At 45.2% G+C, this 144,179-nt stretch overlaps 2 protein-coding genes and 1 long non-coding RNA gene across 3 annotated transcripts in view; 2 read left to right on the forward strand and 1 right to left on the reverse strand.

Annotated features, from left to right (window-relative positions):
* The window catches only part of LOC146193280 (uncharacterized), a 2,808-nt gene extending 508 nt beyond the window's left edge, over positions 1–2,300 (forward strand). The window contains exon 2 of the mRNA XM_084602638.1: positions 778–2,300. Coding sequence (XP_084458764.1) covers positions 778–2,211 — 1,434 coding nt within the window. The 3' untranslated portion in view covers positions 2,212–2,300. The remainder of the gene's footprint in view (positions 1–777) is intronic.
* Positions 2,301–6,320: 4,020 nt separating this feature from the next.
* Positions 6,321–11,348, reverse strand: LOC146193281 (uncharacterized). The gene is made up of 4 exons (XM_084602639.1): positions 10,803–11,348; positions 10,636–10,743; positions 10,480–10,551; positions 6,321–9,788 (listed from the first exon to the last, which is right to left on the reverse strand). Exons 1-4 carry the CDS (start codon positions 11,104–11,106, stop codon positions 8,674–8,676), a joined length of 1,599 nt encoding a protein of 532 aa, XP_084458765.1. The 5' UTR covers positions 11,107–11,348; the 3' UTR covers positions 6,321–8,673.
* Positions 11,349–61,363: 50,015 nt separating this feature from the next.
* LOC146193282 (uncharacterized) lies at positions 61,364–119,642 on the forward strand. Its single transcript, XR_014706428.1, has 3 exons — positions 61,364–61,448; positions 74,502–74,591; positions 119,542–119,642. It is a non-coding gene; the product is annotated as an uncharacterized LOC146193282 (long non-coding RNA).
* Positions 119,643–144,179: the final 24,537 nt, after the last annotated feature.

A 144,179-nucleotide genomic window follows, 5' to 3' on the forward strand; every position in this document is an offset into this window, starting at 1 on the left:
ATGTACGCGCTATATTTTAGCAAAATACGTCGTTATCGCGCACTGCCCATTCAATCTTTTGGTTATAGCGTGCTATTTAGTCTACGGACGAGTCTGAAACAAGTATATCGTCGAAAGAAACGGACAGCGCATTCGTTCAATGAGTACATCTTGGAAGAAAGTAGTAGTTGAGTTGGTGCTTAGCTTGTGCGAGCGCATTTTCTTGCCTATAGTGTTGTTCGAATAGCACGCAGCAAGTGCGAAGCAGAACCAACAAGCACTGTTACATTATGTGTAGCTGAGCATATTTTTGCGATACAAATAGTAGTTGCTGTCTGTGCCATATTCAACGAGTTTGACGGCTCGTACTATCTCGGTCGCGGTGTCCATTTGTTACTACCGTGGAGTGCAGATAGGCGCAGCCAAAATATGAACGTGCCTCGGTGGCTACAAGTAACGCGAACGCGGTCGAAAAAAACTGCGGCGGATATTTTGCTAACGTGAAAAACATGGACGCGCCAGTACCTTGTACTTGGGCGGCCTCGGAGTTTTAGTTAGCTGGTGGTTTACCGAGGCCGTCCTTGTGCAACATTCTTCACGACCGCGCGTAGTAAATGAAATGGGTTCAGCGTTGCTTTTCAAGCATGCTTGCCACAAGTAACCAAGACACAATGAATGAATACTTTATTTCAAGATCGCATTGGTGATGCCATGATCAGCTGTGTATGCTTCCATGCTCTGTTTATATGTGGAGTGCCAAAGAAAACATTTTGACACTTGCTTATACCCATGTTGCAGGTACCACTGCAAGCCATTCATAATGCACTTCCTCTCCAAGCAAGGCTACCGAAAGGGCCATGGACAAAACAGTTAAAAGACGTTCCAGATGGGTTCTCAGAGCAAGGAATCTTGGCACATCAGAATTCACGTGGTGCTCAGAAGCATACTGTAAGCGGATACAGGATGTTCAAAGCAGAGAAGGTGCACAATGTTCTTATTTGCAAGGCTGACAGATCCACTTTTCTTAAAGCAACAGTGGAGGCATCATTCTCTTTGGCAAAATTATATAACACTGCTGCTGTGCTCTCGTCAAATGGAACTGTGGACGAAGGAACCTGCAACTGCCGGGCTGGAGCTGCAGGTGTTTGTAAACATGTAGTAGCAATTCTATGGTTTGTATTAGACCTGAAGCGCTCTGGGGCAGCCTACGTGCAAGACACACAGTCGTGTACAGACAAACCCAGAGCATGGGGTACTGGGGCAAAGAAGGCCAACGTGCACACACGCGAGTTCTCAAAACTGCGTTTTGTGAAACATATGCCAATGAAAGCTGGCAGGTATGCAACTCAAGAAACCACAGTTTCTCTGACAGTAACAGAAGACCATATTAAGAGAATGTATCAGACACAGAAAAATATTCCAAACGCCATGCTATGCAAGACGCTGGAGGACAACCACTTTCAGCCCGTACAAGTGAAAAGAACACGTCAGGAGGAGGCTCTCAGCCAGATGCCAATCAGGTTGCCGGTGCAAGCCCTGTGGGTTGAGCATGTGCCAGCTGGGTACACGTTCGGCTCCTGTGAGCTTACTTTAGAAGACTCATGGGCCCTTGAGCAAGCGACTAGGATGCAGAGCGGCTCTACAACATGGAGCTTCGAGAGATCCAAGCGCCTGACTGCTTCACACTTTGGAGATGTGGTGTCACGGAAGAAGCCAGCTGATGAGAAGTTTTTTAAGAGGTTGTTCGGGTCTAGCCAGATGCAGACCAAATACATGGCTGATGGTTTAAGGAATGAAGATGCAGCCGTGCAGCGTTACATAGACAAGAAAAAGGTCCCAGTTAGGATTTACTGTTGTGGGTTGTGCGTCAACCCTGGTGTCCCTGTTCTTGGTGCAACGCCTGACCGTGTTGTAGAGCAGGGAGGAGATTTTGGTCTCCTTGAAGTTAAGACCCTCTCAGCTGCCAAGGAACGGGGTGAGGAATTAGAAAATGCTGTGAATACGGCACCCTACCTGAAGAATGGAGTTCTTAAACCAACGCACAAGTACTTTTACCAGGTCCAGGAGCAAATGGCTTTGACTGGACTCTCCTGGTGTGATTTTGTGGTTGATAATGGCACAGACTGCACTCTTCAGAGGATCACTTTTGACAGCTCGCTTTGGATTTCCAAAATGCTGCCACGTCTCCTGGAATGTCACAAGAACTACCAAGAGCACTGTGCTTGTGTGTGAATTTCAATGACTTATTTTATGTTACATTGGTCTGCAGGACAAAGATGCTCGGACTCGTAACATGCTTTGGCATGTGTTCATACTTATGTATATTTGTTTCTTAAATATCTTGTACTGCATTTTTTTCCATGAAGAAAGTGTTTTTCTGCGTAATATCGTTATGGCGATGTGCACGTTGTGCTACAACCCATTTAAATGTGTGTGCCACTAATCTGTGTGTAAAAAGTAAATGTCAAGCACCACACGTCTTGCTGCCTTGTCCTCCAAGTTCCTGTCTCTACATTTGTCGGCTACCTTCCTTGTGATTTTTCCCTTGTCCTTTGCCTGAATTTTTTTTTTTGAACCAACTTTTTTTCTCGTGTTGCTTGTCGATAAGAAAGTCGTGCTCTCTTGGCAGACAGAGGAAAGGTATTTTTTGGATTCCTTGTCCACTGTCGTTTCCTGCCACTTGATTTTCCCACCTCCATTTGCTAACCTAACCTTACTATGAAGGAGCATTTTCACATTTCAAATGTGTTTTGAATACCAGAGCATCACTCCTCATCGATAATTTTGTAATAAAAAGAAAGCGCTTAGGTTTAGCCAATAGGAGCAGTGCGACCTTTAAAGTTGAAAGTCAGGTTTGATGAAGGAGAAACACTGTGCAGCCTGATGAGGTTAAGGTTTGTGTTCATCTGTTTTGTCTTGGTATCAATGCTCATTAAGTCTGTTGGTCTGTCGGGTAAACTCCTAAGAAAAGAATGTAGCCACTGCGTAGCAACATCACGCACCTTCCTTACAGTCGTTGTAGCTTCTCCATCTGTTTTGCCAAGGTTTCATGCGACATCTGGAATTTAATTCATTTTCACTGCACGCAATTTTCTCTTGTAGCTTGACAGTTTGGTAATTGTTTTATCAACCTCACTTGTAAGGGTAAGGAGAAGCTGAACTCAGCATTGTCTGAAATGCCTTCAAGTAGTAGTGAGTTAAATTCTAAATGCTCTATTTTTTACTTCATCCAGTCATCACATTGTGAAAGCTGATTTGGTTCGACACACATCATTGCTATGTTTTGAGTCGAGCCTACGTTTTTCTGGTTTAACATTCTGTAGGCAACGAGGGACATGGGGATGGAGGGCTCCCAAACAGCTTTGACCATCGTGGATTTTTAATGTGCACATTATATTTTGCCTCCACCAAAATGGGACTTTCATGTCTGTGATTTCATCCCATGACATTGGGTCAAGCAGCCAAATTCCATAGTCGCAGAGCCATCGTGGTGGATGCTTAACTCTTTGCGGACGGAGATGACATTCCTTGGTGGTCTCGTGTCATGCCTAATAAAGACAAAACGGCAACTTCTAATGAACAGATCGGCCACTTTGATTCGGAAGAAGTGGGGTCCTTCTGCTGAAGACAGATCAATTGATTTGGTACACAGGCGCTTTGATACATCTTGATCAAGGCAAGGTGCAGAAATGCTTGTATGTAAAAAGTTTTGTGCGTGATAATAGGCTTCACATGGTTTCATCTGGTCTGGAGCCCTTGACAACTGTGTGCCCATAGCGGAAGTATGGAATGTAAAAATCGTTTCTCACTTTGTGTGCTGCTGTGTCTAAAGAAAGGAGGACTGAGATTTGGACTGCTGAACCATGTTTACACTGACCCTGTGCTTCCTTTACCTTTTTTTTTTGTTACTTTCTATTGGCGGCATCCTTCTCCCCTTGTACTGAAAACCTAAATAGAAAGAAGGGAAAGCTGTCGAGGCTTTGGATTTAACGTCTAGAAATGCGAGTGTCAAAACCACTGCCAAACAATGTGCCCCTCTACTGTGGAGGTAGACGCATCTTGTCTGTCTGCGTTTTGGTGCGAGTCGTCCCATGCTTCATTTGTTTTGGTGTCCCCGACGCTTTTTTTCTTGTCATTTGTACGAGCTAGAATTCATGAGTGTGACTCTGTATAGGTTCTGCTACCTGATCCTATGAAGTTCATGTGCCTCCATGTTAAATCCTTCCTGCTACACTTTCTGGATGTCAGGACACACGCACTGATTGATGTGTTGCTGTCTAGCAGGTTCGCGTGTGGTTAATTTGGGCAAACTACCGACTTGATGATAGTCATTTATATTTGAAATATGATGTTTAATTCTGTTCACACCATGTTTTCTCATGGTTACTTTCATCTTCTATATAAAATCAAAGAAGAATTTGCAAATGCGGCGGTTAGTTGCTAGTTGGCATACACAGGTTCAGTATGTCTACTTGCTGTGTAGCTGTGATTGAGAGTTGTGTGCAAGTTCTTGCTTGTGTACTGCAATCATTGCTGTGCAAGCGAAATCTGTGAACATTTTGATTTTGTGTCTGGCGTAGTATTTGTACTTTTTAGGATGACTTGTTGCCGTAAGAAAGGTAATTCTTGTGCAAGGTTTTACTATGTACTTGCAAGCTGATGTATATGCTTCGATGCAAAATGAGTGTATTGAGATCATTAATTTAACAGTTTGTTTTTGCTTCATCATTATTGCTCATTTGGAACCAGCACTTCATTCGATGCAAAATGAGTGTATTGAGATCATTAATTTAACAGTTTGTTTTTGCTTCATCATTATTGCTCATTTGGAACCAGCACTTCAGAAACATATGAAAGTCCTTCTTTCTTCCTTGCAGAAATACGTTCTTTGGGAGGTGCACAGTTTATATGCTCATATTGGTTGCTTGGCTTTCTTCATTTCTGCACTTAAGGCGTCAAGACAGTTTTGCGTACTTCTTTTTTGTTATTGTATTTTGTAAGACTGCCACATTACATACTATATATTCTTGATTCAAAGCAACATTTTGTTTTTTAAACGTAATAGGTAGGAAAAAAACTCCCATGTGCGCATAAAAGTAGCCAAATTACAAGCGAGTGCTCGGTAGGTGCTGCATCTAAAATTTTACATTCAAAATGGAAGCAGTATCCTGGAAGATGCATGCACTCTTGTTCTCCAAACTGTCATTTAGCTGTGCATCCTCTTCTGTGATTAATGGACTCCACTACACTTTTGAACCAATTTCATTGACCCACCATCTAATTGTAGGGAATTCAAAGCACCAAAAAGAATGATCATGGCATAACCCAATAACCTCTCAAACCAAACCAGAGCTCAGCACCGTAGTGAGGCTAGTAGGAAAGCCTAACTACTAATTGTTAAGAACACAAATACCTCTTGCATAATGTCACGCATTGCAATGTTTTGTTCATTTTTTCACACCAACGGAGTTGCTTGAGATTTTGATAATTGAAGTTATTTATTTCGTTACACTTATGTTTGAACAAGACTGTATTAAAAAAATTTTTCTGCAACGTGCTTATACATAGAGATGCATTGCTTAGCATGCTTTTGTGTTATGCTCTTAAAATATATTGGCACAAGATGTTTAAGTGAGCTGTGCAATACAAGAGCCTTTCTTTGTAAGAAAGCCTTTTATTTATTTATTTATTTATTCATATACCCTCAGGGCCCGAAGGCATTAAAGAGGGGAGTGGGAAAGATACATTGGTACAGGGTACAGTGCAGCATAAAGCATCATAGGAGAAACAATAACACGGCGAAAAGTGATCAAAAAAAAAAAAAGTATTGGCGGAAAAAAAAAGAGAAAAGCAGGTGAGACAAAAAAAAATCATTTCCGACAGTCAACAATGTCACCGAAAACGAACAAAAACATTTGACTACCATTTATAAATATAGATTACATACGGCAGTCTTAAAAGAATTTGGGTCCGTAATATCAGCAATGTGCCTAGGAAGGTGGTTCCAACTGACAGAAGTGTTTGGAACGAAAGAACAAGAGGTGTGTTTAGTACGACATGACGGAACACCTACTTTGTGAAGATGATCAATGCGACCTGAAACATATGTGGGGGTAGTTAGTAGCCGGCTCTTAAGGGCAGGATTGTGGTAATAGATTTTGTGAAATAGACATAAGCGGGAAATATTTCTGCGTAGTGAAAGCGGTGGCAATGATAATGTTGTTTTCATAACGGTAACACTGGAGTTACGGTTATAGTTGGAAAGTATAAAACGTGACGCGCGGTTTTGAACAGATTCGATTTCAGATTCTAGAGATGCAAGGCCAGGGGACGAACAAGGGTTTTATAAAGAAGCAGTTTTATTGAACTAAAAGAAAGGTTAAAGTTTCGGCGCAGGTACCCCAACATGCGGTTAGCATTGTTAGTAATAGATTCCACATGCAGATTCCAAGAAAGATTAGAAGTTATGTGCACACCAAGGTATCTATACGAAGACACAGTTTCAAGAGGAGTATTATTGAGGTTGTAATTAGCTACTTCATTGTTACGACGAGAAATACGCATATGTTTGCACTTGTTAATGTTAAGCTTCATGTGCCATAATTTACACCACTCTGAAACTTGGTTAATATCAGACTGAAGAACAGAAATGTCAGAGTCACTGTTAATTTCACGGTAAATTACACAATCGTCAGCAAAGAGACACACAGAAGAAGCAATGGTGTTAGGCAAATCATTAATATAAATTAGAAAAAGTAGGGGCCCTGGTACGGAGCCCTGGGGAATGCCTGCGCCCACTGGAGAGGAACGAGAGTTCCATTTATTTGCTGTCACGTATTGAGAACGGTTAGTGAGGAAAGACTCAAGCCACGAAACGATGCTAGGGTCGAGTTTGAGGTTACTTAATTTGAAAAGTAGTAATTGGTGAGAAACTTTATCGAAAGCTTTGGAGAAATCGAGGAATATACAGCCTGCTATGGAACCCCGGTCAAGAATGAAATGAAGGTCTTGTGACAAGCATAGAAGCTGAGTCTCGCATGAGAATGTTTTACGAAACCCGTGGTGGGAATGACTGAAGAACGAATTTGATTCAAGAAAATTGGCGAGATGAGAGCAGATGACATGTTCCATGATCTTACATGGGATGCTAGTAAGTGAAATGGGTCGGTAGTTATTAGGAGAATGTTTGTCCCCAGACTTGTGCAGGGGAACCACCTTGCCCACCTTCCAGTCACTAGGAACACAGCTACAGTCACAAGCACATGGGCAGCTACATACTTCACATTGGTCTCTGTAAGGAAACCGCAATGAAAGTTGCAAGCAAAATCTTTGCAAAGTGACAAGTGTGTTGTCCGTATTGTAGATACTCTTGCACTCGGTACGACTTGTAACATATGTGAAGTGAACCAATGAAGGCTTATGCTTTACAGTAAATCAATGTGCCGTCATAGACAGTGCCCAAGGTGCAGATTCAGCATACTTAATCTCTGCTTTGAGGGGTTAATGCACAAGTTTCGAGTAGCACTGAGCTCGCACTTCTTTGACGACAAGCTCAAATCTGTCGCATCTCGGGTATTGTAGCTGATATAAGTTCTTTCTGAAGGATTCCATGCAAGACATTACATGAGAGTTGGTAATAAAGCTTTCAAATTTCAGTGCCATGAAATACTCGCATACATGTACAAATTTTTTACATATACAGTACACATATATACAATACATATCACTTTTTTTTAAAATGAGTACATCACTAACACATGTAAAAATGACAAAGTGAAATTCACTTTACAGATTTCATTCCAAAAAGTTAGGAAAGACAATCTGTCGTAGAAAAGACAATGGCTGCAAACACCAACTTTCCATCTTGTCTGTGTAGATCAGCAATGAGACTGGTGATTTCGTTTCCAGTCATGACTTGGATATAGTACTGCCACAATCTATGCTCAAATCATTTGCACAACACCGACAGAGAAATAAGGCGTTGCAGCTCTATATAGCCTGTACATTGACTTCAGATTTACTTCAGCAGAGAAAGAAAGGCTCCTCTAGTCTGCTGTACATGAAATAGTGTAATTCAGTGCAAGTTCGATGCCTTGCACTGCAGCAGGGATTCTCAAACTGCATTTTGGGGAACTCTAGGGGTTCTTGGAACAGTTCCTAGAATCCCCAAGCACCTATGTTCATGCATGTCTTCATCCACTTTAGCCAGTTATTTTGGGACTAATGCTGTAGCTGCTTACAGCTATCTCACTATACAGTCAGTCATAACAGAATTTAAGTACTTGTTCATGTGCTGCGCAGCTTGCATACCCCTTTTACATATGTCGGCCAGCACCTTTTCAAGCCTCAGCCGCAGCGGTCGAATTTCGATGGAGGCAAAATTTTAGAGGCCAGTGTACAGTGCGATGTCAGTGCACGTTAAAGAACCTCAGGTGATCGAAATTTCCTGAGCCCTTCACTACGGCGTCTCTCATAGCCTGAGTCGCTTTCGGACGTTAATCCCCCATAAAACAAATATTTTCAAGACAGGCTCCGTGACCAAAGCTGGCCAGAACACAAATGAAACATGTTAGAAGCCGACTGCATTTTAGCGAAATGATTTGGTCTTCAAATGAGAAGGCTAAAGAGTTTGAGCACCCCTGCATTACAGTAGATCATGCATAACATACAAAACATTAAGAACACTACCATCGCTCATCGGTTTAGAATGGGCTCATGCATGAAATTATTGAGATAACAACAAATTTTCCATATCTTGTTCAGCTTCTCTGCCATAACATTAGGAAAGACAGCACGGAGTATTCTGAAGTTTTTAACTTCCCTGATGACACGCTCAACATGAATTCGCAAACTCGCTATCTGCCGTGTTGCTATCTCATCTGCCAGTGACAACTGCGAGCGGCCATTCAACATAGGTGGCATGTTTAATTCGACTCCAAGCTGACGGAGGTCATCTTCAATGAGGAATCCTCTATCCGCCATTACGCTGTCCCCTTCCTCGAGCAACTCATAGAGGCCACTGTGTCTCGTGATTTCTCGATCGGAAAGTCTCCCAGGTGCAAGATTTGACACGAAAGAAACGAAGCCGTTTGGAGTGATGCCAATGAGTCCTTTTGCAGTGTTGTGTCCTTTGTACGAGCTGAAAGTGTCGCTTTGCGTACTGTAATCAGACGGGTTCTCGATAAAAATTTCTGTGCAGTCCAGTACAATGCGTGTCGATGGGTACAATTCTTTAAAATTGTCTGGCATGAACATGTCCACTGTGTTACGGGATGGCCACATTGGTATCTGGATTAACATTTCAAACAAAAAATTTACCCAAAATGTGAACATTGCACTCACGGTTGACACAGACACTTTCAGGCGATATGCCAAATCCTGCTCCAGTAACCCAACCCGGAGCCTGCAAAGCACTGCAATGACCTGTTCTTTCATTTTCAGTGCTGGTGGCCTGCCAGCACCTGTTTTCAGTGTCTGGTACATGCCTTCAACATGTTCCAGAAACGCATCAAATTTTTCAAAGGAGTTAAACCCTGTATAAAACACTAGTCGCTTTTGATCTGAAACAAAACCGTGAACTTTTGAGACAAGGTTTTTTGTTTTTAGCTTCTCTTTAAGCGCCTCAACTTTCACATGGTGCAACTGAGCCTCCAGATCCTCAACCGTTTTCTGGAGCACAGATTTCTCTTTTCGAAGCAAGTTATTTTCATGCTCCAGTTTTCCACATACTTCGAGAAGGTGGTTGACTTTCCTTAGTGCGGCAGCAGATGCTGTGTCTGGAGGCCCCATGGAGTATGAATGCTCGGCACCTAGAAAATAAAAACTGTTTATTGATTTGCGAACAGTTAGGCCGTGCTTTAATACAGATTTCAGGGCTTGAAATAGTCACTTCAGCCCACAATGTGTGTTCTGAACCCTTGCTCTCAGCTTACACTGATATACAGACAACAAAGAACTAGGATGACAAAGCCATAGAGCCCAACTCTCTTTCACTCCACTGATCCACCTGTGCAAGCAGCTTACCAACCAGCATGGAACCATAGGTTTCATGCACCCAGCACATCAGCCAAATCTACACTGTATATGCATTTGGATAGCCTGACTTTTGTGTCATTTTTACAAGCTGTGGTGAAGGGAATAATGTCGCGGTGAAAGAAATGAAATGGGTAAGTTTCACAATGCGTGCACTGGTGGAAGAGGTACCGCGTTTATCAGAAAACTCGCTGAAGTAATAACACATGCACGGTACAAATCACTGATGACATGTCACAGAATACATGAGGTTATGCAACTCATAACATGTAGACTTCCCATGGCTAGCTGCAAAAGCTTGCGAAAAACTGGCTTCGCGGGAAAAAAGTTTGGTCCATTTATTAATATACCGGTCGCCACAGCACCCGTGGACCTCACAATGAGTGGGCGCGATAGGGGTCCGTTAAATGCGAAAAATAAGTTTTCATAGTGGAATGGAGAAAGTGAGAATTTTGAACCATCACTAACCTGTTTCCGTGCGAGACGAAGCCGGTGCACCGAAGGTCAGCTGGGTGGGCTCCTGGGAAACTACGTCGCTCTCTGCGTACAAACGCTTTGATGAAAATGCGAACACACAAAATCGAAGCCTCAGAAAAAAGATGGCACAGTTAAAGCGTCTCTTACGTTGATCGCATTGGGGCACGTCAACTACGTAGCCGATCTCCAACTCGTTCAGGACGAGCACAGGGCTGGCAGAGGCAGTTTGGGAGCTCGTCTTCTTGCGTTTCGCGACTGGAAGAGATTTGGCAGTAATGATAATATGCGATAACCGCCTGAATATATATATTTACCGGTATTAAAGGAAGGAGATAGTTGACTGATGACTTTATGAGGGAAAATTGTCGGCAACCGGTCCATATAGCCACGGCGTCCACTTGCGTTGAAGTGAGCTCCGCAGATCCGGTGGTGCTTAGAAGGTTGCCACAAAGAGAAGCGACCAGCACTTCCCTGGCGGTTGATTCTTCTCACCCACTCCTTTTTTTCTTTTTCATTTGCAGGGAACGCGTGAAATGAAACGTTCTTGTCTTTCAGCGTGTTGTTGTCGCAGCCAGGCACACAACAAGTCTGACCACCGCCTCGGCACTTCGACGACATCGCGCGCAGTAGTGGCAGCGGCCACTAAGTAACCCACAGGCACGTAACACTTTATATAACGCACCTGCAACCGCCCACCACCAAAAAATACACGAAATCTTAAAGCAATCGAAGCACGTACACACACACACCGCAGCTATGCGAACGCAGGAGGCAGGAAAGACGGGCGGTCGGTCGGCGTTCGCTCACTTTTCCCATAATGCGTCGCGCGCCCGCTAGGTTTTTTCGCGGCGCTGCGATTTCCGAAATGGTGCATTGGTACACGTTCCAAGACGTCCATAGCTGTCAAATATTGACATTATCAGCAATGACGTCATGACCAAATGTGGCGTCATCTTGACGTCACATCCGACCATGTTTAATAAGCGGAAACGATAATGCCGTCCCATCTGGTCATGATGTCATGACTGGTGATAAAATCACCAGGAGATTCACGCCTATACGAAGCTGACACCGCAGGGCATTCGATCCAGGCGCCCGTGCAGTGCGTTCATTTGGTGCTTCCTCGAACGCGCACCACAGAGTATATATAGAAATAGAGAGTATAGCAGGCATCAATGCCGTTTAAAATTGGTTGACAGCAAAGAAAAGTCGCAGTATCTGTCACAATTCTAGTCAACCACAATCGGTCTCGCATTCAAAGCCTAAGCAGCGCGGCAGATAAGGTTCCCGCCTTGAAGCACTTTAGTGAGTCAAAATGCCCCTGAATACTTTAGTGGAAGCAGGTTTTTTGCGCTCTAAATAGTCTCCTCCTTAACGTATCTCAACAAAACGTTACACTGGCATTTCCGAAGTAACGTCGCCAAACGGTTATGGCTGCTCTTTAAAAACTGCAGCCACCACTAAATCACGGAACTCGGTATACGTTGTGGGTTTACCTGACGTGTCGACCAAACGATCGAAAAGAGCAGGTGCTTTGATACATGACTTGCCTGTTTATCGTGCAGTTCACTGTCCGGGAACAGGTCACGATAAATATGTAACGTTTATTGAATTTCTGCAGTAGGGATCATGGTCAGCAGCAGCCTGACTGTAGCCGCTGTAGGGCGAAGGCCTCTCCCATATTCCTCCAATAAACCCGGTCCTGTGCGAGATACATCCACTTCATCCCTGCGACTTTGTTAACCTCATCCGCCCATATAATTTGCTGTCACCCTCTGCTACGCTTTCTTTCACTTGGGATCCAGTTTGTTACCCTAAGCGACCGTCGGTTATTCTTTCTTGGCGCTACATGTCCTGCCCATGCCCATTTCTTCTCGATTTTCATCAGAATGGCTGTGACTTGAGTGATTTTCTGACCCACACTGCACGTTCCCTATCTCTTAACGTTATTCCTATCATTTTTATTTCCATTCCCCTCTGCATTGTCTTTAATGTAAGTAGAACCCTCTTTGTTAGATTCCATGTTTCAGCCCCATAGGTAAGTACAAGATTCAACTGTTGTATACTTTTCTCTTGAGCAATACCGGTAAGCTGCTAGTCATTATCTGGCAGTGCTTGCCAAATGCGCTCCATCCCACTCTGAATCTCCTTGTCATTTTCCTTTCATGGTCCAGATCTGCGGTTACTACCTGTCCTAAATAGATATATTTGCCGACTACTCCCAGCACTTCGCGTAAACTACTGTTCCTTCCCTATTATATTAAACAGTACCTTAGTCTTCTGCGTAATTAGTTTCACGTCTACGTTTTTAGTTTCTCGGTGTAGGTCATCAATCATTCTTTGGAATTCTGCCCCTGAGTTACTTAGCACGGCAATGTCATCAGCAACTTTTTGATTACCTAGGTATTCTCCATCTACACTTATCCCTAACTGCTCCATATCCAAGTCGCTGAATAATTCTTCTAAGCAAGCTGTGAATAGCACTGGGGAGATTGCGTCTCCTGCCTAACACCATTATTTATAAGAATTTTGTTTCAGTATGCAGAACTATCGTTGATGTGGACCCTCATATATATATATATCTTCCAGCACTTGCACGTACGGCTCGTCTACACCCTGATTAAGAATTGCCTGTATGATCGCCGTGGTTTCTGCTGAGTGAAATGATTTTTCGTAGTCAACGAGTGCTATGTATAAGGCTGGTTATATTCCGAGCATTTTTCTATCACCTGGTTGATGGTATGGATATGATCAATAGTAAAATATCCTGTTTGGCGAGCTAAACTCTTCTTCTCCTTCATGGATCACTGCCTTATCGTGGCGGAGGGGCTTGCGAAACTCGATGAAGTCGTGAGCTCTGCTGTGTAGGGCCACTCAAGATAGACAGGTCACGGCAGAGAGTTCTGACAAAATGTGATTCACTGGAGAAGGTAATGGCAACCCACTCCAGTATTTCCTGCCAAGAAAACCCTATGGCCAGTCACAATACCATTAAAGATATGGCACAGGAAGATGAGCCCCTAGGTTGGAAGGCGTCCCACATGTTACTGGGGATGAACAAAGGGCGATTCCTAGTACCTCCAGCACGAATTAAGCGGCTGGGCTAAAGCCAAAAGGACGCTCAGTTGTGGATGTGTCGGGAAGCGACCGGAAAGTCCTATGTTGCAAGGAGATATATCACATAGCAACATGGAATGTAAGGTCTATGACGCAAGGTAAACTGGATGTCGTCAAGCGAAAAATGGACAGATTGGACATTGATATCTTGGGTATCAGCGAGCTCAAGTGGACCGGAATGGGAGAATTTAAATCCGGCGACCATTATGTCTTTTATTGTGGGCACGAATCCAAGAGAAGGAATGGGGTCGCTCTCGCAGTAAACAGAAGAATGGGCAAAGCAGTGCTAGGGTACAACCCCCAAAACGACCGAATGATTTCACTTCGGAACCAAGGTCATCCTTTCAACATAACAGTTATCCAAGTCTATGCACCGACCACTACTGCTGAAGAAGCTGACGTTGAGAGATTTTATGCGGACCTACAATGCCTTTTAGACCGCACCCATTCATGAGACGTTATTTTTCTTATAGGAAACTGGAATACTAAGGTTGGGAGTGAAGAAATAACCGGAATTATAGGCAAGTTCGGTCTTGGCGAGCCAAATGAAGCTGGGCACAGGCTAGTAGAGTTTTGTCAAGAAAACAACCTGACCATAGCGAATACTCATTTTCAACAGCACAAGAGGCGCCTGTACACATGGACTTCACCGTACGGTCTGTACAGGAATCAGATCGATTATATTCTTTGCCGGCAGACATGGAGAAGCGCAATACAAGCAGTAAAAACAAGGCCTGGGGTCGATTGTGGCACCGATAATCAGCTTCTTGTTGCCAAAATTAAGCTTCGATTGAGGAAAACGCATAAAACTAGAAGGCCATTCAGCTATGATCTGGACCAAATTCCATTAGAATATGCTGTGGAAGTGAGGAATCGATTTCAAGAATTAGATCTAGAAGACAGAGAGCCCGAAGAGATGTGCACTGATGTTCGTAATATAATACAAGAAGTTGCTACTAAGGTAGTTCCAAAGCAAAAGAAATGCAAGAAAGCAAACTGGTTATCTGAAGAGGCTTCGCAAATAGCTGAGGAAAGGAGGATGGCAAACGTTATGGGGAAAAGAGAAAAATACAAGGTTCTCAATGCGGATTTTCAGAAAATAGCAAGGAGAGATAAGAATGCCTTCCTGAACATACACTGCGAAGCATTTGAGGACAACAGCCAATTAAGGAACACAAGAGCTCTGTATAAGACGATCAAAGATATCAAAGGAAGCTTCTGTGCTAAGCTGGGCGTGATAGAGGACAAACGAGGCAAGGACCTCAATGAAGCCTCATTGATAAATAAGAGGTGGCAGGAATACACAGAAGAACTGTACAAGAAGAACCCGAATGTGCAAACCCAACATAAGACGGTTGTGATTACTGATCTCGAGCCGGGCATCCTGAAGAGTGAAGTTCAATGGGCCTTAGCCAACCTTGCTAAGAACAAAGCTAGCGGAATTGATGGCATTCCAGCTGAGTTGCTTCAAAACCTCAACCATGACGCTGTTAACATTCTGCATATATTATGTCAGAATATTTGGACAACCCTGCAGTGGCCACAGGATTGGAGGAGGTCAGTTTGCATTCCCATTCCAAAAAAAGGCAGTGCCAAAGATTGTTCCAACTACCGCACGATCGCGCTTATTTCGCATGCTAGAAAAGTGATGTTGGAAATCCTCCAAGGTAGGCTGAAGCAGTATGTGGATCGGGATCTTCCGGACGTGCAAGCTGGGTTTCGCAAGGGCAGAGGAACTAGAGACCAAATTGCCAACTTTCGCTGGATCAGGGAAAAAGCAAGAGAGTTCCAGAAACCCGTCTACTTCTGCTTTATTCATTATGCGAAAGCGTTTGACTGCGCAGATCACAGCAGATTGTGGCAAGCTCTCCAAGAGATGGGAGTCTTCAGCTGGAGTGAAGATTGCTAGAAAACGTATCAACAACCTTAGATATGCGGATGATACCACTTTAATGGCAGAAAGCGAATTGGATCTCAAGAGACTTCTGATGCGCGTACAAGAAGAGAGTGAGAAATTTGGGCTTAAACTGAACTTTAAAAAGACAAAGATGATGGCGTCTTGCCCTATCAATTCCTGGAGCATCAATGGGCAAGAAGTGGAAGCTGTGACAGATTTTCTGTTCTTGGGCTCCAAGATTACCTCCGAAGGATACTGCAGCCATGAAATTAGGAGACGCCTGCTTCTGGGAAAGATATCAATGGTTAGCCTTGACCGCCTAGTAAAGAGCAGATACATTAGTCTGCCAACCAAGATCCGTATAACTCGTGCTATGGTCTTTCCAGTTGTGATGTATGGATGCGAGAGTCGGACTGTGAAAAACGCTAACCGCCAAGGAATTGACGCGTTTGAATTGTGGTGCTGGCGAAGACTCTTGCGAGTTCCTTGGACTGCCAGAAGATCAAATCAGTCGATATTGTCGACCATAAACCCTGACTGCTGGTTGGAGGGTCAAATTCTAAAGTTAAAGCTCAGCTACTTTGGTCATCTGATGAAAAGGAAGGAGTCGCTGGAGAAAGATTTGATGTTAGGAAAGGTTGAGGGTCGCCGGAGAAGGGGTAGGCAGCGAACGCGATGGTTAGATGGCATCCTCGAGGCACTGCAGATGAAGTTATGTGATGTTAGGAAGATAGTGAGAGACCGGAAAGCGTGGCGTGACATGGTCCATAGGGTCACGAAGAGTCGGACACGACTGAACGACTGAACTGAACTGAACTGAAAATATCCTTTCCGGAAAATTGCTTGATCTTTTGCTTGGTTGCCGTCGAAAGTTGCCCTAATTCTATTACCGATTACTTTGGTAAATACCTTATATATAAGAGACAGTAAGCTAATTGGTGTGTAGTTTTTAAGTCCTTAGCTTCCTTTTCCTTTTGAATTAAGATGTTTGCGCTCTTCCATGGTTTCAGTATCGTCGATGACACCAGACATTGCTTGTACAGTGTGGCCAGTTTTTCTAGCGACATATTCACCTCTTCCTTTAATAAATCTATAGTTACCTGATCCCCTCCAGCTGCTTTTCCCTTTCATATTTTCTAATGCTTTCTTAACTTCGTCCCTCGTCACCGACGGAACGTCTGACTGCATTTCCTTACGGCCAATCTCATTTGTGTCATGATTTCATTGGCTGCTGTAAAGATCAGTATACAACTCCTCGCCTACTTTGACTATCTTGTCCATATTCGTGATGACATTGCCCGCCTTGTCCCTCAGCGCATACATGTGATTTTTGCCTATGCCCAATTTCTTTTTCATCGCTTTAAGGCTTCCTATCCTTACGTCATGCTCAATTTTCTCCATGTTATACCTCCTTATATCGGCCACTTTGCCCTTATTGATTAACTTTATTACCTCTGCCATTTCTATCTGGTCTGTTGGATTGGAAACTTTCATACTTTAGCGTTTCTTAATGAAATCCTTCGTCTTTGGTATCAAGTTTGAAGGCAAGGTGAGGCATGGTAATATTGCTGTGTTGCGGCTTGGTTTGATTTTGTTTAGACTGTTCGGGTTTTTAAATCAACCGAACCTATTAGGCACGACGTCGAAGACAGCTATGAAACATTTTACCACCTGTGGTTTATTACTTACACTGCCGTCACAAAGCCCCCGGGCGTCTTGCTTTCTACGCCTCCATCAAAATCCGGTCGGTGGGTCTGGGATCTTATCCGGTTTCCTTATGTTCAGCAGACGAATGCCTGAACTTGTTGGCCACCGCCGTGGGGCTTTCTTTTATTCGAAGTATTTTGATTGAAATGCACTGCTTCTTTCGATAATATGTTAGGATGCAGTGAGTGGTCGGTGCTGCAGGTAATATTGGCTGCTACAACTTTACACTGCGTCAGCTTACACAACAGCACCTTTTCAACACGTTTCGATAAGATATAAAGGCTGCAGTAGATAAGAACTGAACTGTTACCATGGTTATAAGATAGATCATGGGTTGACCGAAGGTGCGTTCGCATGCAGCAAGCGAATATCCAATTTATCCAAGCGGTATGTTCACATGGTAGTTGGAACAGCTTTTTTCTTGTCAGAATTACAAATAATAATCTTAAGATATTCCTACTATTGCATGTTAAGAGTTCAGAGAGTGCATTGTCTTTGAAAAAAGCCATTGTACTCCAATGCGTTTACAATTCCTTTTCTCACTCCGACTACAAAAGCATACGAAAGATGCGCGCCCATACCGGTGCTATAAACGTCAGTCAAAAAAGAATATGAAAAAGTGATCGCGTGCAGGCTTCTGCGTAAATCTGATAATTCCGACGAAGCTACATCCTTGCTCTTAGAGAGCCTGGCTCAAATAGTGTTAACTGTTTCGTTTTGCGAGAGCGCTGCGGCATCGGTTCACTGGGAATGAAATCTGTATTGGCCGAAAGAGTCGGGGCATGCGAAGCTTTTCAGATAAAAAACTAGGTCTTTAGAAACTGGCGATTATGAAAAGACAGCGTAATTCATAAATCATTACACATAAAGCATATGGAGCCAATCCGTGGGGACCAAATAAAAATAACGGTAGATATTTATAGTTCGCCCGTTGACTGTCGGCTTGGTTGGCTGTTGCTTCGCGCAGTCTCGCTTCGCGCCATCTTGCTTTGCGCCAAGCTCAGCTTTATATGTACGTCGCGTCATCGTTTGCTGAATATAGTAGTACAGGAATATATGCCAATGACTATGTTTTTGTTGAAGTGGCTCTAGCTAAGGGGTTAGCAATGTAAAAGTCGGAAAGGGGTGGCTGCGCCCGAAAGAGTGCCTGAGCGTATGCCTCATTAGATGAGCTCTAAAACACATCTATAGCGACTAATGTGAGAGGATGGATACTTATCGTTTGACATCAAAATAATGGTGTTTGAGTTGCCAACTGCTCCTGGAATGCTCATCTCAAAAATATCGTTCCAACTGCCCACAGAGCGCGAAAATGACTACAAATAAATCTCAGACCCTCACCTATTCATTTTAAACACCGTGCTTTTGTTTCATTGGTTCAACCCATCCAGAAGTATGCTTTTTCTGCATGAGAATTTGATCAAGACACCTCGGGTGACCAAATCAAAAAGGCCCCCGCCATGGCGGCACACTGGTAGGTCGCTCTGTCAAAGCACGTTAAAGAACCCAACGTCGTAAAAATTTCTGAACAACTCCGCTGCGGCGTCTGTGATAGCGCAAGGAACGTTTGGAAGTTAAATACTACGAGCAAGCAAAAAATCTGAAAATATACAAAACTGGGAGGCAAGCTTCGTTCTAAGGCGATAAAATCGAGGGTAGCGCTGTACGAAAACGGTAAATGAGTTGGAACGGGAAGCGCTCTCCTCACGCCGAAAAAAAAAACTGATTGAAATTCCTGTTTTAGATATATACCTAGAAGGCCGAAATTTTAAAAAAATTGCATTATTTAAATACCCCAATATCCCAGTCTAAAAAGCTACAGAGCTGTGTCAAAAACACGAATAAACAACCTATAGTTTTGTCGTAACCTTCAGATTTTTCTGCAGTTCTGTAGTTTCTCTGTTGTTTATTTCTGTTGTCAGTAGTTCTGGAGCACTTTTCTGTTGTAACTACAGAAATATTTGACGTTACTACAGCGTTCTGTTGTCACAAGAGGTTTCCCGTCAAAAACCGCACAGAAATTCTGTCGTCACATCAAAAAATTTTCTGTAGTTCTTTCTGACTGGGTTGTATATAAAAGAAGAAGTTTGGATCTTGAAATGCATGAATAAAGGCATAGTGAGAGCCTTTATGCTAATTTCCTTTTTGTGAGAAGTGCAACCGAAAACGATCGTTTGTCTTTTAACTAAGTGTGCTGTAAAAGCGAAGATAGGTTTCTTTTAATCTTGTGGCCCTTCCATGATCATCATCATCATCATCAGCCTGATTATACCCACTGCAGGGCGAAGGCCTCTCCCATATTTCCCCACTTAACCTGGTTCTGTGCTAGCTGCATCCACTTGACCCCTGCGAACTTCTTAATCTCATCCGCCCACCTAACTTTCTGCCGCCCCCTGCTACGCTCTCCTTCCCTTGGAATCCAGTTTGTTACCCTCAGCGACCATCGGTTATCCTCTCTTCGCACTACATGTCCTGCCCATGTCCAATTCTTTTTCTTAATTTCTACTAGAATGTCGGTAACTTGAGTAATTTCTCTGACCCACTCTGCACGCTTTCTATCTCTTAATGTTACCCCTACCATTTTTCGTTCCATAGCCCTCTGGGTTGTCCTCAACTTAAGTAGAACTCTCTTGGTTAGCCTCCACGTTTCAGCCCCATAGGTGAGTATAGGCAAGATGCAACTGTTGTATACTTTCCTCTTGAGCGATACCGGTAAGCTGCTAGTCATAATCTGCGAGTGAATGCGCTCCATTACAATCGTATTCTTCTTGTTATTTCCTTTTCGTGGTCCGGGTCTGCGGTTACTTCCTGTCCTAAGTAGACCTATTCGCCTACTACTTCCAGTATGTCTCTACCTAATGTAAACTGCTGTTCCTTCCCGAGGCTGTTGAACATTACCTTAGTCTTCTGCATATTGATTTTCAAGCCTACCTTTCTACTTTTCCTGTCGAGGTCATCAATCATTATTTGCAGTTCATCCCCCGAGTTGCTTAGCAAGGCAATGTCATCAGCAAATCGCAGATTACTGAGGTATTCTCCATCTACCCTTATCCCTAACTGCTCCCATTCCAAGTCTCTGAATACTTCCTCTAAACAAGCTGTGAATAGTACTGGGGAGATTGTGTCTCCTTGCCTAACACCTCTCTTTATGGGAATTTTGTTACTTTCTTTATGCAGAACTATGGTTGCTGTGCAGCCGCTATATATATCTTCCAGCACTTTCACGTATGGCTCGTCTACCGCCTGATTTCGCAATGCCTGCATCACCGCCGAGGTTTCAACTGAGTCAAATGCTTTTTCGTAATCATTGAATGCTATGTATAAGGGCTGGTTATATTCCGAGCATTTTTCTATCACCTGTTTGATGGTATGGATATGATCGATAGTAGAGTACCGTTTCCGAAACCCTGCTTGATCCTTTGCTTGATTGCAGTCTAAGGTTGTCCTGATTCTATTAGCGATTACCTTAGTAAATACCTTATACGTAACTGACAGTAAGCTGATTGGTCTGTAATTTTTAAGGTCCTTAGAGTCCCCTTTCTTGTGAATGAGGATAATGTTTGCATTCTTTCATGGTTCCGGTACCGTCGATGACACCAGGCACTGCGTATACAGGGTGGCCAGGTTTTCTAGCACGATATCCCCCCCGTCCTTCAGCAAATCTGTTGTTATCTGATCCTCTCCAGCTGATTTCCCCCTTTTCATAGTTTCTAGTGCTTTCTTGACCTCGTCCTTCGTCACTGGTGGAACGTCTGACTGTTTTTCCCTACCGCCAATCTCATTACGGTCCTGACTACTTTGGCTACTGTAGAGATCTGTATAGAACTCCTCGGCTACTTTGACTATCTTTTCCATATTAGTGATGACGTTGCCCGCCTTGTCCCTTATCGCATACATCTGGTTTTTGCCTATGCCCAATTTCTTCTTTACCGCTTTAAGGCTTCCCCCGTTCTTTACAGCATGCTCAATTTTCTCCATGTTATACTTCCTAATATCGGCCACCTTGCGCTTATTGATTAGCTTTGATATCTCGGCCAATTCGATCTGGTCTGTTGGATTGGAAGCTTTCATACTCTGGCGTTTCTTAATCAAATCTTTCGTCTCCTTAGACAGCTTACCGGTATCCTCTCTAACTATCCCACCGCCTACTTCTACCGCGCACTCAGTAATGATATCTCTGAAATTATTGTTCCTTGCCTCTAAGGTAATGTCGCCATCCTCAGTTAGAGCTGAAAACCTATTCTGTAGCGAGATCCTGAACTCTTCTGCCCTCCCCCTCACCGCTAATTTGTTTATGGGTTTCTTTCTTACTAATCTGTTGCGTTCCTTCTTCAGATTTAGGCTAATTCGGGACCTCACCATCTAGTGGTCACTGCATCGCACTTTCCCGATTACCTCTACATCTTGCATAATGGCGGGGGTTGAACACATTATGAAATCGATTTCATTTTTAGTCTCTCCGTTAGGACTTTTCCATGTCCATTTCCGGTTCTTCCGTTTGCTGAAGAAGGTATTCATGATTCGTAAGTTATTGCGCTCTGCAAACTCAACTAGTAACTCCCCACTGCTATTCCTAGAACCAATGCCATAGTCACCTACTACCTTGTCTCCTGCCTGTTTTTTCCCTACCTTGGCATTGAAATCGCCCATTAGTACAGTATACTGCGTCTTTACTTTTCGCATTGCCGATTCTACATCTTCGTAGAAGCTTTCAACTGCCTGGTCATCATAACTACATGTAGGTGCATAGGCCTGTACAACCTTCAGTTTATACCGCTTATTAAGCCGAATTACGATGCCTGCAACCCTCTCATTAATACTATAAAATTCATCTATATTACCCGCTATATACTAATGACAAGGAAACCTACTCCTAGTTGTCGCCTCTCTGGTAAGCCTCGATAACACAGTACATGCCCATCTTTCAGTACAGTATATGCCTCATTCAGCCTCCTAACCTCACTAAGCCCTATGACATCCCATTTTATGCCCTCTAGTTCCTCTAACAGCACTGCTAAGCTAGCTTCACTAGCTAGGGTTCTAGCATTAAACGTTGCCAGGGTCAGTTTTCAATGGCGGCCTGTCCAGCGGAGCCAGACTTTCTTAGCACCCCCTGCTGCGTCACAGGTCTGACCGCCGCCGTGGTCAGTTGTTCCGCAGCCGCTGGTGACTGAGGGCCGGGGTTTTATAGAGCTTATCATAGGAGGTTGCGGCTAATTACTGCACCAGGGTGACCAACTCCTGTTCTGGTGAGAGAGTGCGTTGCCGGAGGTGTTCACCGGCATCAGGTCGCACCCCAAACCTGTTTATGCAATTCCATCAACACGCGGATTTTTTTTTTCTTTCATCCGGTGGAGAATTGCGCGGCACCGGGATTTGAACCCCGGTCCTCTTGCATGCGAGGCGGATGTTCTACCGCTACGCCACCGCTGGACTCCTTCCATGATCACCCTGATCACCCTGAGGGTGATCAGGGGGGGGGGGGGGCTTCCATGATCACCCTTGGGCAAATAAATAAATAAATATAAATGAATAAAAGAGAAATTGACAGCACTCAGTAACTACACTGTTATAACCTTAAAACGAGACACCAGCCCTACTAATATTTTTATTGCATTCTTCATCATTTTGTGACGCAGGTCTTTAAAGTGTTTTAGAGGTGTGCTATCATTTTGTGCCTTTTTGTCGACGGTATATATTATCGGAAGAGCGGGGAATCTGCATGTGTAAGGAATTATTTTGAGATGAGGTCAGCAATGAGAAATGATACCGTTACCTCCGAGTCTCTCGGAGCCCGCATCATCTCAAAATCGCTGTGGTGCATCTTGCTTTGTTAACGTAGGAATAACGCGCCCCAATACAGATCAGGGTATTGCATGCGCATATCACAGCATATTCAGTTTCTTTCAATGGCGCTTATAGCGCCTTTTTAGAGGCACGCTTACATTCCCCTTTACACTCCTTTGAAGAATGTTCCAGAAAGCTGAAAGACTCACACAGTTACGGAAGTTTACCTTGAGCACTGCGACTACATTTAACACTGTGGTGACGCAACAGAAACAAAATTTAATCCCATGCTTTATATAGAGCTTACATTCAGATCTGTTTACAACAAAAAATGCGGCTAACCCTATGAGACTCTCTTTATTCTCTCTAGGCATGCAAAAGTTTGAATTTTCGTGACCTGTGAGTCTACAACAAAAAGCTTTTACTTGCAAATTGAGTGCGTTTTGTAGGCCGGCTGGGCAGATGGCGGCTTTTTGCAGTTTTAAGTGTATTTTATAGATGAAGGGGGAAGAATACGTGTGTATGTGTCACGGATCTACGGAGAACACTCAGGCCAAAAGCATGGACTAGAGTCCAGCCGTACGCAGACAGACAGAAATTAATTACACACACACACACACACACACACACACACACACACACACACACACACACACACACACACACACACACACACACACACACACACACACACACACACACACACACACACACAAACGCTAACACGCAAACAAAATTAACAAGAACTAACACAACCTACAAAGACTAATGATAGACACGATGCTTCAATCTACACTTTCAAGCTTACAGTTAGAAACGGGCGACGCGTTTTGTGGGTCCAGGCAATGGCGTCGGCGTCGAGGTGGCGTTCGGCTTGCAATGAGCTGGTCTTGTTGGCCGAAACGGACTTCCTCCCGTTTAAGCGTGGCTGAAGCAACGTTGGCATTCGTGACGGCATTGAGGTGTACCGCTTGGTTTGAGGCAGGTGGACGGTGGTACGAGCTTGGAGATGGCCCCTGGACGTAGCAGGTGGCTGAGTAGTCGCTCAATCCCCGGAGCAGGTTCGATAACTGCAGGGAGTCTACGGCGCAGTGTCCTAGAACCTGAGGCCACCGGTGCAGCAGCCGGCGTTTCTCACTCCTGGCCAAGGCGTCCCTCACCTCCCAGAGCCTCCGCTTCGCTGGCTTCCTTACCCCCTTGCCTCTCCACATCGCGCCTTTTTATAACCTCCATGTTGATACACGTCAGCCTTATCATCGTCTTCATCGACCTCTGTTCACCAATCAGCGCTTGCCATGTCACCGACTACTGCTTTATCTTTTCAATCCTTCGTTGGTCCACGTAATCTTTTTTGCTGCCGTCGCCTTCTTTGCTTTCGCAAAAAAGCCTCTGTATTTAGCCTCTTATATGTTACAAGGGCTTCCCTCCCTCAAGTGTGTTTCCTTGAAAACAGCTTACAGCTTCGCTGCCATTGCGACTTCCAGCAAGCCGAATATCTTCTCCGGCCAGTCTGAACCCAGACATTAGAACACCCCAGTTGTCTCGAACGCGACTGAAATACACCACTGACGCAACACACCAAAATTGTCTCCACAGGACACTATCACAACACTGTCGTTGTCCATGCAGTGCCCTTAATAAACATGCTAACGCGCACAACACATTTCATTGTGTAAACACATAAGAACAAACCGAGAAACATGCCCACAAAAAAAGATAAATCTAACTAAGCCTGTTCGGCTGTACTCATTAATTATGCTCTATTGTTGTGTCGGCCCCTACTTTCTCAGAGAAGGCTTGCAAGCTCGAGTCTTCTCTTTGATTAATTGCCATTTCGCCCGGTGTTACTTTCAGACAAATCGCAACGGGAGTAGAGAGCGGCCTCTGCGTCGCTCTGGCTGTCTCTTGCGCTCATGTCTCTACTGCCGACTAGAAACTGACTGCACCATCACCTTGCTGGCCAGTCATGCGCCTTTCCTCGTTTTGTGGCTTCCCAACATCTATCATCCTCCACTCAGGATCAGGGTCACTCACGGAAGCACTTGAGTCTCCGTAAAACGAGAAACCGTTGACGCACAAATGGTCCTATCCGACGGCAGCACTTTCGCAGGGCCAATGGCAGAGCTTGCTGCACTCTTGCTTCAAATATGCCGCGGGGCGACGAGGGGTCCACGCCAGGGTCAAGGTGCCGAGATGTCTGGATGCTCAGCTCATGTTTAAACACGTCGCTTCTCTCCCCTTGGCATGGCTCGCCTACAGTACATTGGCTTCTTGCAAAGCAGTATCCGGATTTTGTAAAGGAGGCTTTCGCCGGAGAGGCTGGGCGGATTCGGCCGGGCACAACAGCGGCCAAGAAATTGGAGAGCCTTTTTATTAGCGGCAGCCCTAAGACGTTTTAGAGCGTTTGCTCTAATTAGGTCTGGCAACGGTACAGGGCTGGCCTTTCCCTCTCGGTAGGTGAATCGGCATCGCTAGGTCGCTTCATTCAAAGGAGGCTTCAGTGACGAGCTGTTTTTACCGTGCAGCTACAACTTTGGCATCCTGGTCGGATGACGCCACATTTTAGTTTTTGGCGCTTGTGCAGCAATTTCCTACTTTGTGGGACAGCAGCCCCGACGACTTTCTGAATTGGCTGAAGCAATAACTCTTGTAGATGTACATACATTTTCACGCAGATTTCATCTGAGTACACTGCGCACCGGCCATACAGCGTGGCTAAGTAAAACGTCTTTAGTACCTAGTACCTCTTTGTGCACGATTAGGCTTCTTGCTCAGAAAGATGGCGGATGGGGCTGTCGGTGCAGGTATGACAATTTTCCTTGTCTGTTTCTCATATGTGTTGCGTAGCGCGTTGACATTATGTCTTCTTATGCGACAACAGCGCTATAAAGACGTAGGGCAAACTAAGAGCGTGATTTGTGTCCAGTTTTCGCATGAAGCGCGCGGACCGCCTCGCTTATTTTGTGTTTATATGCCAAAGCCACAAAAATTCTATTCACAGAGTGCTACTGTATATTTTTCATTACAGAAGGGTTGAAACAGTCCTTGCAAATAAGCGGCGGACATACCGCGAAGAGAAGAACGGAGTTGATGAGAGGATAAGCGGCCATTTACGAGCAAGCAGCTATAGCGTGAAATGAAAATTTTTTCGCTGTTTGAAGATCCTTTATGACGTGCCACCTCCGGGGCACCGACATGTCACTGATGCATTTTCAGCAGAGGAAGATCTGGCGAGTATATTTTCAAATATTATAGCACCGACACTACATTACTCTGCCGAAAACGCTTGCTGAAATTTGCATATTCTGCACATGCTCAAACAAAATCTAATTCACATCATATTTTATAACTGCATGAAAAGTTCTCAAATGTTTCTTAGCAGTCTGCCAGCTATTTATTTATTCAACGGCTCAGCATTTTAGACTTGTGATTATAGAATGGATGCTTTTTATCCTCACTAGCTTTAGCCTTGACGCTTATTCTCAACCTCTTTTCACTTTTTTTTTGTATTCAAGAATGGCAGCTTCTGCTCATAAAGGCGCGTTTCTGTTTAAAGTGGGCACTGATTCTTTTTTATTCAGCAAGAACCCAGTGTCATTTTGTAAGATGTAAAATTTTCCTGACACAGAGACCATCTACGTTTTGTATTCACGGCTGTTTGGTAAGTAACCTTGCTGCTATCTGCTTGTATTACAGCCTGAAGAGTATCTACTAAGAACATCAAGCCCCTCCAAACGCCAGATGCCAGAAGAGCTCGACGCAGAAAATGACAAGAAGCCTCCGCATTTAGAAGCATGTTCGAGTGGCGCACATGCAGTTATGCCACAGCATAGTGGCCATAGCACCCACACTCCATCAGCAAAGCGACCAATCCAGGGTAGAGGAAGTGCTACATCAAATGCAATGGCTAGTAAAAGGCAGACGGCTCTCGACACCCTGGTCAACCCAATTCAAAAGGAACCTGTCCGTGATGCAACAACAAATTTTGATAATTATTCTGATGCAATAATGAAGCAGATGAGCACTACCAGGCAAGTGAAAGTTCAAAAAGAATTTCTTAAAGGCATTGAGAGGCACCTGAATGCTGTTGAATGAAGGACATTATGCTGAATTTTTTTTATTTGTTTATTTAAATACTATGTGCTGCAGTGGCTAATATCAGTAGCCTTGTTACAATTACACTGTACGCCTTGATATCGCTCGTTAAAATGTCATCCGGCTAATTATTTTCTTCAGTACACTCTACCAGTGAGGTGGCTATTGAGTTGTGCAGGGCCTTGCTGCCACGGCCTGCACCTCTGTCCTTAAAATATGAGCAAAGCTGCTCACGCCTAGCAGTCCCAATTACATTGGGGCGTCCACGTGTCGCTTGTTGCAAGCCAAAATATGTGTGGTAACTAGTCTCTTCCACACACTGTTTCAGTGGAGCTTGCATATCATGGCTGATGATGTTGGGCAGGACACACCCTGCGGAGACGAGCGGTAAGTACTCAACTTCGTCCGGTCTTGCTTCAATAACTGTGTACAGGTTGCGAAAACGATTTGACAGAACTGCAAAGACGTTTTCGGCAACCTTCCGAGCTTTGGACAGCCTGTAAAGCACCAATTTATCATAAAGCAAAATGAAGGTTGAGAACTTAAAAAAAGAATGGTCATGCTCTCGCTGTAGAACAGCCTTGCGGGCATTTTTGTTCACTCTAATAAAAGATGCGACTGCCCGACTAGGCCAGGGTAAGCGGACAAAATGGAAAAACGACACCATGGGAAGAGTAATCACAACCATTGTAATCGAGAGCATGTGCAGACAGTCATAGCGGTCTCGCATAGAGAACATTCGATGGCATTTCAGGAGCTTCATTTTCTTAAAATCTTCTGCTGGTGGTGTGAGATACATATTTGATGCTGACTGCTGGTATTCTATGGACATAGAGGGAAGGAGCATTCCTGTTTTCTCTATGTAGTGCTTAAGTGAGAATCAGAGTACTGCATATTACTCTGGCCAAGACCATACTCTTTTACTCTGTAAACCAAATAAAGGTATTGAAATAGATGACAACATTCTGCTTTTCACTGTATATGGTCAAAGGCAAGAGAGATGTCTATTCGGGCACTATATGCATACTACACCTTCATTATTGACTCAAGAAGCACAAGCATGCACGAATGCAAAAAATATTTTCACTCTTCTATTAAGGGTCTCACAAGGAAACACTTGCTAAACTATTAGGTGGTATGTTTATTGCGATATTGTGTACGCATTGTGTACAGTATCCACTGATTTATTGGGGCGGTTACTTTGTGTCGGAGACGCCTGTTTGCCAGATATTTTAACAATTTACGGCACTGCAGAAAATTCCAAGGTTTCATACGAACTGTGCTGCCACATACTGAAAAGCTGAGTAGTTTTAACAAACGTTTTTGGCACCTATTTTAATTTTCAGCATGGAACACACTCGCACTTAAAGTTTTATACCATGTACCTAAGAGCTTATCTGTAATTGAAGACTCTCTGATCAGCTGACAGGAGGATGTTTTCATACGGCTTCATAAGGTTCTTGCCTATCGGAAAGGCATCATCACGCGCAAAGGCGGGTGGCAGACATGTATCTGATATAGGTGCCACTCTGACCACTTCAGTCAAATTCGCCTTCCCCTACTCAAAAGCTCGTTGCAGAGGTGTTGTCTGCCAAACTCCAGCATTACCTTGTGACCCTGGAGCTTCCACATATACTTAGATAAACCTATACCTTGCATTCACCCCAGCACACAGGGCTACGCTAAACGACATTGATTGTTTAAATACTATATGAATCCTCCTCGTGTGGTGCTACCTGAATCGCACGTTTGCCGTCTATGGCACCTAGGCAGTTCAGGAATTGCCGCTTGTCCCTGAATTCTTTAATCACCTCTTGCCAGGCTTCTTTTGTTTTTGGTTCCTTCAGGTAGGCCCCATTCAACTCTTGCTATCTTGCATGACAGCTTTCTGGGACAATTTTTAACTGTCGAATATCTGAACCGGAACTGTGGGCTCAGTGGATCGTGGCCCTCTTTAGAAAATGAAGAGGCATTTGTTAGAAAATGGGCAACCTCAATCTAAAGCTATATATAACACTCAACTGGAACAAAACTGCTCCTAGTATTCACTGGGTTGTCGTCACGTTTTGTTTGTTTTTTAATTTCCTCTTAGCAATGACTGTGTGTATGTGCTTGAACATGATATTCAATGGTGTCGTTACAAGTCAGATACGTCTAAAAGATCACTCCGAGGACTTTTGCGAAGTCTAGAAGATAAATTGTTTCTGTCTATATTCATATGTTTACCTTATCTGACGAGTGTTTCCCTTTCAGTAAGCAACACAATGTTTTGTTCCGCTTGTGCCCACATCCATGCAACTTGCTTTCACTTAAGCATCCACGACAACTTGTTTTGCATTATTGTCAGCGTACTTTGTTGCTAGCTCAAGGTGTACCGAGTGTACGCACATGAAGATGACAGGTTTGCTTTTAGCGGTACAAATAATATTGGCATGAAACTTTCTGCGTGTTTTTTGCGTGTGCGCCTGAAGATGCCAAGCTCTGAAGACCTAGTGTCACAGCCATGGAATAATATTTAAAAGTAAGCGCTATTAACGAGACGCAAAGTAGCCAAGAACGACTTGCTGTCCTGTCGTCGGCGAAATTCGTCAGCGCATCAGTCTCCTATCGCACTATACTGGGCCCGACGCGCCAGAACACCAGCATAAACTGCTCCGGGGTGACGCGGAGAGGTCGCCGGTACTCGCATGGGAACGAGAACAGCAGCTGTTTATACATCTAGCTCTGAAAACCGATATTATTTTGGTATACTAAGCTTTTCTGCCAGAATCGCCGTTTGCGAGCACGCAAGATTTATTCCTCATCAATAACTATTTCTAAAGCAAACACAGCCAGCTGCGGATTCCAGTCGGCCTTCATTTTAACAAGTACCATCAAAAGCAGTGCTCTGCAATGAGACCTCCGAGACGCGGGGTTTAGCACCCTGATAGCGCTGTCGTCGGGGCTTTGGGCCTACAATGGGGATGTCGTTGCGGATTGGATTATCCTTGGTCTAACCAACGTGACCGGTCCGCGACCCAATCCGTGGTCTATTGTGTCGATGAACCTTAAACAACAACACTGCATCTTGGACAAAGTCCATTAATTATCTCGACTGAAATTTTTTTCGTCCCTAACTTCGCGCATACACGAATATTTGGCCCGGCCTTCTTCCCGTTAAGATTGGTCAATTGTAAACAACCTTCCTTTATTGTTACTGATACTGTGTCTTCGTAAGGCGTGAATAACCCATAATCGCGCCTAAACAATTTGGATATAAATGATGTATAATATAGTTCGCCCCCACTGGACATTTCCCCTGGCCTTCTAGAACGTTCGGAATGATATAGGGAAACGTCGCTGTTATAAAAAACGCTAAATTTCGGTTGCTACGCGCGCATCATAGAGACGTATTTTCTGACACTCTATCGGCTAAGCCTGCTGAACGCACTGATGGTAATAAAGGTTAGGTGTGGTCACAGATATATAGGCAGTGGCAGTAGTGACCGGACAGAATTGTATTTTGCCTCCTCCGAACGTCTCTTGTATTGCAACGAAAACCAACTATGAGACAAAGTGAACGTAGCAAAATCATTCGTTCTCGCTATAATGTCCAGAAAGAATAAGGCAGGAGTGATTATCGCCTACATAGAGTTGCAAAAGGGATTTATTACTGCTTTAGAAAATAAAAGATAGGACAGAAAATAATTTCTCGGCAACAAGACAGAAAAAAGCGGCTGTAATAGATTATCAGAGCGAAACACTGAAGCTATAAAAAGAACCGTACAAATGCTGCCTCATAACAATCACAAACATTTAATATAGCGTTTGACCTTCTCCATCATATCAAGCCGCAGTTCCAGGTGCAGAAAAAAAATTTAAAGACAACACGGCGCATATTTTGTCGTGCATGCACGAAGAGGTTGCAATCAATTCAAGAATGCATTTGTTAGGCTCTTTTGTCACAATAAAAATGGTATGTCGTCGACGTAAGCCACAATTCTATTTCAGACTTCATAACTAAATACTAAATTCATCTATGCTCTTGAAAATACATATGTAAAAATATTCTTTAAAAAAGCTTATTAGAATGCTAAACCAAGCAGCATTGTAAAACAGATGAGCTAGAAAAACTCTTCTTAAAGCTCTCGGTCTATGATGAGGCTTTTAGTTGGCTGGTCCTTGCAAAACGTATATCCAATCTCTGCCCGTCTTCAGCTTGCGTCATGTTGTCCCGTCTTGCCTTTTTTTTCTCTAGCAAACTATGCACGATGTAAATGTGAATCGAATTTGGTGGCCTCGGACGCCATGAACTTGACACGAGCTTATTGATTTCATTTTCATCAATTATATTATGAAGAAAAAGAGGATTTCAAATGGCTTAAAAGATTGGGTAGAACGCGACAGTGGAGGATTCGTTTGAGAGGCCTCAACGGCTTGCTGTCAGGGCCTTTTAGAATAAAGTTCATCCACTTCATGGAAAAACTCTGGGCGAGAATTGAGCACCATTATCACGGATATGTTCAAATAAGACAGAGGTAATCTCGACTACTATGTGTTGTGATGCTCATACTAAAGTTCTACCGATCAAGACATTTCGCATAACCAGAGCAGGAAACTTTGACAACGCACAAAGCCATTGTCATGTCGATTGCGCTACATGGCTCGTTGTCCAGTTTGTCTTCTTCTAGATGGAGTATCAGCAAATGAGACTACGTTTTCTCTGACAAGATGCGTCTGGCCATTAATACAGCAACTTCAGTACAATTGTGTGTTTTTTCTTGCAGGTAAAAGGCGTCAGCAACCCTGCACATTAGCGCACAGACGCCATGTTGCTTTTGCGTGTGCACTGCGTCAAAAAGCGTCGGTAGGTATGGCATCATAATAGCGTAACAGTAAGACTTTATATCCACAAACGACGGTTGAAGATATCAGTGGAAGCTGCAGCCAGGGAGCAATAAAAAGAAAAGAAAACAAGGGCCCTGCGTTCACCCAGCTTTAATCTTCCTCCACGTGACGGCCACTCACGAAGAAGCGCATTCGATGCTTTTCTAGAAATTTATGGTTGGGAAATTTCAAAACATTTTAAAGACTAAATGTGTATTTTTATTCTAGTTAAGCGTTACCATAACCTGAAAGGGCATATAATGCTTAATAACTGTAACATTCATTATAAGCGAGCACTCCTAATGACTTAGGCTTAGTGAAAATACCTTTTCCCTGTGAGGATTTTCATCAGCCTCAGGCACCAATTATTATACGACACCTTTTTACTATAATACAGGATTTGAGTTAGTGTTGAAGTACGAGTGCTATTGAAATAATATATTCTGTGGGCTTTTTAACACCGATGCGTAATACACCATGACCTGGTACGCGGATCCTTAGGATTGGCTTTAATGTGCACCTGTTATCATGAGGCCACGTCGGATGGATTGCGACGTGCAAACTTAATAAAGGAAGGCTATACGCTAAGAAGCATCGTCCTTTGAAAACTTCGGTGACAGCTGCTTCGGAGAGCAAGGTTCACGGAACTTTCATTACTTGGAAACAATCTGCCCTAACAAATGTCGTCGACAACAACTTCTAGAACTGACATCTGAGAGTAATCATTTTGTGGGAAAACCGCTGATTTACATATCTGTAGTAATGAGGCACCTAGGCTGAGGTGAGGGGGCAATATACTTTCACTTTTCGTCGCGAGAATAGAAGTACCACCATTAGGATTAGTACATGTGCTCTCACCCTCTTTACTACTGCTCATTATCGGACCATATTTTCTCCTTTTCTTCAGACTATATTCTTTCCACTTACGTTCCAGCAAAATATGGCGACGGTGACTGCAATTAAAAACTTAAAATAGCCACTCAGGCATCCTTCTTGGGAACGCAAACAAAAATGAAAGTACATCAAGCCACCTCAATTTTTCGTGTCGCAGCTTGTGGCTCGAGCACGAAATTATTGTCACTTTTCTATTATCGCCTGAGCACGTCATTGAATTGGCGGGACGTTTCCCAAGAGAGCTTAATCTGCTTGCGTGGAGTGGAAGTGGAAATAAGAATTTTTCGCAAGTTTAGATGTCATTGTTTGCATTGCCTGCCCCCGCTACTGTCATACTTGACTGGCTAATATCTGCTACGTGCAAAGGAATGTTGTGCAACGCCACCGCTAAAATTGTAGGCGCACGGTTAAGGAAAAAGTTTAAAACGACTGAAGTGAATATTAGCACCACTTTACACTAATATTAATGTCGTGCAAATTTTATTTATTTATTTATTTCGACCTCAAAGGCCCCATTGAAGGGGTATTACATGAGGGAGTGGGTTACAGGGCATATTATTGCTTCGAGTGATGCTTTGAACATTGATGGGTCTGTATGGAGCACGACGTCGGCAGGCAAGTCATTCCAGTCTTTTGCTGTGCGAACGAAAAATGAATATAGATGCGCAGATGTGCGGGCTTGCGGAGGATGGGTTGTCTTTTCGTGGTTCGTGCGGCTGGAGATGCCGGTATGCAGGGATGACAACAGATTCGTGCGAAAGATGATAATAGAATTTATGAAAAAGAGATAGTCTTGCGATGCTACGCCGGTTAGCTAAATTTGATAAATGAGCATTGCATTTTAGTTTCGTTACGCTTTCATGATAAGAATATGCAGAGAAGATGAATCTAGCGGCGCGGTTTTGTATTGCTTCTAGCGTGTTAGAAAGATTAAGTTGATTATTGTCCCAAATAGCGCATGCATATTCTAGTTTGGGCCGTACAAATGTTACATAGGCTAGTGATTTTAACGATGGTGGTGCTAGACGTAGTGTTCGCCGAAAATACCCCAGGACTCGATTTGCTTCTTTAGAAATTTGAGTTACGTGGTATGTCCACTTAAGATCATGTGTTAAGTGAAGGCCAAGGTATTTATATGTGGTTACTGCTGCAATTTCTGAATTAGCTATTAGGTACTTAAAAGGGGGTTCAGAAGGACGCCTGTGAAAAGAAAGTAAAGAAGTTTTTTTCACTTTAAGAGACATGAGCCATTTACTGCACCAAGTTAAAATGCGATCAATGTCAGATTGAAGAAGTTGGCGATCACTGTGAGTGATTATGGGACGGTACACAACACAATCGTCAGCAAATAGGTGTATGTTAGAGCATATGTCAGTTGGCAGGTCGTTTATATAGATAAGAAAAAGCAGGGGCCCCAGGACTGTGCCCTGGGGTACCCCAGATATAACAGAGGAGTGAGAAGAAGAGCATTTATTAGCGAGGACAAACTGTTGCCGGTTAGTTAGAAAGTTACGAAGCCAGTCAAGTACCAAGGAATTGAGATTAAGCCGTGAAAGTTTCAAAAAAAGCCGCCGGTGGGGAACTTTGTCAAACGCCTTTTCGAAATCTAAGAAGAGGGCGTCCACTAGAATGTTGTGATCAAGGTTGGAGCTTAGGTCATTAATAAATAGCGCTAACTGAGTGTCGCAAGAAAAGCCCTTTATAAAACCATGTTGGCTGGCCTGAAAGGAATTAACAGAAAAAAGAATTTTCATAACGTGAGAAAAGATTACATGTTCCATTAGTTTAGACGGTACGCTAGTAATGGATATAGGACGGTAATTATGACGAGACGATGAAGGCCCTTTTTTTGGTACTGGAATGACTTTACCCACTTTCCAGTCGTGCGGTACAATGCCTGATGAAAGCGATTGCTGAAAGATATGAGACAACAGCACACTTGTGATATGTTTTGTATTTTTTAGTACCTTTGCGTTAATATCATCAATACCTGCTGATGATGTTAGTTTCAAAGAATCAATTAATTCAACAATGCCGTGGGGTTCGAATGATATATCGGGCATAGCAGGAAAACCAAAGGATGGAAAATCCGGTAGGTCCCCATCTGGTTCACGAGTAAATACAGAACTAAAGGTCATATTTAATACTTCAGCAACATCATGTTCCGCAATTGTAGCCATATCATCATCATGAAGTGTTATTGGGTTGCTAGGGTTAGGATTGATACATTTCCAGAATTGACGAGGATTTTTGCGTAGCATTTCAGGAAGCGTGGTATTAAAAAATGATTGTTTAGCTTTAAAAACATGGGCGCTAAATTGTTTTTCGGCTACGTAATACTTCTGCCATGTATTAGGGTTGTTATTTCGTCTGGCTGCTCGAAATAATCTTTTCTTCTTGTTATTAAGACTCTTTAATGTATTATTGAACCAAGGGGTATTAACGCGCTCACTTACAGTAATTGTAGGGATGTATTGTTTTACAAGACTGTTCATTTTATTCTTAAAAAGAAGCTAGTTAGTCTCGGTGGACCTTCGTTCAAAGTCGATAAGAAACGAAGTACAGAAATTTTCGAGTTCACTGTTAATGCTTAGATAATCGCCTTTATCATAAAGAGTGAGTGTTTTAGTTACTTTCTTAGGTTTTGGCAGGTGGTTGAGAAACGTGGCGTGAATTTTTGAATGGTCACTAAGTACTCACTATGGTCACTAATGGTTCGCAGAAGGCAGTGACAGTCGTTGCACGTAGCGATGTTAATTTATGGAGTGCTATTACCCCAGTCGCCGCCGCTCTCGATAGACTACAGTTGCTCTAGCGCACTTTTTATTAAAGTGTCTAGGCTCAAACAACAAACACTGGCGGAATTTCATGTAATAGGGATAATAACAATTCCGCCTTTGAATGATTCAGAACCTGAACGAATTTATTGAGCTTTTCTGCGGCATGGCATGGTCGTTCGAGAGATACATGCACACTAACGTAAGAGCGCGCCAAACGCCACGCGCACATTCAGAATACCCCAAATACAAAGGCTGATTTTTGAGCTCCCTCGTCTTCACTGGAATAGCGGCGGCCAACCTGCACAAAAATGTACCCACAGATACAAACATGCTCTACGTCGCTATTTACATTTCACCAATTCAGGCAACAAAAGAGGCTGGCGCATGTAGCATGCCTAAGACGCAAAAGCAAAGTCAAGACTATGGCAAAGAATCAAGTAAAGCATTGAAGTATGGACATACTATCAAGCCAACCGATCTGGACTGATCTACTTGGTCGCGGCTACAGGACACAGATGCCGTGATATTTGGTGCGACATTTCTTCTTCCATACCAATGACAGTTGGCATTTCGGCTAAGAATACATAAAATCCAAGCCTATAGTTCATTTCGGCGCAAATGATTAGCTGCGTGACCTTTTCGGAGTCATGTTTTGTATAGACGCACAGTGCGGAATTCATCTGTGGCAAGGAAAATCTGGCAGGTGTTCTCATCAAACTGTAGACCATTAGGGAAAATATAGCAGAGCTTGAGGTCATCAAATCGCCGAAGGTGCTTATAAAACGCTTTTCTCATTATAGAAGTGCATCTTGCCAATAAAGTCAAGAACTAGTGAAGATATATTTTTTCTCTCATTTTGAAGACATGCTCGTTAAAACGTGCCAGACTATTGGCTGATTTAATGATATTATTTTCATCTACGCATAAATACCATTTACTGTCTTGGTAAGCATTCCTCAGTAGACAGCAGCCCAGGCTCCCTCTCAAAATCAAAAATCTTTTTGCGTGTACTACCCAAAAAAGCTGTTCGTGTACGAATTCAATCACTGAAAACGCTTGCAGGCGCAGTGGTGAGTGCCGTGTTTGCTTCTTTATTTCGTTAAGCCCGCCTATACTTTACATGGGCTTTCCTATAGTTTATTTTCGATTGTGACCAAAAAGTAATACATATATTTATCGTTTCGTATTTAATACTGCCGTCCTTAAACGTTTATTCGTTACATATATCGAAGAGGTTTCAGCGGAGCCTCAGTTCGCAGGATAAGCTAACATTTCACCGAGGGGACTTCGTTTCGCCGGAGCAGCGCACAGACGACTTGCAGATGTTGTATACGTGTTTGCTTCGGACGGAGAAAAACGAGGGATATGGGGAGAGAAGTAGGATAAGGAATGAAAGAATGATTCCATGGTAATGGTCTGTATTAATATGAAACGTGCAGTCTCGCAACCTAAAAAGGAAAATAACAGCTTACAATAGTTGACATTCTAAAGGAACCTTTTAGGGGATTTAGAAAACTAAGGCTGTCCCTCAACCCTTGTTTGTTTACTTTAAAAAAATCAGCAATCCTCTTCCCGTCGTCCTTCCCTCGATCTTCGTTACAAATATTATGTTACAGGGTTTCTTGTAACAGAAAGGACCCGGGAAAGGCTTTCCAGAAGCGACCGTCCTCGGCTTTTGCGCTACAAGTCGATCTCCCAAAGTGCGCTCGTGGTGTCGCTGCTTCCGAAACCCATCTTCCTGTTTGCAATTACTCCCAGCGAAACAACGAGCCATCACGGCGGCTCACGGCGGTAATAACACACACGGGTCATAATATGGCTTGCGGCGACAGACAGGGACAGTTTCGCGGTTACGTCAGCGGAGATCAGTGCGTAGATTCAAGGATTCCACGATGTGGTTGACTGGGCAAGTGAGCTCGTAGATGCGATAGGGTTCATAATATTTGGGCAGTAGTTTTTAGGAGAAACCGGGAGCCGTATATAACACGCGAAGCCAGACGGACGAGCCGGGTTGAAGATGTGAAAAGTGCGGATAGACACGAAGCATGATTTTTGGAGTTCCTGCTCTCCAGATGTCAGACACCGAGCGAGCCGATGGCAATCCTCAGCGTTCTTGAAAGCTGCAGAGACTGTGGTGCATTTAGATGCCTCGGGCCAAAAGGAAGTATCGTGTCCAGAAGAGAGGAAGGTTAGCGGCCTTAGAGCAGAAAGACGGTTAGAAACCAGTAGGGGTCTCCGTGGCGGTGTTACAAGCATACATTACGAATGGTTATGAGGTGGTCCCAGTCGGAATGGTAAGGCGCAATGTACATGAAGAGCATGTTTTTTAAGATGCTATTAAACCTTTGTCAGACCATTGACCTGTGGATGTTATGCATTAGTATTGCGGTGAGTGATGCTACATTTTTACAATAAAGATTCCACTACCACCGAAAGGAATGCACACCAACTGTCACTCAGAAGTTCGCGCGGTGCACCATGGCGCAGAATGAAATGATGCATGATGAAAGACAGAAAATGGGATGCCGTAGCCTCAGGGAGAGCTGCGATTTCAACGTATCGAGTCAGGTGATGCAAGCCAATCCTCGACATCAAGATTCTTAACCCGCTGAAAATGGTCGGGTCCAGCTGTCGGAGCACGCCTGTGCAAACAGCGGGGGTAGGTGAAGAATCAGAGGTCTGGCTCACGTTGGTTGTCATAGTATGTGCGATGGTGCCGCTAGGGTGCTCCAGGATGGTAGGACAAGAGTCGACACAGCACCAAGTTGTAAAGAGGTTTCTTGTAACGAAAAAGACCCGAGAGAGACCTCGCCGAAGCGACCGTCCTAGTCTTTTGAGCCAACAACTCGATCTCGCGCCGAGGCCTCGGGGTTCGACTGCTCCTGAAGCTCATCTTCCTCTTTACAATTATAAAACCCGGCGGCGAAATATACCCTTTAGCCAGATGTTTTCCTTTTGTTTCACGCATTTGGTTACAGGCATATTGTTTACTTCTTCTTCAAAGCTATCTCTATTTCAATATTTGAGTGCATGCAATACGATAGCAAAAGCTTCAATTTAAAAAAAAAATGTGATGTGTTTTATCAAGAGTTAAAAGAAGCAGAACACGTCATAGCACTGACAACTGAGGCTAAATCAGCTCTTGATGCATCTGTTTCATGTACCATTTCGAATATCACCAATTTTGAAATGTCCCGTTTCCAGCGATATCAATACCTAGCTGCTTCATGATATGATCATTTGCTATCTACAGCCGAATACCAGCATCTCATATACTCATGGAAAGTTCGTTCATGTAAATCACGGCAGTGTGAGGTAATGATGACTCTCCTGAGATGCAGGATTCTTCGCCTAAATCTTTATTTATGTAGATGCGGGATCAGCCCTACAAACCTTTGTCAGGCTTGCGGTGAAATTGAAATTATTGATCACTTCCTTCTCGCTTGCCGAAGGTTTTCACATCAGAGGAGGGTGCATTTAGAAACTCCAATTGCACGCTTAGATTTACGTTGTCGGCCCCGCTTCTACTCTCCTTCGGTGCGAGTGCGAAAGAATTTGCGTTGACTCAAATTTGTCAGTACTTACATAGCTACCATCACAGCTACGAACAGGTTCCCTTCCTAATTGTATTCCAAATTTACAGAATTCCAAATTTTTGCTTCATATTTTTTCTTTCAATAACTTTTGTGATCCTAAATCTTATGTTTTCGTTTAGTTGTCAATTCCTTTAATACACTAATTCACTTTGTGTAGGAGAGAGAGAGAGAAAACTTAATAATCAGTAAGAATTCGCAGGAGCTGGGTGGTCGGTGCCCCTAGTCCAGGGCTCCGCTGGCAGCAGCTGACTTGCGGACTAGCTGGATAAACCAGGCTTGCTGGTCCAGGTTGTCGCTGGTCAGGGCCGCCTCCCACTGCTCGTGTGTCGGGCATGGCACTAGTAACGTTGGGTCAGGTTTGTCCTGGCATTCCCAAGAGATGTGATAGAGTGTGGGGCTTGCACCGCACCAAGGACAGTAACTCGTGTATTTTGTTGGGCTTATTTTATTTAAAATGTGAAGATTAGGGAATGTGCTTGTTTGTATTTTTCTCCAGTCTATAGCGTCCGAGGAAGGAAGTTGTTTGTGTGGTGGTGAGAAAATTCTTCTTTCTAACCGTAGGTGCTCTAACCGTAGCCTGTCGCCGCAGGGTCCTAGGAGAGGGGTGGGGTAGGGATGGGGATGGGGATCCGCGCGGTTTGTGAGAGCTCGGGCTAGATCATTCGCTACCTCATTTCCTTCTAGGCCTTCGTGTCCAGGTGTCCATGTAATTGTGTGCGTCTGGGAGATGGAACGTAATATTGCACACGCTCTTCTGTGAGGTTTTCCGGCCAGGAAGTCCCTGCAGGCTGGTTGGGAGTCCGTCACTACTTGTGATGACTTCTTTTGGTGGTCTTGTGTTTTTATGGTGACGGCTACTGCCAGTGATTCCGCTTCCGCAGGATCCTTGGCATAGATCGAAGCCTGAATAACTGGCCTCTTCTGGTGGTCAACTGCAGCTATTGTGAACGTGCCAGGCTCGCCGTAAGCCCTGAACCCTCGCCAATCCCCCTTCGTGGGCATGTGCTAAATATCAAGGAAGGAGAAGAAGAAAAAGAACGTGCGTGCAATATATATTTTCACTTTGTTACTATTGCACCTCAGTGGTGCAGTGAATAGGATGCTATACCGTTTTACTCCAGGTTGCGGGATCGAAGCTGCTGCCTCGGCGGCTTTTCGACTGAAGCGCAATGCATGTCGGCAGTATTTATTGCGATATCAGTACGCATAAAGAACTCATATTGGACGAAAATTACACAGCCTGATACTACGAATTCTAAAAAAGTATTATTCGCTTTAGGGCGTAAACCCTATGAAATAAATCAAACGAGGATGCTCCTAGTAACAAAATTGAAGGCTTCAAAAGGGGAGAGTGATGTCTCATTTATCTTCTAAAAGAGAATTATACCTTCGGCGGGGTCTTTCCTGCAAAATAGTACCACTAAAAATGAGGCACTAAGAACTGCAGTAACCTTGTACACGTGTTAAATGATGCGCGGTTATCGCGCTATTGTAGAGGCACCCTTTCTGTATATTAGAATACAATTGTGTGTGATTCTACTATAAAGAAATGAACCAAGCGATTATTTTAAAGTATATGTTCGTACAGCAAAAGACGCTGTTAAGAAAATAATATTAGAAACTAATATACAGGATTTTAAACAGAGAATTAACACTTTGATGCGGAAGAGGAAACAGCATTTATGAAGAAATTTGGCGTTCAAGAAAAAATTTGGTCCAGCATTCATTTTGCGAACAGTGTGCAAAACAACTGCCTCCACCATAAGAACACCCAGAAAAGTGTTCTCAGAGTGGTTCGCTGGGTTTCACTCCTCTAACATTTAGAACCTACTTGCGCGTTTGGGTCAGAAGTAAAAAACTCGCGGCCTATTCGGTGACAGCACCCAACGCAGTGCCGACTGGCTGGTGCACCATGACAAATTTCTCTTGGCATTGCAGCTCCTATTTCCGGAACCATAAAGGGGGTCATGATTACAAGCAGAGCAAAAAATGCAAACTACATAGAAGCGCACAATTGTGCATCACTGTCATTTTGAACAAGCTAGTGTCATGTGAGGCGTTCTATGTAGGTCCATAAAGTATTCTAAAGGTGGGTTCATGAAGGTCCATAAAAGCCATCCATCTATGACGCCTTCCTCCAAGAATGCAGTGCACACTGTTGGTGATGTTCAGCGGCCAGCAGAAATGCAGCGTCTCTCCAACAATGGTGTTAGGTGTGCCATGGAGCCGAGAAAGAATGCAGCAGAACAGCTCGCGATGTAGAGGCAAATATCATGGCTGGCCCAAACGGCTGAGACTGAAAAGGGCGGCTCGAAAGGAGTTGACATGCTTTTGCGTAGCCGTGATTTCAGGAGACTGTCCATATAACAATCTTGTTGCATGTCAGCGCCTGTGTTTGCATCCGTCTCTCTTCTGGCCGTGTTTCTCTTGCACTGTAGTGCTCAGATGTACCTGTACCAGACCGACCTTATTTTTTCCCGTTCGGACGGTGACAAGATCCTACAAAAGAAGTGTGCGAGGTATTAAACTGAACGTAACCGGTAATAATATGCGAAGTTTGCCATGCTGCAATGCCTACTTCATCGGTTACAGCGTGAACAAATAATCCTAACCTCGAAGAGAACAACTGTCATTTCTAGAGCATGATACTAAGGATGAATTGGCGTGACAGAGACAAAGGCAAAATTTGCAGGCGCGTGCAGCTTAAATTGCAAAGAACTTTTTTGTTGCGAAAGCAACATTACTCCAGGTTTTGCCTCGTTTCGTAGCCGGTGGCCTGTGGGCACAAATGGCTTTGAACAGCCGTTGCCTAGGAACGGTTTCAGCCGAGTTCCACCAGATGGCGCCGCCGTTAGCGCCGCACCGGTGGCGCTCGCTCTCGCCAAATGTTTTCCCTGCGTCTGTTGCAAAAGCAAAACTGACAGCCAAAGCTAGACGTCAGGTGGCCGCAGCTACATCATGTACGTGAAGAGGCGCAGCTACTGTGTCCTTGTAAAAAAGTTGTCGGCACAGGAAATACAACCTCTATCCCACAGATCCTCGGATCTCTAGCCGAGCGGCTTAATCAACGTAGCTACCCCTGGAACTGTGAATGGTGCATCATAGTTCTCTTTTTTTTGGACATGGTGTTTATTACACGCGGTTGTGCTCAAAGCACTCAGCCGTTGCTGAGCTCTATAAGAGAACACACAACTAAAGAGCAGGCAAAGATAAGCATCGTATCACCAGGGGAAACCAGACATGTTAAAAGTTTTTTTCTTCATAAATGTGCCTCAGTTGCAGCATCATTCTGCTAAAATTGATTCTAGGTGGGCCAACAGGTTCAGGGTTGCGATCCAGCATGCGTGTCTTCCACAAGCTATGAAGTCCTAAACAGAAAAATGTCGTAAGTTTCGTAACCAGATTGTGTAACAGCAAGATACCGTACACTGTATGAATTTAGAACAGAGTCTTTTATTACAGTTCTTTGAAGCACGTCCAAAGAGAGAATTGCGTCTTTCCAATTAGTGAAACAGTGCTAAATTGTTTCAGGCACATCACAAAGACGGCAGTTGACAGAAGATACTAAATATTTTTCCTATGGAGCCATGTGTTAACAGGTAGAGCTCCGGTGTGTAACTTAAAGAAAAATGCAAAAAGAAATTGCAATTTCGCACCTTCTTTAGCACATCATGACTCTTATGACTAAGGTATGAAGAATGATTCAGTGGTGGAGGAAAACGTATTGCTATCAATTCCTTGTAGAGACTCTTGCGCGAAAGAGAATAAAAGTGCTCATTCGAGAACCGTACTGTCAAAAGCCGCACCGAAGCATAAACTTCCTGCATAAATCTTAGTAAATATGGGCGGTCAGTGAAATCTGAAGACAACACTAAGTTGGAAAGCAAATTCTTTAAGTTACTTTGCATGAATTCTCTAATTCGCCATGTGTGACGGCGCATCCTCATTCTCCTTATCTAGCGTGAGGATGATAATAGTGATGGTGATCGGCGAGTGAGCAGCGTATTTCTGGCGAGTGTGGATTCAGCAAGAGCTCAAACTCGGGCCTCTCCTTTCATGTGAGAGGGTGATGTTAAAATCAGCTTGCCATGACATTTTAATTCACTTTACCCCTATGCCATGGGTATGAGCTGTCAACTCGGGTCGCTCCTTTCACTCGGGTGTGTGATATGACAATCAGCCTACCAGAATCGTTTGAATTCTCCTTACTCCTGCGGCACTCAGGCACGTCCATACGGCTTGGTTGAAGCGTGACCTTAAATGTGGGCTGGTGGCTTACGCTCTCGCGTCATATCCTTGAAGGATGACCTTAAGTGTCCCCAAAAATGTAGCACCTCACACTAATAGGGCGTGCCAGGGGAATAATGTAGCAGGCAAAAGAGGCTTCCGCCATTGCTTTCGCAATTCAACATGGGTGAAGCAGCGCTAACCAACAGGCAAATTTTTTGCTTGGAAAACGAGGTCTGATAGGAATATGCCGGCACTGCATATCACCAGATACGCGACTTCCTTTGACAAATTACAAGCGCCTAAATCACAAACGCTGTCAAATCAGCTCCAAAGTTTTCCATTGCTATTCGCCTTTTGCGAAATGTTAGAACACATCAATTTAGCCCCGGTATGCACTAAAACTCGGGGGCGGCGTTGAGAGATATACGTTTCGCATATTCTGGGAGTTACGACCACGTCCATGGTCTGATATTTTGCCTTTCGAAAGAAGAGAATTGTAGTATAAAACACGTTCTACGCATCAAACAAACTGTCTGCCACGCTTCCATTAACAACCGGATGATTGTTATTTCCATTGAGTGTTTAGATTGCCCCTGAAGTTCTTTCGTGCCGACAATACTTCCTTCCCCTACCGTGTGCCGGTTACTTAGACTATTAGAATAAATATCGAAATATGGAATGATGGCAAATTTCACTTCTTACAAAATCCTTCCTTCATACCACCCGCGTCCGCGAAAGTCACGGTTTTACAACACATTGCACCTTGCAGCCTAGGACATGGGAACAATGCCCGGCTTGTTCCAAACGTTTCCACTGTCGTACAAGGCTCTCAAATGCAAGGGATAAACGAGGGACAAACAAATACCGCCAGGAGACCGAAGTTACACCGTAGACTTCGACTACAGCACCTCTTTCTCTGTCTCTGATTTCATTCCCATTTTTCTAACTTTATGGTGAGGGTCAAGAACCCAAAGAACAACCGAGAAAGATACTTCGCTTTTTTTACCTGAGAACAAATTAATACAACGAAGCTGCATGCCTCTACCGTCGTAGGAAATTTTCAGTTTGTCAGAATTAAATTGCGATTGCATCTGCAACAATTCTTGGTGGACATCTGAACCGCTCATTAAGGAAGGGAGGGAGGTGTGAGTCAAAGAAAGAAATAGGTGGTAACAGGCGAGCTCCAGACATTACGTCAAAAAAGCGCGGATATTCATACAGCCTTGGGACAGGCAAAAAACGTTGATGTGAGAAAAGCATCAAAAGTCAAAATGGTGTTTTAACCGCCGGGCTTGTGTCGAAGTAGATGAGAAACGTGGAATTAAGACTCAGTAATGCTTAACATTCTGATAAAGATATAATTTGGCCTGCGTACCTCTACCGCCCAATAAAATTTTCGTGTCATTCTCGTAAGTCTTCGAAAAGGGATCGACTTCAGTTGAATCCGTCACGTGAAGTGAAAACGCATAACTCACAATAACGAGGCCTGTAACAATTCTAAGCATTTTCCTTCTCCCCGCACGTGTTTCCCGGTAACGATCACAGCTGAATAAGGTACTTCTATCGGAAAATACCCAACAACATACAAATCGCGCAGTGATCTCTCCACGCTATCATATAAAAGAAGGTGACTGGTCTAGCAACTCATTCAATTCTTCCCAGGCTATCATAGGTAGACCGCCGCAGAAAATAAAAATGCCACAATTTGTAGAGGTACACGTGTGTGATTGTTCAATTCACGTCGCAATGGTTAATGGTATTTTTACAGCTTTGCTGTATAACCACTTTCACAGCTGAGATTGAAGCCATATTTTTAATGCTTTTATTAAGCATCATGCTGAAATGCTTCTCCATTACTATTAAGAAAAGCATTGATTGATCCCAACTAGCATAGAGTGTGGTAAGAAGTGGATGCCTCCTTGGGTCTGATTTGGGAAATGGGGCATAAGTGCCAGTTGGCTTAATTCGAGTTTCTGCCTTGAAGGCTGACACATGCCTATGTGGGATGCCGCCAAAAGCCCATGTGTGTGCTGGTAGCCCTTGTGGGGGGGGCTCACATTCATCCCCATTGCCAAATTTCCGCAACCCGCGAACTTCAACCGATCGCTGTACTTTGAACATATTTGGGCAGCCGCTCTGAATGAAAGCTTACTACTGATTTCGGTTAGCCCCCTTAAAATAACCTGGGACGGATGCTGGGCTTGCCCATGTAATTCTCATAGAAGTCTGATGTATATAATACATTGAAATCCCTAGTAAATTACTCCAACGGAATGCTTATAGCGATAATTATGCTCTTATTTTCACGTGCCTGCCCTTTTCAAGAAGGCCAGGTAAACTTTCATGATAAATTCATGAGAAACATATATATCCTCAGTGACTTCATGCTCTACTTAGTTCAGGCAGCTGTATGATCTGAACGGAAATAATATAGATATAATTATAGGGAGTCCGGGACGACCACTTCAGGAGCAGTAGTTACGCGTGTGTATGAGCCACTCATTAAAGCGCAGTTTAAGCTAGCGCGATTACTAAGGCCATGAAATTAACCAAATTTAGATACTTACAAAGGGTATACAAACCATCTATAGTAGTAGTTTAGGGCGTCTATTACAGATATAGGATGGAAAAAAACGCTTGCACAGTAGTGTGCAGGAGTTCCAATGTGATCAGTCGCGTTACAGCCCATGCAGGACCCGCAGCGCATTGAATCGGAGAGCCCATTGAGGCAGCACTGTTTTCGCGAAAAAACGCCGCATTTAGACGGCATCTCATACCTCATTAATAACTGCCCTGGTGTGCGCAGTTACCATGTAATCGCGCTAGTTTCCATTCCCGCCAAGGCTGATATGCAGTCTGCAGCTGTTTTGTGAAGGCCTTAAAAATTGGGCTCAACGTCATTTTTCGCATCTAGGCCACACCTTGGTGTTGCACGTGTCTTCAAATTCCTTAAAATTAGCAGACTTGGGTAGCATGCAGGCACGCCTGTCCTCCAGCTTGTTAACTGCCGATGTGTTCAGCGGAAGTTCAGCAGTGCGCTGCGTGAGCTCATGACTTCCTCCATTTGGTTACTAGGCCGCGCAATTATGATGTGCTGAAAATGTTAGCTGCATTTCAGCCACCGTACAGACGTGTTCCTTGCTCTGCACCGTCTGTGCATTGCCAGCCGTCTGCTACCAGCTGGCAGGCTTAACCAGCACTCGGCCTATATTAACAGCGAGCAGTACACGTCCGAACTCAGCATTGCGGTCTGCAACATATGCTGATGACTGTCTTTGGCTTTTGCTAGGAGATATATAGAAACATATTTAAAAACATCCAATGCTGTTTACCGCTCAACAGTGCTTACGCTGATCCCTCAAATAAATAATATCTTTAGAATGTTTTGGATTCGCGAAACCTTTGCCGCCAGACCAAGTGAATATTAAATTTAATGAAGGAGGGAATACTATCACAGCGATATATATTCTGGCGTCAAAAAACTGCATTCAAGTGAAGGAGGTCTCTACAGATTGTAAGCTGGGTATCGTGCGGGCTCTTCTGACGATTTAAACACAAAATTTGAAGTGTGCGCTAGGTCACCAGCTTAGGTATACTAAATACTGAATGCTTACGAAATAAAGAAACAAAGAGACATTTACTACTCTCTGTGAAAACGTGGAGACAGTGGAAAGCCCATTGAACATTCAAATCGTTACCACAGAAAACGAAGAGGCGGAAGCAAGCTTTACTGAACGATATATTTGCCAAGTAGCCCATAGTCGGCTCCTCGCCTTTCCGACTTCTCAGAAGTCTGCCTACGATAGGCGGCATCGCCACGTAACCTATGACCACGGGTCTTTGGTTCTTTTATTTTCTCCTGCACGCCGCATTGGTCTCTCGGAGAAAGTTTTGTCCCTCTATAGTGGCCCCATTTGGTGGTGCGCCAAGTAACTGATGTCACGTATGAACTTGCCCCTCTTGTGTCCGCGTCCTCATCCTCTCGCCCCACTACAGACATTGTCCATGTTTCACGCCTGAAGCCCTATGAGCTCATGCCTTCTTTTACCAGTTTAGCGCCGGGACGACACTTACACTGCCGGGGGGTCATGTTACGCGATGACGACGACGAAGTGTTTCCTGTTCTTGCCTCGCTGAAGGAACAACGTAATGCCGAAGAAGTGGGAGTGGTTCCGTGTTGCTGCTCGCTGCTATGCCAGTTGAGGTTGTTGTAAATGTACTGTAAATACATCGAGATTCCACGTAACAATATATTGAAAGATGGAAGTGAGTTAGAACCATGGTAACTAAAAAGCCTTTCGCTGAAATAACGAAAACACCCTGAAAGGCAATAGGTTCTTAAATAAGTAGGGAACCATTCACACACGAAAGCAGGCCTTTGGGTAAAATGAAATAGCGGAAGAACTAGATGATGAATATGGGGGCCCACCCTTTTTCGCAATGTGATTTAGTAAACCCAATCATATCTCGAAATCCAAAAAATAGCGTTCATCGGCAAAAGTTAATTTAGCTTTACCTTGAAGTTAGGAGCGCACATTTCCGCGAAGTGTATTTTATTAAGAAATTGGTGCTTCCTATAAGTCTCCGCGTGAAACAAAATCTGGCGCAAATGCTTTGTGTCACCGAAAACTGCTTCTGCAGCTGACTAACGTTTAGCTAAACTTTTTCATTCCTTAAGGCTTCGCGCTTAGTACGCCACAGTCCTGCTTAATCCCTCTTATCGCACCACCCTACTATGCTTTCTTCGTGTATAATATAGTCTTGATTCACCGCGTGGCGTGACATGGGCGAGAGGCGATTACTTTCATCGATAGCTGTAGAAAATCCGACACACACCAACGGTACTTCTTACCGGTCTAATAGGTGGCATATTGTTTGCGAGCTTGGAAATTGTATTTCCCCAGGAGTGATTTTCAGAGCATTTGTAGTTACTCCAACTCTCAACACACTATAGCCGAGGCATAGGTGTTCTGAGAATGACCTCTCAAATAGAAGCTGATATCCTGATATGAAGTGCCCTTAAAGTTGTCATGACGCCAATCATGGAATATAATTTGTTTATTGAGTCATTTCTGATTAGCAAAGCAACTAAACATCAAAGTTTCAGCTCCATCGGAGCTGAAGATATTTTTTAAATCTAACATTTTCATTTCTAATGAAAGGTTTGCTGATCTGTCCTCCAGCGTAGCCGGTGATGACATAAACAGATGCCGCGTCATTTGCTGCATGTTCTGTGCATGAGCAGTGTCAACCGAAGTTACGCGAAGCGGACGTGACACACCAAACATCACTCATGCCATTAGCCGCTGTTAACGCATACTTCTTTTCGATCTCTATTAGCGCTTTTAACCAAGGCAATATGCGGCGCCTGTGGGCGGGATTCAAGTACGCGCCGGCGCCCGAGTACAAATGCCATATGAGCTGGCGCTGGCCCCCTCGAACAACATACACTGTGTATGTCTCAAAAGCAAGACAGAAAATGAGCATAGTGTGCCATCCGATGGCGCTTTTGTACCTTCTTCGAGCACCACCCGACAGCGCAGCAGCGAAGTGTATAAGGTGCGGCGCGCTTAAAGCCACCCAATATCCTATCCCGTTTCAACGGCATTTTTTAGGCTGCTCGTTGTCAAGCCCAGATATGGCCACAGCTGCATTACGAAAGTGGACGATATGCGAATGAAGCTTACAGCATAGGATGCCGCAAGCTTATAGCAATGGTGCCAATCGCGAGCGCGGCGGATGACGGCACTCTGGACATTTGCTTCTCCCTAATCATCGGCATCGAAGCCACAGTTGAAGACATTTTGTAAGCGATCAGCGAGCCTTTTTAGTAAGGGCCATTCGAACATGAAACTTCCTCTCAACCTCACAGTATTGTATTGAAGGAAATTATTATTTTCGGCGACGCCATAGCAGCAGTGCTAGCTTACAGAAACACGGGCAGCGCACCGGCGGAAGGCTGTAGGCAAAAACTACCATCGTATGGCTCAACATTCCTCAAAAAGGATTTATTTTTTATATTCACTATTCCGGGACCTAAAATTATTGCGAGAAAAAGAAATTTTAGCACATTGTTTTCTTACACAGATTAAATTGATCTGCCGCATCGCTGGCGCGGACGAATTTGGCACGGCCGGCATGGCCGGAGCGGCGGTGTACACGGCGGAGGCGCAGTGCTGTACGGACGGGGGCAGCGGAAGCACTGAAGATGGATGCGTCGTCAAGATTTAAATCGCACTTCGCTACATTATATTTTTTTGAATTCAGAAGCATGCTTATTACACTCACTAGGAGTCAAGCTGTACTTTGAACAAGAGTGAAAACACTAGTGTATGGAGAGCTTATCGGCGCCGGCACAGCAGCTGACGACGCCGAGTCTCTCTGTGACGTCACGAATCGTCTCAACAATCGTCGCTACTTCATTTGAAATAAAGAGTGCGTATAGAACACTCAAATTTTAAGAATTAAATAACAGGGTACCGTATTATCTGCCAGACTAAAAAGCTGCAATATAATGTATGAGCATGACGTGACCACTTTAAAGTTTCTACAATCACGTTAACTGAATCTCCCGCTTTACACAGCAGCTTTACAAACACCGCTTCTAATGTAGTCCAAGAGGTTTCCTTCCGTCCACTATCTGCTTGAGCTTCTCATATGAAAACGTGGTGATTGAGGACTTGTAGGGTGCTCTAGTTTCAACCTACATCATAGTGATTAGCCTTATTTAGCCGATATCGCCACTGATGAGTCATTTGGCCTTGCGATGGAGACCTGGGCTCTGCACTACAGGACAAGACAGGAAAGGTAAACGCATATATATGAGGAAATGGAATTGAGTCCTCGCTCCGGATTGTCAGCTTCAATTGATGTCTAGGTCGGAGGTTTTAAGATAACCAGACAGTTAATTTCATGTTGGGGAAAACACAGCCCACTCTTAACACGTGAAAAATGAAGGAAACAACGAAACAGCGCGTTTCAGACTTGCCTTTATTTTTCACGTCTTACGGGTGCGCTGCTTGTTTCCTAACATGAACAACCAACTAGCCCGTTCCTCCACCCTCGCATGTTGATTTCGACACGATATATGCACACTCCTCGACATGCCTTTATTTCCTCTGCTAGAATGTCTTCCGAACTTAAAATGCAAGGACTATCTTCTTTTCAGCTGAAGAATGCTAATCGAAATTATTTAAAAGGAATTAGACAAACCTGTACGTTGCGACCGCGCCCGCAGCTCTCTCTTTTAAGCTCGCAGGCTGATTACGGGTTTGAATGACTCCGTTCTATTGGGTCTGTCAATCTAAAGTATTCCCGGCGTACACTGCTTAGAGGGCAGTGCCCGGGAACCTGATCATAGTACACCAAATTGAAGCAACTGAGCTCGCTCGGCTGGGATACAATCAAACAATGTGCATAGATAGGGGAAGAAACCTTCCAAAGAAGCCATTCACTCCATTTTAAGACACGAGCCGACTCCTGTCATGGCGGCCGGAGAATTGCCTTTTGAAGCCTTTCAAAAAAAACTTCGTCATCGATGCGTGCGATCCGGAGTGCTACCGAACGCAAAGGCATAATTATTTTCGATGCCGGCGCATGAGACATGCGCAAATTTGTGCTTTAGGTGAAGACTTTAAAAGCAAAACACTCGCACGTAAGAAAGCCGGAAGGCAGATGTCTGCTGTATCAAAAATATGCTCCAATGTTCTTAAGGCCCATGGTATGACACGTTATACACGATTTAAAGCTTTCTCAAGTGCAGAATACATAACTGCACAAAATAAAATAACTATAACACAATAGGCCTTTTTATGTTGCTATGTGGCATCAAAAATGAATATCTTCGGTTTTATCACGGCTGCTACACATTCGAACAGGATGAATCCATCCTGGCATATCAGAAGTTGCATTCTCTAAAACGAGAAAGGAAATGAGCCCGCGGAACAGCAGACATAGTTTAGTAAAGGGTGTAGGTGTACTGCATAAAAGCATGAACAGAGTGCATACTGTAATGGGGAAGTATGAGGCATGCGGTAGCAATAGTGAGGAATTGAAAATAAATATCTGGCTAGTGTGACTAACCCTGCTGGTCTAGTAATTTGCGAAGAGTTAATACTAGGCTCTTAAAATTGTTATTGAACCCCAAACTAACCACAGTCGATTAAGAGTCGTATTCCTCATTGATATTTGCGGGGTTATTGTTAGTATTACACCCTTCTTGACAGGCAACGGAGTGATTTTAGCAGGCTTGCTGTGCAGCAAGTCAGCCAATAGTTCCTACCTTGTTCCTACCTACCATTCATTTGCCTAAATAACTATAAATATTTTATAATCTATTATGCTAAATGTTACACGTGTCAAATTTAAAACGGTCTATATTATTGGCGATTACGGTTATCTCACTTTATAAACTATTAAATAGGCAATGTAGCTCAAGAGGTCTAAAAACTCAAAATTACGATTTCCAATCTTACTGATTTAGCTTATCAGCAGTGTACATTTACAAACTGGCGTCAATCAGCAAAATATTGTTGACGAATTCTTTATGCCCCCTTCTATATTACACTATGCAACTTTGTTAATTTATTCAACACCACAAACGGCCGATGTTTTGCTTTTTAATTTTGCAAAGCGAAAATATAATTTTTACAATATGCTGCCTTGCCGATCGATACTATAAATAAAAAAAGCAAATTTGAAAATGTAAATCTTTAGAAACTTGAAAGTACTGATATCCAAACTATATGAGGGATTAGTAATTGCAAGAAAATATTCGACAAATCACGACACCTTATAACCTACACCTTACTTAAATCTTTACGCACATGCAGTTTCGGTGTCGGCCATCCAGCGCTCCTCTTGATATGAAGCTTATAATTTGCGATGCATTAGTGTTATCTCTCAGGCAGTACTGCAACATTCTGTAGGGCTCAACTGGTTCGGCCAGCTTGCGCAGGGTACATTTCCTGCTACGAGCCGTGCTTTACATTGCTGATGTTCATTATACGTTCTCCACGACGCCTCTTTTATCAATGTATGATATTCGTTTTGTGTTTTGTTTCTACAATTAAAGGTTGAGGATATATTATAAAGCTTTCTTATCAATTTCCTTTTCTTTGCAATTCGTCTTGCAACACTACAGGTTAACACAAGAGATCGGCTAACGAGATACAAAGAAGTTTGGTCCGAGCCCACCCTTAGAGCATCCTGTCATGAACAATCTTTATGTGACGCGCTACTCGCGCTGCTAAACTTACCGAAACGAGAGGACCTTCATCGTACGTCTATCTAAAACGATGTCATCAAACGCTTTTACCAAATTATTTCTTTCTTGCTGGAGTAAAATAAAGTTTTCATTTGTTCCCGTTCCTAATGGCAGGGTTTGTTTATACTGCAAATATTTTACTTGCCTTTTTGTTTGTTTCGTGTTTTGCCACTTTTCGCTAGTGTTGCAAGCACTTTGACACTTTTCTGTTTCTTTTAACGTTTATGACGGGGCGTTATCGTGCCGTTTGCTGAATTGTAATGGGTAGGGACCTCGTAAAGCTCTCCGAGTGTTTATTATAGTACAGCCCCTTTTCAAAGATAACAGTAAGGTAAATGAGTGACTCTGCAGCACTATCGGAAGACTCATGCGTTGAAGGGAGTGCCCCTAAACATCTTTCGCGTAGGGGATTTAGTATGCTCACGATGCATCATGAGACGCACGGCTTAACTCAAAAACAAAACTTATAGGATGCGATGTTTTAGCAAAACACTGACCACTGCATGGGATATATCTCTCATAAAGCGTTTAAATGAACCTTTAGTAATCGTCTGCAACCAACTCCGCTTATAAACAGACGTTAAAAAGAAGAGAAATGAAGACATTCGAAGTTATCAACTGTTGTAGCTCTGTGATATCTTTCGGCATTTCACCACCCGACAAGACAATTTTGCAAGACAGCAAAATTAAACATAATTCGCATGCGTTTTAAAAGTAAATATTATGGAGACGTAATCTGCATTGTAAACTTACCCACCATTGTTTACCAATGAAACGTCGTTGCCGGATATTTTATTATTGATTAAAAAACACATCATTCTCTAGTATTTCCGGGCAAAAAAAGATCCCTTCCCCCTGGGTAACATAAAGAGCAGGTCTTGTGCGATCGACCACGCTTGCAATCGCCACCAAAACCGGAATGTTAACTATTTTAATCAGTGTTGGATAGAGTAACTGAAATTCCGAAATTCGGGAGGCACGCAGAGCCACAACTCTGCACCTGATCTGACCTTTGTGATTCGAAGTAACTAAATCATTTATAGTGGAGATCACAATTGCTAGTTCTGCTTCACCATAACACTTGACATGATTGTTTCAATATATGCCCGAAGAAGCACAGGTGTGCAAAAATGAAAGAAAATGGGAATTCCTTTAAGCTGCCAATATGCAGTATTCGTTCTTATGCCCTTATATAGAGCTGGATTATGTCATATATATGTTCTCAAGACATATATTTTTTGTGGCATCGGAAAATAGTTATATAGCATAAGTTAGCATGTGACGCAAGCGAGTATTCATTACCATTTATGCTTACCTGAAAATATCGACGTCTGTTACAACTTAAAATTCTGTTTGTCATCTCAATCCCTCTATTCCCGATTCTCTTCAGAGAACAACATTAGGCAGTGAAGCTTGTACCTGCCTCTTTGTATAAACAATCGACTGATCTCTACAACGCAAGCGCAACAAATTCAAGATTTATCTAGATGGCGGGCATGAAATTGTCGATTGTGTGCATCACTCTTGTGCTTCGAATAGGTAAGTCTTCCAATTAACACTCAACCGTCCTAATGATGACCACTGTAGTCTTTTATAGTAAGGGCTAAATGACACGTTTTTGCTACAAATCCCAGCAGTATATTTGCAGCCTTCTGAAATACGTACAGCTTCAGTACATAGAACGCGACATCACGTTTTTGAAGTCGCCAACAGCTCGTATTGCATGTCTGAAGGCGGCAAACACTGTCTGGAATGCACCAAATGTTACGTAACTTAGCCCTTTCAAGTGATATACAAATAAAGTACGAGGATATTTGATCATACACGTTTTGTTGCTTTCAGTAGATAAAGTGTCGCATGAATTGAATGCTGGTTTTGTGTCCACGATATAATATCATGTGTGAACTTTTGATTGGGAGTAATGTTAACATTCAGTTGCAAATAAGAGGAATATATAGATGTTTTCAAGGCTGCAGTGAACCAATATTTATTTTTGGTTGCTTGTGTTGTACATAAACGAACCTCTCTGTGACACCAAGCCTGGCTCGAAACATTCTTGCGAGTTATGAAATTAGTAGTTGCCTGTTTTGAAGTTGCAGCAGTGCTGTAGAGGTAGAAAATCCGCCTACGTGCAAGCGGACAGTGGCTTAAATCCCGTTGCTACGCAATTACCCATTAGATTACAGAAAATACGCGTAGCGATGGAATTGCATAAACGGGTTTGGGGTGTGACCTATCCGGTGAACACCTTTGAAAAAACACTCCCTCACCACAGTAAAATTTCGCCACTCTAGTGTAGTAATCGGCCACAACCTCCAATGACTACTATAACAAACTTCCGGCCCTGAGTCCTGAGCGGCTGCGAAGCAACTGGCCACAGCGGCGGTAAGACCTGCAACGCACGAGAGAGTGCTAAGAATCTGGCTACGGACATGCCGCCATTGGAAACTCACCATGGCGACATTTAACGCTGGAACCCTACCTATTGAGGGTAGTTTAGTAGTACTGTTGGAGGAATCACAGAGCACGAGATTCGAAGCTTAATAAGAGGACGAAATGGGATCTGCTAGAGCTTATTCAGGCTACGAAGCCAAATGAGGCATATACTATACTGAAGGGTGGACATGTATTCTGTTAACGATGTTTTGCGGAGAGCAGAGAACTCGGGGTAGCGTTCATAGTCAGTAAGTACATAGCTATTAAATAGAGAAATTCTATACCATTAATGACAGGGTTACAGGCATTGTATTTAAGCTTAATAAGCAGTATAAATTGGCGGTTGTACCGGCCTACGAGCCTACTTGTAGTGTGATGATGAGGTAGTAGAAAGCTTCTATTAAGATGTTGAATTCGCATTTGGGAAAAGCAATGACACAGTATATATTACTAATGGGTGACTTCAATCTACGTTGATAACTGGGCGACTAAAGAAGCGTTCATTTTAAAGCAGCTAAAAGACCATCTCAGTGGCAGCATCCTTTGGATTTTTTACGTCGATATACTTTCAGTTTGTAGCCTGGCCTCGCCTTGTCCTCTTCTATTTTCTGTGTCTTGTTTTTTGTCTTTTGACTGCTTCAAGGAAAATGGATGACTTCAATAGCGAAAAAGAAGGCTCAAGACCAGGCAGTAGGCCACTAAGAGAGTGGTTCTAGGAACATCACGGAGGAGTTTCTAGTTTATTCTGCTGAGCACAATGAATAATAATCACGAATAGCTTTCTTCAGCAAACGGAAGAACCGAAAGTGGACATAAAAAGGCTTAACGGTTAGACGAAAAATGAAATTCACTTCATACTATGTTCTAACCCTGACATTAATAGGATGTAGAGTTGAATAGAAAGGTGCGATGCTGGGACTACACGATGGTAAGGTCTCGAATTATTCTGGATCTGAAGAGGAAATAGAACAGTTTAGTAGGAAGGAAGTCCATCAACAAATTAGAAGTAAGGGGGAGGACAGCAGAATTCAGGATCTCGCTAGATAATCGTCTTTAACCGAGGATGATGTCCTTCGTGCAGAAGCAATTAACAATAATTTCAGAGATATCATTACTTCATGCGCGGTAGAAGTAGGCAGTAGAATCATCATCATCAGCCTGCCTATACCCACTGCAGAAAAAAGGACTCTTCCATATTTTTCCAATTAACCCGGTTCTGTGATAGCTGCATTGTGAAGAACATGTGATAATTTGATCAAAGACGAAGAAAGAAACGAAGAAAGGAGAAAGAAGAAGAGAAAAAACGTGGAGGTTGGCTCGAAGAGCGCGAGGCACGAGCAGGGGAGAACAGGCGAGCAGCGGAGCCGATCGGCTGTCCAAGGAGCTCGGAGCGGTGCGTCTTCTGCCAGGCCTGACCCGGGGATTCAGACCTGGGGCCTGCCGGCCGTATCCTGCCCTGTTCTCCTGTCGTCCACGAAACTCGGAACGGTGGTCGGGCCCGGGAGTGCCACAGCGCCAGTTCTTCACTGGCACGAGCGTTCGGCACCGTGCTGAGCCCAGGCACGTCAGGGAGGCCTGACGCATCGGCCGTGGAAAGGCAACTCGAGGCCTCTTGCCTCTACTGGGCCCCGTCTGGTGGCCTAGCCTTCCGCTGGGCTTACCGAGGCCCTACTGCACCGACCCTTCAAAACTCTGACTACCCGGAGCGTCTGCACCGGCTTCTCCATCCAACAACTTGGTGACTTTTTGAAAATTTGTGTTTTGCCATCGTCCCACTTGCTCGTTCTACTCTCGGCCCGTCCATGTCTGTACATAAAAATATTCGTTGTTAGCTTGGTAAGTCTGGTCGTCTATTTAGATTTCTGTTTCGGAATAAGCCACAGAATAAGGTGGCCAGATTTAATGAAAAGAACCTCACATGCATCCACTTGATCCCTGCGAACTTCTTAGCCTCATCCGCCCACTATATTTTTGCCGCCCCCTGCTACGCTTTGCTTCCATTGGAATCCAGTGTGTTACCCTAAGCGATCATCCGTTACCCTCTCGTCGCACTACATGTCCTGCCCATGCCCATTTCTTCTTAATTTTCACTAGAATGTCTGTAACTTGAATCATTTCTCTGACCCACTCTGCACGTTTCCTATCTCTTAATGTTACCCCTACCATTTTTGTCCCATAGCACTCTGAGTTGTCCTCAACTTATGCAGAACCCTCTTGGTTAGCCTCGACTTTTCAGCCTCATAGGTGAGTATAGGCAGTAGGATAGTTAGAGTCTATAGCGGTAAACTATCTAAGGGGACGAATTAATTGATTAGAAACGCCAAAAGCAGCTGACGTCTGTTCCGAAAGACAAGAAAGAACAAGCAGAGATATCAAAGCAAATTAATAAGCATAAAGTGGACGACATAAGGAAGTATAACATGGAGAAAACTGAGCGTGCTCTAAGGAACGGGCGCAACCTTAAAGCGATAAAAAAAAAACGGTCATACGCAAAAATCAGATGTATGTGCTAAGGTACAATGCTGGCAATCTAATTTCGAATATGGACATGGCAGTCAAATTAGCCGAGGATTTCTGTACTGATATATATAGTAGCCGAAGTAGTCACGATAGTAAAAATATAGGCAGTAGTGAAAAGCAGTTCGACGTTCCGCCAGCCGCGAAGGACGAGGATAAGAAAGCTTTAGAAAACATAAATAGGGGAAAGCAGCTGGGGAGAAGGTAGGTAACTGCACATTTGTTCAAGGTTGGAGGTGATATCGGGCTAGAGAAACTGATCACCCTGTACACGTAACGCCGGGTGACATCGACGGTACTGGAGTCATAGAAGAACGCTAACATCTTAATTCATAGGAGGCGCTAAGTACCTGAAAAATTGCTGGCCGATCTGGTTACTGTTACATATAAGGTGTTTACGAAAGTAATCCCTAACAGAATGAGGACAATCTCAGACTTCAAGCAAGCAAACGATCAATCAGGTTATCGATAACGGTGCTCTACTATCAATCATATGCATACCATCAACAAGGTGATACGAAAATGCTCGGAATACACCAGCCTTTATACATAGTATTCATTGATCGCATAAATCTTTGACTGAGTAGAAACCTCCCAAGTCATATGGCATTACGAAATCATGATGAAGACAAACCGTACAGGAAAGCATTAGGTGATATCTGTTGGGGCTGCACTGCAACCCACTGTTCTGCACTGAAATTAACAAAATTGCAATAAAGAAACGTGTTAGGCACGGAGGCATGATATTCCTATTAATATTCACAGCTTGCTTAGAGAAAGTAGTGAGAGCCTCGGGATGGGGGGGGGGGGAGCAGTTATATATAAGGATCGATAAAGGTCACGTCAGTAATCTATATATTGATGACAGGGCAAACCGCGCAGCAACACGACCGCTGGTCGGCCGTGAACATCGCGGTTATTGCCCAGAACCGAGAATATAAACTCTCTTGTACTTAGAGGGAAAAGGGAGAGCAGCGTGAGCGACAGGACGGCAGGCACGCGGCTGCCTTCGGACCAAACAAGTACAACATTTCTCCTTTGTTAAAATTGAAACCGCTCCGCCGGTTTTCTTATTCTGATGGATCGTCTGAGCGTGGGCTGCAGATGTTCAGTCAATTCCGACGGAACCAGTGGACGCTCTGTTACTGGAGATGGTACTGTGCTCCGGTCGGCAGCTGCCGGCTGAGGTCTGTGTTCTTGCTCCGGTTCAGTGGTCCTGGTCGTATACACAGGTGGCAGATCCGCACTGGTCGCCTTGCCAGGACCGCCTTTTATCAGCGCGTTTGCAGTGGCCTCTACAGACGCAGTCCCTGGCGTAAACTTTTGAGAAGTAGTATTGCTTTCGCAATAATAAGCGCGATCATGCGGTAGTTGGAACAATCTTTGGCACTGCCTTTTTTTGGAATGGGGATGTAAACTGTCCTCCTCCAATCCTGTGGACACTGCAGGGTTGTCCAAATTTGCTGACCTAAGTTAAACAGAACGTTAACAGCGCCATCGTTAAGGTTTTGAAGCAACTCAGCTGGAATGCCATCAATTGCGCTAGTTTTGTTCTAGTAAGGCTGGAGTAGGCCCTTTCATCTTCATTCTTCAGGATCCCGGCTCGCGATCAGTGACCACAACCGTCTTATGTTGGGTTTGCACATCCGGGTCCTACTTTTGCAGTTTTGTGTATTCTCGCTACCTCTTCTTTATATCTGACGCTTCAGTGAGGTCCCTGCTTCGTTTGTTCTTTTTCACGCCCAGCTTAGCACAGACGCGTCCTTTGATATATTTGATTGTCTTATACATTGCTCTTGTGTTCCTCAATTGGCTGTTGTCCTCAACTTCTTGGCACTGTGTGTTCAGTAAGCCATTCTTATCTCTCCTTGCTATTCTCTGAAAATCCGCATTAATAACCAAATGCTAATTACAGAGTTTGTAATGCCTACAGATGTGCTGCATTCCCTCTCTGTGTGCGTAACGACGTACGTTCCAAGAAATTTGCACCCGAAAGTGGCCATTACGTACAAGTCGTTTCCTCGAATCTACGTGAGTAGCTTACATACCTGCCACGACGAACCTGCTTCCGGCCCACATGAAATCATTAAAATTCAAGATAGAAATCGAGCCAAATACTGATGGGATGGTCTCGTCTAGGACATGACGCTACGCAATACCTTCACAGTTGTCCTGACTGTCAGCGCCTAAATGTTCTTCCTGTCCAGCCAGCCGGCTTGCTAAAACCCGCGGATGCCGCTTTACAGCGGTTTTAGCAATCGGGATGGATTTGCTCGGTTCATTTTCTAGCAGCTCTAAACAGAGATGGATCATTGTTGCCAGCGACTACCTGATACGTTACGCTGAAATAGCGCATCTTCCAAGTCGAGTGACTGTTAGATTCGCAAAATTATTTATACTGCTGATGATGCTATGCCCGGTGCTCCCGCGTTAATGCGCGTAAAGGTGCTGGCTTTTCGTCTGTGCTTAGCAGTTTATTTTTTATTAAAGGCACACTCACTTTCAGACATGCTTTCAATATTTGTGGAAATTCAGCACAAAACGTAGAATCAAGTCCTGCCTTATGACACTTGTGCGTATAATGCAGGAATTAAGAAACCACCAATGTGCAGCCATTCAGCCTCATTTATGCCGCAAAGTAACTGAAGCACTCATCATGCTGCCCCATGTCGACAACCCTCACTCCCCATCGTAATGACGACGTTGTGAAATTTTCACTACGTGCCGAAGAAGCCCGCCAATTATCTAGGTTGCGAATCCATGAGCGTCACGTGGAAGACGCGCGACACTATAACTTGCGGCACCGCGAGAGTGAATATCGGAGAGGCGATCGTGTCTGCCTTTGGTCTCCAATCCGACAACTTGGCCTGAGAAACTGCTGTTACACACTATTTCGGTGCTGACTGATTTCTACGCCATGTTGGCACTCTCACTACGCAGCCGTTCCTCACGAGTCTCCACGATGAAGCGACGCCTCAAGCCCGTAGATTGTGCACCTGGTCCGCCTCAAACCACAGTAGGCGAGGACGCCCTCCCCCTACCTGGGAGGCTGTGAACTATTCGATCTTCGGGTCAATGGAGCAAGGGGAGGGGGTTATACCGCCAATGTGAAGAAAACAGTGAACAGAAGTCGAAAAAGGCGCCCCCTGTCGATTTCGGAACGGATGTTCTTATACGAGCCCGATTTTCGCAATCTGCGTTATTGGCTCTATGGCTTTCTACAAGTGTTTGCACTAATGTGACAATATTTAAGTAAATCTGCTATTTCGAATATTAGGCGTTCTTTAGGTATAAGACGGTTTAAAAGCTCTAATAAAGAAGTTTCGCATAGCAATATATACAGCAATTGCTTGAGCAAATAAGGGCGATGTGAATACTACAGTATAGGCTTGAAAGATCAAGCTGCCGATCGATACTTCCGAGGTTTAATAGTGGAGTAAATAATTGGCACAATAATAACCGAGACAGGAACGCGGAATAGAAAATAGCAGAGGTTATGTAAGAATAAGGAAAGAAAACGTCAGCATAAAGAACACAGGCTACTAGGTATCGTTACATATACTGGCTGACATATATTGCTTTAGGATTAGCCTTACTATTTATTTAGTAAAAATATTGCTTGTTCCTTTAAACTTTATAAGGTTAAAACCTATTCACTACTGTATGTTTGTTTTCCTTTTGCAGATTTTGTAAAACCCGAAAACGCTTATAAGAGCACCACTGGAGCCAACATTGAGTTGTGCAGAAAAAATACTGAAATAAAGCCAGATCCAGTAAGTTTTTCCAATATTGCTAAGCTTAAGCTACTATATGCAAAAAATGCGCACTGCAGGATTATATTTTACCTAAAAATTGAAGGTTCAACTGAAGTCAGATCTGACAACTTGATCCACAATATGTATTCCTTATCTGTCACTGCTTGTAGATATTGGAGAATCACAAAACAATTTTCACCTTACTGACGGTCTCTAGGCTCTTACGGTCGCTGAAGGCCTCCCTAAGTGCTGGCATGAAAAGCTCTCGGCAGAGAAAAAATAAACAAATTGGAGCAAAACAGTCTATCAAATATTTACTGAATGTGCGACCTGGTATGTTGCACTCTGTCAAAGTTACGCTGCCTACTCAATACCATGCTGAGCTGGGCTTCACTGGTAGCTGTGATAGGTTGTTTATAGACATGTAAAAGCTGCAGAAGTACTTCGACTTCGAGAGAATATCAACAACGAGTTTGTATATCACGTGAAAAAACCTCGCGAGCGGGGATGGTGATAATGAAAGTATGTAAATGAAGACGAGATATCGGTGCCTGCAGGGCATAAACGCGCGCAGCTAGCACGAGTACGTACACAGAGTAGAGTAAGCAAGTTCAAGAGACATAAGGCTTGATACCAATCTCATTTAAGGATTGAAATGTAATCGTGTGGCTCATATGTATCCCCTACGCGCATGATACACATAAGTAAGGAGAGCCGAAACGGACAAATTATTTACTGGAATACATTCAGCGTATATTAATGAAAATATACAGAGGCATGCACATGGTTACTCCTCAACAACTCCGATATACAAAGGCAGATTCTCGAAGGCCTTTATGCACAAAAGCCACTAGATTGGGAACAATAAAAAAGTCACTTTCCTCGCTTAGGCACCCAGTATGACTTCATTAGACTACCTGTGGTTGTGCTACAACTACTGCCTGAAATTCAAAGGTTACGTCAGACTTAGCCCAATTTCTTTACAATCAAAGCAATGCTTTTAAACATCGTAATATTCGCACGTAAATAACAGTGCACCATGTTCCTCTGCCCGATCGTGCACAAAGCGTACACTCTGGCCGACATACGTTCTTCAAAATTTAATTGTAGCTCCTAGGCTATCCCTGGAACCTGTAAACCAAGCGTCGGGAACGCCTTTTGTCAGAAGCGCAAATGAACTTCCTTGGTGATACGATGAATTTATGGCTTGTTTATTGAGGGCGATAGGAACCGGCATCCTGCGATATTTTCCGGTCATCCCTTTCAGGTCCTCTACCTTGTGCAGTTCCGCAATATAGTTACAAAGTACGCACTGTGTATGGAAATTGCTGCTGCTTTTCGCACGGCTAGATCTTATTAAGCCGCTCTCGGGTATTGCACCATATTAGCCTGCGTCCACGAGCACTACCCACAGCATAGAGGGAGCTTCATGGAGGAAAAGAGAGAAAAAAGAGGAATAACCAAAATAGCGCCCAATATGAGATCCGCGTGGTATCGCATGGAAAAATTGTATTGAATTCCTCTTAGCTTAATTCCTCACCTGACCAACGCTCGTACATATTGAGAAACTCAATGGAACGCGCAACTTAGAGTGCAATTTATCAAATGAAAGCCAGGGCCAGCCGAAATAGGCTGCCCACTCCAAAACTCAGTATGTTCCGCATTGGCTGTGGCGGCGCCTGAAGGCGGTCATACCAAAGCACCCTAGCCATGTCTTTCTGATTCGCGCATAGGCTGGTGATGCCGTGCATTAGCGAAAATGCAACACATGTGAGGTTTATGCAGGGAAATGTAGCCTAGTTAAAAGGCCGAGCTTGAGATATATTTGAGGCTAGAAAAGGGATACACTTGCATGTGGTGAGAGACTGAGTTAAGTTTAGTTTAGTTGTCTGCTATAGGTGGGATTAGCCTTGCTGAGTTTATCAGCAATTGCTCCACCGCAGCGTCACTTATGCGTTAATAAAAAGCCCTAATATCTGAACTCTGCCCCAGTATGCACACCATCACTTATAACAGTACATATTCCATTCCACCAGTCACCACCTAAGCACACATTTACTCACAGTATAACACAGCCTACCCCAGAAGTCCCCATCTATGCACACACTCACTCACAGTGAAACACATTCCATTACAGATTCCACCATCTGTACACACCCTCACTCACTGCATACCATAGTCACCTCCAGAAGTCAGCATCTGCGCACAAATTCACTCACTGTAGTGTATAGTTCATTCAAGATCTCACCATCTAGAGTCAAGATCAATGTCCTGGAGAAATTTTAAAAGAAGGTGTGAAGCCTCACTTCTGCATGTCTGGCTTCCAATCGGGTAGACAATGTCCTGAAGTGCACGGTGAAGGGCTTCTGTCTTCTTGAAGGAAGCGAGCATCACACACCTTTCCGCATTCTACTCTGGTCAGCACATAATACAATGTTCTGTATCCCCGCATAAACCACAAATAGAACATAGCGGAGACAATGCCATGCCGCCTTATGCATCCAAGCAGAAGTACGAGCAGAGCTGGTATGAATTCGATGTAGTAGAGTGTTCTGATGTCTTCTCAGTCCCTTGGTCACACATGGCTTGTAGGGGCACACAACAGGGCACTAAAATGGGTTAGTACAGGTTTTTTGAAAAGTCTATTTTAATTGTGCGTGACATTTTTGCGGAAATACCTAACAGTTCTTTATGGGCGAGACTGGCTGACACCTCGTTGCCCCTGCCACCTGGGTGTGAGGGCACTCATTCAAAATGTAAAGTAAAGCCTCTGCTGTGCAGATTCTGCACAAAACGTAGATAGCTTAAAAACTAGACCTAAGTAGGCAACCATGTTCTGACCTTTGAAGGGCAGATTTTGAATCTGTTAGAAAGACAACAGGTTTGAAGTTTTTTTTTATTCTAAGAAGAAATGAAGGACCCGAGATAAAATTTAACCTTATTTCACTTGACAGCGCTCGGGCCCCATTAAATGGCAACAGCGAGCCGGACAAGACCTTAGCTTCCGCAAAGCCACCTCAATAGCAACAGTTTTGGGCCGCTGTGGAGGACACGACTTCAGTAAAGCGTGAAGGTCATGTATAGTGTACAGCAGGAATGTAAAAAGCCGCTGAGTTAGATTTTCTTACCTTGTCTAAAGAACCACCACTGAAAATGAGAAGATGGCGGCCATACTCACTTTCCAAATGTTCAAGTAGGAGCGAACGCGTTGCCGCTAAAGGCGAACTTCGTTTTGCTCTCACATGGGCAATCGTGACTGTATTGTCGAGGGTGAGAATAACCAAGGTGATTTCAACCATTTTTTTGCCTTCGAACAATAATTCCTAGAGAATTAATAGTATTAAGTGTCAAGCAATCTCTCGAATCCGATATCTTGCGGATTTGTTGAAGGGATTGCCAGCTCGCCTTTCCGAGGCGGCCAAGCTGCATTAGTAGTCTCTGTGAAGGGAGAATTTAGGGAGGTTTCGGATGTGACTCATTAAGTGCTGCATTGTTTGCTTCCGCCTGAGGAACTTTAATGGCTCTTGGGCCCTTTTTCTGGAAAACTTCGAGACATTCATTTTGTAATGCCAAGGGGTAAATTAAAGATAATTGGTACATTATGCGACTGAACACCAGTGCTTCATGAAGTTTGACCATTGAAGAAGGCTGGTTCCCCATTGCTCACTTGCAATTCTGAGGACCACAATGAGACGCGAAGAGATGAGACAATCGCATCGACAGGTTTTCACTGCTGTAGACGGGAGTCAATAATGGCAAATAGAAAAGGAATGTAGTGAATTGGCAAATGCAAGAGTGATCAAGGTCTATCTTTAACAGCACATGAAGTCTACCTACACCTGAAAACAAAAAAAAAGTCTGATTATTTCACTGATAGAGACAATCCTACACATTGAAAGTAAGCTTGTGCCAAACTTACAGCTTGTCGAGCAATCAGGGCTAATCGCTTGTTTTGGCAGGCCAGTAATACAAATACAAATGTCGTCAGCATATATTGACATAGACAATTGCCTGCAAGTTTTTCGCAATGAATCGGGAAGGCCAGCTATTATCAGGTTAAAAGTCGGGGGGGGGGGGGGGGGGGGGAAGAAAACTTTCTTGAGGCACACCTCATGATACAGCCCTTTCGGTTCTTATGGTACTCCCTGACCGTACTCCAATCATCCGACCACTGAAAAACGAGTAAATAAACCTCAGCATGTGCCCCTGTATTCCCATGACTTGCAATAAGTCAAAGATGGAACTCTGAAACATTGTGTCATGAGTTTTGCGACATCAAAAAGAATGGCTAAGGCGGAAAGGCCGAAACCTCACTGGTGTTTAATGTGATTCACCAAATCTATGACGCTATCTTGGGTACGTTTCCCGCCGAAATCCCGTCATTCATGTTGGCTGTGCCTTGGTGTGTTCAAGACACCATGATAAGCGTTCATTTTCTAGCTCCTCTATTACCTTAGCCACACAGGAGGTCAGTGACACAGGCCCATTTGAGGCAAGGTCAGTGATGTCTTTACCAGTTTTTAGGACTGAAACAATATATGCCACCTTCCATGACGGAGGGATGTCGCCAGTCTCCCTAATTCAATTGATGAAGTTTACGAGCTCCTTCCTGAGTTTCAGGGGAAGGCTTTGCAGCATTTGGTTAGTGATACTGTCGGGACCTGGTTCACATCGGTACCATAGGCCCCTTAGCGCAGTCTGAGGCTCCTTAAACGCAAACAGGGCGTCCATAGTAGACGTAGAGGAATCAGGTGGTGTATATAGGCCATTTATAGTGTTTGTAGTTGTAATCACATCTGCCAACCCCTCTGCCAAGCACGCAATGGGTTTTTATTTGTGCATTGCAAGACCGTCAAGGAGTCTTCATATTTTCGTCATCGACAAGAATACAGCCAAACCAGCACAGAATGAGGACCATTGCAAACTCTAGAGCTTGTTCGTGTGCCACCGAATGGCAGAATCCAGCCTATTGCAGGCCGTCTTCAAGTTTCTATCTCCCTTCTTCCTCATTAGTTGTCGCTCTGACTTTCTTCTCGCTACGCATACGTTCCTGAGTTTTAAATCCGGGGCCGGAAAATGATCAGGAGACTTGACCGCCGTAGTTACTGCCATTTTACTCTAAATTTTTTTGTCAGTAACATAACCAATAATACGTTCTACGTGCTCTGTACTGGCCCCAGTTGACAACGTGGATGATTTCAGGACCGGCCATACGAAAGTGGGCAATAAGGAGAAAAACCAGGTAATAATCACTTCGCATGTGATCAGGTATTGTTGACCACATCATGCAGACATCAGGTCAATGCAAAGTCAGGTCTATAGATGTCGCTGAATCTGGAGATCGGAAGAAAGTGGGGCTTCCGTCATTGGCAACACCCACGTCCAAACTGCCGATAGCGGCTACGAGTTTGCGTCCACGGGACTCCGTGTGCCTGTCACCAGACACGGAATGATGGGCGTTGAAATTGCCGCAGATGATTCGAAGAACTGGGAAACGGTCGCAGACCTGTTGCAGAAACAAATCAATTGCTAGCTTCTTCCTCGGGGACACGTACATGCATGCAATATAAAGAGTTTGAAAGCCGAGTTGTATTCGAACAGCCGCTACCTCAATGTCATCCATGCTAAGATTGAACGTTTAAAGAAACTTGTGTAATTTCCCATCGTACGTAAAGCGCGGCACTGCCTGCAGAAAATGACTTTGTGTTAAAGTTCATATGGGCGATATATCCAGTAAAATATCTCCCGCTTCTCAGACCAGCCTCGGGCAGGGCCAATACTGGTAACGAGGTTTCTTTCAAGTATACTTTCCGTTGAAATAACCCCCCTAAAATTGCAGCGCAGTTTCATTGCAATATAAACGGCACTTTTGGGTGGATTGTAGATCCATGATGTTCAACCATGATGTTCAGGCTGAAAAGAACTTAGCTGCGAAGGCGGTAATTGTGAACTTCAATGAAAGCACCAGCTGTAGGTATTTGTTCAGTTTACCAGGCGGCATCGCTTGAACATGTCAGCGCAAGGCCCAAAACAAAGCATGGTGAACGTCAGAAGCAGCTTGAGTTTTGAGCCCATTATTTTGCGCAATCCACTCACCCACAACGTCGATAAAAGATGCCGGCGGGGACACACTCTCGGCCACAGTAGCTAGTTTTTTTGTCACATTTAAGCCGTTAAAAAATCCTCCCTGGTATCGAGTCTGGCTGTGATGCGGTTGCTCAGAAACTAGACCAGTTTCGACTGGGGATCTAATAACTGACTCGCACACAGTGGACCTTTATATCTTGTCGGACTCATGTCTCTTTTGACACCGCTGGCTAACGGAACATCCGCCTCTAACGCTGGGAAATCTTTAATGCTTCGCACAGGCTTCTCAGTCTTTTGGGCTTTGGGACCAGCAATGAAAGATACTCGACGGTTTAGAGCGCTCAAACAGACGGGCAGCCACTTAAACTCCTTGGATGATCTCCACCGCAGTTTGCACAAGTGAATTATGCCTTGTAGGCTTCAAACACAGGGTCACCACCATGTCGCTTACAGACTGATATTTCAATGGTATAGTAAACGGCACGATAACTAATTTCTTCAGAGCATGGGACACTATTCCTTTCGTTAATGGCACCAAGGGCCCCCATGATATGAGAACAAAGCTGAGCTTTCATTTATTAAGGAGCACTTTGATTACTAGGGAAACAGAGGATGGAGTTTGCAAGTTTTGATTAGATAGTATACGGCTCCCTCGTGCGGAACTCTCTGGAGGGGTTAGCACCGCAGCTGTTTTTTGTGCAAACAAATGAGGGTATGTGCCGTAAGAAATTTGAATCTTGAGAAAAGAAATTCTCTAGTAGTGTCGTCGATGCATATTTGCATATTAGATCTATCTGGAATTAAATGCCGCGATATATTTTGCATTTATTTACTTAGCTGAGTTATGTGATGTTAGTTTGGTTCCTTGCAAAATTGTTACAGCGGGCAGACAAGGTGCAGAGAGGAGGTCTCAGAATTACGTTGAAAATATTGCTGCTTATGTTCTAGAAGTACTGCTTATTTACGACATTGGGGCATTTAATGCGCAAATGAGTGATACTTTTTTGCCATCTGCCGCCGAATGACCACTGTGTTTGTGACTAATTTTGGCCACATTGCTGTGTCCTAAATAAAATCAGCGTAATATTAGCCTCGGTGGGAATGTTAGAATAACAGTTGAAATTTAAATTTTTCCAAGCAAGTGTTTAAATTTCATATCGTATGGTGCTATATCAAACTTCACAGAACTGGCAAAATAAGGGCATCAGTACGACGCATTTATGAGTTAATAAACTCTCCCTTGCACGCTCTTCTGTTCTTTTTTTTCTCTTGAGCATAAAATGATCACGATTCCCATAATTACGCAATAATTATGTTATCAGCAGATTCTAGGTGAAGCCTTAGCAGTGGCAGGAAATTGCTGTTAATGATTTTATTTCGATTTTGCTCTCTAGGTTTGTATTAAATACAAAAGGTGATCATATTTTCTTATATATATATACTACGAGGACAATTTATTATGCTGTCTATATTAAAATCTTAAAATAAAAAGCAATACATTGTACACTAAAAGAACAAAATGGGCCTGGCTGAGCACATCGCCCCCGAAAATGCCATTGCTGTGCTCCACACGGACACAACGCGGTATTGGTGGGCGTTCAAAATGGGACAATACGCATTACGTTTTATGTTTTAGTTTCGAGAAAGTGCCATATTTAATAAGGTCGAGATATTGTTCTATACATTGAAAGAAACATTGTCGTGTGCATGCGTTCAAAGCACGCGCCATCCTTTTTCCGGTAACTTTTTTTCAGACTAAGGGTACAAATGCAGAGTTTTATGTTTTAAATCATATTTAATTTCCTAAAAGACCCTGTTTAGGGCAGATTAGAGGTGGGTACCAATGAAATGGATATCAAGTGCTAACACAATGCAATGAGGTCGGGATTCACGCGATGACTACAGTATATTTGGGCAGATAGGTCTAGTCTGCAACAGTGCGGAGAAAATACAATGAAAAATAACGATATGGGCATATATTCAAGAAATGTGGAAGAAATAATGAGTGCGATCGGATATGCATGCTGGTGGGATAAGGTAGGGCGCTTACAAAAGTACACTGTGGAACATTTTGGGAAAATAGCCAAAGGCTGGCAATTTGGCGACGAAATGAGAGGCGTTATTAATCACATTTATCTTGATACCCTTGATAAACTTATTTTGTGACAAGAACAATGAATATATCTGGCGGGCCTGTTTTGAACTCATTCAAGAATATTGATAAGATAAGTGTGATGCCGGCTGCAAATAATTATTCATGTTCAATAGCAGGCAGAGACGCTTTCCTAGATATACAATTGTTCTATTAGCAGGTAACATAATAATAGTTATGTGTTCCTGGGTAATAGGTTATAACGTCCAAAATCGCTTGAGGCTATGAGAGAGGTTGTAATAGAGGCCTCCAGAAATTTTGACCACCTGCAATTCTCGTAGACTGACATCGAATAGCAAAAAGGCGCTTTGCTTACCGCCTGCATCAAAAAGCACCTGCGACTACCGGGATTCCATCCATATTCCTGGGTACAGCCGTCAAACGCCCTAACTACTGCGCCACTTCGGCCTAGGCCTGTTGAAACATTAAGTTTTAGTGCAAAATAGTTGTGTGGCACTTGTCGAGGGCTTTCGCCAAATCTAGCGGCTAAGGCTGATCGAAGTTTAAATACGGCATGGTTAGGGTGCAATAAACGTGAAAATTATGCAAAAATAGCAAGCTGCTGTTTATGTACGTACTCCAGGGTAAGTCGTCACACCATGTGTTTATGGCTAAATAATGATGGACAAGACTATAGAGTAGCATTACCAATAGCATGTCGGAAATAAAGCTGGTTATGGCGGCCGAAATCACAATAGCTTGCATTTATGAGGCTAAAGTTCCGTTTCACCGATCATTACTCTCCAATCCTGGATGCGGTTACACGTCTTGAAGAGCGTTTTTTGTGTTGGTATTTCAGTGATTAATGAGGCAATCGACTGCGCACACGCTTATATCACACTGTACATTGTCTGTAAAAACAAATATTTTAAATTAAGAAAATAGGATGATTCAGTTCAGGCCCTAGAGTGATGTTAGGTTTTACTTGAACAGAATCAGGGTTTTGGTTGGCAAATTTAAAACTTCGAGCAATTCGTCACGAATGCTTTTATGCATATTAAATATCGCTAGGCCTGTTGAAACAATAACGTTTTAGTGCAAAACGGTTGTGTAGCACTTTGTCGAGGGCTTTCGCCAAATCTAGCGGCTAAGTCTGATCGAAGTTTAAATACGGTTGCATGGTTAGCGTGCAATAAACGTGCAAATCATGCAAAAATAGCAAACTGCTGTTAACATGACAGGAATTTTCCGAAACTCTCTTTTCGAAGGATGGAAAAGGTGTTTCATTTAAAGAAATATATGACACCTGTGTAAACACGTGTTTCATAAGTTTACAGGACACACTAGTAAGAACATATTGGAAGTTATTGAAGTTGCAATTCTTTTTTGACGATTTGAAAAGTGGAACAACCTTGCCGTTTTTTCCATTCGTCTTGTAGTGATCCTCGTAAACTATACTGTAAGAAAGTAAGAAGGAAAATTCCAAACACATATATCCTCTAATTAGATATTGTCTACGCCGGCTTATGATAAAACTTTAAAGGCTTCAATTTAGAGTGAAATACTTGATGAAGAAAATATGGCCGATGGCATTGAATGAGCCATTTGTGATTGTATTGTTGACAATGGCATTTAGGGCTCATTGCTAAACAGCACTATTACAAAATGTTGCATACTGAGTCTCAGAAGTGGCTACGCCTGTATCAACAATGAGGGATTAGTTCTTACGAGAATTTATTTCGGTTACTGCTCAAGTCCGAGTGGAAAAACGTGTGCTCTGTGTTACGAAGAGCGGGGAGCAATAACTTTGGCGTTCATTGCATTTTGCTGGTGCGACCACTCTTAGCACGAAGCTTACTTAAGGATAACGATAATTTGCTTTTCTCGTTGGGAAATTTAATTTTTAGGAAAGCGCAGCTTATATTCTTTTGAATATTGAATGCCGGAATGTACAGAATGGTTACACTTTCTAATTTTTTTTTTATTCAAAAATAATTTTACTAAATTGTTTGAAGATCAGTTACACAAAAGGACTTTAAATAAATGGACCAGGCTCATTATTAATTACGTCATAACGACGTATTGGTTTACTGCATTTTCGTCAGCAGAGGGGTTTAATGATCACGCTGTGTAGATGACATTACGGTAGCTGATTCCTAATAGGAATTTTATTAATAATGATCAAGCGCTTTCTCAGTAATTTCTTGCCAATTGATCTTAGATGATTGACTTAATGTGAGTTCCGCAGGTCAATTTCAGTATAATTTGAGTAAGGTTCATGCTCTTGTAGAAACATCGGAGTTGTCATGTTTCGCGATTGTCAGCTACGGGTTCATTATGAATCTACCAAGCTAGGTTTTAGACATTAAAATTCCGAAAAAATGAAATCTTGTGAATTTTGTTGCTCTGTGATGAGTTGAATTGTGTTAATAAATTAGCGGGGAAAACCGGGAATAATGCGAGGTGTCCTGTAACAAATGCCCACTAGGACTGCCCAGGTGCTGGGTGAAAATTTATTCATAATATTTCGAACACAAGATAGTCGTGCACGGGGACGTAAAAGTTTCTGGCTGACGGGAGTAAGTGCAGTGGTCAGCAGCATTTTCTACAGCGCCGACGGTGCTCTGTGGAGCAAGTCAGCGACATCTAACGCTAGGCGCTCGGTTTGAGTTCTGCACAGCACGCGCATGCGCGGCAAATTAAGGGGGTGCCTTGACATTTCTTCCTTGTGAAATCCCCGCCTTGCCACTACGTTTCCTACCGCTAGAGTCGCGCTACCTGCCTGTGGTGGTCACCAGACCGTTGAAGCGGTAGCGGATTAAGGCACGTTTCTGCATACGTACCACTCGCCGGCCTGTGCTTTCGCGAGGTAAAGTCAAGTTACTGGATCTGTACGGGAGCCAAATGTGGTGCATCTTACAGCTGGTGACCCAAGGCAAATACACGCTATCAAACAATACGCCCGTTACGAAAGGTGCGTGGTAGTAACTTTAATCGGACAAAACGAAAGCAGAAAACAAAAAAACATATAGGCTAATTCTTTCATTCTTAGCCTGCTGCGCGTTTGAAACGCACGATAATCTATTACCACCTGCGCTTGGTTTTGAACAAAGCGATCACCCGACATTGCTTTCACTCGCTTGCCTGGCCGTTTCTTGGTTCGCTCAAAATGCGTAGGATTTCTGACTGCTGTTGCATATCATTAATCGCGTAAATGGGGGCATGAAACGCGCGCACTGAGCGGAAATGAGGCAGAAAATTCAAAAACATGCACCGTTTTACTTTGGTCACACATGCGGACGAAGATGCACCCTGATCCTAAGTTTAGATGGTGGTGGTTTTCTCCGCAGTGCACCATCGGCGCACTTTAGACAAGGCTGCTTACTACATTACGCCCCCTACTTGCCCTATGTTTTGGGCATTTCAGAGGAGCTGAAAGTTGGGCAACGCTGGCAGCATCTTATATTTTTCTAAATTGTGCTAGGTTCTTTTTTAGCCAACCTTTTTATACTTGCTCAGCATAGTGCAAGGTTCGCACGTAATTACTGGGCAGGTGTTTTCTGACATCTCAGAAACTGCTTGTGACGATATTGAACTCCATTTGCCGTTCAGATGTAGTCTTGGAGACCCTCGAATCAGTGCCGCACGTCATTTGGAAAACTGTCGGCTAGATTTCAAAATGTTTAAGGCAACGCCGTACTAAATTATAGCCTTCGCCGCAGCAACGTTTTTTTGTAGGAAGAATCACGGTAAATATAACGGCATTAACGAGCTCACTGCCAATTGGCTTTGTATCCTTAATGAAAACGGGAGTAAATGTTAAAGAATTTATGGTTCTGCAGTGAAGCTGGTACTGCACGGCACTGCGAGAAATAGTCTGTGCTGTGTATAGAGACTGAATAACGCGCCGACAAGAGTATGCTAAGCATGCAATGTGTTTGCTACAAATGCAGAATATGCTTTTTTCATAATGCAGAATATGCTTTTTTCTCTGTTTCCCTGCTGGGCAAAAGATGCTGATTACAAATGGTCTCTGCTCATGGTATTCGATCTGCAATAAATATTGCCCACAACTTCATAACCCATGTATATAAACAAACGGCTCGGAGAAAGTTTCTGCCGTGTCTGTACAATTAACGCAGCCCTGTGCCAGCTGCCCTCACTTGATTTGCGCAAGCTTGCTAATCAAATCCGCGCACCTGAAATTCTATCACTACCTGTTACGTTTGTTTTCTCTTACGATCTGCTCAGTTATCGTTGAATTCAACAGCTTGTTATAGCTGCTCATTCAATCACGTTCAAATACTTTTTTTTTTCATGCGGGAATGCTTGTGGCTACTGTATTTACGCAGCCAATTTTCACGTTCTTTGTGTTTTAAAACTACACCTTGAGCTTTTCTTTCCACAACAGTGTTTTTACACTTAAATTGACTTCTTTTTGTTAACATTCACCTTTCAGTCCAGGCGATCAGCGCGGCACGATAAAGCTACTAAAGCACCTTACGGGCAAAATTACTACCTGCGATTACTGTACGCACAATACTGTGGACGTTTATGTAGTTTAGACCATTAGGTGCCGTTGTGCACAACATGACTGGAATATTGGTTGCTTCCTTTTTTTGGATTGTGCCTGCTTTACGCAGTGCAATGTAGGAACGCGCCGCAGCTCTTCCATTTTTCCTTATACCTTATTTTTGTACTGAGTTACTCCTGGGACTTAGGTGCTCGAACAATCTCGACGAGAATGTTTGCATCTAGCCTGGCTTCCTGTCATGGAACATCTGAGTTGTGCACAATTGAGTGGAAAAAAATATAGTTTATTGTATCGCCATTTCATTATGAACATGAGAACAGCAAGAGTTTGAGAGGTTAATATTTTGTTTGCTTTTCAGCTTAATCCCAGTAACCGCGTACAGAATTGCACATGCTACGATAAACAAATGAAAAGATACCAACATCATCCTACTGGAACATTTTGTATGGTAAGGCTTTTCTTAAGCATATTCACGCTACTTTTCACTGCCTAAAGCTGTCTACTGTGTGCAGACGCGCCGCTGGCACGTGCTTCTACTGCGGGAAGAAATAACATACCAACAAAAATAAGGCAACGTTTACGATGTTCGCATCATTATTGATGCAAGACTGCTAAGTAGATTTAGGCCGGCTGTAGTGACGTCGAAATATAATGCTTCTAACATGGAGTTTGCTTTGTGTATTATGCTATCAGAAATGATAGTGAGCGCCTCTCCAACAGCCTTTGCTAGAGATGTATAGTTGAAGAAAAAAGACTGGGGCTTCTCGCAGGTATTGAGGGCACGTCAAGAAAATCAGTCCGCACGGCTATCCCTTGCCTCATATTCTCACTATCGAATACATTAGGCTTTCTAGTTTTTACGTATCAGCTCAAGCAAGGGGTGGTATTGTTCTCCAAAAGTAACTGGCGGCAGATTACTGGCAATTCGTGCGCTAAAATAACGAGACAAACATTTTAGCGATTTCGTACACATTCGAAAGTATTTCCTAGAACCCCGTGTAGTGAACTTATAGTATTTGGGAGAATAAATGTTATTGAAAGAGTGTGGCTGAATTAAAAGTGGCGTTTTTGGCGGTTGATGTTTGCAAGTAGTTTTGGGGTGTGCAGTGACAGGTGTGTGTACAGCTCATAAAGTGAGCGACGGCGGGTTAGAAAAAACGCGGCTTCTAAGTACCCGTTTCTGAGAGCAGCTGGTTGCCCCAAACTGCACTGGAATTGAATTTCACTGGCAACTATTTTCTTTTTTTTGCTGGCGTGTACCAGTAATGAAAGGAGGCATTCCGCAGCGCTGAACTAGAAAGGCGGGTGGTGCGCGGCGGTGCTTGAAAGTAGATTGAAGTGATATTTTATAAATATTCAAAGACGGTATGCTGGCAGGCAGAGCGAGTTTTGTAGTGGCTTGACACAAACCGAGACGGAAAAGGTACTGCATCTGGAGAGTGAAGTTTCAATCTTCTAGGCACGGAGGCACAGCAGGTAGGTACTGCTGGTATGCTATTGTGGTATTAATAGATTGGCTTTCCCTGGTAAGCAAAAGCGGCGCAATAATGCAAAAACGAGCATTAAGTGCGATATATGTATAAACAGCGCTAAGACAAGGGTTTGGTCATAAACGCTATCACGGTTTTATGAACTCAATAAAGGACGAAGTCGGCTGCGCAGAATGTTGGTGTTGAAAAAATCATCCGCACAAAATCACTGAAATCAAACCCACGGGCACCATCACTGCGCACTCGTACGTAAACGTCCATCAAGAAGTGAATTACACATTCATCTTCAAAAGTCGCCAATCGATTTGCGGTGCTGACGGGTGCTTTGAGTCCACATAAATATATCAATGAGAGTTACCCGTTATACTGGCATGTCACTCTTGACTAGGTTCCTTAAGCATTCTATCGAAAGCATTTATTTGCATCAACAACAAATTTGTTTTGTCGGATTATTATACTGACCTCATTATTACCTTTTAAAGTTGAGCTCGTTGGTCAGACTAGTTGGTTTCGTCGCCTACTCTGCTGCGCGGTGCATCGTCGTGTTACTTTATTACTACATAATCGTTAAGCACATTAAAGCAGATATATCAAAATAGCAATTACTGTAAACGATGACAAAATATTCCATGACGGATAACGCTTGAGCATGAGATTAATTTGTTTCAATGCCGCTACTGCACTTGGCACTACGAAAACGGTCACTGCGCTCTTTTTCTGCCAGGTGGTTTCACTGGTTATGTTATTCTGCCATTCAGCCAAAAAACTATCTGTATTTCTTTATAGTTAGGAAACAGAACCCTTACTTACTAAAGAAACGCTTGCATGGTTAAACGTACTCTAGAGAAATGCTGCGAGACCGGCTCATAGAGAAACTCTGCAATTATCCCACCATGACACTAATTGACACTGGCGCAAGTCTCTGTTATGAGTTTAGCATTCAAAAATCGATTAGGACATAAAGTGATGTTTAGCGTGAATCAAGCTGTGCTATTCCGTGGTGTTGGCGGTGAATCATTGGTGCCTTTGGGTGTGTGCTATGCGAAAGTTGTGATTGGGGGCCAAGCGTTTCGAACAGAATTCACAGTGCTGCCTCGTTCCACACATGAAGTAATTCTAGGTATATACTTTTTGCAGCAGTGTGGTGCAACGTTAGACTGCCGTAGTGGACAGATCTCGCTTAATGCTGCTTTGATGTCGGCCCATGTAGAAACCTCGTCGCTCAATTTAGGAGCGTTTTCTGTGTCTGAAGATACAGTTGTACCTGCGATGTCCGGAGAATTCATTCAAGTTATTTCATCTACGAATTTGTGGGAGAATTTTGACGCCGTAGTGGAACCTACAACGCTGGCCTCTGCGAAGAAGAGCGTCTTGGTGCCTGGTGCCTCGTTGCAGAGTTTCAGTCACCAGAGGCCACACCTTGCTGTGGACTGTAAACTATTCAGACGAGTCAGCCGTGTTGCCTCGTGGCATGAGGCTCGCTCATTACGAGGAAGGTGTGTCGACTTACGTGGCGGCACTAAGTAACCATGCTCCTGAAGAGAAAACATCTCATTTTGCAGAGTCTCGAATCCAGGCAATGATAAACACAGCGTTGGGAGCACAGGAGCGCCGAATTTTGACAGACCTGCTCTCCAAGCATGTTTCGGTTTTCGACTTCGCCAGAGATCATCAGCCACCGATTCCAAATTCTCGCATCCATCATTCAATTGATACCGGACTTTCTCGCCCGAACAGACAGAAGCCCTATCGTTTGTCTCCGGTGGAACGTCAGCTTATTGACGAACAAGTTCATGACGTGCTCCAACGTGGCGTTATCCAGGAATCTTCAAGTCCTTGGGCGGCTCCAGTTATTCTAGTTAAAAAGAAAGACAACATATGGCGCTTCTGTGTGGACTATCGTCGCCTTAACGCCGTCATCAAAAAGAATGTATATCCACTTCCGCGTATTGACGATGCAATCGACTGTCTTCATTCGGCGTCATACTTCTCCTCGGTAGACTTGAGGTCGGGGTACTGGCAGATACCGATGAACCCAAGCGACAAAGAAAAGACGGCATTTGTGACCCCCGATGGTCTCTATGAGTTCAACGTAATGCTCTTTGGATTGTGCAATGCGCCTGCTATGTTCGAACGATTCATGGACACCATTCTGCGCAGACTCAAGTGGAAAATTTGTTTGTGCTATTTGGACGACATTGTGATCTTCGGCAAGACCTTTCAGGAACACAATAGCCGCGTCGCCATTGTTCTTGATTGCATTGAGAGAGCAGGCCTCGTCCCCAACTCTAAGAAGTGCCACTTTGGCGAACGCCAAACAATTGTTCTTGGTTACCTGGTCGATAAGGATGGTGTTCGGCCGGATCCTCAGAAGATTGCGGCTGTAACCCTGTAACCAGCTTTACAGCACCGAAATCAGTGAAGCAGCTTGGGAGCTTCTTAGGACTGTGTTCCTATTTTCGTCGTTTTGTGCCGATTCACTGACATCGCATACCCGCTCACGTGCCTTTTGCACAAAGATGCACCGTTCAATTGACTACTGACTGCGACGATTCCTGCCGGCACCTCAAATTCCTTCTGACATCTGCACCTATCCTACGTCACTTCTGTCCTTCTGCCTCCATCGAAGTTCGCACCGACGCTAGTGGCGTGGGCGTTGGTGCTGTGCTCATCCAGCGTCATGGCACAAATCAGCACGTGATAGCTTATGCTAGTCGTTCGTTGAGCAAGGCGGAGCGCAACTACACCGTTACTGAACAAGAGTGCCTCGCTGTGGTTTTTGCGGTGCAACGATTCCGTTCCTACCTAAAGGCAATGTTTTTACCATCGTCACTGACCACCATTCGCTCTGTTGGCTCGTAAATCTTGCGGCCTGCTCGATCGATGGGCATTGAGGTTGCAAGAGTTTAAATTCACTCTGGCATACAAAAGCGGCCGCCAACATGCTGACGCTGACTGTCTGTCACGCTTGCCGCTTTCGTCAACTGGTAGTGATGATGACAACTTTTATGACCACCTGGCGCCTATCTCGGCAACGTTTCCTGACCCTCAACTGTTCCAGACAGAACGACGCAACGATCAGACTTTGGCACCGCTCTTCTCTGCCGCTCATGATTCAAGAGATGCGCGTTTCTGCGTTCGTGCAGGCCTACTTTACAAGAGGAATTTCAACCCCGGAGGTACACGCTTTCTCCTCGTCGTGCCGGAAAACCTCCACATTCCCGTTCTTGAAATGATGCACGACGATACCACACCGGCCACTTGGGGGTCGCCCGGACCCTTCATCGCACACAGGAATGCTTTTACTAGCCGAAAATGCGTCGTCATTCAGCGCTATGTGGCCAGTTGCGTCAAGTGCCAGCAGTACAAGCTCCCTAGTTTCCGTCCCCCTGGACCGCTGCACCCTATTGCGCCTCCGACCACATCCTTTGAGCAGGTGGGCATCGACCACTTGGGTCCTTTTCCGCGATCTTCTAACGGTAACCGGTGGATAGTGATATGTGTTGACCATCTCACTCGATATTCAGAAACAGCCGCAATACCCTCAGCCACTGCTTACGAAGTATTCCTATTTCTTCTGCGTTTTCTCGTCCTGCGCCATGGCCCTCCTCGAGTTCTGATCAGTGATCGTAGGCGCCAAATTACTGCTGAGGATATTGAAGAACTCCTTCGTCTATGCACCTGCGATTACCGTCATACAACGCCGTATCACCCGCAATCGAATGGACTTGTTGAACGGACTAACCGCACTCTGACCACTATGTTGGCGATGTACGTGGACTCTGATCAGAAGAACTGGAATGAAATCCTCCCTTTTATTACATTCGCTTATAACACTGCACAGCATGAGACGACTGGCTACAGTCTGTTTTACCTCCTGTATGCTCGAGTTCCCCGCAGTAGTCTTGATACCATCCTTCCTTTCTCCCTCCACAACGAGCCTTCTATCGCCAGTACTTTATGTCGAGCCGAAGAAGCTCGCCGCGTTGCCCGCCTCCGCATCCTAGACTCACAGGAGCGTTCGAAGGAGCGTTATGATAACCGACGCCCACATGTCTCTTATGTGGCCGGTGATTTAGTGTTGTTGTGGACGCCGCTGCGCAAGCGCGGTTTGACCCAGAAGCTGCTGTTTCGTTATAGCGGCCCTTTTGTCGTTTTCGAGCGCCTGAATGACGTGAACTGTGTAATTTCATGCCGCACCGAAAGTGGCCGATGCTCACGCCAGACCCAGGTGGTACATGTGGCTCGGCTAAAGAGTTTCCTTCCCCGGCACCTTCTTTAAACTGCTTGTCCTGTCCTGGGGCTTCGTCTGCGAGGGGGGTAGTGTCACGTGCATCGGGGCGTCAGGAAAGGAAGAAGAGGCTGGAGAGAAGAGGAAGAAACGGAAGACACAGTGGTGTGTGCTGGTGTTCCTTGCGGGACTCGCAGCGCTTTAGACCACCAATAAACACCCCCGTTACGTACTGAGTACGTAACAATATCTTCCAAAAACAGCCACAACTGGACATTTGAGTGTAATTGCGAATTAAGCAGCTGGTCGTTAGTAACAACCATAAACCGACGTTGGCGGCTTACAGCGTTTACTGCGTACTTGAATGGGTATCAGCATCCATCTCCTCACTAAGTAACATTGATGTTGCGTAGGCCTCGCTAACCACGACTGGTGACATGGAAGACATCGAAACCATCTCAAACGTACGAATACAATAAAAATTTATATGATAACTACCCGCCTACGTTCTTGGCCTTCAAGGCATTAACATAGCTTATAATGCATTTATGACGTCTTTACTGCCATCATCTAGTAAACCGATAACAAAGGGCTCTAGATAATGCCAGTCATATTTCTTCCAGTTCATATTCTTGGACCTAGTAGCACGCATCCGAACTGCTGCCAATATGAAGAGAAATCTAGATGATATATAGACCATTTAACGACATTTTATTGAATTTGAGATTATGAGTCAGTGAAGAATTGAGAATATGAATATGAGAATATGAGTCAGTGAAGAAGTTCAAACCTTTTGATCCTAGTACATGCAGCTTACAGCAATCACCTTCACTACTAGACATTGCTCTAACTAGTGCCAGCTTCGTATAAAGACAGAAAATAGTAAACTTGTATTTCCATAATACCAGTGCCCTAATCCTCCTTGAGATTTTTGTCAACTCAATAAACAAATAATACTTGTTTTCAATGCTTCGAGCACTCGACTTTGAATTTTCACATGGTACGTGCCTCTCGGCACCTGTCGCTATGGCCCCGTTCTTTGTTATTCAGCTCCTGTGAAGAAATTGTATCCGCAAAAAATAAAATATCGTTTTTCTTTCCGACGAGTTGCAGCCACTGGAAGACTCGTCTTTTTTATTTTGGTAATGCTTCAGCGAAGGTGCTCTTTACAGGCCATCCTGGTCGGGTTCTCCCCAAGCTATAGATTACTGCAATGCCTACGTTTTAAATAGTGTCTTTATTAGGCGAAAAACCTGGAAAGGTTGGGAACGTCAGCACAGTGCCAGGTTATTGCAGGTATCGTTTATAGGTCGAATTTCACAATGCCAATTTTCTGGTTGCCAGATTACGGCAAGAACACATCTCAATAGTAGCATGTTAGTCCCAATGATAGTGACTGGAATGCCTACTGTGTTCAATGATTCCTTCTGGCCATTACGCTTTTGACCCAGATTATCAAATTGGGCTATCAATACTACTGAAGGAACCCTTCTTAATGTTGCTTTCGGCATCTCCATCAAAGTCCACGATAGCGTAAAATGCTAGAAAAAAATGCTTTAATTCTTCGAAGTCTTCCACTTGAATTGGTTTTATTTGAATACCAATCTGCTTTTTTTAACTCTTTTTATAACCCACTAAGATGCTAAATTTCTATACAAATCGTCTATAACGGTGATTTAGGGCAACGACTAACAAAACGGAAGGGAACAATGTGTGCACAATAGGATGTAGACATTTGGGTCAGTTGAGACCCGCTATGAGCTATGTAGAACCCACAGAGGCAATAATTTAGCATCCCCACTGTTGATATGCGCTATTTTATGCGAAAAGGACCCGCATGTAGGTTGCGTCCGCCTTCATTGTTAGCTCAAACCCTTGTGTGTGTTTGTTAATTGTTGACAATTAATACGCCCTCCAATTCTGGCGTGGCACCTAAAGCGGTTCTGTGTGGGCGGATCAGGTTGGTCTCGGAGTTATTTTTTGAACTTAAGGCTCACTTGTGCACGTGCCTTCAAAGTAACTAAAAGGAATCGCTCTGCGTATGATACGGGCATGTACGTCTTCGAGCTCATTACCGCGATCTGGAGCCTATAGCGCCCGCCTACGCTATAAAGTGGAGGAGCTGGGAACAGCATTACCAGCCCGTGTTAGAGGAAAATAAAGATGTACAGCGCGTACTCGGAGCTCAAGCACGGCACGGGCTGTTCACAACGAGAAGCCTGCCATGCTGGTCATCTCGCTCTGGTGCTCCGCTGCGACCCTGCAAATTTGCAGCAGTGGTGACCCGGACGTGACCCACTGTTGCGAATTTCTCTTTGGGATCCTCGACGGCTTGCTCATTCGTTATCCACCTGTCGTCAAGTGACTTACCAATGTCCGAGTATGCCTGACTCGATCATGGCAGGTTATTTGCCTCACTAGTTTCTAAAAAGAGGACACGGCGAATTCATGTGAGCAACCACATTTCGGATCTATGAGCGCTTTTGCTCATCAAGCACACATTCAGGTTGGAACTTCTCTCAGATATCCGACAACGGACCCTTTTAGACTGGGCGGGGATGTGCTTTGTGTCAGCCGAAAAGCCTAGATATGGGACTCCTGCAGCAGAAACAGGGGGCAAGCCTTTGTCGGCCGAACGCCTCCGGAGTGAATGAATAAGATTGCCTGGAGATGCTGCACGAGCCACGACCAGGCGTTGACTTTATTTTCTTCGCCATGGGGCGCGCGATATCTCGTATCCCTGCGTCACTCAAGAGGGCGATACAGGGCCCCCCGCCTAGACTGGAGGTCGAAACGGACGAGGGCCGGCAATGTCACAAGATCAGTAGGTAAAGCGGTGACGCGAGACGTTCCAGTGCGGTCTCCATGTAAACCGGCTTAAGGCGCTCTAGGCTGACGGTCTCTGCCCGGCCCTTCCGTAGGAGGGTGGCAGTTTTCGGAGTGAGGTGGAGAAAGCGGAAAGGTCCGTCGTAGGCCAAAGTTAATGTAGCTCGGACAGCATCGCGGCGCAAAAAAACGTGGGCCGAAGAGGCCAGGTCAGAGTGCACAAAAATCGTATGGTGGCCGGACGGCCGCGGAGGAGTAGTTAGGAGGCCTTTAACGCAGTCCAGTAGGCGTCGAAGGAATGTTTGGGGCTGGGCTGGGAGCTGCTGTAATGTGAAGATGTGTACTGGAAGGCGCAGAGCGCTACCATACAGCAGCTCTGCAGCTGAGCATTGTAAGTCTTCCTGGATGACGGCCCGTAAACCAAGGAGCACAAGAGGTAAGGAGTCAACTCAAGTGGTGCAATTGAGGCGAGAAGCTAGGGCGGTCTTCTATAGGCAGTGAATGCGCTCCACCATGTCGTTCGCGCACGGGGGATATGAAGTGGTACGGCAATGCTTGGCGCCAAGAATATGATTTAGGAAAGCAAACAGAGAAGACTTAAACTTGTGGCCATGGTTGGTTGTCACGGTGCCAAGACACCCGAATCGAGATACCCACGCAGAGATGAATGCGCGAGAAACAGTCTACGTGGTGATGCAAGAAATAGGGACTTCCTCCGGTCATGCGAGTGAAGCGATCGACTATGGTCAGGATATAACGGTAGCCTCGAGAAACGGGTAGAGGACCCACGATGTCGAAATGTACAGGGTCGTCCACTTCTAGCTGAACAAGGTCACAGCTTTCAAAGCAGCACTGCGTCCAGCCCAGGTGCATATCGATGCAAAGTGATACAAGCAAAGACAGGCCTGGAAGTGTTGCTTCCATAGACTGCCCGTTAGCTTTACTGTGCGGACAGTTCGGAGGTAACGACGCTATGAAATCAGTGACCATGTTTTAGCTAGAAGTGGACGAATCTGTACATGGTCGAAATGACGGCCAGGTAGTAAGAAGGCTAGGGAAGGCGCTTTGGTATTACGGCAGACCTTGGTCGTCTGGCAGGGCAGACATAGTCGCGTTTATGAGCGCACATCAGCATTGATTCCGGACAACAGATAGCGCTGGGTGATAAGTCGCTGAGTCGCTCGAATGCCTGAGTGGCGTATATCAAGTAGAGAATCAAAAATGGTGCGACGTTGCGAAGCCCGAACAAAAGGGCGGGAAAAGTCTGTTGATTTATCGCAACCACAAGAGCTGAGGCGAGCAGGGGTGGGGCAAAAGCCGTAGTCCGAGGAAACAGGGGCTCTCTCGAGCTCCCTAACCATTCTGATGGGCGGAAGAGAATGAGGCTTGTCGACGGTGGGAGATGTAGTGTCTAACGCGGCAATACTGGAGAGGGCATCAGCGGCAGTGATGGTGGTGCCTTGTACATAGCGAATGTCGGTAGTAAAGTCTGATATATAAGCGAGCTGGTGGAGTTAGCGTGAGTCGTACTTCTTTGATTTGGTGCGGAATACATCCGCTAAAGGCTCATGATAGGTCAGCACGTGAAACTACCTTTCTTCTACACAATAACAAAAGTGCTGTATCACGAAAAATGGCCAGGAGCTCTCGGCCAGACTCTGTAGCTCGTCTCAGCAGAAAGTAGCTTCCGAGTGTAAAGCGACAGTGGTCTACAGTGGGAGTTAATGTGTTAATGTACTACTGTGAGATGGCGCCGATGGCCACGCTGGAGGTATTCACCATCACAATCACAAGGGCGTTACTGCGTGGATGGACCAGAAGCACGACGTTTGCGACTGCTTGTTTTGTGGCAGTAAATGCGGCCGTGGCTTCTGATGACCCATGTATAGCGGAGGAGGGGCCAGCGGTTGACAAGAGGAGGTCAGTGAGCGGTCGAAGCACCTCTTCACAGTGTGGTATGAAAGGCATGGAAAACTTTACCAGCCTCTCGATTGCCGCAAGTGGCGCAGTGTTGTAGTCTGGAGATAATAGTTAATGTCCTGGACGGTGGACTGATGGCCGGACACCTCAGGAGCGAAGTAACAAGACAGCCTGCGGAAGCTGCCTTAGCCACAACCAGGCGCCGTCTTTATTTTCTTCGCCACCCAATAGGGCGCTACACCCTACAGGGGCTTGCCCACTTCTGCCCCGTCGGGAACTGAAGCCGGTATTATGATGGTTGCTACCGCCCCACATGCCTACATGGGACATACTGGGCCTCCAGATTATAAGGTACCGTGAAGCGTTCAAGCCTTTCTACCAGACGGTGAAACCCACTATTGTTGTCTTGGGGCCTCTTGAGCCGTTTTGTGACTTTCTGGTGTGGGTGCCTCGACGCCCTCATTTTTTGCTTCTCAGCTGTTCTCTTTGCAGCTCTTGTCGTCAATGGACAGCCGAAAGTGCCAGTAGAATTTAGGTTATTTGTATTAAACCCTTGTTGTCATGTAGTTCGGCGTGGAGAAGAACAGGAGGTGTACTTGAAGGTGATAATGGGAGAGCATATATTTACAGCCTGACATACATACAGCGAGTGAAAACTGGGAGTTGAAATTAATTTACTAGTTAATAGTTAATAATTTACTAGTTAAATTAATAATAGTTGCCAGTGAAATTAATTTCACTGGCAACTATTTTCTTTTTTTTGCTGGCGTGTACCAGTAATGAAAGGAGGCATTCCGCAGCGCTGAACTAGAAAGGCGGGTGGTGCGCGGCGGTGCTTGAAAGTAGATTGAAGTGATATTTTATAAATATTCAAAGACGGTATGCTGGCAGGCAGAGCGAGTTTTGTAGTGGCTTGACACAAACCGAGACGGAAAAGGTACTGCATCTGGAGAGTGAAGTTTCAATCTTCTAGGCACGGAGGCACAGCAGGTAGGTACTGCTGGTATGCTATTGTGGTATTAATAGATTGGCTTTCCCTGGTAAGCAAAAGCGGCGCAATAATGCAAAAACGAGCATTAAGTGCGATATATGTATAAACAGCGCTAAGACAAGGGTTTGGTCATAAACGCTATCACGGTTTTATGAACTCAATAAAGGACGAAGTCTGCTGCGCAGAATGTTGGTGTTGAAAAAATCATCCGCACAAAATCACTGAAATCAAACCCACGGGCACCATCACTGCGCACTCGTACGTAAACGTCCATCAAGAAGTGAATTACACAGTCATCTTCAAAAGTCGCCAATCGATTTGCGGTGCTGACGGGTGCTTTGAGTCCACATAAATATATCAATGAGAGTTACCCGTTATACTGGCATGTCACTCTTGACTAGGTTCCTTAAGCATTCTATCGAAAGCATTTATTTGCATCAACAACAAATTTGTTTTGTCGGATTATTATACTGACCTCATTATTACCTTTTAAAGTTGAGCTCGTTGGTCAGACTAGTTGGTTTCGTCGCCTACTCTGCTGCGCGGTGCATCGTCGTGTTACCTTATTACTACATAATCGTTAAGCACATTAAAGCAGATATATCAAAATAGCAATTACTGTAAACGATGACAAAATATTCCATGACGGATAATGCTTGAGCATGAGATTAATTTGTTTCAATGCCGCTACTGCATTTGGCACTAGGAAAACGGTCACTGCGCTCTTTTTCTGCCAGGTGGTTTCACTGGTTATGTTATTCTGCCATTCAGCCAAAAAACTATCTGTATTTCTTTATAGTTAGGAAACAGAACCCTTACTTACCAAAGAAACGCTTGCATGGTTAAACGTACTCTAGAGAAATGCTGCGAGACCGCCTCATAGAGAAACTCTGCAATTATCCCACCATGACACTAATTGACACTGGCGCAAGTCTCTGTTATGAGTTTAGCATTCAAAAATCGATTAGGACATAAAGTGATGTTTAGCGTGAATCAAGCTGTGCTATTCCGTGGTGTTGGCGGTGAATCATTGGTGCCTTTGGGTGTGTGCTATGCGAAAGTTGTGATTGGGGGCCAAGCGTTTCGAACAGAATTCACAGTGCTGCCTCGTTCCACACATGAAGTAATTCTAGGTATAGACTTTTTGCAGCAGTGTGGTGCAACGTTAGACTGCCGTAGTGGACAGATATCGCTTAATGCTGCTTTGATGTCGGCCCATGTAGAAACCTCGTCGCTCAATTTAGGAGCGTTTTCTGTGTCTGAAGATACAGTTGTACCTGCGATGTCCGGAGAATTCATTCAAGTTATTTCATCTACGAATTTGTGGGAGAATTTTGACGCCGTAGTGGAACCTACAACGCTGGCCTCTGCGAAGAAGAGCGTCTTGGTGCCTGGTGCCTCGTTGCAGAGTTTCAGTCACCAGAGGCCACACCTTGCTGTGGACTGTAAACTATTCAGACGAGTCAGCCGTGTTGCCTCGTGGCATGAGGCTCGCTCATTACGAGGAAGGTGTGTCGACTTACGTGGCGGCACTAAGTAACCATGCTCCTGAAGAGAAAACATCTCATTTTGCAGAGTCTCGAATCCAGGCAATGATAAACACAGCGTTGGGAGCACAGGAGCGCCGAATTTTGACAGACCTGCTCTCCAAGCATGTTTCGGTTTTCGACTTCGCCAGAGATCATCAGCCACCGATTCCAAATTCTCGCATCCATCATTCAATTGATACCGGACTTTCTCGCCCGATCAGACAGAAGCCCTATCGTTTGTCTCCGGTGGAACGTCAGCTTATTGACGAACAAGTTCATGACGTGCTCCAACGTGGCGTTATCCAGGAATCTTCAAGTCCTTGGGCGGCTCCAGTTATTCTAGTTAAAAAGAAAGACAACATATGGCGCTTCTGTGTGGACTATCGTCGCCTTAACGCCGTCATCAAAAAGAATGTATATCCACTTCCGCGTATTGACGATGCAATCGACTGTCTTCATTCGGCGTCATACTTCTCCTCGGTAGACTTGAGGTCGGGGTACTGGCAGATACCGATGAACCCAAGCGACAAAGAAAAGACGGCATTTGTGACCCCCGATGGTCTCTATGAGTTCAACGTAATGCTCTTTGGATTGTGCAATGCGCCAGCTATGTTCGAACGATTCATGGACACCATTCTGCGCAGACTCAAGTGGAAAATTTGTTTGTGCTATTTGGACGACATTGTGATCTTCGGCAAGACCTTTCAGGAACACAATAGCCGCGTCGCCATTGTTCTTGATTGCATTGAGAGAGCAGGCCTCGTCCCCAACTCTAAGAAGTGCCACTTCGGTGAACGCCAAACAATTGTTCTTGGTTACCTGGTCGATAAGGATGGTGTTCGGCCGGATCCTCAGAAGATTGCGGCTGTAACCCTGTAACCAGCTTTACAGCACCGAAATCAGTGAAGCAGCTTGGGAGCTTCTTAGGACTGTGTTCCTATTTTCGTCGTTTTGTGCCGATTCACTGACATCGCATACCCGCTCACGTGCCTTTTGCACAAAGATGCACCGTTCAATTGACTACTGACTGCGACGATGCCTGCCGGCACCTCAAATTCCTTCTGACATCTGCACCTATCCTGCGTCACTTCTGTCCTTCTGCCTCCATCGAAGTTCGCACCGACGCTAGTGGCGTGGGCGTTGGTGCTGTGCTCATCCAGCGTCATGGCACAAATCAGCACGTGATAGCTTATGCTAGTCGTTCGTTGAGCAAGGCGGAGCGCAACTACACCGTTACTGAACAAGAGTGCCTCGCTGTGGGTTTTGCGGTGCAACGATTCCGTTCCTACCTAAAGGCAATGTTTTTACCATCGTCACTGACCACCATTCGCTCTGTTGGCTCGTAAATCTTGCGGCCGGCTCGATCGATGGGCATTGCGGTTGCAAGAGTTTAAATTCACTCTGGCATACAAAAGCGGCCGCCAACATGCTGACGCTGACTGTCTGTCACGCTTGCCGCTTTCGTCAACTGGTAGTGATGATGACAACTTTTATGACCACCTGGCGCCTATCTCGGCAACGTTTCCTGACCCTCAACTGTTCCAGACAGAACGACGCAACGATCAGACTTTGGCACCGCTCTTCTCTGCCGCTCATGATTCAAGAGATGCGCGTTTCTGCGTTCGTGCAGGCCTACTTTACAAGAGGAATTTCAACCAGGGAGGTACACGCTTTCTCCTCGTCGTGCCGGAAAACTTCCACATTCCCGTTCTTGAAATGATGCACGACGATACCACATCCGGCCACTTGGGGGTCGCCCGGACCCTTCATCGCACACATGAATGCTTTTACTAGCCGAAAATGCGTCGTCATTCAGCGCTATGTGGCCAGTTGCGTCAAGTGCCAGCAGTACAAGCTCCCTAGTTTCCGTCCCCCTGGACCGCTGCACCCTATTGCGCCTCCGACCACACCCTTTGAGCAGGTGGGCATCGACCACTTGGGTCCTTTTCCGCGATCTTCTAACGGTAACCGGTGGATAGTGGTATGTGTTGACCATCTCACTCGATATTCAGAAACAGCCGCAATACCCTCAGCCACTGCTTACGAGGTATTCCTATTTCTTCTGCGTTTTCTCGTCCTGCGCCATGGCCCTCCTCGAGTTCTGATCAGTGATCGTAGGCGCCAAATTACTGCTGAGGATATCGAAGAACTCCTTCGTCTATGCACCTGCGATTACCGTCATACAACGCCGTATCACCCGCAATCGAATGGACTTGTTGAACGGACTAACCGCACTCTGACCACTATGTTGGCGATGTACGTGGACTCTGATCAGAAGAACTGGGATGAAATCCTCCCTTTTATTACATTCGCTTATAACACTGCACAGCATGAGACGACTGGCTACAGTCTGTTTTACCTCCTGTATGCTCGAGTTCCCCGCAGTAGTCTTGATACCATCCTTCCTTTCTCCCTCCACAACGAGCCTTCTATCGCCAGTACTTTATGTCGAGCCGAAGAAGCTCGCCGCGTTGCCCGCCTCCGCATCCTAGACTCACAGGAGCGTCCGAAGAAGCGTTATGATAACCGACGCCCACATGTCTCTTATGTGGCCGGTGATTTAGTGTTGTTGTGGACGCCGCTGCGCAAGCGCGGTTTAACCCAGAAGCTGCTGTTTCGTTATAGCGGCCCTTTTGTCGTTTTCGAGCGCCTGAATGACGTGAACTGTGTAATTTCATGCCGCACCGAAAGTGGCCGATGCTCACGCCAGACCCAGGTGGTACATGTGGCTCGGCTAAAAAGTTTCCTTCCCCGGCACCTTCTTTAAACTGCTTGTCCTGTCCTGGGGCTTCGTCTGCGAGGGGGGTAGTGTCACGTGCATCGGGGCGTCAGGAAAGGAAGAAGAGGCTGGAGAGAAGAGGAAGAAACGGAAGACACAGTGGTGTGTGCTGGTGTTCCTTGCGGGACTCGCAGCGCTTTAGACCACCAATAAACACCCCCGTTACGTACTGAGTACGTAACAATATCTTCCAAAAACAGCCACAACTGGACATTTGAGTGTAATTGCGAATTAAGCAGCTGGTCGTTAGTAACAACCATAAACCGACGTTGGCGGCTTACAGCGTTTACTGCGTACTTGAATGGGTATCAGCATCCATCTCCTCACTAAGTAACATTGATGTTGCGTAGGCCTCGCTAACCACGACTGGTGACATGGAAGACATCTAAACCATCTCAAACGTATGAATACAATAAAAATTTATATGATAACTACCCGCCTACGTTCTTAGCCTTCAAGGCATTAACATAGCTTATAATGCATTTATGACGTCGTTACTGCCATCATCTAGTAAACCGATAACAAAGGGCTCTAGATAATGCCAGTCATATTTCTTCCAGTTCATATTCTTGGACCTAGTAGCACGCATCCGAACTGCTGCCAATATGAAGAGAAATCTAGATGATATATAGACCATTTAACGACATTTTATTGAATTTGAGATTATGAGTCAGTGAAGAATTGAGAATATGAATATGAGAATATGAATCAGTGAAGAAGTTCAAACCTTTTGATCCTAGTACATGCAGCTTACAGCAATCACCTTCACTACTAGACATTGCGCTAACTAGTGCCAGCTTCGTATAAAGACAGAAAATAGTAAACTTGTATTTCCATAATACCAGTGCCCTAATCCTCCTTGAGATTTTTGTCAACTCAATAAACAAATAATACTTGTTTTCAATGCTTCGAGCACTCGACTTTGAATTTGCACATGGTACGTGCCTCTCGGCACCTGTCGCTATGGCCCCGTTCTTTGTTATTCAGCTCCTGTGAAGAAATTGTATCCGCAAAAAATAAAATATCGTTTTTCTTTCCGACGAGTTGCAGCCACTAGAAGACTCGTCTTTTTTATTTTGGTAATGCTTCAGCGAAGGTGCTCTTTACAGGCCATCCTGGTCGGGTTCTCCCCAAGCTATAGATTACTGCAATGCCTACGTTTTAAATAGTGTCTTTATTAGGCGAAAAACCTGGAAAGATTGGGAACGTCAGCACAGTGCCAGGTTATTGCAGGTATCGTTTATAGGTCGAATTTCACAATGCCAATTTTCTGGTTGCCAGATTACGGCAAGAACACATCTCAATAGTAGCATGTTAGTCCCAATGATAGTGACTGGAATGCCTACTGTGTTCAATGATTCCTTCTGGCCATTACGCTTTTGACCCAGATTATCAAATTGGGCTATCAATACTACTGAAGGAACCCTTCTTAATGTTGCTTTCGGCATCTCCATCAAAATCCACGATAGCGTAAAATGCTAGAAAAAAATGCTTTAATTCTTCGAAGTCTTCCACTTGAATTGGTTTTATTTGAATACCAATCTGCTTTTTTTAACTCTTTTTATAACCCACTAAGATGCTAAATTTCTATACAAATCGTCTATAACGGTGATTTAGGGCAACGACTAACAAAACGGAAGGGAACAATGTGTGCACAATAGGATGTAGACATTTGGGTCAGTTGAGACCCGCTATGAGCTATGTAGAACCCACAGAGGCAATAATTTAGCATCCCCACTGTTGATATGCGCTATTTTATGCGAAAAGGACCCGCATGTAGGTTGCGTCCGCCTTCATTGTTAGCTCACACCCTTGTGTGTGTTTGTTAATTGTTGACAATTAATACGCCCTCCAATTCTGGCGTGGGACCTAAAGCGGTTCTGTGTGGGCGGATCAGGTTGGTCTCGGAGTTATTTTTTGAACTTAAGGCTCACTTGTGCACGTGCCTTCAAAGTAACTAAAAGGAATCGCTCTGCGTATGATACGGGCATGTACGTCTTCGAGCTCATTACCGCGATCTGGAGCCTATAGCGCCCGCCTACGCTATAAAGTGGAGGAGCTGGGAACAGCATTACCAGCCCGTGTTAGAGGAAAATAAAGATGTACAGCGCGTACTCGGAGCTCAAGCACGGCACGGGCTGTTCACAACGAGAAGCCTGCCATGCTGGTCATCTCGCTCTGGTGCTCCGCTGCGACCCTGCAAATTTGCAGCAGTGGTGACCCGGACGTGACCCACTGTTGCGAATTTCTCTTTGGGATCCTCGACGGCTTGCTCATTCGTTATCCACCTGTCGTCAAGTGACTTACCAATGTCCGAGTATGCCTGACTCGATCATGGCAGGTTATTTGCCTCACTAGTTTCTAAATAGAGGACACGGCGAATTCATGTGAGCAACCACATTTCGGATCTATGAGCGCTTTTGCTCATCAAGCACACATTCAGGTTGGAACTTCTCTCAGATATCCGACAACGGACCCTTTTAGACTGGGCGGGGATGTGCTTTGTGTCAGCCGAAAAGCCTAGATATGGGACTCCTGCAGCAGAAACAGGGGGCAAGCCTTTGTCGGCCGAACGCCTCCAGAGTGAATGAATAAGATTGCCTGGAGATGCTGCACGAGCCACGACCAGGCGTTGACTTTATTTTCTTCGCCATGGGGCGCGCGATATCTCGTATCCCTGCGTCACCCAAGAGGGCGATACAGGGCCCCCCGCCTAGACTGGAGGTCGAAACGGACGAGGGCCGGCGATGTCACAAGATCAGTAGGTAAAGCGGTGACGCGAGACGTTCCAGTGCGGTCTCCATGTAAACCGGCTTAAGGCGCTCTAGGCTGACGGTCTCTGCCCGGCCCTTCCGTAGGAGGGTGGCAGTTTTCGGAGTGAGGTGGAGAAAGCGGAAAGGTCCGTCGTAGGCCAAAGTTAATGTAGCTCGGACAGCATCGCGGCGCAAAAAAACGTGGGCCGAAGAGGCCAGGTCAGAGTGCACAAAAATCGTATGGTGGCCGGACGGACGCGGTGGAGTAGTTAGGAGGCCTTTAACGCAGTCCAGTAGGCGTCGAAGGAATGTTTGGGGCTGGGCTGGGAGCTGCTGTAATGTGAAGATGTGTACTGGAAGGCGCAGAGCGCTACCATACAGCAGCTCTGCAGCTGAGCATTGTAAGTCTTCCTGGATGACGGCCCGTAAACCAAGGAGCACAAGAGGTAAGGAGTCAACTCAAGTGGTGCAATTGAGGCGAGAAGCTAGGGCGGTCTTCTATAGGCAGTGAATGCGCTCCACCATGTCGTTCGCGCACGGGGGATATGCAGTGGTACGGCAATGCTTGGCGCCAAGAATATGATTTAGGAAAGCAAACAGAGAATACTTAAACTTGTGGCCATGGTTGGTTGTCACGGTGCCAAGACACCCGAATCGAGATACCCACGCAGAGATGAATGCGCGAGAAACAGTCTACGTGGTGATGCAAGAAATAGGGACTTCCTCCGGTCATGCGAGTGAAGCGATCGACTATGGTCAGGATATAACGGTAGCCTCGAGAAACGGGTAGAGGACCCACGATGTCGAGATGTACAGGGTCGTCCACTTCTAGCTGAACACGGTCACAGCTTTCAAAGCAGCACTGCGTCCAGCCCAGGTGCATATCGATGCAAAGTGATACAAGCAAAGACGGGCCTGGAAGTGTTGCTTCCATAGACTGCCCGTTAGCTTTACTGTGCGGACAGTTCGGAGGTAACGACGCTATGAAATCAGTGACCATGTTTTAGCTAGAAGTGGACGAATCTGTACATGGTCGAAATGATGGCCAGGTAGTAAGAAGGCTAGGGAAGGCGCTTTGGTATTACGGCAGACCTTGGTCGTCTGGCAGGGCAGACATAGTCGCGTTTATGAGCGCACATCAGCATTGATTCCGGACAACAGATAGCGCTGGGTGATAAGTCGCTGAGTCGCTCGAATGCCTGAGTGGCGTATATCAAGTAGAGAATCAAAAATGGTGCGACGTTGCGAAGCCCGAACAAAAGGGCGGGAAAAGTCTGTTGATTTATCGCAACCACAAGAGCTGAGGCGAGCAGGGGTGGGGCAAAAGCCGTAGTCCGAGGAAACAGGGGCTCTCTCGAGCTCCCTATCATTCTGATGGGCGGAAGAGAATGAGGCTTGTCGACGGTGGGAGATGTAGTGTCTAACGCGGCAATACTAGAGAGGGCATCAGCGGCAGTGATGGTGGTGCCTTGTACATAGCGAATGTCGGTAGTAAAGTCTGATATATAAGCGAGCTGGTGGAGTTAGCGTGAGTCGTACTTCTTTGATTTGGTGCGGAATACATCCGCTAAAGGCTCATGATAGGTCAGCACGTGAAACTACCTTTCTTCTACACAATGCCAAAAGTGCTGTATCACGAAAAATGGCCAGGAGCTCTCGGCCAGACTCTGTAGCTCGTCTCAGCAGAAAGTAGCTTCCGAGTGTAAAACGACAGTGGTCTACAGTGGGAGTTAATGTGTTAATGTACTACTGTGAGATGGCGCCGATGGCCACGCTGGAGGTATTCACCATCACAATCACAAGGGCGTTGCTGCGTGGATGGACCAGAAGCACGACGTTTGCGACTGCTTGTCTTGTGGCAGTAAATGCGGCCGTGGCTTCTGATGACCCATGTATAGCGGAGGAGGGGCCAGCTGTTGACAAGAGGAGGTCAGTGAGCGGTCGAAGCACCTCTTCACAGTGTGGTATGAAAGGCATGGAAAAGTTTACCAGCCTCTCGATTGCCGCAAGTGGCGCAGTGTTGTAGTCTGGAGATAATAGTTAATGTCCTGGACGGTGGACTGATGGCCGGACACCTCAGGAGCGAAGTAACAAGACAGCCTGCGGAAGCTGCCTTAGCCACAACCAGGCGCCGTCTTTATTTTCTTCGCCACCCAATAGGGCGCTACACCTTACAGGGGCTTGCCCACTTCTGCCCCGTCGGGAACTGAAGCCGGTATTATGATGGTTGCTACCGCCCCACATGCCTACATGGGACATACTGGGCCTCCAGATTATAAGGTACCGTGAAGCGTTCAAGCCTTTCTACCAGACGGTGAAACCCACTATTGTTGTCTTGGGGCCTCTTGAGCCGTTTTGTGACTTTCTCCTATGGGTGCCTCGACGCCCTCATTTTTGCTTCTCAGCTGTTCTCTTTGCAGCTCTTGTCGTCAATGGACAGCCGAAAGTGCCAGTAGAATTTAGGTTATTTGTATTAAACCCTTGTTGTCATGTAGTTCGGCGTGGAGAAGAACAGGAGGTGTACTTGAAGGTGATAATGGGAGAGCATATATTTACAGCCTGACATACATACATCGAGTGAAAACTGGGAGTTGAAATTAATTTACAAAGAGACACTGCGCTACTTTACTCTTCGAACTAATCACGGAGCAAGAAACCTTTAAGAGTGGAAACTACTGTGTTTGCGGCGACCAGAAAAGGTCACAATAACGCGGTGCCACTATCATGCTGGCAGTGCCTGTCGATGTGGAAAGTACCGCCGTTTTCATTGCCAAGGCAATCATTTCAGGTTTATTTTTTGTCGTTGCGGCTTCTACGATGCGCCGCATTCCGCCGCCACTGCATACGACCGCGTCATACTCCGTGCCATCGGCGCTACAATTGTGACCTTATCTGGTCGCCCGCACTCGCTCGCACTGACGGGACTTTGACCTCCTGAGTGGTTTCTTGCTCCGTAGACCTAACTGGTTAGAGAATGAGCAGAAAGGCCGCGTTACATGCCTATGCATGGAGCCCCAAGCTCAGACTGCACTGAACGTTCTTGGATCACGTCCGGTTTTACACCTACATAAAACTATGGAATAGGGGCGGCCATTTTTATAGGCCAGCCCCTCATATCAACTCTCCAATAAGGAAATATGCTAGATGGGCCCGGCCCCGTGGGTTGGCCTTAGCCTCTAACCAAAGGCCTCACTAACAATACAAATTACAACAAACAAAGAGCGCGGCGAAACTCTTTCTCTGGTGAGGGTGGCGAACCCTCTCCGGTCGGGAGACTTTCTTCCCACTTGTCTCCTGCATACCGCCGCCCCATCCACGCTGCCGCTGCTGGCTAAATCCTCTCCGCAGTGCATTGCCCCGCGCTAGCCGTGTTTACTGCTATGACGAACGACATGGAAAAAGAAATATCACCCCAGCGGCCAGGCTGAAGGCCCAGCGCCGGATTAAAGGGCAGCTTCTGGCTTGCCCACTCTGAGATCAATGCCCGAGTCAAAGCCTGAGTGCTTCTTCGGGCGCTCTTTGTCGCGTCTGCGGATAAGTTAAAATATACTGCCTTTCGCAGTTCTTAATGTCGCAGTGCAAAAGGAAGGCTAAAGGTTCATTTGGGTGCTTGCTACCGGCCATTACGAAGGGTTCCATTCATTGGAGCACCCGGCAGCACGTTCCACTGCGCGGTCCCTCAAAGCCGGCCCTGACGGTAAGGTCGGGTTTGTCTACACGCTTGTAGAAGGGGGACCATGTCCAAAATACAAGAAGCAAACAGGCGGGTGGCGGCGGCATGCAGAGACGCGCACCATGCAAGTGATTAGCCTCGAAGACGGCCCCACAGTGCCGGTCCATTCTTTTAGTGTATTGATTCGGCCTCGTTGTCACATGCCGTTTTTTGTCACTTAGCCTTGCAGACATCGGTAAATATTGTGCCTGTATGGCATGTGACATTGTCAGTAAAAAGGTGCGCTGGGAAACCAGAGGTTAAATATTTCTAGAAGGTTAACCCAAGTTATCTTAGAATCGGTTTTCCGCAGAAGGTCTAATTCTACCAATTTTGATAAATGATCGGTGACCTCTAATAAGTAGCATTTTTCGGTCACTGTAAGATAAAGAGCCATAACATCACAGGTAACAATTTAGGGATATCTGCATTTTACGAGTAGTATGACACCTTGTAGTTACCCTCCCCTAAGCTTCGCAGTCAGGCAAGCTTGACAAGCACGCAAATAGTTGAAGAAGGTTGTCTCTTGCGAGGCCAGGTTACAACGCGAGAGTTTTAGTTGCCGGTCAGTCCTTTTCTAGGCTTGCTAAAACACTGGAACGAATGAATGCTGTGTTCATCAGAGCGACGAGAGTTGAGGAGCTGCTTACGACACACCTTGGTGCCCCAGGCATCTGCGGGCGATGCTGGAGCCAGGAATGTAGTTGTCGGAGCCCTACCTAGAAATGGAGCTCTGGACATCCCATCTGTTACTTTCTTGTGGGTGCCCTTTTTCTATTCTATTCTTTAATGGCATCTTCAGGCACCGAGTGCCAAGCGGGCTGAACGGCTGCCGGGATTTGAAAACCTTGCTAACTGCGACAGCACCTGGTGGTCTCAATGATGAATTCTGACCCACCCAAATCATTTTGAAATTTATTTCGAGCTAACAAAACAGCTAGACCAAACGCCAATGCCCAGAGCTTTTCTTTGGCTGTTAGCAGCAAAGGATACGCTGATAGGGGCCTCCGCGTACGTATTCGTCGATTTTGTTTTGGAGTTAGGCCAGAATACGGCACTTGAGAAGAGTTAGTTGTAGGACTAATTGGTATTCTAGATTTAAGGAAATAGTTTTCAGCGCAAAGGCACTCGGCCAAAGGAAAGAAGAAGGACGACTTGAACAGAAGGAGGTACCGTCTGTTGCAGAAGTTTGCAGCCCAACGCACCGGGCGGAAGAGCAGTATCGCTCCCGAGAGGCGGCGCTGCGCCCGCCGGCGCTGCCTGGTGACACAGCTATAAAGAGTGAGGAGGCTTGTTCTCTTCCCCACATCCCGCGGCTGAGAGCAAAGATGTGCGATATCAACCCCGGGATGAGGGGAAGAAAACAAGCCTCCTCACTATTTACAGCTGCGTCACCAGGCAGCGCCGGCGGTCGCAGCGCCGCCTCTCGGGAGCGATACTGCTCCTCCGCCCGGCGCGTTGGGCTGCAAACTTCTGCAACAGACGGTACTTTAATATTGAAGGCAAAGCACCACAGGGCAAGTCTTCTATAGGGAGAGTGGGTAGTAATACGTTCGTCCTCGCCACATTGCAAATACAAAAGGCGGATGTTTATTGTCGTCCAAGCTCCGTACTTCTTGGATTTTGAGTCTTGGTCATATGATGGGCAGAGGGGGCACAATTTTCGGTTTTCAACAACAGCTTGTTCGCATCGAGAAGGGCTTGGAAAGTCTCGCGTAAAAGCAAAAAGGCTAAATGCGGTGATAAATGCATTACAGTGTCTTCTTGTGTCAGCTACCGCAATTAGAAGTGCTTAATTATAGCAAGTCTTCTTTAGTGATGACATGCATGTGCAAGGCAACCGTTGCCTACGGCGCAAGTCTTCGCATTTCTTTGTGAACAAATTTCCATGTAATGTTCAGCAAGCCATTGGTCTTCGGAGATATCATCTACGAGTTGATGAAGGGGAGTTGGAGTGGATGGCTTTAGTCCAGGGCTCGAGCATCGAGGCCCTTTTCTTCGAATGGCGCTCTTTTAACCAACAGCTCTACCGTTCCTCTAGCTTTAAATACGAGGCTGACAAACGGTTCCTCCATGAATCGTCGCATACACAATGTGAGACTTTTATCCGTCGTGTTTTTTCAGTGTCGATGCGCCTAAAAAGACGTTTCCTGTTTTCAATGTATGTACATCATAAGACGTTCTGAGATGTTGGAAGGTTGTGCAGCAATAGCTCCCCCATTCCTTCCATACTAGACTCGCTATTAGAAAAGCATTAACGAGTAGTTAATGGTTTTATAAGCTCTGTTTTGAATATCTCTAGGCTGGAGAAGCAGGGCTGCCACTTTTTATAACCAGAATGTTACCAATTCATTCCATACCGGGGAAACGTTTTTGCGCTTTAATGGCGCTGGTACATCGGGGTTATGCGGTTGCCCGATAGAACTGTAACTTTCCACACAAACTTCGGTATTGTCGGACAGGAAACGTTCAAACGTGGGCGCCAAAAGGTGTTGCTACAGAGCAATTAGGGCCACCGTCGAAGTGGCGGCCAATCAAAACGCTGTGGTAGCCTTTTTGTTTGGTCACTTGTGGTTAGGTACCAGTCCGTCCTCAGACGGTGTCCCTGGAGATGGCGTCTGTTTCACTGTTTGCTTAGTCGGGCCGTAAGTGCAGGTGATTCTCCAAATAAAGTGGAGTGACAACGTTATGTGACACCCAGCATCTCCACTAGATGTAACGTATCCTTGGAGATGTCAAAGGCATAAATAAGGGCCTGACATTCTACTCAAATGAACAGTTTCTTAGAATTAGATGGTCCCGCAATAGAACGTACTAAATTAATGAGGGGGTGGGACAAAGAGCATTCGGTGAGTGTACAACTACGAATGTACCTGGCGTCACCACTTACTTTATTTAAACACATACATATAGCCATCGAAGTACAACGAAAAGTCAGGAATTTCTGGAAGCAGGCGACAGTGGCTGCAGTAATTTGAGAAAAATCTCAGCGCATCTTACACTGTAAAAACGTGACAGTCTTGCGTCTAGGTGACACTGAACTTGAAAGCGCGTTTCTTTGGATTCCAGTGGTCAATACGTGACCCCGCGCAACATGGCATGGGAAAAGCAGCATGGTCACTATATTTCGCCATGTAAAATTGTCATAACATGAAGATATTTAGGCTTAACTTGAGGAATCGTTTTTGCTAAATGCTGGAGAAACATTTGCATACTTTGAAAAATACCCAAGTAGCACAACATGGATATTAGGGGGGGGGGAGGGCGGATGGACCCATGGAGCCAACTAATATGGGTCCCATGCGGGATTTGCGACTCGTGCCTAAAGTGCATGGGCATTATATACCACAGCTATAATAAGGACCATGGTTGGTCGCCGGTTTAGTGCTGTCGTCCTGGAGAGTATGGTATATGTATGTGCTCCTCATTTATTACCTTCGCCACCTTGCCATACCCAAATGAATGGTGAAAAGGTGAGCAAGAGCCGCATGTTTGCCAATATGCTGTAGATGTGTTGTATTCAAATAAAAAACTTGAACAGCGTCCTACCGTTCAAAAATACGCATAAAATTCCACACATCTTGAGACCACTGGCTGCTTGCTCTACGCTCGCAAATACAATATGCCATGGATACCACCCACGTGTTTTCTACAGTTCATGATAATCTCTCAGCAGCTGAGACACTGCTTTGCCGAGGTGGCTTACTGGCATGCCCGTCTTTCTATTCTTTCCTCCAAGGATTTCTCGAAAGCACACTACAATGCACAGTACTGAATCGTTGCTTACAACCTTGGCGACTTGGTGTTGGTGTGGCTGTATTAAATCGGAATTAAAAAAATGCTGTGGCCCTACAGCGAACCATCTGCCGTTGTATTCAACTGATTGAGCTGAATATCGCATCGCGCGCCTCACGGCAAAGGTCCGCCCTCGTTCTTTTATAAACCTACGTTTTATCCGATGCTGTTTATTTCGCCCTGTGGAAGTCGGTGGCGCTGTGGGAAATATATATTCTAGAATGAGGCGAAGGGGACGATGAGGATACACATGAGGCAAATTATTCTGATTCTTGCGCATGGCATCAGCAGGCCTCCGACACTCATTGTGTGGACTATAAAACCTCGCTCCTGGCCCCGTACACATGTACATAGTCACGTAGTCGTGAGAATGGCGAAAGCAGCAAATGAAGGTACTAGTATTGTACCTAACTTGACCTGTCGCTGGATGACGTGCAGCTGGAAATGAACTAAGCAACTCCGTGGCAGTGATAACAGAAAAAGTGTGCTCGCCGGTCGTCGAAGCATGAATGTCCGTCTTGTCTGTCCGGAGTAGTGTTGGTTTACTGTCGAACGTGGGCTCCTTGCAAAGTTTGGTGCATTGTCAGCGGGTTCGCTGGGGAGGGTGAAAATATCTGCAGTTTGTGTTAGCTCATCGAACAAAAACAATCATCGTGTCTGTTCAAGTGCCGGGGTTCTTCGATGAACTTTGTGATCAGAACCGGAGTTTTACCGTGTCGGAAATGGGTGACGCCCTTTTCAATTCCCAGTCTACGCTCCAAGAGTAAATGGATGTTTATTTCGACGACACCCTGATTATCTCGTTGTTTGCCGTTACAAAGAAGACGACAATACTTGATCGGCTTGTAGTTGCAGACAAGGCTTTCTCCTTCCAAAACTTGTGAAAATTTGAGCAAAGGTCAGTGAACTCCCGTTGTTCTTTCAGAACGTTCATGCATAAACTTTAGGACTGCGAAGCGTGTAGGGAAATAGTTCATTTACGGTAACTTTTGCAGTGTATAGCCTTGAGGAGTAATAAGGTTAACACTAGCGATGAGAATCAACGCGCCGCCCCAAGTGGTCGTAATTTTCCTGAGCTGAACTGCAAATGGTCCACTGATCGCTGAATAGTCCGCTCCGGTGTCTATTAGGACTCTTACTGTAAAATATCGACAGGAGCTTCAAAGTCACTTGTTCCTATTCCCGCGTTTCCTGTTGGCTTCTGTGCTTAATATATTCTTCGTCGTGTGTTGAAGCTGCCGCGGCTAGGCTACACCATCGTTATTTTGCAAGCTGCCAGTGTAAACAGGGAGAGGATGGTCGGGTTTTTGTCGTGTTGTAATGCATAGCGCCGGCTGTTAACATTACGTCGTCGTTACTCGTCGTCTGCGGCGGAGTGTCTCTCAGCTCGCCGTTTCGCAACCTCCCCTCCAAAGGCTGGCTGCAGTGTCCTCTACCCTGTCTAGGGCACGTTCCGCGCATACTGTAATCATAGTTGGGGCCGTCTACGTAAAGCGAACGCTGTACTGCGGTGGAAACCTGAACCGACGGCTTGATGTCCCACTCTCCGCTGCCCAGACAGTTCTCAGTTTCTTGCGATCGTTCACAAGGGAAGAAGCTTTTGGTGCATCGATCACAAAACCGCAGATGCTTATTTTTCGTTAGACAGAGTGGTGAAGGATGTGTCCAGCCTTACCACAATGATAGGAGATTTGGTGGTTGTGCTATGTCTTCTAGGTGTCGCACGTAATGGGGATGCAGGCCTTTTTATAAGCTTAGCGGACGGGGGCCAAGATGCGGCGTTCAGGAACAGACTGTTCGCGTCGAGGCGGACATGGAGGGTCAGCGTAACAGAGCACTATAATCCACTGCTGCTGTTTCTTGCGTCGAAGTCATCGAAGCCGTCGCCCATTGTCTCCTGGACTTCTTCCCAGACGACCTCCGCGAGGGCGGCTACTTGAGGCTGTTGGGATGATGGTAACAGCCGGCGCAGTTCTTGTCCGGTGACTTCGCAGATAAGGTCCCGCAAGTCATCTGTAGGGGTCATCATATCCATGGAAGAAGTTCTGACTTGTATCCGGTAATTGTTGTGCTGACTTTTGGTTTTAAAATCCGTTTTATAGAGAATGTTTCGGTTTGGAATTCATCTACGATTCTAGTGGGATTTGCACAAGCCTACCAATAAAAGGCTATTTGACGCCAAGCCAAACATCTCACTTCATTATCTTGTGTCATAACGGATCATAGTGTCAAAATACGCGGTTTATTTCTTCAGCGTATTTGAGGAAAGGCTCATTTAGGAGCCAGTACTTGGCTTTGAGTATCCATATCCGCTCGTTCTTTCTTTACAATGCTCGCCGATTACGTTTAAAAGCTCTCTTTTAAACTCATCTCAGGTCGTGAGGGAAAACTCATGATTTTTATGAGATGTTCGGCTGCCCCACCTACAGCGAAGAGGGCGTCGTTGAGCTTCAACGCATCATCCCAGCTATTAAACTCGGCAATTCACCCTAATTGATTTAGCAGTCCTTTGAATCTTGTCCCGAGGTGCCGTTGAAAATTTGGGGATTTCGGGGCGGCTGAAGCACAACTGGAGTCGGTGCTCTGCCAAGAGCCGTCGTCACTGCAGTGCTCTATTCGTGATTTAGATGAGACCTTGTAGTAGGCCATGTTCATGTTCAAACGCTTGAAGTGGCGACATGCTCGGTGTGCTGTGGGGAGGACTCCCGAGGCTACACGACAGAGCTGTTGTCTAAGCTTGTAAGAGGAGCACGAATCATGACACCCCATACGCAGTCGTCCATTGACGAAGGAGATTAACTCTTAATAAGCTGATATGCTCCCGCGAATGAAATAAGCAAGTTCGCAGCGCGGCTAACAGCAACAGTGCGCTTGTCGTTGGTAAGTACGAATTCCCGCCGCACCATTTTTTTTTTTAATTTAAAGGCAGCGGAGAAACATCTAGATAAAGCCGCAAATGACGAATATCATAACCAGGAACATTGCAGAAACGCAGGAGAGCTGCGACATTTTTCGAGACATATTTCGACGTAACTGGCGCGACAAAATATGTTATAGAGCCGCGTCTCCCGACATTGAGCATACAAAAACACATAGTACAGAATAGATCTCTGCACTGCAATCAAAGCGATAATACCGCATGTTGACAGCTATTGAAAATGGTGAAATAAATTCTTGATTGGTTTGCGACACACGCAGACACACGCGCAGACACACACACACACACACACACACACACACACACACACACACACACACACACACACACACACACACACACACACACACACACACACACACACACACACACACAAACACACACACACACACACACACACACACACACACACGCGCGCGCGCGCGCGCACATATTAGTTGGTTCGACTCCCCTCATCTGCGAGTTGTTTTTTCCGCTTTGCATTTATTATTCTTCAATTAAATTTTATTATATCCGTTCAGTACACGCCAGCTTATATATGCTGATAATGACCCTAACAAAAATTATTTTCAAATACCAACCACAAAACATTAAAAAAGATCCCCAACGTTTGCTTTCGACTTGCAGACTGCCAGCACTTTTAAACTATATATATATATATATATATATATATATATATATATATATATATATATATATATATATATATATATATGCAAGTGTGTGCTTGCGTACGCATGTTCAGGATTTTCAAGTGCCATTTTTGTTGCCGAGCTTCTTAAAAAATTAGCTGGGGTTTAGCTTTAGTTAAACCCGGTAGGCTGCGTAAGCTAAGCCGGCGTAGCTTCTCTTTCTGTTCTTACTTCTTCTGCTGCTTCTGCTTCTTGGCGCGGCGTGGATACGGCCGGGTTTACGCGACGGCTTAAAGAGGGGCGCCATCTGCGGCCGCTCTTGTTGCTATGCAACGACGCGCCATCTGTGGCACGGCGTGGCTGCCAGCTGGGTTAACGCGACGGGCTGAAACCTCGCGTGGTATTGTTTACGCAATAGAAATGTGTTTATGACCCATGAATATTGCGCTTTTGCGCTCTAGCAATAACTCCGTCTTGGTATTTGTAGGACCTTTCTCAAAGAAAAGTCACCTGCTTGCTGCTGGCTAGATGGCTCCTTACCTAACTTGGATTTCAGGTTACCCATGAGTACAGTAGCTGAAGTTTTGAGCTTGTGTTGATTAAAAAATTTACTTCTGTCTTAACAGAAAATCTATAGGGGCACACACAAAGGACATTAACCATTGTTTGGCAGCATCCCTGACCCCTGAAAAATGTTAACAGCAATGCTGTAAATATAAAAAATTACAGGCAGCAGATGTTAGTGGCGGAACAAAAAATGACAGAACTTTAATAGATCAGAACAGTAACCTAGACACATTGCGCAACGCTCGAACGGTCAACTGCAAAGAAAAAAGTTCGTTCGAACTGAAAGGAAAAACGTTTGTTCGAACAAGAATTAATTATTATAGGACAGACTACAAACCATCTTAATATGCTGTACATCACTCCCTGCATAACAAGAGGTAGAAATCGGATATAAGATAAAGCGTATACAAGTTATACTCAGTCATTGTAAAATATATGACTTCACAGTACAAGTTTTTCAACAAATCAACAGATATATGAAACACAAATCAGCGACATAAATCATGCTTTCACGCCGCGTCGTTTTCAAAGCTTTCAAAGAAATATTTATACTTTCAGCAAACACATGTTCACTTTTTGAGTCTTAGGAAGATGTTTCATACCTTCGTGTCCACAGTTATGCCGATAAAGGACACAGGCACATATATTTTTTGAAGAAAAAGCTTCTGTTCTTCGCAAAATAAATATCATCAATGCTCTGACTGTATTCTTTCATTTCACTCTGTATAGAAATGAAGAATAAGTTATGTGATGTTAGGAAGATTGTGAGAGACCGGAAAGCGTGGCGTGACATGGTCCATAGGGTCACGAAGAGTTGGACACGACTGAACGACTGAACTGAACTGAGTAATTGGAAATTAATATAATTAAGGTTATTTGGTTTATGAGGTTTAGCATCCTAAGAGACTCATGGTATGAGTCTTCGGAGTGGCATCCTGTGGAAATTTCGACCAACTAGGTTTTTACTTTGTCTTGACAATATGCAGCAAATGAGCGCTTTGCTTTTCGCCGCAATCGAACAGCGACCGCCGCGGCCTGGATTCGATGCTGGAGCCTGGGTACAGCAATCGAGCTCCCTAACGACTGCTTTATTGCAAGTTACCATTGTAAATGTGGAAACTTGCACCATTTTTTAAAGCAATACAAAACAGGGAGTTAATAGCTGAGGTTGCACAGCAAAATAAATTAAGGATTATGAATACCTTTATGAGCAAATGGAAGAACCGTAAGTGGACACGGAAAAGCCCTAGTGGGGCAGCTAAAAATGACATTGACTTGGTACGGAGTTTTAACCCCGGTATTATGCAGGATGTCGAGGTAATCAGAAAGGTGCGATGCAGTGCAGTGACCACAGAATGGTAAAGTTTCGATTTAGTCTAGATCTGAAGAGGCAACGAAACAGATTAGTAAGAAAGAGGTCCATTAACAAATCAGCAGTGAGCGGGAGGGCAGAAGAATTGAGGGTCTCGGTACAGAATAGGTATTTAGCTTTAACCGAGTATGATGACATTAACATAGAAGAAATTTACAATAATTTGAGGTAAATCTATACTGAGTGCGCTATAAGCAGGTGGCATGATAGTTAAAAAGGATACCGGTAAACTATATAAGGAGACGGAAGATTTGATTAAGAAACGCCAAAATTTGAAACCTTCCAATCCAACAGGCAGGATACAACGGGTGAAGATATTAAAGCAAATCAATAAGCGTAAAGGGGCCAACATAAGAAAGTATAACATGGGTAAAATTGAGTATGATCTAAGGAACGAGGGCAGCCTTAATGCGGTGAATAAAAAATTGGGTAGAGAAAAAATCAGATGCATGCTCTAATGGCTGAGGCAGGCAATGTCATCACGAATATCGTCATCTTCATCTTTCATCTTTAATCTTTATTTTCACTGTGAGGTACATGTGCATGGATTATCAGTATTACAGAAGGAGGTCCCGAAGTATAAACTGTCCGGGGGACCTCCTATGACAGAATGGATAAGATTAGCAGGTAGCATACTAGGCAGTGAAGAAAAGAATATACAGGCGTGCAGAGAAAAACTATCATACAATACTAACGAGAAACAGTGCAAATAAATTCTAAATAAACAGGAACGTGGTCAGAAATAAACAGAAATATGGTCAGAATAGTCAAAGTAGCCGAGGAATTCTGTACCGATTTATGTAGTAGCCGAAGTAGTCAGAAGAATAATGACATAGGCTGTAGTGAAAAGCAGTCAGACTTTCGGCCAGCGACGAAGTCTGAGGTTAGGAATATTCTAGAAACTTTGAAAGGGGCAGAGTAGCTGGGGAGGGCCAAGTAACTACATATTTGTCGAAGGACGGCGGGATATCGTGCTACAGAAACTGGCCACCCTGTATGCGCAATGCCTAGTGTCAGCGACGGTACCGGAGTCATGGAAAAACGCTAAAGTTATCTTAAATAACAAGAAATGGGTCACTTAGGACATGCAAAATTATAGGCGAATCAGCTTATCTTTTCCATATAAGGTGTTTACAAAGGTAATTGCTAATATGATCAGCACAACCTGAGACTGCAATCAGTCAAATGATCAAGCAGGATTTTAGAAAGAGTACACACATCCGCACTGTAAACTAAGTACTAGCAAAATGCTCGGAATATAGCCAGCCCCTGTGATTACATTCAATGATTACGAAAACGAATATCACTTAGGAGAAACATCGGCAGTCATAGAGGCAATTTGAAATTAGGGTGTAACGACCCGTATGTGAAAGTACTGGAAGTTATCTATAATTGCTGCACAGTCACTATAGTTCTTCATAAAGAAGTTAACGATATTCCCACAAAGAAGCGTTTAAGCATGGAGACACGATCTCCCAATTACTATTAAAAGCTTGCTTACAGGAAGTATTCACAAACTTGGAATAAGAGCAGTTAGGAACAACGGTCTATGGAGAATACATTAGCATTCTGCGATTCGCTAATGACATCGCATTTGTATGTAACTGACGTGATGAACTGCAAAGTCATTGATGATCGAGACAGGAGGGCAGAAATGTGGGCTTCAAATGAATATTTTTATATATTTATTCGATACTGTCAGTCACATCAGCAGATCATAACAGAGAGAGCATTTAAATTTGTAGAGGCACAAAATATAGCAATGATAAATAATCAAAGTACATATAAAAATATGACATAAATTATACATCGCAAAATACCTATAGCTGTTAAGCCAGAATAAGGAGCGTGTGACACAAGTTTGATGGACAAACAATACAACAAGCGAAACACAAAAGGAAGTAACAAATTCACAAAGACATAAACGCTCAATAATTATTGATATGTAAGTTGCTGATTTCTCCCACGAGTGTCGAAAACATTTAATGACGGCATACTAAGAATTGATGTGATCAAGGTTTTTCATTCGCGTATAGCCCGGGGAAAGTATGAATATTTGACGGAGTCAGTACGGATTGAAAGCTCGTTTAGTGTGTACGTGACTATTGCGTGCTTGTGTTTGTGATTTTGGCATGTACCTTGAAGTATCGATTTTAATTCCTGGGGTATCAGTTGGTACATGTTTTTAGAAAATTAGTTATGCTCTCTTTTGTAGGGCTAGTAGTCCTGCATTTTTGAGTAATTCTTTTTGTGAGTCCGTCAACCTGTGTTCGTTAAATATACATCTGAGCGCCTTCTTCTGCAGTGTTTCTTTTGTTTATTAAGCTTGTTAGTGAAAGGAAACCAAAAACATTGAAATATTCCAGAATTGGTCTGACAAATGTTTTATAGCAGGTAGCTTTCCTCCTGACGGTGCTAGTTTGGGGCATCTGTTAATGAAAAATAACTGTTTTAAGGCATATCGATGTGACACTGTTAAAATGAGAATCCCATCTGAGGTCAGAGGTCAGTGTTATGCCTAGATATTTATTTTCAGAGACCGAAGCAAAATATGTGTTGTTCAATGCGCACTGAAAACTGATTGATGTATTTTTCTGGTTACGGATAACGCACCTGATATTTAACATTTTTAGCCGTTTGCGATTCTTCGCACCGCAATTGGTTACTGGTGTTAAAAAGTTATTTAAATGCATATCATCATTGACGGAGTTAATTTAATGCTAATGTACGCAGTTAACCGCAAAAAGTTTTATATTTTGTGAAATACTCGTAGGTAAGTCGCTTTTAAATATTAGCAGCGTCGACTCGGTGACAAAGGGACAGAACGTCCTCGATATACGACGTGTAGGAGTCGCCGGGCTGCTGGAGACGAGCTTCAAGTTTTTTCTTTGCTTGCTCTGAGCGACCAGCCGCTGTGCCGAAAATTTTGTTTAGCTGGTCCGTGAATGTAGGCCAGTCAGCGATGTCATACTCATGATTGAGGAACCAGGTTTTGGCGACGTCAGCCAAGTAGAAGACGACGTTGAGCAGCTTATGAGCGTCATCCCAGCGGTTGAATGTAGTGACGCTGTTATAGTTGTCGAGCCAGTCGTCGACATCTTCACCGCGAAGGCCAGCAAAGATTTCGAGATCTCGCTGGCGGCTGGTGACTGTCCAGGTAGGGGCAGCCGCAGTAGGAGCAGGAGACGCCGGGGGTGAGCGAGCACCGTTGCCCTCATCCATCGCACAAAACCGTTGACGCAAGCGAAGGCCTGAACGGAGCTCTAGGGAGAACGGTGGGTGGGTCTAAAGTGAGAGGTGGGGAATACGAATCGCACCTCCACCACTTGTGGGACAGCACTTGCACAAACGTCTGTTCTTTTCCAGAACCAGCTGGCACACAGCGCGTGACGCTCCGAGCAGCAGTCAGCGATGATGATGATGATCTATACAGATGAAAGAGGTGAAAGTTCACGCGCTGCGCTCACACAAAATAATACTGGTCTTAGAGCGAGCATTATATTTTAATTGTGGTACACCGGATGGTACACTGGCTGTTTCGTACTTCTCGTTGTTAATTTCTACGAATTTAGTGCGGTCAGTCAGATAGTCCACAACCCAATTTACTATGGAGCCAGCGTCAACGATTGCATTAAGTTTCAGAATAGGTTTAAAGCGTGATACCCAGTCGCAAGCTTTCGAAACGCCTATAGAGTATGAAGTGGACTTGCTACTATCACTCAGTAGTAAAGGATATTTTGTGTGTAAGTTCTATTAGCTGAGTGACTGTTGAAACTCTTTTCCGAAAGCTGTTGCTGAAAAGGTGTTAAAACAAGCTTTTCTTCTAGCAGGTTGTTAGGTGCTTTAAGAAAATATGCTCTAGTAGTTTGGATACTCTGCTGCATAATGAAATTGGTTTGAAATTTGAGGGATATGATTTGCTTCCTTTTGTGTGCATAGGAAACCGTAGCAGGGGGCGGCAGAAAGTTAGGTAGACGAATGAGGTAAAAAAGTTCGCAGGGGTCAAGTGGATGCAGCTAGCACAGAACCGGGTTAAGTGGAGAAATATGAGAGAGGCCTTCGCCCTGCAGTGGGTATAGTCAGGATGATGATGATGATGATGATGGTTTGCATAGGTGTTACTTAAGCTATTTTTCATCCCTTAGGAAGGGTGTGCGATGACAAGGACTTGTTAAAATCATTACTGAAATTTTTTCCTGCCCATTCGGCATATCTACGCAAGAAAATATTACAGACTTTCTTTCTTTCTTTGTCTACAATATTACATACTTTCTTTGTCTACAATTTTTGTAAAAGATTTAAGACTCCTTCTTCTGTTACAGTAAGAGGTTATCGATAATGTCTTCAGCAAAAACAAGTACGTGGCGCACTTACACTTTTTCGTAACGAAAATAGACGAAAAAATGTTTTCAGAATAGTTGAAGTATTTCGGTTTTCCTATGTAGAAGCTTGGCTTTCATTTCGTGATTTAGGGTTCAGGTGACGCCAGAACTTTTGGGGAGCATCTTTTTAGACGAGTAAGCGTATTTGCAAAGTTATATGTTTTAGCTGTTTATATTGCGTATCTGAAAACAGTGAATATTAAGAGTTGCTTCTGAAATGAGTAATGGTCAAGGCTAATTTCGCAACTACTCAGTGTGATGGATGGCGTTTCCACACTTTTTTTCTGTCATCGAACTTTTCGCTTGGCATGAATTACGGTTCGAGTTATCCAAGGATTACGTTTACGTATTTTCTTAGTCTTGGCAGGCACATAATTAGTAATGCAAAACGACACACCGTTTTTGAACCTCTGCCACAATGTGTCTGTCACTATTTATGTCATCTGAGAGTTGTTGAAATGATGCGAGCTCCTGCTATAAAGTATTAAGTATGGCAGTGTCGTCAGCTCCGTTATAGTCAGGGCGCATAATTGTTGATCGCAAACAAAATGCAGTATAGTGATTAGGATAAAACGTGCTACTAGTTTGTCGTCAGACAGGCTATTCAAAATTTTCCCATTAGTACCTTGACAGGGAAAATTACTACTCAGGAAAACTAAACCTAGAATATTGTTACGTTAGGCGGTATGCGCATATGAAGGAAAAAGAAGAATTAGATTTTTTGGACGAGGACGACGACATTCGAGCAGTGTCGGCTGCTACCTGTAGGAAAGGACTGTTCTGTGAAAGCCTTGTCTCCCGTCTCCGCTCCCTGAACCCTCAAGCTGAACTACCCCCGTTACAATATTATAGCTCGTTCCTTGTACACGTTTGGGTCCTGCTGAGATTTACGGGAGGTTAAAAGAAAGCATTATATAAAAACATTATTAAGGCAAGGTGAATTATAGCGCTGTGTGCTCCAGTTATTATCGGGAGATTAAAATCTTTGAAAGTATGTCTCGCCCCCATAACATGATGTTAAGTATACGTATACAATGATTGAAATATGACAGTATTAACATAGGCAGAACCCACCAGATGGCATAATCAAAAAAGCAGTTTGCAAAAAATTGATTCTACCCCTCAATTTTAGATAACGTAACGAAATGTATATTGTTTCTTATCAATAATGTCCCGCCTCCGACTCACCTCGTCCTTTCCTTGCATGCTATGGAGTAGATTGGGGGAATTACTTCAAAGTATAATTTCTTTGTTAGCCACGTTTCTGTTACGGCCATGAAGTCTGCCTTTAAACCTAATAATAAAGTTTCCAAGCGACCAAGCTTATTAACAACTGTAAACGCTATAATGTTCACAAATGTTATTTGGGACGTTGTCGAAGGCACGAGCATAGCGCCCGTGTACATGGGTTCGGTTTTTTGTCTCGGTTAGAGAAGGTGCAGCTGGAGAGCTGCAATTGGTGACACTGGCAGAAGACTAACGTGATACTCAAGAGCCTCGGAAAAGAATAGCTGTTCACAATAGGTAGCGAAGCAGATGGAATTGGTAGGAGAAAATTTCTGCTTAAGACAGGTACTACATGAAGATCCAGACCTTGAAAGGGAAATACCTAGGAGAATAAGTTTGGGGTGGAGTGCATTTGGGAAGCATTCACTGATTATGTCTAGCATTTACCGGTATCACTCATGGGTAAAGTATACAATAGTTGCATCTTACCTGTACTCATCTATCGGGCTGAAACGTGGGGCTAACGAAAAGGGTTCTACTTACTTTGAGGACAACGCAGAAGGCTATGGAACGAAAAATGGTGGGCATATATGTTAAAAGATGAGAAGCGCACTGCGTGCTTCAGCAATAGGCCGTGTTAATGCCATCCAAGGGGAAATCAAAAATAAAGAATTGGAATGGGCAGGGCAAGTAGTGCGTAGAGAGGACAGTGGATGAGTGCTTAGGGCAACAAATCTGATTTTAATGAAATGAAAAGGTCGCAGGGACGGCAGAAAGTTAGGTGTGGGGATGACATTAAAAAGTTCGTAGGGGTAAACTGGAGGCTGCCAGCAAAGGTCCGGGTTTATTGGAGGAGTATGGGTGAGGTCTTCGCCCTGCAGTACGGCTGATGATGATGACGTTGATGATGATGATGATATTGATGTTGATGATGCCGTCATCCTCTGTTCGCACCATAAGTTCTCTATTGCTGCGAATTGTTCAATGATAGGTAATTTTTCGATCAAAACGGCGTCTTCTCCCGTATCATAATACAGCAGGGTATTTATTGTTCAAATTACCCTTAAACACCATCTTCGAAAGTATTATATAAATGATAGGCGAAATTACAACACATTTGTAACAATCAAGCACTGGCGTTCAATAGAGGTTATTTCTCGCGCAAAATATATATTGTTAGGCATGCGCACAGAAGAGGACAAGGAAGTGTGAAAAAGAGGCTCTCCAGATTAGAGGTTGAGGAAGAGGGAGCTCGCCATCTGTTGGTTAGCGCAAAAGGCTATTGTCCATATTCACTCTATAAATAAACCTTAACAGTGTGGTGGCAGGTGTGAAACAATCACCACGGATTCGTCTCTACCTCGTTCGAGCCGACGACTTGCTGGGCTCCCCCTTTGACCACCACAATGATCCAGGCGACGCACGGCAGCCAGGCGCAGCGGCACCCATATGGCAGCATTACCCTGAGCTGCGGGCCTTTTCTGGCAAAGCTGGCGAAGGCGTGAACGAGTGACTCACCATTTACCAGCGGGTGAGCAAGCACAATCGCTGGGATGCCACTGTAAACTAGGCAAATGTTGTTTTTTCTTGAACGCCACAGCCCTGACATGGTTTGAGAACCATGAAGCGTCCCTAACGAGCTGGGATCATTTTGAAGAGGAGATTTGAAATTGTTTCGGGGATACCACGGCAAAAGGGAAATGCTCTGAGCAGACTTTATTCCAGCGAGCCCAAGTGCCTGGCGAAACATGCACAATGTATATTGAAGAGGTCCTAAAACTCTGCGAAACGGTGAATCCGAGCATGTATGACAAAGACAGAGTCGGCTACCTCTTGAAGGGCATCGTGGTGGACGTATATGACTTTTTAATTACAAAAGAAAACTTGCATTCTCCCACGGCCGTGATCAGGCACTATTTTACGTTCGAAGCTTTAAAACTGCGTCGCGTAACCCCGAAATTCGGCCGGCCGTCTGCCTAACGTGACCACTGTTGCAAGTGTGGGTTCTCACGAGCATTTACATGAGCCTCCGCATTTGGCCGACATGATTCGCCAAATCGTCCGTGATGAACTGTCCCGTCATCAAGATGTTGGGAACCGCAGTGCAATCCCCTGTGGTAGCTCCAATCCAGCGCTCTTCTTCTTGGGGTTCTACCGCTCCTCCTCCCGTCTGTGACCACCGAATTGACTCATACGGCCCTGCTCCCCTAGCTCGTTCCCACTACAAGGCGCCACCTCCTCCGCAACGACCCCAGCGGCTAGACTTTGGTAATCGTTTCGATCCTGTTTCCGAGGACTATTATTTGGACCGTGCTCATGAACCAACAGTCACTTAGCGCTGTGGTATGCTTGGCCATGCATTAAGATTCTGCCACCGCCGGAACCCGGTACCACACTGTCTACCAGCGTCAATAGTCAAATCGCCGTTCTAACGTGAGTCTAGAAGTTCGTGACCCAACCTATCCCCCTCCTTCGGGCTCCTACCGCTACGCACCACTACGCAAGGACTCACCAGCTTCAGACCCCAGCCTGACTCCTCCTGCCCGCCGCTCCCGACGCTCGCCGTCTCCCCGCTGTTCTTCTCCGCCACCGGGAAACTAGCGTGTACGGCCGATGGAGGTGCGGTCGCCAGGTTATCGATATTGCCAATTCCTCTACCGGTCGTTATCCTGAAGAACCGCTTGGAAATGTTAGTGGATGGTGTTCATGCTATGGCCTTAAAGGATACGGGTGCTACAGTTTCCGTGATAAGCTTAGATTTTAAGAACCGTCTTGGCCGCAAAATTATGTTTGGTTTCAATAGAAATGTAATAATTCGAAGTATAGGGGGAGAATCGTTGGTTCCGCTTGATATTTGTTATGTAAATGTAGCGATCGCTGGACACGAGTTTAGAACTGAATTTACAGTGCTACCTAGCTTTATGCACGACGTTATTCTAGGAGTTGACTGTTTACAGCAGTGTGGCGCAACTCTCGACTTCAACAATAGCGAGATATCAATAAACCCCAGCCTTTGATCGGCCCTCATAGAAGAATCTCCGTGGGCTGTCCAAGTGTTGTCTGTCTTCGCGAATACCGTCGTTCCGGCGATACCCGCCATCTTCGTCCCAGTTGTGTCCTCAGGCGTGCTTCCCAATACCTTCGACGCTCTGGTTGAAGGAAATCCCGTTTCCCTTTCCGGTGCCAAAAAGAGTGTGTTGGTGCCCCGCAGCGTTGTTCGAGTGAACCAGGACCACGCTATGCTTTGGACTGTCAACTATTCCAACGAACCTGCCGTATTGCCGCTTCGTTTGAAATTCGCCGACTTTGAAGAATAATGCCTTTCTATGAACATCGCCGCATTCAGTGACGGCATTGCTCGTTCAACTAGACGTCCCGATCATGCCGATTCCCTGTTTCAGTCCATGATGAACGAATGCTACCCATCAATGACCGCCGAATATTGACGGAGGTTCTTATGAAACATGAGCACGTGTTCAACTTTGCTCGAGATCAGCCACCACCGATTCCGCCTTCCCGAACCCATCACATGATTGACACTGGATCTGCACACCCGATTAGACAGACGCCATACCGTGTCTCACCTTCAGAACGTAAGATAATTGACGAGCAGGTCCGTGATATGATGCAAACAGGAATTATTCAGGAACAATCTAGCCCATGGGCCGCCCCTGTGATAATCGTGAAAAATAAAGATGGTACCTGGCGATTTTGTGTCGACTATAGCCGCCTAAATACTGTCACAAAGAAGGATGTTTACCCACTCCTCCGTGTTGAAGATGCCATTGACTGCCTCCATTCAGCTTCCTACTTTTAATCTATTGATTTACGGTCCGGATACTGGCAGATGCCGATGCATCCGAAAGACAAAGAGAAGACGGCATTCGTGACTCCCGATAGATTAGGTAAATTTACCGTGATGCCTTTCGGCCTATGCAACTCCCCGGCTACCTTTGAAATATTTATGGACACTCTTTTGAGTGGACTGAAGTGGTAAATTTGTATGTGTTACCTAGATGACGTAGTGAATTTCGGGAGGACCTTCGCAGAGCATAACAGCCGTTTAGCTTTGGTCCTTAACAAAGATTAGAAAGCGGGTGTCGTGCTGAACTCTAAGAAGTGCCACTTCGGTGAACGCCAGATCGAAAGACGGTGTTAGGCCTGACCCACAGATTATCGAAACTGTCAACTGCGACAAAGAGCCCAAGTCTCTGAAAGACCTCAGGCGCTTCCTGGGATTTTGCTCTTACTTTCGACGCTTCCACCCTAAGTTTGCTGACGTAGCCTACCCCCTCACATGCCTCTTGCAGAAAGATATTCCTTTGAAATGGACTCCTGAATGTAATTCTGCAATTCGCCAGCACACGTTTCTTCTTACCTCGCGCCCCATACTCCGTCATTTCAGCCCGACAGCTCCCACTGAGCTGCTCACTCCTCACTGACGCAAGTGGCATTGGCATGGCTTCTGTGCTCATACAACGGCATGACGGAAGCCAGCACGTTGTCCATTACGCAAGTCGCACCCTTACCAATTCAGAACGAAACTATACCGTGACGGAGCAAGAGTGCCTTGCCGTCGATTTTGGCGTACGGCGATTTCGCTTGTACCTTTATGGAAGTGCCTTTAAAGTCATCACCGATCATCATTCGCTTTGCTGGCTGGTGAATCTACGCAACCCCTGCGGTCGGTTGGCCCGCTGGGCGTTGCGCCTTCGGGAGTTCAACTTTACAGTGTCGTACAAAAGTGGCCGCCAGCACGCTGACGCTGACTGCCTCTCGCGGCTTCCTCTTGCTATTACCCTCTGCGATGACAACTTTGACGACTATCTTGCCGCCGTGTCCGTACAATTTCCGGATCTTGCCACTTTCCAGCAAGAACAAAGAAAAAGATAGAGACTTGGCATCCCTTTTTGAAAAAGCTCGTGATGCGGCATCTGCGAACCCTTTCTGCATTTGCGATGGTTTGCTGTATCGAAAATATTACTCCTCTGGCGGTGCGTGCTTTCTGCTAGTCGTTCCGGCTAGCCTCTACTTCTCTGTTCTACACTCTATGCACGATGACGCCACAGCTGGGCACTAGGGGTTTGCCAGGACTCTTACTCTCATTAAGGAACGTTTCTGCTGGCCAAATATGCGTTGAATGACTCAGCGTTACGTGAGCTACTGCGCGCAGTGCCAGCGGCTCAAGCTCCCCACGACGTCTCCACCGCGCCACTTACATCCAGTGACCCTGCCGACCACACCATATGAGCAAGTGGGTGTTGACCTCATAGGCCCGTTTTCCCGCTCGCCGAAAGGCAATCGTTGGGTCATCGTGTGCTTTGATCATCTCACGTGTTACTGTGAAACTGCCGCCATCCCTTCTTCCACCGCCGCTTACGTCTCTTTCTTTCTTCTTCACGCTGTCGTCCTCTGTCATGGGCCTGCTTGTGTCATTACCAGCGATCGAGGTAGCCAGTATACGTCAGATGTTGTGAAACAGCTTCTGCGCTATTTTACGTGCCAGTTGCGTCGCTCTACGCCGTACCATGCCCAGAGAAATGTCCTCGTTGAACGTACAAACGGACACTAACGAATGGTTGCGATGTATGTTGATTCGCAGCACAAGAACTGGGATGACGTGCTGCCATTCATTACGTACGCCTATAAAACCGCGAAGCATGAGAGAACAGCGTGTAGTCCATTTTTCTTCATCTATGCCTGTCCGCCTCTACGTTCTTTCGACACCATTGTGCCGTTGTTTCGCGACACCGAGCCTTCTGCTTCGAGCACTCTCAGCCGCGCTGAAGAGGCTCAGCGGGTCGACCGATTGCGCACTCTGGCCTCGCAGGAGCGCTCTAGGCAGCACTACAATTGTCGGCATCAGGATGCCTCCTACCTTCCCGGCGACTTAGTGTGGCTCGGACACCTCTCCGCAAGCGCCGTTTGTCCCAGAAGCTGTTGTTGCACTACATCAATGAATTGAATTACGTCGTGTCTCGCCAATGTTCCCAAGGTCGCCCCTCTCGGAAAACACAAGCAGTCCATATCGCAAGAATGAAGCGTTGCCACTTTCGGGACTCTGCCTGAGAGCCCAGAGGCTTCGTCTGCGAAGCGGGAAATGTCAGGAATGCGCACAGAAGAGGACAAGGATGTGTGAAAAAGAGGCTCTCCAGAATATAGGTCGAGAAGAGGGAGCTCGCTATCTGTCGGTTAGCGCACCAGGCTAAGGTGCAGAATCACTCTGTAAATAAACCTTAACAATATCCTTATTTATTTATTCAACATACCCCTAAAGGCCCTCTCTCATTCGAGGGTATTGCATAGGGGGAGGGGGGGGGGGGTCGTGTAAAAAAAACATGTAACAGGAACATTATTAAAAAGCACATGAACAATAAACAGGCTAAATATAACATCGGAAAATAATTAAGCAACAGAGAATAAAGAGACAGGCTATAGAAAGCGATAAAATAGAAAGTGTAGGTTTAAGAAAACAATAAGGCATAACAGAAATGAACGTACTACAGCTTGTACGTATTGCCAACAAAAGTACATTTCAAATGTCCACGTCTCTGTGGATGAGATCGTGAAATGTGGAGGATGTGTGCTGGTAGATCGTTCCACTCTATGATAGTACGTGGTATGAATGACTTCGCAAATGCAGATAACCGACACGAGATGCGCTTAACTTTGTGCTTATGGTCGAGCCGTGGAAAGAAGGCTGATGCTGATAGGAAAAACTCGTGGTGGAGCGATGTATGGTGATATAGTTTATTGCAAAGTTCTAGCCGTGATAGTCTGCGGCGGAAAGACAAGTCTTCTAATTCGTTGCGAGGTTTGAGGGCAGTGACACTGGTAGTATGTGAGTAGTCAGAGTAAATAAAACGCGCAGCACGGTTCTGCAAGGATTCAATATTAGCTATGAGATACGTTTGTTTAGGATCCCAGATGGCTGATGCATATTCAATCTTCGGACGAATGACCGTGCGGAACGCTAGTTTCTTCAGGTGGGGGGAGCCTGTCTGAGGTTGTGCTTTAGAAGGCCGAGTGAGCGGTTGGTGGGTGCTAAAGTTATATTGTCACATAGTGGTGACGAGGTCGACGACACAAATGAAGGGTCGATGATTGCACTAAAGAAACTCTTTATTTGGGCTGACTTGCGCCCGCAAAAGAACTAAGCAACTCGGCGGCGGCGATAGAAACAAACGCGCTCGTCGATCGTCGAACAAGGAATGCTCGTCACACTCGTCAACGCTCAATTTAAAGGCTGCACAGAACAATCTAGATATACGTCGCAAGTAGCTACTAGCACGGGCTGGAACATTGTGGAAACACACCTGAGTGGCCGGAACCTTCGAGACAGATCTCGGTGCATCTTCTGCTACAACAAAACTGATAAAGGTGTGACTCGCGACATCTAGCATTAACAAACAAAGATTACGGAACTGATACGCGGTCCAGAATCAGAGTGATAAGCCTGTATGCCGGCGACTGTTAAAAAACAACAAATACTGTTTTTAAGCTTTCGCGGCAATATTAATGTGGTTGTGCCATGTTAAGTCATATTGCAGATGAACTCCAAGGTACTTGTAGGTAGTAGCAAGTTCGATAGAGTTGTTATTTAGAAAATAAGCTATGGGAATGCGAGCGCTGCGAGTGAAAGACAAAACCTTAGTTCTGGAAGTGTTAAGTGGCATAAGCTAATCTGTGCACCATGCGGTTACTGCATCAAGGTCAATTTGCAGATATTGTTGGTCAGTGATAGAAGAAATATTTTGGTATATTACGCAGTCATCGGCAAAGAACCTAATTCGAGAAAACGCAGAGTTGGGTAGATCATTAATATATATTAAACAAAGGGTTGGACCAAGGACGCTCCCCTGTGGTACCCCAGAAGTGACTTTAGAGTGAGTGGAGTTGTAGTTGTTAATGGAGGTGAACTGAAGTCTAGCGCTGAGGAAGTCAGCAATCCAAGTAACAACAGTAATCCAAGTAAAATGAGTTATAGGAAATAAGTGCTGCAAATTCTACATTGTGCCTACTGCTTTTCTCAAAAATAAATTCATGATTCACGCACGCATTCAAGCTCAGAACAACTTGAATATATATCCACATGAAGATGGTTTATAGTTTGTTTGCGAAATACTTCTATGGAGGAAAGTGACAATAATATCTCCGTTATTTGATGCTGACAAGTGTTTGCTGGGTCTTCATGCGTTTCTGGATGGTAGTTTATTGTGTGAAAACTGTTTTAAATGATCAAACAATTTTACAGGTGATTGCTGAAGGATACAACGGAGAGCTCAGTCAAAAGCTAGGGAAATGTAACAAAACCATCTGCGAATTAATTGAAATTCCTCAAGGATGCAATGCTGCTCAAATGCCGAAACCGGTGAGTAACAAAAAAGGCTCAGTTCGGGTCTTCTGTACGAGTAATTATTCGTCTATTCGTTAAAGGAAGCTCATAAATATTTATTTTCGTATGCTCAGTCGTTTTGGATTGAGGCCGGAGAAAAATTGCACAACATGCAGACTTAGGTTCCAATGCTTTGATTACCCTCTGATAGAGCACCAGTGAGATCCCCAGTTCAATTGTTGGCATCTGTTGGCTTATCTGCTACAGATTAAATAATCTATTTACCTCACCAATGATTTAACAAAGCAAAACAACATTTCTCATACTGGGAGTTGTGCCGTGAGAAGTAGAATCTTTATTATTGCTAATGTCAGTAACAGTTCTTTCAAATATTTGCCCTGTTTAGTTGTAGTTGAGCACAGTTACTAAAGATAAACATGCACGGATAAGCAACTCATGTCAGTGAAAAGAGAACCATTGTGAAGCCTAATTATGCATTATATAGCCACGCCAATTTCAAATTGGTGAAAAAAATTGCACCGAAACACTCACACCATAAGAAAGACGAGACAAAGGTGCTACAACTACATTTTTTTGAAACCACGAGGAGCCTTATATAAGGCGAAGTTTCAAGGGGAAAGAGGGTGGAATGAAGGAGAACGGAAATAAATGCGACCACAAAAAACGCGGAGGCAAGGAAATAGCCCGAAAGAATCGGTTAGAGGATAAGAGCTACTAAAACTTCAATTCGGAGGCAAGAAGAGATAATGAAGGGGTGATGATACACCTACTGCCGAACTTCTTAATGTAAAACGCCGCCAAACTAACACGTTCCGTTTTGCCCTTACTCTTTCCAAGGATCTCGTGGGAACCTTCGTTCCCCTTGAAACGTCACCTTCTATAAGGTACCCCGTGATTTCAATAAAATTTTCATTTTCATGTTCATTTTATTACCTTAAAGACCCCTCGCGGGGTATTACATAAGAGGTGGGTTGAGCAGAAAAGGTACAGGACAATGCAATATATGTCATCATATACAAAGAATTTTGTTTGGATTGCTAGCAAACGACAAAGAGCAGGTGATGACGATATGCTGGGGAAGGCCGTTCCAATCTTTACTTGCACGTGGGAAGAAGGAGGCTGAAAAAGTAAGAGTTCGGGCACGTGGGCGAAACACTTGAAGCGTGTGGCTAGTGCAGTGGAAAATGTAAGATGCTGGCGTGATGTAAGGGGCACGGTTAAGTGATGAGTGAAAGAATTTGTGGTACAGTGATAGCGTGGCTATGCAACGACTAACGGAAAGAGGCGATAGTGCTGATTTAGCTTTTAGGGCTTAAACACTGACGTCACGAGTAAGAAGAATTAATGAACCTTGTAGCGCGGTTTTGAACGGCTTCTAGATCGTTTATGAGGTTAATATGATGCGGGTTCCATATGGCGGATGCATATTCAAGTTTAGGTCTAATGAGTGACTTGTAGGTGAGCAATTTCACATGATGTGAGATGAGGCGAAGTTGACGTTTAAGAAATCCCAGAGTTTTGTTGGCAGACGATATCACGTTAGCAACATGTGCATTCCATGTTAGGTCATTAGATATTGTGACGCCTAAGTACTTGAAAGATAATACAGATTCTATGGACTGGTTAGCAATTTTGTAATGGAAGGCATGACTCTTTTTGCGACGGGTAATGGAAAGAAGCTTGCATTTGCTAGGGTTCAGGGTCATAAGCTAATTTTTGCACCACTGTTCAATTTGGATAAGGTCCTGCTGGAGGGCTTCTTGATAAGTTGTGTTTGTTATTTGGCAGTAAATTACGCAGCCGTCAGCGAACATACGAATTTGGCAGGATACATGCTTTGGGAGATCGTTAATATATATTAAAAACAGTTGGGGCGCAAGAACGGAGCCTAGCGGGACGCCGGATATTATAGGGAGAGGGTTGGAAGAGTAGTTGTTCACAATGACTAACTGAAAACGATTTGTTAAGAAAGTCTTGATCCAGTTCAGCACATCACGATGTAAGTTTAGAATAGAACGTTTTTGTATTAATCGCTGATGTGGAACTTCATCAAATGCTTTAGAGTAATCCAGAAAGATGGCGCCAACGTGAAGGTTAGCGTCCAGGTCAACATGTAAGTCGTTGAGGAACATGGCTAGTTGTGTTTCGCATGAATACCCCTTCCGGAAACCGTGTTGGGATGGATGGAAGAAATTGTTAGAGTCTAAGAAGCCCATTACCTGAGAGTATATGACATGCTCCATGATCTTGCAGGGGACGCTAGTTAGAGAAATTGGACGGTAGTTTAGAGGGGAAGTTTTGTCACCTGATTTGTAGAGTGGAACGACATTCCCAAGTTTCCAGTTTTCCGGAATGAGACCTGTAGAGAGTGATTGCGAAAACAATAATTCTAGATACACTGCACTAATGCACTTCGTGTTTTTTAGTAGTTTAGTGTTTATCTCTTCGAGGCCGGCTGACGAGAAAAGTTTCATTTTCTCAATTAAAAACGAGATGCCAGTTGAAGAAAAAGTTATTGCGTCCATCGGTGAGGTGGGATTAGTAGGAGGTATCCTTTAAGGCGGGTGGCGCTCCTGGGTGAAAACTGACGAGAACACCGTATTGAAGATGTTAGCGCATTCTGTGTCGGAGGCTTGAATGAGTAGCGCCTGTGTCTCGTCTTCTTTCTTGTGGTTTGCATGGTTGGCGCAATTTTTTCGCCAAATCAAGCTTGGACCAACTATCCATAGAAGCGGTGTTAATGCAGGCCTATCTCCAGCACGTTTAGTAGAAATTGTCCTTGTTATAGCATGATCTGCAAATCGAGATCTATTGTATTTTTCACTTGCAAAATTTAAACCGTTTAGAATCGAATTTCTAACTTAAGTTTAACCAATTAAATATGTAGCCGTTGATTTCTCTTCCATCGGCAAAGTTTATTTGTGTACGCTTTTCGCGGTGCCAAAGTTATATCAGCATGTGCGCCCTTGAGCTCAGAATGGGCTGAACACGTTACCTGTTTTACTGAATTTACGTAGCCTTGTGACGAGGTCGCCGTGCCCCTTGATGTCCTTGAGCCTGAATCTGCCATTAGAAGCGTATTTGCGGTCTCATTATTTTAGGTCAGCGCCGTCTTGTGTTCTTTTACTTAGTTTTCTTTATCTTAGTTGGTCCAATATGTTTGACTCGCACAAATCGTCCACATAGCCACCTTGCTTAGTCATTAGGTTTCGAAAAACGATTATTACAGTTATTTGGGTTTTGCTACAACTTTCCTGCGAGACATACGTTGCATAAATTCTCATAATGGCAGAGATATAGAAGGTTCAGCTAACGTATACAACAGAATTAAACAGTTCGATGGTTGATAACTATTGAAGCCACGAAACATGCCTGTTCTTCCAGCTGATGTAGGGCCTATAGATATAAACCAGAATAGGTTGCATTCCTGGTTGCCAGTTTCAAGAAACCTCTCACATTGTTCATAGGCTACTGACTTGCAGTTATGAGCATAGAATAATGGGTGGAATCCAAAAATTGGCCACGGGCCCGTAGAGAATAGCTGCAAAGATAGCAATAAGAAATAATTACGGTCCTCTTCAAATACTATTTGCCATATTTGGTAGCATTCAAAAACACAGTTAGGATACTACACTCAGTTGTGTGTGCTTTAAGCCCAACTTATGATAGTGGGCTGTAGAGATGAGCCCCCCCACCCCCCTCCCCCGATGGGGTCACAGTAGCAGAGAACCGAAAGGGCCAATTTCCTAACTAAATGCTTTTATTAAAACAGCTTGCCTAGTTCTAGGTTGCTTACCATCATAGCATATTATTTAGCGCTTGCCTATTATTAACATAAAAGTAAGAATGCATCAATTAAAGAAATTTTGATCTTGGCATAATTCCATCAGACGGGCAAATTCCCGGTAGCGTGAAATAAGATATACAACTTGTAAAATTCAGACAAAAGCAAATGTTTCATGCTTCGACCCCAGCAGCACACCACCATTCGACCGATGTAGTTCCAATCTTGAAAAACAGTTACTTCAAAATCAGGCCTGCATTAGCTCTTGGGAAAATTTGCTATATTTTCTTATATTGGGCAATCATTCATACCATGACTGGTTTAGCATTCCGCCAGTTGGCTCTTTCATTCGTAGCCTTATAATTATGACCTACCTAATCCATCAGAAGGAATCAAAAGAAATGAATATGGACAGTACAGTAGTGCTAAGAGAGGATAACCGATGATATTTTAGGATAAAGAATTGAATTCTAAAAAAGGAAAATGTGGCAGGGGGTGGCAGGATGTTAAGTTGCCGGATGAGGTAAAGAGTGCGCAGAGTTAAAGTGGATGTAGCTAGCAGAAGGACGAAATTATAGGAGCAATTAGGCAGAGGCCTTCTCTCTGCAGTAGTTTTAGTCAGAGAAATGATAATGATGGCTTAAACCACTGGCATTTGCAAAAATGGGATACCATTGGCGTTCTCTACGTGTGATATTACTAGCATCTACATTCATTCACCGTGTTAACTGTTTGATTTTCAGAGTTATTGCCTTGTCGCGCAGTTGTTTATTCTACACGATTCGGCGACTGACATTTCCTTCGTCAGGGCTAAGGAGTGGCACATACGTAAATTTCCACTCAGAGATAAACTTCTCATTGTATTTTTCTGTGACGACCAGAGCAATGTATCCATTTTACTGTTAACTAGAATTGATTTATAAAATGAGACAGCGAAAAAATTAAGAAAAACATAATTTCACTCTTGGATACATGCCTTCAGTGTCTGCTACCACAATATGAAAGGGAAGAGAATGTTCAGCTACTGGCTATTTGATTAGCAGGTAACACTACTTTCAATATTCAGTGTACGTTCACTCAACAAATACACCCAAAACTGTACCATTAGTAAGCTCCCAGCGTTTCACAGTAACCCAGTACTTATGAGCGACATTTTGATAGATATAAAATGCACGAACAAGAGCTCCTGGGAAGTGGCCAGGTTTGACTAAGGCGCTGGGTCTAAGCGTCTTGATGAGCCGCCCAGTGGACAGACTTTATGCAGGGATTGGAACAGTGCTTCTCTTGCCAGGATAATTAAATTTTAAATTGGTTCACCACTACGCGACATCTGGTGGAGGTGCTGGGTGCAGATGTTGTGTAGTAGTGACGAGGTCGACGACACAAATGAAGAGTCGATGATTGCACTAAAGAAACTCTTTATTTGGGCTGACTTGCGCCCGCAAAAGTACTAAGCAACTCGGCGGCGGCGATAGAAACAAACGTGCTCGTCGATCGTCGAACAAAGAATGCTCGTCACATCCGGCAACGCTCAATTTAAAGGCTGCACAGAACAATCTAGATAACGTCGCAAACAGCTACCAGCACGGGCTGGAACATTTTGGAAAGACACCCGAGTGGCCAGAACCTTCGAGACAGATCTCAGTGCATCTTGCGCTACAACAAATATGATAAAGGTGCGACTCGCGACAGCGGGCATTAACAAACAAAGATTACGGAACTCATACGCGGTCCAGAATCAGAGTGATAAGCCTGTATGCCGACGGCTGTTAAAAAACAACAAATACTGTTTGAGGACAACCCAGAGGGCTATGGAACGAAAAATGGTAGGTGTAACATTAAGAGATAGAAAGCGTGCAGAGTTGGTCAGAGAAATAACTCAAGTTACCGACATTCTAGTAGAAATTAAGAAGAAATGGACATGGGCAGGACATGTAGTGCGAAGAGAGGATAACCGATGGTCGCTGAGGGTAACAAACTGGATTCCAAGGGAAGGAAAGCGTAGCAGGGGGCGGCAGAAAGTTAGGTGGGCAGATGAGATTAAGAAGTTCGCAGGGGTCAAGTGGATGCAGCTAGCACAGAACCGGGTTAAGTGGAGAAATATGGGAGAGGCCTTCGCCCTGCAGTGGGTATAATCAGGCTGATGATGATGATAATGATGATGACTGTTTTTAAGGTTTCGCGGCATTACTCCCCCCAATTCTTCATCGACGACGTTTAGAGGGATGTGTTGCATCGACGCCGTCGTAGCAGGAATGGCTTTGTCTGCAGAGAGCTTCATGAGCTTGGATCGCAGGTCGATGATAGCCCTATGTTCATTTAGCAAGTCCATACCTAAAATCACGTCGCGGGAGCACTGCTGCAAGACTACAAAGCTGCTGTGGTAAGTACGCCCATTTACGGTTATTCTTGCAGTGCATCGTCCCGATGGAGTAATCAGGTTGCCACCTGCGGTGCGAATCAGCGGGCCATCCCAAGCGGTGGTAACTTTTCCGAGCTGAGAGGCTAACGGTCCACTAATGACTGAATAGTCAGCTCCGGTGTCTACTAAGGCAGTGACTCTGCGACCGTCAATATCAACTTCAAGGTCACTTGTTCGCGTCCTCGCATTGCACGTGGGCCTTAGTGTCCGATCTCGGCTCCGTCGTTTCTTCAGGTCATGGCCGGGGCATACCGTTGTTACTTCGCTGGGCGGCGGTGTCTCCTTGCACTCTGGTCGTGTTGTCGTCGATGTAGTTGTGTGGAGCGGCGATGAAGTGGTTGCGTCGTCGTAAGTGGTCGTCGGCGGCGGAGGATGTTCGTCTTTTCGCCGTTGAGCAACCTCACCTCCAAAGGTTGCTCTGTTTAGTTTCCCTTGTGCGGGCTTGGGGACCTTCCGCGCATACTCTCATCATAGGTACGGCCTGGCGACGCAAAGCGGGCACTGTACGGCGATGGAGATCTGAACCGACGGCTTGGTGGCGCAATCTCACCGCTACGCAGATAGTTGTCAATATCGTGTGGTCGTTCACCCGGGCGTGGTCGTGGAGCGTCGACTGCAAATCCGCGGAGACCGATTCGTCGGTGCGGGCAGTGGCGCAGAATGTGGCGGCCGGCCTCACCGCAGTGGAAGCATAATGGCCGGTTGTTTGCAGTCCTCCAGGCGTCGCACTTCCTAAGGTTTGGGGGTCGTTGGTAGGCTTGGCAGGCGGGGGCCAAGGGGCGGTTTTCAGGAACAGGACGGTAGCGGCGAGGGCTCGGAAAGTCATCACGTCGGGACGCAGGGCGACGTAATGCACCAGCATACTTCATTGCTGTTGCCTCTTGTGCTGGAACAGTCGCAGCCGTCGCTTGAGGAACGCCCAGCGCCTGCTGGACTTCTTCACGGACGACGTCCGCGAGCGTCGCCATCTGGGGTTGCTGCGATGATGGCATCAATCGGCGGAGCTCCTCTCGCACGATCTCCCGGATGAGGTCCCGAAGGTTCTCTCCACTTGCAGATGCGCTTGGGTAGTGGCTTGAGTAGTCTGGCTGAAGTGGTCGCTCGTAGTGGCGCATCCGGGTGTACAACGTCTTCTCGATGGCAGACGCTTCTGTTTCAAATTCCGCCACAGTTCTTGGCGGATTTCGGACAAGATTTGTAAAAAGCAATTCTTTGACACCTCGTATTAAAAATTTGACTCTCTCCCCTTCAGTCATGTTAGGGTCGGCGCGGCGAAAGAGGCGCTTCATCTCTTCAACATACACCAGGACAGGCTCGTTAGGAAGTTGAACTCTTGACTGAAGCAGGGCCTGGGCTCTTTCCTTTCGGACGACGCTTGCAAAGGCAGTAAAAAAACGCTTCCTTGAAATTGTCCCAATCCTTCATAGCTGCCTCATTATTTTCGAACCAAACTCGGGCATGTCCTTGAAGAACAAAGTAGACCTGCCTGAGTTTCGCAGCGTCGTTCCAGCCGTTGAATTCTGCCACAAGGTCGAAAAGGTCCATCCAGCCTCCAGCATCTTCATCCGGTTGTCCATGGAAGCAGGGGGGCTCGCGGGGTTGGACGAAAACAACCGGTGCTGTAGGCTGGGCTATTGTCAGCGTCGATGCCTTCCGAGATCGAATGGGGTCAGACAGCAGACCGTGTTGGGGTTGTAGGCCTTGAAGTCGGCGGCTGGCTCGGTGACCTGTAGGCTGGTGTTCCAGGGCGACAGGAAGACGGCTTGGGTCTTCGCTTGAAGGATCAAAGGCAGCACCTCCACCAGATGTCACGTAGGGGTGACAAGGTCGACGACACAAATGAAGGGTCGATGATTGCAATGAAGAAACTCTTTATTGGGCTGACTTCGCCCGCTATAGAACTAAGCAACTCGGCGGCGGCGATAGCAACAAACGTGCTCGTCGATCGTCGGACAAAGAATGCCCGTCACACTCGTCAACGCTCAATTTAAAGGCTGCACAGAACAATCTAGATAACGTCGCAAACAGCTACCAGCACAGGCTGGAACATTGTGGAAAGACACCCGAGTGGCCGGAACCTTCGAGACAGATCTCCGTGCATCTTGCGCTACAACGAAACTGATAAAGGTGTGACTCGCTACATCGATAATTAACAAACAAAGATTACGGAACTTATACGCGGTCCAGAATCAGAGTGATAAGCATGTATGCCGGCGGCTGTTAAATAAACAACAAATACTGTTTTGAAGGTTTCGCGGCATTATGTATGTTTTTTGTATGTTGTATGTTTTACTGCTGTATGTTTACCGCTGATGCTACATCATTGAGAAAGTGGCCAAATTAAAAAAGATATGCACTTCACGAACAGTGATATGTTCAGATTTTCAATGTGAATACTCTAGAAGAAGCAATAACCGGCACCTATAGTATAAATTACATAAATGAATTGGTATGAAAGAGCGTTGAAAAAGGGTAGAGGGAGGAAGCCGCAGTTCGCAGGTCAGGCCAACGTTTCGACAAGGGCACTTGTCTTCGTCTGTGATAATAAAATGGCTTACTAAAGGCAAGATGAAGGCGCTTCAGAGTATTAAGCTCGGCTATCGGCTGTTCAGGGCTTAACGTGGCATTCTGTCGAAAAACAATCTGTTCACTTCTATTTACCCTCCTCACCCTTCTCGGACGTCGTGATTGTGGTGGGGCGAAATGCCCGCACAGATGCTAGCAGCAAATGTGCATGAAAGAGTTGTGAATAAACGTGTTTCAATGAATCAGGGCTATAATGTGGCAATCTATTGAAGGAACAATCTGGTTCACTTCGATTGACCCTCCTCACCCTTCTCGGACGTTGTGATTGGGTTAGGCCAGATGTATTCCCAGATGCTAGCAGCAAATGTACATGAAAGAGCTATGAATCAACATGTTTCGATCAATCTTGATTTACCGCAGAGAAACTGACTGCATGGTGTAGTACCCCCAAGTACCCCAAAACCCCCGCCTAGATCATGTGCAGGCATGACTGCTTTTCCCCCACCTTGGCACGAGCAAGATCTATGTTGCAGATTCTCAAAGCAATCCACAAACCAAACCAAGAGGAGGAAGAAGAGGTTTGGAAGTGGGGGTGCGTGCGCTATAGTCAGATCGCCAAGTTGCATATCGATAGCCGGGGACAGCTGCGAATTAAGAATTTCGTAGGCGGCCTGGTCTCCGCCCTTCTATATTTTATAGCGCCAAAATCCGGGAAGCTATTGTGAATTCCTCTATTGACAATAATGGAGGTTACAAGAAGAAAGTCAATGACCCTGAAGAAATATGACAGGATCCCTGCCAGCGAAGCACGTTGGAGTGAGAAGCGGATTTAATCGAGACACCATGGACCGCATCAAAAAGAAGCGCATAATTCAACTAGCTTTTCTGACCCGGCTGTGCAATGAGAACTTCTAAAATCGAAAGCAGTAACTATTTTTGAGGTAAATGTTTTTTCCGCTAGACTGAAAGCTTGTGATGACGGCTTACATTTGCTCCATGAGGAGATGGAGGTTTGTAAAGAAAAAATTAGCTTGGACTTAGCTTTGTTTAAGCCGGTAGTTTCTAAAGCAATAATAGCATGGCTATGCTATAGTTCAGTTGCCTTTCTTCGTCTCTCTTCTGAACGCGTCGTTGTCGCCTAGTTGCATTCCCACGTTCTTGACTGCTGAGTGAGCACGTCGATAAAGTCTTCCCGGTGCAAAGCGTCCATTACATTCCATTCGGAGTCGTCACCGGTTGAGGATGATTATTCAAAAAAAGCGCGACGCTCTCGTCTGGTTGCAGCTTGAGCGCGCCTTTTGCCGAGATGCAGTTCCCGTTCTTTATCTGTCTCTGGAGCCCACTGTCGTAACCTGGCTTCATCGAGGCGGCGTGACTTTTCTTTCTGTTTATCAGGATGCATAGCGAGAGCCTCAGCTGAGCAAGCGCGAGCATTTATATACCCATCGTTTACCTCCTCCTCCTCTCAACTGCGAGAGAAGAGCTGACAGTAGCCCCTCCACATGGTAGCAGCGCGGCTCCAGCTGCAGCGCGCAATACTACCGACCACCGCCACCCGACGACTCGACTTGGTAGCCCATCTCTCCCATCTAGTATGACGTCACAGTGACATCATCCTATTGTCACGGTGTTGGCGACTTGGGCTAGGTTAACAGAGCCTGCACAGCTGGAATTGCACGATCCGAGTTTTAGGTACGTCCGGCGGGTCCGGAACCGATGAACTTCAACGCCGTTTACACCGCGACCGCCCCCTGGCATTAGCCGATTCACTTCACTTCACAAGAGTTTGTTCTTTCTTGTGTCTCCGTGTCCCGTCCTATGCGCGGTTCCTTAATTAATTGTGCCTACTTAACGTGACTACGCGAAAGGCTGGAAATGGAAGTAGTATTGATTTCGCAATAAAATGTTTTGGTAGAAGCTGTCTTATCTGTACAAGAGTGCGAAGAGACTGCCACAAGAACAATAACGCTCCTCTGCCACCAAATCGAGGCCGTTCCGGCGTCTGCTCCTGCTGCAAGCAGCCGTTGGTTCAAGAAAGCAGCAGTTGAGTTTCCTGCAACATCAGTATCGTCCACGAAAACACCTTCACCGGAGCATTTCGCCGAAATGTCAGTGGAGCTATCATCCAAAGTAAAAGCCTTTGGCGGCATGGATTGGAGGGGCTTATGGATTGTACAGAAGAAGACCTCACTCAATCCCTGAGAAGGCTTCAACAGAAAACGATGGAAGTGCATTCAGAAACTGAGCAAGATAGGAAAGGCAGCGAACAGAATATGTGGTCAGCGTTCTTTGAAGAGATCAAAAGTGAAACCTCTGTAAAGAGTATGTCATAGCCACATGCCGCAACAGTGGTTCCAGCTGAGACGCCAACCTCTATAGACCCCGGGAAAGAATGCGAGCTGCAAAGCGGAGAACCTGTTTCCGGTATTTTCACACAAACGGTTAGTGTGGCATGCAATGATGCGAGCATTTATGCAATGCGTAAGGTCGATAAAAGAAGAGAACGAACCATCGAGCACCTGGAAAAATGCGGTCACTGTATCGCAAGCAAAGAAAGAAATAAATGCCAGTTCGCAGGAATACACGGGGGAAACACGAATGTTGCGTTATTTCGGAGTGTTTGTAGGAGTTCCAGCCTCTAGATCATCTTCCAGCCTTTAGATCACAGTTTTATGCATGTGAATAAGATCGATGTCGATTAAGCTTGCAATAAAGTATTACGTAGCCGCAAGACCTTCATGCCTGAGAGCAAGACTACAAAAACCTGATGGCATTCATGTCCACACTGTTCGACACTGTATATATCGAGCCCTACACGTTCGCTACCAATAAGATTGAGAGCGAGCCGGAGCCTTACCAACTGAGCCTAAAGCAATACGTCAGGCCGAAACTACATGAAGCCCTTAGTGCTCTGTGAATCGAAACTCTCACCCTTCCCGGAAACGCGAAGCAGCTGAGCGAGCTTTTCTCTCGGAGTTCCACATTACCTGTACGCAGAGTAAGACCGAACTTGCAGATGATGGTTGCGAACAGTCAAATTCCGGTCTACAACCCTAAAGACTGCATATTGGTCGGCATCCATTAGTCACAGTTCGTTATCATTACAGGTGATATAGGCTAAGAAAAAACTACCAAGGTGCCGCAGTACTTGCAGGACTTCTACGCGAACGATGTGGTTAACGTTGAGCGGTGCATTGTGGTCACTCAGCGTTGACAATTTTGCGCAGTGTGTCTCAGTTTACAGCACAAGAGTGCTCGAAAGAACTTGGAGAGAGTATGCGCTATAGTGTGCGATTCTAATCTGTGCTGTAACGCCCCTGAAGACTCATCTTGTTCTGAACTGCTGGTGTTCAAATGGGGAAATTGGATACCCGTCTTCATGGAGTAGCTCATGTTATCATTGACGAGCGAGATGAGCGCACCGAATTTATCATGGTAGTCACGTGACAATGTTCCACCTTCGAGCTACGTCTCACCTCAAGGCGCGGAGCATGTTGCAGATTCGCAAAGGACGCTGCAAGCGAAACCAAGACAAGAGGGGGAAGAGGAGGTTTTCGAAGCAAGGGCGCGTGCGGTAGAGACTCAGTGCCATGTTGATATATCGATAGGCGTGGACAGTCGGGAATTAAACGCATTCAGGAGTGGCCTGGTGTCAGGCCTTCTTCTATAATACATTCGACTTTTTGATGGGTAGCCCATAACGTCTCGCCTATCTTCTGTCTGCTTAAGGCCTACATTTGTATCACCATTGCCTAAATAAACCGCACCCTAAGAGACAGATATGAGTAGCAAACAGACACGCCTTTTAAAGGGAAAACCTTTATTGACATATACTGTTGTACGTAGAAGGTGCCACACTTTGCTGCCAATCTAGGTCCCGTGATTGCACCCAAGATAACGGCCACCATAGGTCATACTGGGCTACCCTGGCCCAAGCCCCGCAAAGAGGGACATATTAGGTGTGCGATTTAATATGCTCTCCTTAGGTTAGAGGCGGTAGCTGGCAGCTTACATGGCCGAGCACTGACTGGACGTGGGCTTCCTAATATTACTTTTGGTAAGCGCTGCCAACTCGGGACTCTCCTTTCTTATGGGAGGGTGATATCATAAGCAGCCTACCAAGACCTTTGCATTCATATTGTGACATATATGCCCTGCATCGCTGGACGTAAAAGAAGACAACGATCAGAAGGAGTGACACAGAAGCCGACAAAGTGGCAGCAACGTTCAGTGCTAGAAGAAGGTTAACGCTGCTGTACTGCGTCATCCTGGACTAACCTTCGTGCACTAACCTTGCCACGTAACATTTTGGTGGAGGTGATCAAAATTCCCCTGTGGACACATAAATCCATTTAAGCAACCGAAAGCTGGATTTGCGCAGCGGCCGCCACCTACCTGGGATCACAACGTCAACAACGGCCACTATGACCCCTGAGGCAGCTCCTACCACCGAAACAACATCGGCGCAACCACTCGTCCTCACAACCATCCGCCACCCTGCCATCTTCAATGGCGAAGACAAGACAGATGTTTACGACTGGCTGGAAGAATACGAGCGACGCAGCCGGAACAATCATTGGGACGCGACCATCATGCTGGCCAATCTGATATTCTATTTGGCGGGAACCGCCCGCACATGGTTTCAAAATCACGAGCACGAGCTGGTGACCTCGGAAATTTGCAAGCAAAAGCTTCACGACTTGTTCGGAAAGCCCATTGGACGGGCTCTCGCAGCCAAAACCAAACTTTCGTCTCGCGCCCAGTCCACCACGAAGTCCTACCTGGCCTACATTCAAGACGTGCTCGCGTTGTGTCGCAAGGCGAATAGCTCCATGCTGGAAAGTGAAAAGGTAGGGCACATCCTCAAGGGCATCGCAGATGACGCGTTCAACATCCTTTTCTGGATGGATTGCTCTACCGTAGAGTCGGTGCTTCAAGTTTGCCGAAGATTCAAGCAGGCTAAACAACGACGCCTGGTACATCGCTTTGAGCGCCTTCCGAACACGGCAGCCACATCATCCTGCTATGATCTGGCTCCTCTGCAACAGCCTTCTCAGTCCGCAACAATGACTCGGATCGTCAGGCGAGAACTCGAGGCATTAGCTCCTGCACCATTCCCCTCTCCAGTGCCTGACACCGTGGCCATGATACAGGCTGTTGTCCGACAGGAACTTGCCAACGTCGGTCTTTCCTCCAACGCCGTACCGCCCTCGTCACCATCGCATCCTGTTCCTGTAGTGGCTGTTGCAACCACCAGCCAAGCTCCCCCACGTCGTTACGTTAATCGCAATCCTGCAGAGTGGCGCACCTCAGATGACAGGCCAATTTGTTTTATTTGCTGTCGAGCCGGCCACACTTCCCGTTATTGTCGCAGTCGCACCTTCCCCACACCTCGTTCCTATTACAACGCTGACCATCGGTACTACTACGGACCTCGACGCTTCCCTGCCCAACCTGAACAGCTCCGCCGCGCATATGATGGGCCTGGTCAATTCCCTACTCACCCAGATGAACCTCACACCGAAGCCGTCTCAAGCGTCCGTCACTCCAGCCGATCTCCATCTCCATGGTCTCGTCAATCTCGTTCACCGCTACCTCGTCGCAACTCCTCCCCATCATACGCCGGTGCCCACTCGGGAAACTAGCGAGTGCAGCGCCCGGGAGTGACTCTGCATTACCAACCCGGACTGTCAACTCGGAACTGACCCTCGCACCCAGACGTAACCTCATTGACATTTTTGTGGACGGAGTCTCAGTTTCTGCCCTAATTGACACTGGCGCCCACATTTCGGTCCTCAGTTCCTCGCTCCGTCAACGCCTCAACAAAGTCCTCACACCCGCTTCCTCATCTACCGTTCGTGTTGCTGATGGCAATACAGCTACTGTGATCGGTATGTGTACTGAGAGAATTATCATTGCCGACCGCCATATCCCTGTCCTATTTGCAGTCCTCACCAGTTGCCCTCACGACGTTATATTAGGACTCGACTTTTTTAACTGCACATTCCGCGCTCATTGACTGTTCTTCTGGACTGCTTCATCTGGACCTGCCACTCTGTCCTGACAAACAGGCCTCTGATACCTCAACGCTCCGTCTCCGCTCCTCTACATTTACTCGTCTGCCACCAGAAGCTGCAGTGTATGTGCTCATGTCGCCTTTCCCCTCCGTTCCTGATGGCGACTACGTTGTTTGCCCCATAACCGACGTGACACTGCAGCGGAGAATCGCTCTCCCTCATAACATCGTGCACGTAGAAAATAACAACGCTTATATTCCAGTCTTGAACTTCGCCCTTTTTGTGCACGTTCTTCCTAAGGGCATTACTCTCGTCGAACTGACCCCACTGTCTGACGTCACAGTTGCCGCTCTTTTGCCTGACCCTACTGCTAAAGCGTCGACACGACCTGCACCGTCCCCATCTCTGGAGGCCCGCATATCAGGAATGGTTGCATGTAATTTGCGCCCTGACCGTGGTACAGCACTTACGAGTCTTTTGAATTCGTACAGCGATATTTTCGATTTTGGTGACCGCCCCTTAGGACAAACGTCCCTCGTTACACATCGTATCGACACCGGAGACGCCCGCCCAATTCACACAAGACCTTATCGAGTCGCCATTTCTGAACGACGCGTCATACAAGATGAAGTGGACAAGATGATAGCAAAAAACACTATAGAGCCTTCGAGCAGTTCCTGGGCGTCGCCTGTCGTGCTTGTTAAAAAGAAGGACAATACCTCGAGATTCTGCGTTGATTACCGATACCTCAACAAAATTACAAAGAAAGACGTTTAACCACTCCCCAGGATAGATGATGCCTTCGACTGCTTACACGGTGCCAGCTATTTCTCTTCCATTGATATTTGGTCCTGTTATTGGCAGATCGCAGTCGACGAACGGGACCGAGAGAAGACCGCCTTCGTCATTCCCGATGGCCTGTATCAATTCAAGGTGATGCCTTTCGGCCTGTGTAATGCGCCCACAACATTCGAGCGCATGATGGACTCTCTCCTGCGCGGCTTGAAATGGACGACGTGCTTGTGTTATCTCGATGACGTCATTGTATCTTCTTCTACATTCGAGAGCCATCTCCATGGCCTTGATGCCATTCTCGGCGTCTTCCGAAGAGCTGGCCTTCAGCTGAACTCGAAGAAATGTAGCTTCGGCCGACGTGAACTCAACGTGCTCGGTCACGTGGTCGACGCCCGTGGCGTTCAACCCGATTCAGACAAAATACGTGCTGTAAGTGCATTTCCTACATCCCGTTGTACCACTGACGTGCGTAGTTTTATAGGGTTTTGCTCCTATTTTCGGCGGTTTGTACCTAACTTTGCGGAGATGGCTCGTCCACTCACCAATCATTTGAAGAACGACGCTCCATTTTGCTGGGACCAAGAACAATCCCAAGCCTGTTCTGCGCTGATTGCAGCCCTCACCAACCCGCCCGTCCTGGCACACTTCAATCCTTCGGCACCAACGGAGGTACGCACCGATGCCAGTGGTCACGGTATCGGTGCCATACTCGCCCAGCAGCAGATGGGTCGCACTCGCGTCATTGCTTATGCCAGTCGCTTCCTTTCTGCGGCGGAACGAAATTACTCGATCACAGAACGTGAGTGCGTAACCCTCGTGTGGGCCATTACGATGTTTCGCCCTTACTTGTTTGGCCGCCCGTTCTCCGTCATCACCGACCACCATGCGTTATGCTGGCTTTCTACGCTGAAGGACCCTACAGGTCGCCTAGATCGTTGGGCCCTCCGCCTTCAGGAATACATTTTTTCTGTCGTCCACAAGTCTGGCCGGCTGCACGCTGACGCCGATTGCCTGTCCCGCAACCCGGTAGATCCCCCACCTGCGAGCGAGTGCGACGATGACACATATGTATTGGCCATCTCTGACCTTTCAAACATTCCCCATGAGCAGCGCTTAGGTCCGAAGCTTTGCAGCATAATCAATCGCCTCAGCACTGAACACCTTGATGCTACCCTTGCTCTGTTTGTGCTCAACAACGGCACCTTATACCGACGGAATATGCGACCAAATGGCGCCGAGCTTCTGCTCGTAGTCCCCGAACACCTGCGTACCACCGTTCTTCAACAGCTGCACGACGCACCCACAGCGGGTCATTTTGGCGTATCTCGTACGTACGATAGCGTTCGCCGCCGCTTCTTTTGGCCAGGTCTCTATCGCTCTGTTCGTCGTTACGTTGCTTCTTGTGACCGGTGTCAGCGACGGAAGAAGCCCTCGGCTATGCCTGCTGGATCCCTGCAGCCGATCGACATCCCAGTAGGCCCGTTTTCCAGAGTTGGCCTTGACCTCCTCGGGCCTTTCCCACTTTCTGCGTCGGGGAATAAATGGATTGCAGTGGCCACGGATTATACTACGCGCTACGCTGTCACCCGAGCGATACCCACCAGCTGTGCAACTGATGTGGCTGCGTTTCTTCTCCATGACGTCATCCTGCTCCATGGTGCTCCACGCCAGCTGCTCACTGACCGTGGCCGTTGCTTTCTTGCTCGAGTAGTGGATGAAATTCTTCGGTACTGCTCCATTAAGCACTATTTTACCGCCGCTTACCATCCACAAACGAACGGCCTCACCGAACGCCTCAACCACACGCTCACGGACATGCTCTCTATGTATGTCTCGGATGATCACCGTGACCGGGATATTAATTTGTCATTCGTAACGTTCGCGTACAATTCCTCTCGTCACGACACAATGGGCTACTCATCGTTTTATCTTCTTTACGGCCGCGACCCTCCCCTTCCTTTTGACAGCGTATTGCCTCCCACCGCTAACGCCAGTTGCTACGCTCGTGACGCCATCTCCCGAGCTGACGCAGTCCGTGTTATTGCTCGCCGACGACTGGCCTCCTCCTAACATTCTCAAAAACGGCGCCATGATTCTCGCCACCGGGATGTCCACTACTCTCCGGGCTCTCTCGTCTTGCTCTGGACTCCCGCTCGTAAAGTTGGGTTGTGCGAGAAGCTTTTGCCATGCTACGCAGGACCCTACCGTGTTTTACGGCCAGTCACTCCTGTGACATACGAAGTCGCCCCTGTACATCCGCCGCGACAGTCCTCTATGCCACGCACCGAGATTGTTCATGTCGCCAGAATGAAGCCGTACTACCCCTCCAGTAGTTCGTCCTAGTGCGCACCGGGACTGTGCTTTTCGTGGGGGGGGGGGGGGGTAATGTGACATATATGCCCTTCATCGCTGGACGTAAAAGAAGAGAACGATCAGAAGGAGTGGCACAGAAGACGACAAAGTGGCAGCAACGCTCAGTGCTAGGAGAAGGTTAACGCTGCTGTGGTCCTGTGCTTAGTGTACTGTGTCATCCTGGACAAACCTTCGTGCACTAACCTTGCCACGTAACAATATTATTCCTAGGCCACGCCGGCACGTTCACACGGCTCGGTTAAAGCGGCGCATTTATTCTTGCTATTGTATTCTCATACTCAGCCATCTTCCGGCTACTGGCCAATCTCTGTCAACGAAAGAGACCATATAAAAACAGCGTTGATCACCCCTGACGGGCTCCACCAATTTAAAGGTAGCCTTTAGGCTTTCGCAATGCTCCAGCAACCTTCGAACGCATGATGAACTATTTGTTCCGAGGCTTCAAGTAGACAAATTATTTGTGTTATCTTGATGACGTAATTGTTTTCTTTTCTCATTTGACAGCCACCTCTATCGCCTTTCTACAATCATTCCGCTTTTTCATCCAGCCGGACTTGAACTAGACTCCAAGAGGAGCAGCTGCGGTCACCGCGAAATTAAAGCCCTTGGTCACTTGTTCAATGCTGCCGGCGCTCAGTCTGTGCCTCGCACGATTCGCGCTATCAGAGATTTTCCGTCTCCGCGTTCATTCTGCAATGTTCGAAGCTTTATTGGCTTGTGTTCCTAAGGCTGATGATTCATCCCTAACTTCGCTGCCCTTGCTTGTCCTCTCACTCACCTCGTGAAGAAAGACGTTTCATAAGTTGCAGCTTTCTTGGAGCTTATTGCTTCTCTCACTACTCCTGCTTTCTTGGCCCATTTCAACCCATCTGCTCCTATTGAACGCCACACCGACGCATGTGGCCCTGACATCGGAGCTATACTCGCCTAGTGACAGCACGACAGCACAAGGGGTAATGCGTGTGCTAGCTTCCTCCTATCTGCGCCCGAATGAAATTATTCCATCACAGAGCGAGTGTCTCTGGCGCATGTTCGGGCTATTATGAAATTCCGCCCTTAATTGTTTGTCACTCTCTTACAGTTATAACAGACCATCATCCCTTGTTTTGAGTTTCCTCTCTCAATGATCCTACTCACCATTAGGGATACTGGGCACTACGATGGCAAGAATATACATTTTCCATCATCTAAAAGTCCGGCCGCCTTCACCAATATGCAGACTGCTTGTCTAGTCATACCGTCGACTCCCCCTAGCCTTGACGACTCCGGCGATGACACCTGTGTCTCGTTGTCGGTCTCGGCTATCTCTGAAATTAGCAACGAGCACATCCCGGATTCTTCGCTATATTTCTTTATTCTCCGTCTTACCTCCGACCACCCTCATCCATCCCTCACCTAATTTGTACTCCACGAGAAACCTATATACCGACGTAATATGTGACCAGATGGCGCAGAATATTTGCTCGTTGTTCCCCAACAGCTCCGCTCCACCATTTTTGAACAGTTCATGATGCTCCTACGGCTGGACACTTGGATGTCTCCCGCACATAGGAAGGCCTGCGCCGATGTTTCTGCTGGGTGGTGTTCCGTCCAATACTACGCTGCCAGTTGTGAACTGTGTCAGCGTCGGAAGAAACCCACAATTTTGCATTCACATCGCTTGCCACCAACCCCCAAACCGACTGACCCACTTTCCCGTGTTGGTGGTAACCTTAGGCCCTTCCCAGTTTCCGTCTCGGGGAGCAAATTGATCGCCATCGATCACGCTACGCAGTACGCTATTACCCAAGCCATCCCGAACAGCTGCGCCAGAGGCGTCGTTAACTTATAGAAAATGTGTCTTCATCATGATGCTCCTTGTGAACCACTAAGTGGCAATGGCCGCTGCCTCCTCTCACGAGTGGTAGACGAAATTCTCCGTTCGTGCTTCATCCGCCACATATTCACTACCGCGCATCACTCCCCGACCAATGGTCTCATGGAACATCTAAATCATACATTCCAGACGACCACCAGGATTGGGACGTTCATATGCCCTGTCTCACGTTTGCCTACAACTCTGGATACTCACCATTCTCCCTGCTATTTGTCCGACACCTTTTGCCGTCATTCGATACCTGAAGAGCCGTGTTAGCTGCCACCAGTACTTACGCCAGTGATGCCTTCGCCCGAGCTCATAATGCCCGCTGGATTACCCATGCCAGGCTCTCTGCATCCGAGGACTCTCAAAACGACAAGTATAACAGTCTCCACCGTGGTGTGCACTATACTCCTGGATATATCGACTCGCTGTGGCTCCCGTGCCTTCGAATTGGGTTATGCGAAAAGCTTTTGCTCCATTAGACAGGCCCATACCGTGTTTTCCGCCCCCTGACCGACGTCACACAGGAAGTTGAACCTGTGCATCCGAAGTCCTCGTATACAGTGCCATCCTCCGAAATTGTGCGTGCGTCGGTATCAAGCCCTGTAACGCAAGTTCTATTTGTCAAACGTAGAACGCACCGGGACTGTGCTTTTTAGAGGGGGGTAGTAGTATGCGCTGGTCATGCTTTCATTTGGCTCTTCCTCGAACGCCGCACCACACAGCCTACAGAAGCAGACGCAGTAAAACCAGGAATCGGCGATGATTCAAACAAAGGCTTTTCGCCTTATCGCACTTTATGGTACAAAGTTCCATATAATTTTTTACGTTCCCATCACAGCCTATGCAGAATCTACTTAGGAGTAGGATGGGTAGCCCCATTTAGCTAAACTCACGTTTTTTGCATACAGCCCGCAATTCGGTTGGACCTTCCCTCGGTTACCCCTACACAGACCCGTATGAGCATCGTGCTTGCATGACCGTTTTGCATCCCCGCCGCGACCCACATGCGTCATAGCGCTTTCGCGTGGGTGGTCCAGTTTAGGCTAGACCAATCGACTTCCGCTTAAAACCCAGATTTGCTTTGCAGATTTCTTAATATTACCCACGAGGCACAATTGAGAGCCCTATGCGGGATTATGTCGTCGGCTAGTTCTTTGCTGCTCCTATTATGACACCCAGAAGCCACAAACAGCTTAAAGCCGAACTCTGGCTTCCACGTCCAAACTGCGCATAGTGGCACCTAGGAGTGTTATTGTGTGCTACTTTCGAAGAGTCTGGAACCTCTTTGACAGCTGGAACATACTTTTCTGAATAGCATGAGGCATGACTTTGTAACAGAGCTCATGAATGTTGGCAATGATTTCCGCGCATGGAGGTCGCCGAAGGGGTGAATGGTAGACAGGGTGGGTAGTGTTACAAGACAATGTTGCTTGTGCAATTTGTAAGGAGTTTCCAACATGGGTCTCTTGCGTATTGTTGAAAGTTGAAATAGCGATCGAATGCTAGTAATCGTTCACAGAGAAATTGAAGCCTTGCCAGCTGAAAATCTCAGAAGCATGCCACAATTAGGAGGATTAGTAGTATCCACGTATCTTCCGCCAAGACAATAGAGATTCCGGTGAGTTTATAGTTTACCCGAAGGAAAGTTTTACGGCAGTAGAACGTTTCATGGGACATAAGTCCCCCTAAATAAAATGGCTACCAACAATGAATGATTTATAAAGAGGTGCTGTGTTACCCTCATTGAACAATTTACGTTGGTGATAACACGATAATGCATCATTTTGTAGAAAACATGCTCTCACATATTGTCATCTAAATTTTATTGAATGGTGAAGCTTTTACGATTTGTTACGAAAGGAGATGCTACCATACGTTTAAAGTGTACTGTTGCCTTTACTACAGAGAATGACACCAGTTGGTTGCGCCTTCACATGCATGAAAAAGGAAGGTCTCAGGTTTGGGTATTATCCTGAAGGTACACCTTGCAAGGTGAGCATTGTTTTTTTGCATTTCCTAATGCAACACACTCTTGTTATTACCTCTTGCTATTGCTACACTCTTAGTATTAATTGTTATATATAGTAATAACTAATTGAGAGGAATATCTTCTTAAACTGAAAGAAATATTTATAATTAACTTTACTTTGCGGTGGATTATTGTAAAGCCGCGAAGTTGTATGTCCCCAAAATAAAAGGTAGTTATTCTTATAGTTTCCGCAAGTAATGTGGTAAAGGGTGCACTAATATATACGATGCCTTTGAATGTGCGTGCATTTTGAGTTCTCGAAATTTGAATTTCATCGCGGAACGTGATTTCACGCTATTTCACACAGCTGTATGCATTCCCAATTACAAGGCAGGCTGCATAAAGTGGGAGCATATAAATTCATTCGTGAATATGGGCTCCCTGATTTTACCAAGGCTTTTACCACCGTGAATAAATTCTTCGGAGTGTCTATGGGCCAGCATAAATGCTTCTTGTTTTCTCTGCAACACACTGGCTGCTCCACACCACACATAGGTGCTCATATTCGTGCATCTTTCACTCTGCTTCATTTCGTCTATCATTCAACCACGTCCTTCATGGCAAATGGCAAGAGATACCGGGGCATCTTCACGACATATAAAGTTGTGCATTTGAGTTGGCATTTTACGCGATCTCATTTCTTGTATTCCTTAGAATAATATATGCATATGCCTCCAGTATATCTGGTACTCCTTGTTTCTCTTCCTCCCGCTTCAATAATGCTTGAGGTCGGAAGTTACTCCATCGTGTCCACCGCTTCAACGTCCAACAAGGAGGCTCGTATAGCAGCTTCTGGTTTGCGTTTCTCATACCGCTTTAACATGTTAATGCAGAACAATTTCTTATTATGCCACAGATATGTCCCTTTATCAATCCCTCTTTTATGCAGCCTCACAAAAGGGACCTTCCAAATGAATTAAAAGTTTGCTGTGCTCGTGAGCAAAAGAGGGCGGGGGGGAGCTATCCCAAAGTTACTAGTGTCGCCTCCTGCCATTTTTGTCACAGAATCCATTCTGCTATTGCTGGACGCGCAATAAGTCCTGAGGTACCGCTTGAGGCGTCATTTGAGGCGTACTATGTTGTCGAGAAGTTAACAATAGGTCGTTTTCGTGTCTTCTGCCAAATCCTGTCTTGTCGAGAGTCCTTGAAGACAGGTTTTTTCAATTCGTCCAAACAATAACACAAATGGAGCAAATCAAATAATTGTTGGGCACCTGCCTGCATGCGAACAGAGCCGGGGCAATATAAAGACCAAGTTTTGGTGCGCTTATGACTGAGCTTCCACATCTGGTTAAGCCTGCTGGTGAGCGCTTAAACCAACTCGATTACCCATGGGGTGGTAAGGTAGCCAATTTGAACGTATGGCTTATATGACCTTGGATTGCGGAAAACATGGGCATCAGGAAGACTTCTTACAAAGAATAAAAACACTTTTATGCTGCCGACTGCTAACATCTTTTTCTTAGTGGTGTCTACGCAATGCGACTATTTGAATAAATTGCCTGCTCCTGCACCGATTTTATCAAAAAATTCCACACTCATGGGAGATGTGAAGGTGCCTAAATATACTTTTCAGCCTCGAAAAAGTCACAAAAAATTGGTATACGTTTAGTAAAAGCATAATATTTCGACCAAATGATCGACAAGGCCGGGCAAACATAACACACGCGACTTTCCAGTTTCTCGCTTTATTGGCAAGGCTAATTTTGCCTTATCATATTCTTGCCTGCTGAAGACAACGATGAATCACGAGCAAAGCCTTGCGAGTGAAAGTTATTATGAACGAAGCCGCCCATAATTCATTGGCAGTATCTGCATCTTTTTGCTGTCAATATTTTTTCGAATATAAATAAATTCAGTTAGGGAAAAAGAGGTGAATGTCTGCCACACATGTTTTCTGTGGACAAGTGATAGCGCCCAGTAGGAATGGAGGAAGGTCGGACAGAAGGTAAAAAGAGAGCCGGATTTCAGGGCTACTTAGTAATTTCTACCATCTGGAGATCTTTAATGCATACGGATGCCTGTCTGTTTGTCCTCCATCGAAACGCAACCACCGGATATCCGCTTAGAACTCGGGTACTCATGCACTGTAGACGGCGTCTTAACCACTGCGCCCACCGCGGCAGGACAAGTTCATTTTTCAATAATAATAATAATCGGTATAGAGGAAAGAAAGATGCTGTAATATTCCTCACGTTTTCTTTGGGCACCTGAACCGCACTGTATGTAAAGACAGAAGTTGACACGGAAAGCGAAAAGAGAAAGGGTGCCATATTGGATGGCTGTGGAGTAATTTTTACCACTTGGGGATCCTTAACGTCCAGTGACATCCCACAGAAAACGAACACATCTTCATTTTCTCCATGAAAATGCATCCGCTGACGATGATGATGGAAACAATCATTATTATTTTTTAATACAGGGAGGGTACGGGAGCGGTTTTAAGGGGCCGCCTCTTACAATTACTAGGTGTACTCCCTCTTACGGGAGCCCATTGGCGTCGGCCGCGACCCGAGACCGCTCGACGAAGGCTTTTTGAGCCGTCAGGTCATAAGAGCCGAGCAGGGCCGCCTCACAGTCCTCTCGCGAAGTGTTAGGGGAGGGGGGTAGATTGGGGAATTTTGACATGCTCACACCATGTGGAAAATGTCCAAGGACTTTTCTTCATAGTGCTGGCATTTCCCTGTGCAAGTGGGGTCGAAGCATTTTAATACTACAAGGCACAG

Source organism: Amblyomma maculatum, chromosome 4, assembly GCF_055883805.1.
Source record: "Amblyomma maculatum isolate TAMU_Amacu chromosome 4, ASM5588380v1, whole genome shotgun sequence".
Taxonomy (NCBI): Eukaryota; Metazoa; Arthropoda; class Arachnida; order Ixodida; family Ixodidae; genus Amblyomma; species Amblyomma maculatum.

Excerpts from the sequence above, each read along its gene's own strand:
- LOC146193281 (XM_084602639.1), bottom strand. The coding sequence starts at position 11,106 with ATGTCGTCGAAGTGCCGAGGCGGTGGTCAGACTTGTTGTGTGCCTGGC. Across the intron at positions 10,744-10,802 it reads ATCTCCTTCCTTTAATACCG|TCGCGAAACGCAAGAAGACG; the intron begins GTAAATATATAT and ends AATCTCTTCCAG. Across the intron at positions 10,552-10,635 it reads CGTGCCCCAATGCGATCAAC|AGAGCGACGTAGTTTCCCAG; the intron begins GTAAGAGACGCT and ends GTTTGTACGCAG.